We start from the raw sequence: 126159 nt of genomic DNA on the forward strand, positions 1-126159 counted from the left end.
AGGGCAGCCTTGTCTTTTTTTGAAGGGGAAGGAACTGACCAATCTCCACCAATTTTCACAGTGTCTGGCTCAATTTTACTTATTATTCAAAGTAAATGTCATAATTCACTGGAAACAGTTTAAGAAAGCATTTGCATATAATTTTATTTAAATGATACTGTGCTGTAAATAACCAGCAAGGGAGACTTACCTAGCCAGTGTCTTAGAATGAGTTTGTCATTTCCTTATTGAGAGCGTAGTGCCTTCATAACTGAGCCATAGTTACTTACCTGAAAGGCTATGAGGATGCACATTTCATCATACCAAATCTTTCAAAATAGACTCAAAGGGGAGGTGGGATTCATGCTGATATAGTAACTGCACAGTATGATTTGAAAGATCCAAGTAATGAAAGGACCAGGTGGGGAAGACAGCACAAGGACGGATTTCAGAAGAAATTTATGCATCTGCCTAATGAAGTGCCCTGCTATAATCACTGTGAACTTGCAGCCCTATTGCTAATTTGTTTTGCAGGTATAAATTTATTCTCACGAGATAAATTAACGAAGCAAACCAGTGTACACATCCTTTTATCTAATTGGCATCTGTAGACAAAGTGGTGAACTCTCTCATTTGTTTTCTTTCAAGAGGACATGCACAAGATTTAGGCCATGCATTTCACATCTGTAAGTCAGAGATCCACACTCCTTGGTCCTGCCCCTGGGCAGTGGAATAGTTTAATTCAGCATGGTTTCTGAGGTGTGCTACTACCATGAGACCACTATTTAACACAGCATAGCAAATCAGACTGCAGCTCAGAATAGAAAATAGAGAAACCAAACCACCTAGTATTCCAGGAGCAGGAGTCCATAAAGGTAATGCAACAATCACATCCTCTGATATGTTATTTTATTCTGTTGTATAACCAGAGGTTTCCAGTAAGCCGGCTTTTATGAGATAATTCCAATTTGTACAAACCAAGATCAACTTCAGCAAAACTCATGCAGAGTTCTGAATAGAAACCCTCCTAGTTTTCTGCGACCAAGAAAACACTGCTTGGCAGGACAATCAGAAGCTTGGGCTTCCCTGACCTGTAAATTCAAAGCAGATCTATAGTGAAGTTAGATCTGTATTTCTAGACTCTATATTGTGGTTCCCAGATCCTAAACTTTCTAACTCTAATGAGGGCTTCACCCCGACACTGAGGGTCAAGTCTGGGCACTTGGTGACCCCAAACATAAACTGTGGAACACAAGCTTTAGACTTCCAGCTCTTCACTGGGAGACTCCATGGAGTTTTAATGATGACTAAAAACTTTGTGGATATCTCCAACCCTGGCAACAAAGACTCAAATTCATCCAACATAATTCCCAGAAGTCCAACTAGAACCATAGAATCATAGGGATTGGAAGAGACCTCTGGAAATCACCTAGTCCAACCCACTGCTAAAGCAGGTTCCCTACGGTGGGTTACAAAGGAAAGCAACCATGAGAGTTTTGAATGGGAGACACCGCAACCTCTGCGGGCAGCCTGTTCCACCCTCTAAGTAAATAAGTTTTTCCTCATGTTCAGATGGAACTTCCTGTGTCCTGGTTTGTGCCTGCTGCCCCTTGCCCTGCCTCTGCACACCACTGAAAAAAGCCTGCCCCAAATGGCTACTTTTTCTCCAAAATGCACAGTCCCTAGAGTGTTCTGTGGGATTTGTAGAAATGTCAAGATTTTGTTCAAAGTAGATGGTTCTATTTTGACAACAGCAGTGCTTCCTAAATTGACTTTATACTTGTTGACTTCAGGCTGTGCTGCCCTAATGCATCCAAAATAGATATCCTTGAAAGGTTGCCCTCGCTCTTCAATTAGTCCTGATTGCTACAGCCTGTCTCCTAAGTTGTGTACAATAACAAGAAGCTTTTGCTTCAGACATTTACATGGGTGCCAGTCTGATCCCAAGTGTTTATTAACCCTAGATCCCTAGACATATTTGCGTGTCCTGGAGTTGAATTTGCAGAGGTGAACAAGGACAGTCATAGTGCCTGATGAAACTTATTACTGCCAGCTCTGGCAGAATCTTAGTTTCACTTTGTGCAGATTGATTTCCATGCAACACTTCTCATCTTCCCTCTTTTTCATGACAGAAGGCACTGGCATTCCCTTTGAAAAAAAAATATATTTGTTGATATTCTATTAGCTCCTGTGGAAGTCATAACTGGAGGAAAATAGCAAAATATTTGGAAAATTTCCAAAGAAAATAAAGATTTGTCCTCCCCCAAAAGGTGGGGGTTTGTATTTTCTTTATTCCTATGGACAAGCCTATAGCAACCTTAACCTTGACTTCGTAGAATAGTTAAATACCTGTTCTACACCTAAATATGATCAGGATCCACTGCACTGACTTTCCTCCATTATTTGACTGCCCGAGTGTGATTCCATAAGTGCCCCTTGCAGACAGAATCCTGAACAAACCAAGTCAGCCAGTGTCTGCACTGCCCTTACCCGTTCATCTGTGCAGGTAATGCTGGACTTTACCCATAGGTGAAATACGTATCATTCCACCCCTTTTATGAACTCCAGATCAGACAGCAGTATAGCACTATAGCACTAATCTCCATCAGTGTTTTATTAAAATTGTTTCTCTTTGAATAAAGGTGTAATACTTGTTGGGCTGAAGAGCATAGGAATAAATCTAAAATTAGTGGCCAGGATATTCAACTGAAATCAGGGAGACTTCCATTCAAGGGCACATCTCAATTCTCATAACCTGTATGAAATTTCTCCTTCTGTCAGGTGCTGTTTTAGCTGGTTTTGATGGCTTTTCTAGGGGGATGGCTTTCTCTAGGGGATTCTCTGTAACTGTTCACAATTTGAAGCAATAGACCAAAGAAATAATCAAGAATCAGAATCTTGATAGGCATCTCAGCCCAGCAATGCTACCTTCTGTTCCCCTTGTTGACCTGGTGCTAAATGGTCACACTGAGAACTGACCTCAGTTCTCCCAGATGCACAAAAGATGTAATTCCTAATGAAGCCTGTTTTTCCCTCTCCTTCCTATGGAAAAAAAAAAAAAAAAAAGAATAGAACAGAATAGATTTCCTCACACCATCAGAAACAATAGCAAGAAAAAAAAATCTACATAGGAAACTAAATAACTTAAAATAAAACCCCAAGCATAAGGCATTTTATAAAGGTCAAAGAACAAATACTGCAGTTCTGCAAAGACCCAACCATTTTAGTAAACAGAACTGGGAACAGAGCAGTTTCTCTGCCCTCACAGTCTGTTTGAGGGTTTAGAGTGCCAGCTTCTCAGATGGCCTAGGTTAAGATTCATGATTATGCAATGAAGGATGCTTGTCAGACTGAGTGGAAGATGACATTTGGGTACCTTACTTTATAATGCTTTCTAAACTTTGTTGAAACAGTATAAACAGTAGACAAAGGAAACTGGATTTTGCAATAAGAGCTATTTTTATGAAAGCAAAACAGTCACATGACATCTTACCCAGCTTTTAAAAGAGCAATAGAACTTGCTTTGCTGCCAGCCCTGAAAAAAGACTGAATTTAATGTCAAAGACAGAGGTCTCTTTAGGCTACAGTGCTACATTCCAAATCTTACATGTTTATAGCTTTCCCCATTGCCATAGCCCCACCCTCTTGATGAGAAAAAAAATGCTTAGCCCTACACAGGCTTTGATGTTTACTGTAGTTGAGACCCCTCTGATTCCTCTCTAGATAATTGTTTCAAAGCAAAGAAGGTTCTATACATGAGACATGTTAGTAAACACACTGAGCTCACATATGTTTGAGAGAAATCCAGGTCCCTATGGGTGCTTAAGCATTCATTTCAAACCATCCACGCCAAGCTACACCGAGGTTTGTCACTGTGTACCCTGGCAGTGTAAAAGCAATACTGTAGGCAAGTCCTTGCTTGTGGCTTGCTAATTTCAACAGATATTGATTTATCCTAAGTCACACTAAAAATATTTTTTCTAAACATGTCCCACTGGAGAACCACACTCATGTTCCTTTTGAAATGAAACTTGCCTTTTTCCCCATTGAAATGTTTCATAATGCAATATCACTCCTTGTTACCCCTTCAGTGCTAACTGAATTTTGTATCTGATAATCCAAAAATTGAACCCCTAAAAAATCAGATACAACAGAAAGCCAGTGAGTATTAATGTACGTGATGTAACAATAACTACCGAATGAGCATACAGTACTAATGTTCTTATAGCTCATTTTTAATTCAGTACTCAAATATAAATGCAAAAATATTCTTCTTACATATAATAATAGTACTATCAAAAATAGTCCCTTTCAGAGAAGAAAAAAGTGGAGAAAAAGATGCTGGCTTTATTTCTGCTTGCCATTTTTAATGAAAACCAACAGCTGCCTGAATTTGGTATGTATAATGAAGAACTGTGCTATGGTGCAGAAAGTAGCACAGGTTACAAAGATTCCTGACGGTGAATGAGAGGAGAAGGCACCAAGTAACCCTAGGCTAGGTACTCCTTCCCAGCTGTGGGAGGGAGCAAGGGCAGATGTCAGGATCTGGGATCCTGCAGGTAGCTGTTATTGCTCACAGGTATGGCAGGGTGGGGCTAAGCTAAGCGGGCTGTACAGGATACTGGCTGGAGAATGTAATAATCTCCCAGACTTCACTTAGGGTGTACGTGGAGAATATCACCTCAGTTACAGAGCTGAGAGGAAAATTAAACACATTTGCAGTAGGAGGTATCCATGTGTTTTATTTCAGCCACTCAGCCAGCTGAAATTCATCCCTGAACCTTAACTTTAGGGCATTTGGTGAATGCGTGTATGAAACACGTACATTAGGCATCCATGGTATCATGTGTTCAATAGAACTCAAGTATTGAGTTTCGGATGCTTTTTAACTCACCATTTGATAAATATTTTGTCAACTGAATAAGTTTGTGAACCATAAAGACAGTACTGATTTGAAACTCAATTCAGGTGCTTACACGTGGGCATATACTTCCTTCTGAGGCAAAGCAGTTTCCCTTCATGGAAATGGCATAGATGAGACTCAGACCTTCTAGAAAACTAGAAAAGAAATATCTGGGGTAATCTGAAAGATTCCCTGGGCATCTGAAACACCTCTTTGCATAATTAAATTGAGGTTTTTGACTTCCCTTGATGCTAATGGAAGCTTTGCAAACCTCAGAATATTTACAGAGGCTTCGAATTGTGTCTTTATAGGCTAACATCTCAGGTCTCAGCTCTCATCTTTAGGTCTAGTGTGATTTGAAATGTCCTCCCTACCTCCAGCCATGAGGGTGGAGGAGCTCAAGTCTCCTGCAGGTCTTGTGCCATATCTGACAGCCCAATTAAGATGTTTCAGTCCCTTGAGGAATCAAGCAACTGAGTCAAGCCTCCAGCACCCAAAACTTCAGTTATTCCTACAAATAACAAAAATCTAGTCAGGATCAATAAGAATAACCAAGCCCTAACCAAGAAGCAAATTCATGTTTGTGTTTTTTAAAATGTTATTTTCTACATAGGGAAATAGTTTCTGAAATACAATTATCCAAATCCATTTTAAGCTTTTGTATGTAAACTGTATCTGAAAACTGTGTATGTAAGCACTTGTTTTTAGCTTGAATACCTAGAAGAATGGAGATATAGCAATGAATTAATTCTTAAGGCACTGGCTGCATTTGATTTATGTACTGCTTGAAAAGGGGAATAGCAGCTCAGTAACCCTATTCTTTTCAGCTGAGTTTAAATGAAACTGTAAACCATACCTGATTTAGGAAAAAAAAAGGTGTTTAGACACCAGCCTTCAGGGGAGAGGCATAAGGCAGTGAACTGCCAGGGGAGTAAATCAACTGTAAAAGAGGGATGAGACTTTAGTGCATGAACTTTCTGTGTCTCCCCCTTAGTTTTGGGAATCTTCTGTTCCTTAGCTAGGGCTGGATGGTGTCACACACACCATCTTGAGTTTTCTGGGCCATTCTCTAATTCTTATTATGCATCTTCAGGCATCTCATGTTTCTTTTCCAAGGATTAAAAAAATAATAATAATTAGGTATTGCAATGCCTGTCACTTTGGTGCCTCATGGTATTTAGCCTCCTTTTTTTTTTCTTTTATTTTTTTTTCTTTTATTACTTATCTCTAAGCACATTTTATTATCCAAATTGTAAATTTTCTATTTTGGGACTGCTTGTTAAATCAAGATTCATAACAAGCTGCACTGCACATATAAAACAGTACAACATAAGTCCTCTCAAAGAAGTTATTCATGGAGCAGTCATTTAAATACAGAGTTGATTAAACTAAATAGGTAACATGGGCAAATCTAGCATAAACACAGCTATCTCTTCACCCCACCCTGTGTGTCAGTCAGCAGCAGAAGCAGGCAGCTCTTACAGAGGGGGATGAGCTGAGGATGGAGGTGAAGCTTGCAGAGCAGGGCCCTCCCAGCATTGCCCAGTCCCACAGCACCCCAACCAGCACAGCAAAGCCAGTTCAGTGGCAATGGCTGGATACAGCCACGAGTTCAGATCACCAGACAAGTCCATAGGGATGAGACATGTTAAGCCAGAAGTCAGACTTGAGATGGGTGATGTTCACAAGCATGTGGTCCACAGAGATCCAGCAAGGAGAAAAGGTAAGAGCTGGGATTCACATGGAGTTCCTGGACCAAGAGAATGAGGCTCCCACTGACACACCCCGCAGCTGTGACTCACTCAGCTCTTCTGGAAGCTATCTGACCCAAGGTCACTGCAGAGCTGGCTTTGAGTGCCAGCAGACACACTGATGGGGCAAAGTGTTTGCCAAGTCTCTGCACCTCCCTCAGGGCCATGACACTGTGATCCAGAAATAACGCCAATTCTAGTAGCTGAAGTACTTCCAAATTAAGAGCTGTGAGAATGGACCTTCTCATGCTGAGACACGCTGAAATGCAGATCTCCCTCTTCCTGGATAGGAGCCCTAGTCACATCATATGAAGATGGCCACCTGAGCTCTCTGGCTGTGCTTAGAAGAAAACCTGTGGCAGTAACCGACAAGCAGAGCTGATGGTGCCTCCCTCACGTGGTGTCTGAAGATCTAGAGCCTGGCTCTGGAGGCTGCACGGACTCCTCCCTTGCAGCCCTCCCTTACTAAAGGGCAGCAGTCGGGGTGAAGGTGGAGAATAATCTTTGCTATTTGCTAACTTACAGATATTTTTAGCTGTTTTCCTTGGAATTCAGCTCCTCTGTCTCTCTCATGAACTTGTGATTCTGGGGTTTTTATCAGCCCAAGTGCCTAGAACTGGATGTTGATATCCTTGCTGATGCTGGGAGTCATCATTGCACACAGTGCTTCCTATTTTGTTCATTCTCCTACTCTGAGCTGTGAATTTGTGACTTTAATACTGGAAAAACTAATTTATTTCACTATTGTATGATAATAATTATCCCTTTCCTGCTCTGTTTGGCTAATTAATATCCCTTCATGATGCTGAAGCCTTCTGCCAGCAGAGCAGGAGCTGCTGCTCAGGTTCTTTGTCACCTTGCCTGGAAACATGCTGATCTGCCTCCAGCTGATCCTTGCCTCCAAGTCTGATGTACTGTGTAAAGGTGCGGCAGCTGATTCTCTGTAATGAGATTTTTGTTTGCCATGGAAAAGCTGGTTTGTTTGCTTTCTTTTTTTTCAGGACCATAAAACTCTTCGAAATCACATGTAAGTAAATAAATGAAAAACAATACTGAAAATAGATTTGGCAAAGAATGAGGTACTAGTATTGCTCAATAGAATACACTTACAGGACTTGATTCTGCAGCAGAAAAACATATTTTCTTCCTTCAAAATCTCTTCCCCGAGACCATAAAATCCTTAACAGCATGAACTTAAAAAAAAAATGTTGAATTTGTATGTTTAAAAGAGTACTATGAGTACTAAAGAGTACTATGTGTGATTTTCTACTTTGATGTCATGAATGACAGCACAGGAAAATGAGGTTAGTGTTCAAACTCAAAGTCTCACTCTAACTTTTTTTACTGTGAACTGCTTAAAACTAGAAATGTTCAGTTATAGATCTGCAACGGGTAGATTGCACGTTAAAGACATTAATTTCATAGGATAGATGCCTTGATCCTCCTGAGCCAGTCCTCAAGTCCTTACTTATTTCTTTGCTCCTGAACCATGAAAGCAGTTGAATGGTCTTGATTTCAGTGAAATTTAAGTATATGTTTGTTGATTTGATGTTTTAATCAAAGAAAATTCTGACCAAAACCAGCAATTTTTTTTTTGTTGTTTCTCTTCCCTTCCCCTTCTATTTCCTTTCCATTTTTTCTCCCCTCACTTCTTTCTCTTTTTTTTTTTTATTTCTACTTCCTTCTTTTTTCCTTTTCCCTTTCTTTCTCTTTTTTCTTTTCTCTCTTTTTTTTTTTTTTTTTTTTGTACCCCATACTTGAGTCTACATGACTTGAAGCTGAGAATAAATGTGTTTGGTCATTGTTGCTACACATCACTCCCTGCCCAAACCAGTTCTTTCACTTGGGCTGTTTAATTTGTGGCTAGTTATATTAGTGGCAAGAGGAATTTACCAGAAGGGGTAGTGCTTGAGTAGGTGGAGACATGATGAGATTAAGGTTATAATTATTTGTTGCAGGTGTCACCTTTTCTGTTCGTACTTGAGTACTAAGTAGAAAGGCACACTTTTTGTTCTGTCCCAGGATAAAATTTATTTGTGTGTTGACCCTAGAGTTACATGCACATGGTGTCTTTCAGTGGCGGGTGCCTATGGCTTTATCTCTGTTTTCCACTCTGGTCTCTGGTGCACACTGCTCCTCTGTGAGAGCTTCTTAGTCAGAAACCAGGCTGCGGGTCGCTGAAGCAGCACATCCATGGGGAAACGTTCTGTGGAGATTTCCATCAGAGCGACCGCTGGTTTTGGAGCAGGGTGGGTTGACAGAGGATGTAGCAGAAGATGTGCAACAGCCTTCAGCTCTTGCAGGAAATCCCCCACATTTGCCGGGGTGTCTGTACTTCAAAAATAACCTCCTTCAGCAACAACGTCCTGCCCTTCATCTTCTCACTGGGAAAAGCCTGGAAGCACGTCCCCATGTCTCTGAGATGGCTCAGTGCTCTGGGAAATGGGAAGAAGCTCTGATTCACTCCCGCTTCGTCATTTCCAAACGAGTGCATCCCGTCCTTCGCTTTGCCGGGGACAATGCGGGTCCAGTCAGCCGTGGTGGTCCCACTCCCCGCCCAGCACACGCGAGCCCAAGTCTTCCTGGCTCACAGACAGCAAAGAAGGAACAGGGGAAGAGGCCCAGCGATGAACTGGGAGGATTTGTAGCGAAAACTGAAAGGAACGCAGCCAGCAGCAGGGCGGAACGCTCGTCACGGGGCCGAGCCCCGCGGCGGGAGCGGGCGGCAGCGCACCCCGCGCGGCGCCGTCCCCATGGCAACCGCCGCGGCGCCGCTGAACGATGGCGGCCGGGGGGCGGCGGGGAGCGGAGGGCTTCGCGTTCCGGCCCTTACCCCAGAAAACCTTCCCCTGCCTGCAGGACAGGGACGTCCGGGAGCGGCTGCTCAAATGGTGGGAGGCTCAGGGTGGTGGTGGTGGCGGGGGGCTGCGCTGTGGCTATGAGGTGTTCCTCTCACCTCGTCCTGTCTGCCTGCCCCTGCCCTCCCAGCAGTGCTGGGGGGTGTAAGGAAATGTAGAAAGGGGAGAGGACAACCACGGGTCGGCCGTGTGAGTGCCCAGGTTAGCCCGCAGCTGTGTGCTCACGGTATTGCTGCTCGTTCTTTCCGTTTCAGGTCAATGCTAGGCAGCATCGCGGTGCAAGCGTTCAGCTTCGACCAGCAGTTCAAGCCCTATCAAAAGGATGAGTTCCTCATGGTAGTTTCGAGTTCTTTATCTCTTAAAACGCTTTTTATTCTCCCACTGTGAAGTTTATACCTGTTGGAAACTGATGTGATGGAGTGATGTTAACACGTTACCTGCCCCCTCGCTTCTTCCTTGAAAGCAGGTGATAGAGGTGTGGTCCCCAGAGCCCTGTTTTGTGGGCTGACTGTGCTGTTCCCTGGCAATATTGCTGTCTGTCCTCACATTGCTCTGTTTTAAGACAGAACCACTTAGCCATTCGAGCCTCAGAATGGCAAACTGAATTGGATGCTGGTTTTAGCCACCGTGCTACAAGTTGGGAAATCTGCCTGAGGACTGACTTTGCACAGCATACGTGCAGTTTGTCCTTTAGCTCACAGCTGCGACTGCTTTGCCCCAGTAAATACACAGTGCAGTCAGGTATGTGGATGCACCACATCTGAAAATGCAAGGATTTTAAAGTAGCTGGATACTTTTGCTTTGTGGGCTCTCAGCTCTGTGAAACTCAATTCTCTTGCTGTCAGTATGTTCTTGACTTCTCTGTAAATCAGTTCACCTGTTTGTGAGTGGAAAAAAAAAGATCACAGAATGGCTTGGATTAGAAGGGACCTTAAGGATAAATGTGCTCCAACTGCCTGCCATGGGCTGCTTGCCCCTTGAGCACCTCCAGGGTTGGGGCACCACAGCTCTGGGCAGCTGTGCTAGGGCCTCACTGCTCTCTCAGTAAGGAATTTCTGCCTTACATCTACCCTAAATAATTATCTTACCTGTGTGACCTGTTGTAGGGAACCTGCTTTGGCAGGGGGGTTGGACTCAATGATCTCTTGAGGTCCCTTCCAACCCCTACAATTCTATGATCTGTGATTTTTAAAACAGCTTTTTTTTTTTTTTTTTTTTTTTTTTGGACTTGTTTTCTTAGAAACTTTTTATTCAATTGATGTCTCTTTTATATTGCTATTGCTGTCCTGGTTGAATAATTGGGCCTCTTGGTATTTTAAAGGAATTCACACAGAAATACACCGATGTTTCATCTCTCACTGAAAAGCGTTCCAAATGATTGAAGTTTACAAAGTATGTGTTCAGGTTTTCAACCCTGGTCTCTTTTGAATTAAAAATTTAAAAATTTGACAAAGAAATGATGAATTCTCAGTAGCTGTCAATTAACTGAGAATGAAGTGGCCATTATTTTATATAGTCTGATCTATCTGTGTCCCAGAAAGGTGATAAAGACATTCGATGTGGAGACTGAAAAATCCATCATTTTCTTTTAGCAGTTTGTTGGTGATTTTTCACTCTGGTTGTGTGCATATGCATAACTTTAGGTTTTCTTAATTGACTTATCTATCATTTAAACTCATCAGCCATCAACATCACTATACATTTTTCCTTTTTTTGTAGATAAATTAGTAAGATTTAGTACTCCAAATCTCACTGTCGGATGTTTTTTCCATCCCTTCAGTAACTTACTGATTTCTTTTGCTTCTATTGAATCATTTCTATCTGTCTACACTTGACCAAGCTCCAATGTTATTTACAAAATATAAATTCTAGCATTTCGTTTTTTTATGTCAAAAACATTGCATGCAGCTGTAGAAATCTTTCATCCTTCTTCCTTTTTCTGTACTTCCAAGGATTTTTTTAATTCTTTTTGTCTTTTATTGGACTGTAAATCCTTTATGTAAAATCTTACTGCGTCTATAAATGTTGGAGAAGATATCTTGCACGTGTAAAGGATGTAAGCTACCCAAAGTTATAAAAACATCTACTTGGTGGTATTGGTATTCAGTATCCAAACTGAGAGGTCATACAGCACGTACTTACTAATTGGTTTCTTGCAATTTGTTTTGAAAGTATCTATGGCACTATATATGATGATTTTATGTTTAACTAAATTAACTCTTATTCTCTTATTTGAATGTTATAGGCATTTTTTAATGATCAGAATGTGAACTCCAATTTGAAGTTGCTCTCAGCTTCAGGACAGTGGACTACATTGGGTAATTTTAGAATAAATTAATCTGTAGAAGTCTGTGTTGCAACTATTTCCTTCTCATTTACCATTTTGTCATGGCAATTCTTATATCTGTATCTTCATGCAATTCAAATATTTTTGTATTACTTCTTACACTAAACAATAAAAAGATTTTTATTTAGTTTGTTACTAAATTGTCAAATGTTACACTTTTTTTTTATTTTCTCAATGCCTGCATTGATTGATAAATCAAGCTACTAAAGCTATTTTTGCTCAGCCTGGGATATCCTTTTCACCTGATCATGTATCCAGGCAAAATCAACTGTCTGCTCATTTGAACAAACTGAGTTATTATACCTTATTCGGAGATACTATTTTAAGAAAGTCACTTTTCAGTGGATACAGCCACTTAATTTAGGACTTTAGGTTATTGTTCTGTTACAAACTAAGCTTGAGGGAACAGAAGATTAGATAGAGAGCCCCGAGCTTGTCTAAATACATCATCCATACAAGTAAAAGTTATCTAACCATAGAAGGAGATCTCTATGATAGGTTACTGTAGTTGCAGTCATAGCATAAGATTGACTTCTTATTTGTTCCCATATCATTATATACTTATAACACTTGATTATATCTGTAGATGTAGGTGAGACTCTGAAGGAGGAAGTCCAAAAGCAAATAGCACATAATTTTGTGGCAACACTTGAAACTGTATTTTTGATTATGTAAATGAGAAATAAAATGTCATGGAAACTGCATATGATAACATAATGGGATTTTTACATAATGTGAGCTCTGCTATCTCAAAGTGATTCTTTTTAATAGGAATATTTTAGAAGGATATTGTGTGAGGTCCTCTGTTCTTTCGGCTTGTTTGCAAGTAATTTACTGTGCATAAATTTAATTTCATAGGGCGTTTGGAATTTTCTAGCTCTTCCATTTTGTCACTCTGGATTTGGCATGTAGGTTTTGCTCCCTACAAACAATTTTATAAAGTATCTGGTTATTAAAAAAATTAAATTATGTAAGAAGTGAGGAAAAAAATCCTATATGCCTATTCAGGTGTCTCCTTTTCACTGTGTCAGGCAAAAAGGTGACAGATGTGTTTCGAAGCATGGGTAAATCTTTTCCTGCTTTGGATGAGAATCATCTTAGGCTGTCTGTCAGGCCTATGACTTGCCTGTAGTGAAGGTCAGTAGGTTGCATACCTCATGTTAAGAGCCAAGGGTCACTTGGCAAGTATCCCAGTGTAACTCCTGTTTCTGCTCGATCTTCCTCTGTACAGAAGTAATGCATTTTGTCCTGAGAATTGGAAGAGTTCCCTTTTTAAATCCTGAACAGCTGGTATACCCCATTTGCTCTTAAAGATTCATCTTCCCTTTCTTTGCCTATTTTTGGTGAGGAATGTTGGCACATTTTTCTATACTTAGTCTTCATGTGCATTTTTTGAAAATATAGTAAGAATTCCCTTTGAGTAGGAGGAGTTACAAAATCATCTGGTATTTTCATCTCCAGACACTCCAGTATATTAATCCAGATACACAATTTACTTGGCAGGATGGAGTACCTTTTTTAAAAACGTTCCTATTTTTGAATGAAAACCCCAGAAATGGGATTTAATTGCTTTATGGAAAAGCTGAAGGAAATGACTTTTGTAGGTTGATTCCAATACTGTGTTTATTCTCTTGCAAACAAAAAAGTGAGACTTCATTGCAGGGGATGATGCACCATGTAAGTGGGCTTTACGTTGGTTCTTTGGAGCCTCCCCCTTCTCCCCAGCATGAGCTTGGGCTGAAACTATTTATAGACTCTTGGAAAGAATCTGTCAGCTTTCTATAAAACATCAGTATAATGTTACTTTACAAGGAGGGTTTTTTCGTAATTCTTTAGTGTTTTACAAGCTACCATCCCCTGTTACCTTCTCAATGAGAATGTATTTGCTTTTGAATTCAGTGGTTATGGTTTCACTTTCATATTTTTCTCCACCTCTTCTCTGTTACTTGTCCACCTCCTTTCTCTAAAATGTCTCTAAAAGTTCCTTATCACTTCTGTTTTGTTGTCCAGTCTCAGTTTTTTTTCCCTTTCTGCTGCCTTTTATCCTCACCTTTATTTTATCAGACCATAATATCCTCAGTCTCCATCTGTTAGATCAAATGATGGTGTAATATATGGAGTCCCTGGGGAGAGCAAAGCATCCCTCCCTCATCAGCTCCGCTGCATGTTGGGATTCCCAGAAGAATCCCACAATGTTTTTCTCAAAGACATTTTAGGTAAACAACACACTGGTTTATTCTCTTATTTCTTCTGATATAGACAGATACTTTATCACCTCTTCTCACACCATGGTTTTTTCCCAGTGTGAGAGGGATGGTTTGTTTTCTGTCTTCCTGATTCTGTAACAGAGTATCTTCATGTCCTTTAAGGTCCCGTCATCTCTTACTCTCATATTTCTAAAATAGCAGCAGCACAAGGAACACATTTGATGCATTCCAACTTACGTATTGACTCGTGTATTTTTAAACAGCTTCAATGAAAACTAAATGGTGGTTTTTCTTCTGACACATTACTGGCCTTGCACCTGTCAGCAGTCTGAGGGAGGTAGGACTGTATCTGCTTAAGCTCAATTAACACTTGAAAAGTTATCTTCAAAGGGATAGGGATACTTCCTTTTTATCTCACAAGTAAAAATTCAGTGTTTGTCTAAGAAAGACTCTGAGTTGCATATGAACTCCAAGCTCAATGATTTCTATCTTTGGAATTGGATTTAATAATCTGAGAGGCGATCTTAAATCAGTATTTTTTTAGACTGCTGCTACAGGTTTTCGTTTACAAAAGTTCTAGATGTCATTGGAACCTACAGAACCTACAGACTGTCAAGCTGCACCTTCTATTTTTGAAGTACCATCTTTTTATTACTGAGTAGTGAACTTGCGTTTTATATGTTCTCTATCAACTGTTCTGTGGGTAGTAAGTCACACAAGGTTTCCCTGAGGTACAAATATTTTTTAAATATTGGAGGAATTCTGAATATGTCTGATCTGGGGTTTACTTCTCCCATAACATATATGTGACATATTCATTTAAAAGTACATCAACAGCACTTTATAGATGTTCCAGAACTAAGAAGTTTTGCTTAAGTACTTCTCAAGACACTTCTTCCTGTTTTATTGCTTGTTTTTATAACACTGTAAAACTGGTTACTCTGTTCCTGGAAACTCTGAATCTCCCAGTTCAGATCTCCAGTCTCAGATGGAGAATAGGGGCTTCCAGTATATTCAGTCTTAAAAAATTTCCAGTTTACTTTTCTGAACTTCTGAATAGGACACAAACCCTCTCCCTTTCCCCAAGTACAAAAGCCTATAATAGCTCAGTTTGTTATAACTGAATAATAGGAAAATGTAAGATGTGTCCTTTGTTTCAAGTCATTTGACGTCTGATTTCTCTTAATCTTGAATCAGTTTTTGATTCATAGGTCTTTGGAAAACAATTTATATGTTAGAGGCTGATTTAGCTCATTTTAAATCTCACAGAATTAAATTTCTATCCCTGTGAAAGGATTCCAAAGAACAAGAAGTTAGAAGAGTCTGTGGGTAAAGGGTTGGAAGTTAATGGAAATGAATAAATTAGTGAAAGAAAACCCCACCCTTATTTTCCCCGGAGGTTATGAGGCTTTAAGTCGTGCTTTTTCCATCTTGTGGTTTCAGTTATGTAATCTGACTTGATAGTTTCTATATGAGAATGCCCAAAACATTAGTTGTTCTTTTTATTAACAAAAGGTACCCTTTTTTCATACCGTATTTTTGGATGTGAAGCCAAGCAATTAAATGCGAAGCTTTTCACTAGAGCTGACTTTCTCTACATTGTATTGTCCAAATAAATTGATAGTAAAATTCCATTCCAATTTGTTGTTGCTTTTTTTTTTTTTTTTTTTAGCTCAAATAAACATGTTTCAAGCCATCAGCTCCCCTCTAATTGTTTTGATTAGTATGGATCAGATGGGTGGTAGGGATTTTATCTGGATTTATGTATCAAAATTCTGAGATGAATTAACCTCAAACAATTAATTTCTATGGATAATATCTGGGAGAAATCTCAGGGATTTTTGGAAGTGTAGAGAGAAGAGAAATGTTAGGTTATGCTACGTGTGCAAAGATTAGGAGCAGAATGAAGTGATTTATGGTCTTAGAAGCATTACAGTTCATGTATTCCCCCCTCCGTTTTTTTTTTTTAATCACAAAAGAAGTGAATCTTTCCTTTATATTCCAGGTTCCAAAGTGACAAAAGTTGAAGCTACGTTAGTGCCCTGTACACAGGTTTCCATGTCATTTTTTGATCGGCTCTACACTGAAGGAATTGTTAGAGAAAATGGAGACATTGTCAAATGTTATGATGAATATTACGATGATATCCTTATCTCAGATGAATTAAGGAAGGTCAGTACTGCAGTGAGTAATCCCTACAATGTAATCCCTCAACAGCTACCTCCTGAAGCGCTCCTGACGAGGAATGCTGACCATATCACATGTGAAGGAATTTGGGGAAAAGTATCTTGATATTTCGAGCCGAAACAGAGGATAGAAAACAGAAAAGGAAAATGATTTCTTAGTGTAATACTGGAAAAGGATTAAGTATAGCTCTTGAACAGGCCTGCAAGGTAAAAATTCTTTTTGTCACATTCCAGTGGAGGTGTTAGAGAGCAGATGATTCTGGAAAAGAATCTAAGAGTGTCACTATCTTAATCAACATGTCTTCAGTGTGTTTCTTTTGCCTTCATAAGCTAAAACTAATTTTTATTACTTATGTTTGTTTAGCATTAGCAAAGCATAGTGTGGGAGAACTGGATTTTGCTCTTCCTTGTATATATAATCAACTTAAGTGCTTAATAATTATAGAGTTGCACTCATTTGCACTTGGCAATTCCTTTGAAGATGATATATTTGAACCAGTGACACTGGTTATAGGATGTGACCTGAAATACTGGTCTGTCTTGTAAAGTTCTGGGAAAAGGAGAGATCTCAAGCTCATGTTTGAATTTCAGATATGGTTTGTAGCCTAGCAGTTCAAAACACTTTCTATTTACTTATAAGATGGGTACGTGTGAAATGTTTTCTGAAAATTAAGTACATTTGATGTAATAAAATTAGAGGCAACATTTAAAATAAGTAATTGGAGTTTCAGTCTCTTTTCATTTTCATTCCCTTGTAACACATGTGTCTGCTTTTTTAAGTTGAAAGATTCACGTTTGTTTGAAATGATGACTCCTACTCACAAGACTTAAGATGGCAGAAAGAATTAAGAGTGAAAACCTTCCATGACCTCAAAGCCTCAGGCTCAGCACTCTAGGATGGTAGACTGTAGGGGGCAGCAAGTTGTCTGGTGTCCAGTTATCAGAAGGTGGCCATCAGCTGCAAAACTTGGCCTTTCATTCCTACCCACCATGTCTTCTTTTGGTTCAGCAGTTAATTGCAGTTGCTGTCCTGGCCTTTTTTTACTCAGACGTGCAGTGATGTTATGAAGGCCACAAAGTACTAAGCTCAAATCTATCTTAGACCTGTTTGCCTTTGTCTGTGTCAGTATCTGCAGATTGGCTGAGGTGACTCAATTATTTTGTAGTCATGCTGTTGCAGTTTCTGTCCACCCTTACAGCTGGCAGTGTTGGGACTGATCTAGCAAGACCCTTCTGTGTTCACTTAATATTGGAGCAGAAGGCAGGTGGGACACATGGAAGCAGCTGGGTAGCATGCCTTGCTTATCTGCTCTACAGATAAACGCTCACTAGAGTTGGCACTAAAGAATGGTGTGAATTTCAGTGAACTCCTCTGGGATTCCTCTAGAAATGTGAGCAAACCATGAAAATTTAGAGGGAAAAAAAGCAAATGAGATCAACATTACCAAAGGCGTACTTCATACCAATAGGTACTGATCAACTCACCAAATATTGCCAGATTATTTTCAGTTATTGATTGTTTCATTTGCATGGTGAGAACTTAACCAGTGTATCACAGGACTCTTGAAGAATCTTACCTTATAACTCATGAGCACAAATTTAACAGTCTGGGATTCTGCTTTTTATTGTACCTATAAATTTTAAATGCAATTGGAAGAAGTCCATATATTTTATATGAACAAACTGCATGAAGTACAACAAAATAAGTGTACTCATCTCAAATAAGATTTTTTCGGGGGGCTTTTTTACTTCTTTTATTATTTCTGTGTTCCATAAGGTCTTGCTTCTGGAAGATTCGGATCATTATGACATATTTAGTGAATCGGACCGCAAGGAATTTCTGTTCTGTCTTTTTAAACACCTTTGTATTGGAGGAACTCTTTGCCAGTTTGAAGATGTACTTGGCCCATACTTAGAAACTACAAAGGCCTTATACAAAGACTTGGTGAGGTGAGTGTTTTTGCTTTTATGTTATGGCATATGTGTGTGCTCTGCGTATGTAATTTGTGTCAATTAGTTTAAACTAACTGTGCATTACTGCTTCAAAATAGGGCTGTTGTTTAATAAATCTGCAAGCTTCTTTGTGTTCAGCTATTAAAATATCCTATAACAGTGGTAGTAGTTCAATAGCAAAATATATATGGTTATAATGGCAGCTGTCCTTTGTAAAATCCTTTACTGTATCACAGGAATGGCCTGTGTTTTGTATTTCACTCTCATTCTAAAGGTTTTTGCATCTATAGTCCTCTAATGAAAACATTGCATGCCATTGGAACTAGATTCAGTTCACACTGTCATTGACAAAATATCAGCAATTGGTCCTGGATGGATTGCCTTGGACTACTGTCAAGCTACTTTATTTCAGGATTTAGTTGAAATGTTTAGTAATTCCATCTAATTATTGCTTTTTTATTATTATTTTTTAATAAAAGTGGATTTTGGCATGCTTTATTCCAAAAATATACTTTTTGTTAAAATAAGGGTGGTAGAATCAGACTGTTAGCACGAGACACTGAGCTAACACTTATTTTTTTTTGCCAGTCTGGTGTATGGAATTGCTTGGCATTGCTGTATTTTGTGCTTGAGAATAGAGGTTGCTGACCAGAAATGCCAGTTCCAAAAAGAAGGCCATTTTTGTCCCGTATGATGACTTCTCTAACTGGCAACATTTCCTACTTCCTTCTTAGTGGGAAGTGGAATGTAACTGTCAGTTATGCAAAGACTCTTTCCTATCTGAGCCGATGGGAATATGAAGGTCAGTGATAGTACTACTAAGATTTTATACTGTATTCTTATTCTATACATTAGAAATTTTGGTGGGACATAAGAACAATGAGGATCTGAGCAATGGAAAACAGCTACAGATCTCTGAAGCGTGAGGTAGTATTGTGTTATCAGAGTTCTTGTGCTGTGTAATGTACTAGAATGAACCATACAAAGACTTCAAATTAGTTAGAGTAGGATTTTTTTTTTATTCAGCTGGATTAGGAATGGTCTGAATATCAACTGTTATTTCATCTCCTGTTTAATATTATATGCAGGTATATAAGAAAAAAAAGTGTAAGTTACATTTGTGGTTAGGTCTGTTCTTAAAATACCTTTCATTAAACAAGAGTAAAATCTTTCCATCTGAACAAAGATGAGGGGCTCAGAGCCAGTGACTCTCAGACACCTGAGTATTTCTTGACTTCCTGAAACAAGCCATTCACTTTCTTACTTCCTCTGGCTGCTATTTTTCCTAGACAGGTTACTTTTGTTCTGAATCACTCCCCATCTTTTCCTTCATGTCTGCTTAAGCCCCTTTCTTTTTCCTCCAGTAAACTGGTAAAGATGATAAGTAGTTCTTGTTACCTACCCCCTCCCCTCAAAAAAAAGGAAAAGAATGAAACATTTCTCAAACAATCTTTCCCAAAATTTCATCTCTTTTTCATTGTTTGCTTTTTCTATGTCCTCAACTTCATTTTCCCCTTAGATATTTCTGTAACTTCTCCCTTGTGTGCTACACCTTCCCTTTAAATCATGACAGGATAAACCATTTCCAGGTCTGATTGTTTGTTTGTTTGTTTTGTGTTTGGATCGTTGGTTCTGTTTGGATTTTGTTTTTTAATGTTTGGGGGCTTGCTTTTGCTTTACAGTTTTCAGCTTGCTTTCTATCCTCCAGTGTTTTAAAATACACCTATGCATTTATAATGATGCGACTGTTCTTTAATATTTACCTACTGTTTGTCTCTTCATTTCCCTGCCTGCAGTGTCTTTGTTTTCTCACTGCCAATGGACTGGTATTCCTACTGCCCAACATTTGGAAAAGCAAGTCACAAGATAACTACATCTTTTATCCTTTGATATTAAGTTCTCTGCCAATCTAATCAGAGAAGCTTTCAATCTTGACATTTCAGACCTTCTCTCCCAGTTCACAGTCACATTTATCTCCTCCTTTTCTTCGTTTCCTCCCACCCCTTGTTTATCCAGAATGTGAGGTGGTTGTTGCAGTTGTTGTTACTACCTTATTAGGAGAGAAAAAGCTGTTGAAAGGGTGAGTAGTGCAGCTTTGAAGAGCTATCCTTTTACATCAATTTTGACTGAATTGATTTCTAACTTCTAGTCTGTGCTGTCACTGTTTTTTATTTCTTTTGTTTTGTTTTGCACAGCTAACACAGTTAAGCAATTAACATTACTTCTTTATGATCTGTTGTGTTTCAAAAATCAGTAGTTCACAACGGTAATGGTGTTAAATTCTTTAATCAAATTGTTTACCTTCAAACTCCCATTGAAGCCCAACTATTTTTAAATTCTTCTTTTCTAGACAGCTGCCCCTCTGTCTGCTTTTTTTTTCATCCTGGATTGCAATGTTATTAGGTACATTCTACTCTTTGTAATATGATACTGAAAACTTATCACGGTGCTAAGAAATTCTGCAAACTGTACTTTTTAAAGTACTTTTGACGGCTCCTGAGCTTGGTGAAAAACAAATGGGCAGTACAGTAATTACTAGCTGTTAGCAAATGTGTGTTGGAAAATTAGTCAGCACGGATGACCTTAGTCAAATCACAATATGACTGTAGACACATACACCCACTGGTGTTTGGTCCCACAACAGTTCTTCTTGAGGGAAAGAGCCCTGATATGAAGAATTCCTCGGGTAACTCCTGCAGAGTAACAGACGTGCTACAAGGTTTTACTTCCAGTTTCTTCTAGTTGCTCCTGAGTTCTAACTCCAAGGCATGAAAGCTCAAAAATAATGTCAGCAGGCTTAACATTTTGTTTTACTAAAGCATTTACAGGTAGATGGTCTTACTGTGATAGAGTTTGATCATCTTTGGAAATGAACTGCTCCAGATATTTGACAAGCACAGCTAAGAAATTTCAAATAGAAGTAGTAAATGACAGAGGTTTTCCACTTTGTAAAATGAGTAATTTTTTTTCAGAATGAGTTTATTCTCAGTTTCCTTGATATTAACTCATTAGCTAATTAACAGTAATTATCCTGTGACCAACTGAAATCTATCCAGATTTCCAGCGTGTCACATTCTGCGTAACCTGAAACAGTTAAAAATAGTTGTAGCACTTTTAGTTTAGCTAATCCATTTATATGATAGAAATGTGGTAACTAAAATATAATTATTAAATGTTGTGATCTTCTGAAGTGATAAATCTTGTCTTCTGTGCCTATCTGTTGTTTTTTCTGCCATTGTCTCTTTCTGGTGACAAGTGCTATAGCATCTTTTCATTATTGATCTCTTTATTTCTCTGTGTCATCTCCATGTCCTTTCCCCCGTGATAAATGAATTTATGTGAAGCACTGGGTTGTTCATTTAATGGTTGGAAAGCCTAATACAACATTGCCAGTGAGTAAGGTGAGAATGTAATTAGAACTCAAAGGGAATTGATCCATGATGAGGTAGAACTCAAAGGGAATTGATCCATGATGAGGAATTTTGCTCGTCATAAACAGAGGACAGATGCACATTAAAATGATAAAGGAATTTCCATATTCCATTAATGGTTTAGGAGTTAACAATTTGGAAGAACAAAGTGGATATTAAGACAGTATTTTAATGGAAATACTGTTCTTTTTAAGAAAAGAAGTTTTTTTTTTTTTTCTCTAAAATCTTTCAGGGAAAAAACTCATCAATCCTCACCCAATGAAGCTTGTCAAAGAGAACTTCCTGGTTTCTTTCTAGCCACCAAGAGAAGACTCTCAACTGATTTTGGCTGATATGTTATTTTGCCCTAAAAATTAACCAAAGCACTAGAAATAAACATGACTTACAGTAAGTTAAGAACGTGGGGAGAAATTCTCCAGGCAGTAGAATAAATAAGATATGCTCTGTCACCCTTTGCTCTGGTATCCTATATACAACATAAAAGTCAAGAAACCTGAAAGTTTCTGGATAGAAGAATATGAAGCCACAGTAACCTAAACACAACTGTAGTTTTTGAGGATGGATATATATGTCAGAAATTGATGTCCTCCCGACCTGCTGCTATACCTTGGTCAGAAACTTGTCACCCTTTCAGCAGAAGCAGTTGAAGAGTGTCTGAAGTGCTGCAGTTTGCAGCCCAGTGTCTTAGAATAAACTGACATCCATTTTGGCTTATCTTAATACACTGGTCTGTAAACTGCAGTGGTTCAGAAGCTGAGTCATGAACCAGTTGAGCTGTCCCTGCTGGGAAGGCAGTAATCTCTTGAGGGGTGGTAAGGCAGACAACTGGGGCCAGTACGTTTCAGCAGTGCCATCTTAATCCACTGTTGAGTTTATCAACATGTGAGTTACAACAAAAAATTCTGAGAAAGCCTCATTACTGAGTCACCACAGGAAAGATCTGCTTCACAGTACAGACTTAGTTCCTCCACAAGTGTCATTACTTTGCAGATGAGATCAGTTGAAGTCATATTTTTAATTGGTTAAAAAAATAACACGGGTTGGATTTTATTTGTTCTTATAAAAAGAAGCTTCGTGAAAGCAATGGTAATAGGGGACTGCTGTCATAGCTTGGAGCTGGTGCAGTGGGCTGTGTTTAACACCAGCTCTTGCAATTCAGCTATTTTGTGACCTTTCCCAAGAGCTGAACCTGTTTGTGACAAGGCAGATTCTCAGCAGATTCTGGGAACTGTATAAATATGGAATCTGTAAAGGGCTCAACTAATCCACAGTGAATCAATGTGAACAGGACTCTGTGCAATTAGATAAACTGATAGAAGTTACACCAGCTAACTTAAGAAGAAACAAAAGCATCACTTAAAGAAGACCTGAGGAAAGTAATATACTTTAAGGTATCTCGGTTTAAAATACATTACTGAGGTAATTGGCCACTCCACAATAATATCTTAGTGTTAGTAATATAGTAATTAGTTAGTAATAATATCTTAGTATTAGTAGTGGTGATGGAAGAAATGTCATACTTCACAACACATCTGAAATATGAAAATTCAGAAAAAATACCATCCTAATTTGCATAGCTGTCTATAAATACAACATTCTACAGAATTAAAAATGAATTTTAAGCAACTATGTATTAATTAAAAATAACCTTAAATTTGCATTTTTTTATGAATTCTGCTGCTGCTTCTTACAATCCGTATTAAGATGCAGTTTATGTTACAGCTTTCTTGAAGAATAGGTGAAAAGTGTTTAAAAAGTGTTTAACTGAATGACTTTTCTTAGCTATCAAAATGCAAACTTCATATTGGAGTCATTTAGGCCAGGTAACATTGCTGAGATTTAGTAGCTGAGAACACTGAAACCACCTGAGATGACTACATTCATTTTCACTCTATAGTTTTCCATTGTCATAATATCCATGTTATCTAAGAGCAGTAATGAAGCTTTTCATGGTCAATGTAATGTTGAGTTCGATTTTAACTATTAATTTGAACTTGATCAAATCTGAGCATGAACACAGTGTGTGTGTTAAAAATGTATTTATTAAATGAAGGATTCTGATGATCTGTGATTACTGTAAATATTAAGTATGTATCATTCCCTTGTATTTCAGTGTTCAAAAGGATCCTGAAACAAAAGAAATAAGCATTACTTCTACTGTCTTCAGAGTGTCTGCACATGTAAGTATTAATTTTTGTCACAGGATTTTACTGGAAGAAGATTCATAACTTAAAAATATTGTATTTATATTTACATATATTACATTTTAAGGAGTTGCTTTTCCACAGTTGTTTTTTTTATTAATCGATGAACTCTGTTCCCAATCTCATCCTGCTTGCCCTCCTGAATAACTCTTCATCAGTAATTACCAGCTCACTAAAAACAGGTTTACTGCATTACAATTTAAGTCATAATGGTCATCCAGAAACTAGTTTATGAAAAAAAAATATTTATTTAGGTCTGAGTAACTCTATTTTTAGATCACCTTGCAATAGAAATAAGGAGTAAGAATCTACTCGTGACTTTGTATGGTTCTGTTTTTAGAAATATTTCTAGAGCAGTATGAATAGCTTGGATTGCAACTGTTTCTGTAAAGGCTGCAAGGAAATGTAGTGTACAAAACAGCGAGGGCAGTGACGTGTCTACTAACCTCTCTTCCTCTCTGCTGACAAGTCTCACTCCTGTCTGTTTCTATTGCAAAATCGTAACATTTGCCATCACGACAAATTTGAGAACTGGTTGCATGTTTACTAGATTCAGCATATCCATAATTTAATTGTTACTACTCCAAAGCCTCCTTGAGTAACCAGAATACGTAAGCAGATAATGTACCCACATCCAAAAGAAAGAGCTGATGTCATTTCAGACTGCACAAACTTCCCTTTGGCTTACCCATAGCCCGGTTATTCATTTGTGGGTCATCATCTTTTAAGTACTATGTGTAATTTAAAAAGGCTTCTGAAATGTTTTCTAAAAATAAGCACTTAACTTATGGGCCACGATTCATGTTTCTACTGAGCTGGAGGCTTCAGTGAAAAAAAAACGATAAAAAAAAAAACAAAAACGATGATGTGATATTTTATTACTATTTTTCTCCTATTTATTTGTCAAATACATCGATGTGAGCTTTACATCCTCCTGCCTTAAGGCAGCTATTCAGATATTTAAGAGATTCCTTAGCTGTATTTACTGCATATTAAATATCATCAGCATTTAAAAAAAAAAAAAAGGCAACCCTCAGCAACATTTTGAAAACAGAGTGGATGGGCAAAAGAAAATCCGGTATAAACATAGAGTATGCTATCCTTCTTTAGGGGGAAATTTAACTTTTACTGCATACTCTGTAAACTTGTGAGGTGAAGGAGCATTTGGAAATTCTGGTTTCCACTGAAGAAATCCTGAGGAGACTTCCCTCAGGACAGAAGTCCCAAGCAAGTCAGTCTGGGCTGTTTGGTGGTTCTGTGATCCAGAACTCCTAAAAAATTCTACTTGGAAATTACAGGCAGGGTACCAACTAGAACAGTTTCATGTGGTTTTGATGATAACATTCACTCGAGGACCTATTTCTGCAGTAGTCTAGAGCTATTTTACCAAATAGACTCAGTATCTGTGGTATGATGATTTTAATGCTGAGGTAACAATTTACAAGCCATATTTTCTTGGTTTGTATCTGAAAGAAACGGACGTAACCTCTTAGCCTGGCACAAAAGAAAGCTGTTGTGCTAAAAGTGACCTAAACAGCAGCCAACAAGTTAGAAGAATTCACACTTTTGCAAACTGAATTAATAAATGGGCAAATAAATACACTTTGTTTGCACAAATACAAGTGGAATCAGGAATTAAGAATTTTGTTATGTCATCTTGACAGCATCGCTTTCCTTTTATTTGGTTTTTACATTGTGGCTAGTAAGCCCTCCTTTTGGAAACTATCTAAAAAAAGAACACTACTAAAATTGGGTAATACAGGGGTTGAACTGGCTGTCAACAATATTGTATGAACATTGTGAGTCATGCCTCCTTTTCAACAAGTCTGTGTCCATAGATACATAACTTGGTGCTGTATCAAAAACAGTGATGGGAACTAATGATGAAAGGAGTATGGCATGGTTAAAAGCAGTTTAGAACAAAGTAGTCGGATCTCTTTCAAAGTATTAGGGTGTAGTTATAAATGTCTGTAGATCTGTTTAGCATCAAAACTTTGTAGAACTGGTCATCGTGGGAGAAATCATTTTAAATCTTGCGACCAAGTGCTAACAGCTTTGGCACTAGCATCAAATGAATCTTCCTTATAGCTGCAGTATTTGGATGCAAACTGCTATTTTAGAACTTTCTTCACCTGAATCCCAACTATAGCAGCACTAGAAATCATTGTAATAAATGGGTTCCTCAAAAAATTAAAAAAAACTGACGGTTAAGCAGTGCTGTTCTGAGAGACGTTCAGCTGTATCCTTATTTAAGCATTATGCCGTGCTGTGTACTCTTCCAGTCATCTGCACATTATCTGTATTCCTTGGAATTAAAAATGAAACAATCCTAGTCTGTATCAGTAAATCAGTTATTACATCCAGTGCATGTCTGAACCAAATTGTGGGTGGAATTGGTATGGCTCTTAACCCATGCTCATGTACCCTATTGCAATAATGGCCAGAGTAACTCTCTGAAAATCCTAGTGCTGTTATTCTCGACTCTTTTGGATGGGCCTTTTACTAACTAGGACAAATTTAAGAACTTGATTTATTATATATATATATAGATTGATTTATTAATAGGTTTGTTATAGTCTGGAATTTCTTGAAATATCATCAGAATTTATTTTTGTTCTTAAGCTGATGAGTAAACTTTCACTGTGCAAATGCTGACTTTGAGCAGTCAAAAACAGAGCTGAAATCGATCAATTCAGAAATGACTGCTGAGTGGGATCTTCAATAGCAGTGAAAATAAGTGTAAGGAGCAGTTGTATCTTGATGTTAGTTTGAGTTTCTTCTGCTTTGTGCATGAGCTTAGGTCACTTTTGGGTTAAACTCTAAGGCATTGTGATGCTGAACGCTGTAATATTTTAAAGCTTGCTCTCCTTACTGAAGCAGAGAATCCAGTATCTGATACACACAGATCCCTGTAAAACATCTATAGAGAGACAGGTGTCTTAACCTGAGAGCTATGGTCCTTGTGTGCTGGGTTCTTTAAAAACAAAATGCTGTTTTTAGCTGGCGGCTTTTGACTACTGTCAGAAAATGCTGCGAAAAACATATCAAATCTCTACCTGTTCTAAACAATGCTTTGATGGTGGTGCTTGTCTTAATTGAAGATTTACGGACTTGAATAATCACTCAAAGGAAGCCATCACAGTGTATAGCAGGGGTTTCATCCTCTGAAGGAACAGAAGCAAAACTGGGGTGCCCACAACAGCTGCAGGATATGATACAGTAGGTCCTGGGAGCAGAAATCAAAACCCAGACCTTTTCCTTCTGAGCTGACGGTGTTAACCATGGGGAGAGGTTACAGCTTTCCTGATTCCTTGGTCCAAAAAGGTGTTGGGTTAGCAAGAGGAAACCATAATGGGCTTTCAAAGACAAGATACGTGAGCTATGCATCTCTTGATCTTTTAGATGTTTAGTTGCCAGACTGAATGCATCAAAACCCAACCAGTCAAAAAAAGCAAACCTCCCAACAATCCCATCAGGCTCTGGGGCTGTGAGGCGATTTGTGCTGTGCTGCGGGGGGAAGCAGAAGTGGGCGCTGACCTGAGGGCCTGCTGCAGCGCCTGCTGTCAGCCGAAGGCGCTCGTGCAGAGGCAGCGCTTGGCTGTGGGGCGTCGAGATTCTCCTCGCGTGCTTTGTGAGGTCTGGCACGCAAACCGTGTCCGGTAACAGCTCAGAGTTGTTCAGAGCGCTACCGAGAGGTTCTCCTTGAGTGCCAGGTGAAAAGGAGTCGTTGTTAGAACGGCTTTACGTGTTACTGTGCAATCCGTAGCTATTTTTGTATTCCAATGGAATGTGATGGGATTCTTGTGTATTTCACAGCTGGGCTTTAGGTTCCAATCGTGTAATCCTACACTTCCGTGCTTAATTCTACATTTTGTACTAACGCTGCGTTTGTCATAAAGTTAAAAGTTACTGAGATGGATAATCCGTGTCACTACTGAAACGGAGACAAAACGCTACTTCCACAAACCACAGCGTTCCTTCCACCGCGCCCTGTATCGTTCGGGGTGGGACGCAGGGCCGCAGCGCGCGCAGCTGCACGGACTGTGCGGGTGGGAGCCGGGCCGTAGCTAACGCGGCCGCCTTTTCTTCCACTCAGGACAGCAGCGGCCCGTGCTACCCGTGGCACACAGCCCACGCGCAGACCTTCTCCTACGTGCTGCTGGACCCGGCCCGGCGCCACGTGCACGCGCTGTACCACCGCTTCGGGGGCGGCGCGCCCTGAGCCCGGCGGGGCGCGGCGTCGGTGAGAGCGAGCTTGGCGCGGCGCAAGGTCACGCTCCTCGGTGCCGTCTTCCCGAGTGTTGAGCCATCTAATAAAAGTAACTTGTCCACGTGTGTGTGTGCGCGCCCCTTCCAGCTGCACGGCCGCCAGGTGAGGCCGAGGCACGGCGCCCCGTTCTGTCTCACCCCCCCCAAGCCCTCCCCCGCCTTTCGCAGAGGGGGGCTGTCCCCTTCCGGGGCGGCGGGGGAGGGGAGCGCCGCGGCTCTTCCCCACCCCCCTCGGCGGGAGCCTGGAAGTTGGGAGAGAAGTTAGGGAGAAATAAAAGTTGTGGTTGGCGGCTCGGCTCCGCGGCCGTGGAAGGCGGGCGGGCGGCAGAAGGGAGAAGCGCGGGTGGGCGCTCAGCGAAGGTCGCAGAGCCGGCGGGACGAGCCCGGCCGCGAGGGGACCGGGACCGCGGGCTGCGCGCTGTGGGTGCCGGGTAGGGGGGCCCAGGCGGCGCGCCCCGCTGCGGAGCGGCCGGAGAGCGGGAGGCGGTGCGGGCGGGCGCGAGCAGGAGGGCCGCGCGGCGCTGGGCCGTCTCGGTCGGATACGGTGCGGGCGGGCTCAGGAGGGGCGGAGCCGGCCGCCGAGAGCGATTCGGGCGGGCGTAACTGCGAACTTTTGTTTGGAGTGTTGCGCGAGTTAGTTTCCGCCGCCGGGACGGAGGCGCCGGCCGGGCTGGGCCGGGCTCGGGGGCAGCGCCGCGCGGTCGGAGCCGTATCGCCCGTGCCCGCCGAGGGGTAGGAAGCACCGGGGACAGCACCGGGCACAGCGGGACGAGCCGCGGCGCGGGGCATGCGGGGCCGGCCCTGCGCGCTCTGAGCCGCCGACCCCCGCGAGGAAGCGCCGGGGCGTCCCGCCGCAGCCATGGATCCCGGGCAGCCTCAGCCGCAGCAGCCGCCCCAGGCGGCCCCGCAGCCCCCGGCCCCGCAGCAGGCGGCCCCGCAGCCCCCGGGCGCGGTGTCGGGAGCTCCGGGCGGAGCCGCACAGCCGCCGGGCGCGGGGCCCCCTCCGGCGGGGCACCAGATCGTCCATGTGCGGGGCGACTCCGAGACCGACCTGGAGGCGCTCTTCAACGCCGTGATGAACCCCAAGGGCGCCAACGTGCCGCACACGCTGCCCATGCGGCTCCGCAAGCTGCCCGACTCCTTCTTCAAGCCGCCAGAGCCCAAGGCTCACTCCCGCCAGGTAAGGGGGGGCGACCCGGCCCGGCGCAGCACCGCGTTCTCCCTCCTCCCTCCCTCCTTCTTTCCCTCCCTCCGCGCCGCCGCCGCCGCCGCCGGGCTCCTCCCGGGGGAGGTGTGTGTGTGGGGGGGGGAAGGGGCCGGGGCGGGAATCCGCCCTCAGCGCGGGCGGGGGGTGCGGGGCCGGCTGCGCGATGCCTTCCTCCGCCTCCTCCTCCTCCTCTCCCGCCCCTCCGAGGGGCCGCCGTCCCGGCCCGTGCTCCGGGCGGCCCCCGGGCTCCACATCCGCCCCACGTCCCGGCCGGGAGGAAAGGCGAGGGGAGGCCGCGGAACGGAGCTGGCAGCGCCGTGATTGAGGGCTCCGATCCGCCCTTGAGGGTGGGGAGGGGGGGCGTGAGGCCGTGCCGAACTTTTTTCTCCTTTCTTTTTCCCCTTTCTCAGTATGGATGGGGCTTTTCCACCATTTCACCTCCTCGTTCGGGTTGGGCCGCGCTGAGCGCAGTGCCGCCGTCACACCTCTGCTCCCCGGGCTTCACGGCTTAATTCATTTCCCACCAACTCGAGCAGCAGCCCGGCCTTTACGCCGTGGGACGGGGCAGAGCGGAGCAGGGGTGCGGCTGAGCTGCTCCTGTGGTTGGTTTCTTTTTTTTTTTTTTTTTTCCCTCGCTTCTGGGCTGCAGACTTGTTAATTGCGTTCTGAAATCCACCAATAAATAGTGTCCCTTCAGATGGCTCTCGCTGGTGCGAGTTGGATCGCAGTTTGGTTCTGCAGAAGCGTGGGCTGCACATGCTCAGCTGCTACTTGTTGCTGTGTTGGTAAACACAGTATCTATCTGCGGTTAAATAAGTATCGCGTTCGGAATGGATTTAATTTTCCTGCAAGTAGCACTTTTACTCTTGGTGTTACTTTGCCTTGATGCTTAGCTCCACATCCTTGGTGTGCGCTCCTTACTTGGGTCATTCTTGTCCCACTCAGGGCTTCCTGTGTGACACTGTGTAACCTTGAAGCTCAGCTGAATGCAGAGAACCACTGCTCTGCTGTTGGCTATTTTTTGAAATAAGATTGTCTCACTTTTCCTTTTTTATTATTATTTGTGCCATAAAATATTGTCAATCACGAAAGGACTTCTATACTTTTTTCTCAAAGAATTAAAGCTCCTCAAATTCCGTGCAGTTGCATCTCTTGCACTGCTTAAATGTGAAAGTAAGCTGACTTGGTTCCAATGTAATATATGACGTGTTCACATACAGATGTAGCAAAACGTCTCCATAGGAGTGTATGAGCGGGGCCTTATATGGTGCAATACCTGCGTGGAGAGGCGTGGCTGGGCTGGTATGTGCATCTTAATGCAGGTGGCCATGTTGTTCTGGGCTATCTACTAGATTTAATTAACTGGTAAATACACAAAAAAGGATTTCACCCCAATTTTCAGAGCTGCTTTGTCTTCCTGGCTTTGGACGTGTATTTACTACTTCCAAAGAAGCTCTCCTACTGCAGTCTGGCAGCTCGGTGAATGGTCTCTGAGTCACTTCTGATTGACTGGTCAAACAGTTTGCGGAAGCTTTCTTTAGATAAAGCACTGGCAGGCTCTTTGTGAGCTCCCAGTGCCCTTAAAGAGCAGTTGTGTAGGTTAGGAAATTCTGTGCTCAGTCTTTTGTAGCTTTGAGTTCAGGAGTTTTCTGTTGGAGCTTTTTGCCGTCAGTGTCTCTTGATAGCTTTTTTCTCTGTGCAGTTCCTTAAACCCATGCAGAAGGTGTACGTGTGGGTGTCCGTGTACCCAGCACCCCCATTTCAACAAGAGGGTTGGAAATGAACTCTTGTCAGCAGAAAGCGATGGGTGGGTGCAGTCCAGCAATGAGCCTCACAGCGTGCTGTGCTGCCTGCTGACTGTAGGCTGACTGAAACCTGCACCAAGAGACAGGAACTTCAGTTTTCAAAATAGAACTTAAAGCAGTTACAAAATACTTACAGTTGATACCTGTGGGCTTATACAGAGGCTTTTCCAACGTGAATTAACCAACAACTGCAAAATACACAAAACTTTAGAATGGCCAACTTGGGAATTTCATCTGAAAGATCCCTTTAAAGAGCAGTGCCTTTTGAGAAATGCACTTCTGCTGAAGTACAAAAATCTGAATGGGAATCCTTTCACTCCTGACAGGCCAGCACTGACGCGGGGACAGCAGGAGCCCTGACCCCTCAGCATGTCCGTGCTCATTCCTCTCCAGCATCTCTGCAGCTGGGGGCTGTCTCCCCTGGGACACTCACACCCTCTGGAGTAGTGACTGGACCTGGAGCTCCATCTTCTCAGCATCTCCGCCAGTCTTCATTTGAGATCCCTGATGATGTGCCTCTGCCACCGGGCTGGGAGATGGCCAAGACCCCATCCGGACAGAGATACTTCCTGAAGTAAGTAGTACTTGTTTTGGCTGGCTCTATTTGTTACTATTTAAGTATTTGAATTTTACTTTAAAATACATATTTTAGGAATGATCTCCTGATTTTTAAGTAGAAGATCCCACTGCTGAGGAATTTCTCCCATATCAACTCTACTCTTAGAAGTTGCATGCTGCTCAGTGAATATTTATTTCATTTTAAACTTCATTGAAGAATGTTGTCTGTTATATCGTATACTGAAAACCAGTGAAATGCATGTAGAGATTTTTTGAACAACGTGACTGTTCCACTTGCTGGATCTTGCCAGCATTCCTCTTTGGGTCAAAATACGTTTTACCTTACTTTTATGTTACAAATTGCAGGGTAACTCTGTTGTGGTGAGAAAATGTCAGGACTTCTTGTTTTATTGCTAAGTACAACTGTGTAAATGGAGAGTCAAAACACTTTTTGCATGCTCTGTCCTCATGACAGAGGACAGTGTACGTATTTGATTACAGTATTCAGGTCTGTAACTCTGAGCCCATCTGCCTTCCTTGCAGTGAAATGGGAATTGCAGAACTTCTAACACCGTGTCTTCTTCCTCTGGCTGTGGCTTTTTTTTTTTTTTTTTTTTTTTTTTTTGCACAGTGAAATCATCAGTATCACCTTCTGAAGAACAGAGGAGAGGTAGCATATGCCAGCCATGTGACAGCTAGTCCATCAGGGATCACTGGGTTTTTTTTCCTTTTCTAGAACAGCAGGAGTCTGTCCTTTCTGAAAGCATGCCCACCAAGGCACGTAATTGGCCTTCAGATGCTTTGACTGCATTTTGAACATTTTATGTAACTGGAAGGCTCTAAATAATCCACTGTGTGTCATTTTCAGGGCTGGGAGAAGGGAGAGGCAGCACAGTGCGTTATTTATGTAAAACTTGCTTCTGCCAAATAAAACGTCTGTATTCCTACCTTTCTTGCAAAAAACTATCATTAATACAAACTCAAATACTTCAATCAAATAGATGCAGCTTTTAAAACCAATTTGTTGTCTGCAATAAGAACAGAAACTGTAGAATTTCTTAAAACACTTTCTTATTTTGACAGTGATGTTGTTTTCTTAAGGAGGAATCAGTATCACTGATAAGAACCAAAAATGGGCTGAGCAGTTGTGTCAAATTATTTGAGCCTTAATGGTGATTTTTTTTTCCAATACAAACAATTTTGTGTTGGAAAAGCAGAATTGTGAATTGCATAAAGGTGTCAGTGATGTGATGTTTTCTTAACACATTGGTGTGTTCTAGAATGCGTTCTTCAGGAACAATGTGGGTTTATGCCATTCGTGGCTGGGAGTTCGCTGGGCCTTGAGGAGAGCACAGGCTGAGTTTTTCAATGAAAAGCAAGCTTCGTTGTTTTGACTGTGTTAGTGAGAACTCTTACAGAGCAGCTTAGCAATCATGAGAAGCAGTCGATTGTTAAGTTTTGCTGTCACAAGTGTTTTTGATAACAGTCCATTTTTTAGAAAGTAGAGCAGTTTGAGAGGCGAAAAATGTCTCTGTGTAAAAGGTTATTTTTTTTCTTTTTTAAATTGTGGTTATTCAAGTGAAATTAGAGTTAAAGTTTTGATCTTAGAAAGCTGTTCCGCAGTTTCATTATTACCACCAAAAATCTTTTTTTTTCTTTTTTTTGCAAGTTTTTTTTGTCCTTTCTTGGTGTTCTGGTATCCATTTCAAAGGGTCAGGTTTCAACAAGAACAATAAAGAGCCTGAGACTGGAAAGTACACACAAGTCTGGCAAACTCATCTGCATGAGCAAGATCGTTTGTTCTCAAGCAGACATCCAAAGTAAATGATTGAAAGAGCTGCTAGCTGTGAAGGATGTGTCTTGAAGGGGAAAGGAGTGGAAACAAACCAGGTTGTTAGGAATAAAAATAAAGGCTGTACTTTCTGAACCTCTCCCTGCTGGGTCACATGCTGACCTTGGGAGATTTTAAACAGCTTACTAGGCTGTTTTCATTTGGCTCTCCTTGTGTGATGCTGTGGTATGGGAGAGTCTAATGAGGACGGTTCTGAAGACTGTTCACATTCTGTTCCTCTTACAAGAGCATTGTTGTTCCTAGAAGGTTGTTTAGTGCTGTGTACAGGTGAGATCTCCCAACTTCATTGGAGTTCATTAAGATTTGTAAAAAATAATAAATAAAATTCAAACACTATCAAAATATTTGCTTTGTATTTTTAAGAAATTCAAAGAAAAGTAGCGAGTTTGTATTTCAGAAGTCTTTTTTCAGTGTTGAGTAGCAAGTTCTGTCTCAAAGGTGCAAACCTGTTAAAATCATGACTTGTCTGGTTGTACCTTAAGCTTTTGCTCAGAGCATGAGGACCAAGATTCCTGATGCTGAATAAATTCTATGCGATTCCTTCTACCATATGCTGATTTTCAGTCTTCTCCAAGTATTCAGCTGCATTGCCCTTTGTTTCCATTTCTTCTGTAGCCACTGTGTGAACGGTCTGGTAATCAAGCTCTAGAAAGATCTTTGCAGAATAGGTAATGGTATTAGATTTTTTCCAGATGTCAGTAGGCCTTATGGTTATAGTTATCATAATATGCTGCGTTGCAAACGGAATAATGTAAAACTGATTATTGTACTGCAAAGATTTTAGTCACTTCCACTGATCAATGGGTCAAACTGCACTGCAAGTATAGTAATCTGTGCAGAGAAATAAAAATGGTATGGATGAGGGAGAAGATAGCTGTTTGGCCAAATGAGTGTGTAGTGCATATAGGTACACAACGTACACATATTAGTACATATTGAAGTAGGGTGAGAGTGGTAGTGGAAGATCTGATCCAGAGTTAGTGTGGGAAGGCAGTCTGTCATCCAGACAAATGAACCCCGCTATGTACGAACGCTCAACAGAACATTTGCCAGAATTGCACTTGTTAGTGCTCATCTCATTGTTACGAGTGAGACTCTTAAGTCTAATTTTCCATTGGTGAAAATGCAGATTTTGGTAAAACCATTTATTTATTCTGTTTTAACTGAAACTGTACTTTGCTAGAGCTGATGAGTTGAGACTTGCCTGGTTGGTAAGCGGTCACATCTGAGTCATCTCAGCACTGCGCTCCAGCCAGCCGTTCTTAAACATGCCGTAAATGAGGCTCGCTTGGTTTCTGTGGCGATGTCAACTGCATTGCTTTTTAACCACTTCCTGTTAGCCAGCTGCTGCTTGACATTTCAGTGAACTACGGAGAAAGATAGTGGGTCACTCTAGGCAAAAGATAACATGCCATAGGAGTCGCAGACAGCAGCTTCCAGAAAGAAGAAATCTGTACAGGTTCTGTTCAGTTTTAGGATTACTGTTGTCTTTTACCTTAGTGTTAACACCTGGAATTCTTACAAAGCTTGTGCAATGCTTTGCATTTTGTAGTGTGAGGGAAAGTTAACTGGTTGTCCAGCAAACACGTCTTGCAATTACTTTCCCTACAGGAAATAGTTCTAGCAAGCAGTTTATCAACAACTTCCTATTTTTTTCTGTGAAGTGTTGAATGACTTCCTGAGGGAGGCCAAGGTGGTTTTCATTAGTATCTCTGGGTGTGTTTGAGGTGTTTACCCATCTGTCAGAAGCCTTGGAAATACATGGCTGTTAGACATTTCCTACCTGCTCCTTACAGAGGCATGTCTGGATGGAGTGAAACAGAATGGATTTTAGATAGCAGAGAGGTTTGCTGATAACTTTTTTTTTCTTTCTTTAACTCATGGGACTCAAAGTATACATTTATATGTACATGAGTGTTATGTCATACATAGAATAATAACCAGCAATCTGTTATATTTCTCTCACATCTGTTTTTGCTCCTGTCTGCAACCAACCACTACAGCTGTACCATCTGCTCCTCCCCTCTTGCTCCTCTCAGCTCACCAGAATAATCTTTACCTTGCAGGGCAGAAAGTCTTTATTGGAAATACTGCTGCCACAATTGTGTATTTCAGAGTACCTACACGTACAGGGAAATTGCGTGTTTGGAGTTATCAGTTAATGGGAGCTCTTGTGTTTGTGGTTCTGCAGTTCAAGTTAGTTAGACATTAAAAGAGCTGTACTGGTGAAAACCAAAACTGCAACCCCTGCTTTAATGAATTTTACTATTTTTCATGCTTTTTTAAATTAAAACGAAGTTAAAGGCTTTTTCTGTTTGCTAAATATCAAATTAATTTCATTTTTGACATTGATGGATTACAAAAATATTCAGATAATTGACGGACGAAAAAAATGAATCCCAGAGATATGTGCAGTGGAAAATGGTCACTGCCAGTTTCCAAACATAGCAGAAGAAGGGATAGATAAGCTGGAAGGCTTTTAGAGTAGTTGACGAAGTGCTCTGTTGTCGTTTGGGTTTGGGTTTTTTTGACAATTTTAAGATTTTTGGTATTGGAAGATCAATACTAAATGTATATTTTTCTTCTGCCTCTTACTTGAGGAGTTCTTAAATCTGTTCTTTGAAAGAACCATGATATTCTGAACTTGTACTAGAGATATCTGTATCTTTAAAAGGGAGAAAGAAGAGGAAGGGCAAACCTTCCTTATTGGTGTTAATGCTGAGACTGGGAGGAGGATGAAAGCACACCTTCAGTTCTCGCAGTTCAGAGAGCATGCAGACAGCTTAGTGGGTGGGCACCAGTGAAAGGCATGGCCCACAGTGCTTTTCTTGTGCTTGGCTTTGTTTTGCTTTAGAAAAATTGCAGATGTACTGATAGTATCTTTGCATTCAGTACCCTTCCATACAAAATAATTTTGTAAGACTGTTCCAAACAGTTTTATTAAACTGTTGTGATTTTATGTAAACAAAAAAAAATACTCTGTGGTTTTCACTAATATATTTTCCTTTAATTTATAAGCCTATCAATATTAATCATCCTCAGAGGAAAGTAGAACTGGAGAGAAATACAGAATCTGTGGCAGGTAGTTGTAAGATAACAATTAAAGGTTCTGAGGATTTTTTTTAATTGTCTGTTGTTCTGTACACTTCTTCCTCCCTCAGGTTTTGCCTCTCAGTATATCTCTGTTAATGATCTTTTGTGCTTAAGTGTCTGATTCAGAGCCTATTGAAACTTTTCCATGAGTTCTAAAAGGCATTGGATCACTCTTCTGCTGAGAGCTGCTAATGCTGGAGGGAAGCGTGGGCCAGCTGCAGGAAACTGAATATAATTCTTACCTATCTAGATTGGATCTGAGCACATGCACTGGAGAGAGAAGGCAGCACAATACCTGGCAGAACAACATTGTTTTAACACAGTTTTCATTAAGGTGGAAAAAAAGTGGTTGTTTCAAGCATAAAAACTGAGCCTCTCAACTTCTGTTATGGAACTGGACAGAATTGCTTCTCATTTTTGAGAACACCAATGTAGTTTGTTTTCTTTTGTGTTCTTTAAATACATAGTAGTCTTCTGTAGTCATGCTTACCTATCTCCTACATCTGATTTGAGATGCTTTATCTTAATGTGGCCTGAAAACTGTAATACGTTGACAGCTGTAATTGTGATTCTAGATCTCTATTAACTGTTCTCTTACAACGACAAATCTTGGAGTCTCTCTGATCAGTATTTAGAGGCTTCTAATACAGGTTTAATTAGAATTCCATATTTAAAAAGCATGCTTCTGCTGTTCCAGTTGTCAAGATTTTGTCATTTTCTGTTTTCTTAAAAGAAGCAGTAGCATCAGGCTCCATGGGAGCAATTGTGCCACCATGGAATGCTCAGATATTGGCCTCTTCTAAATGCAAACAAGAATCTGATACAAATCCAGAGGAGCATCTTCTGGACTCTTATCCTTCATGCTGTTTCTTATTCTGAATGTTGAAGATGAGAAAGAGCTGCGGTCTTTTTTTTTTTTTTTTTGTAGTCATCTGCTTTACAGTGTGTGGTAATCTGTAACCTATTAGTCTCATCATGAGAATTTCCATTCGTTAGAAAACAGCAAGATAGTGAAATGTTGCTAATGTGAAATCGAGACAGACACTGCCCCACCACCTTTTATCAGAGATATTTCTAATGGGTAAATGCAGTTGAACTCTTGAGTGGCATGTGGGAAAAAACATGCCTATTTTTACAAGATTTCTCTTGCTCCCTTATCTCTCCTTTTCTGCAAATGAGAAAAATCAGTGGGTGTGAAGTTCCAAATGCAAAGCCCCTAGTTTGTGGCTTTTAAAAGCTGACAGAGCAAGCAGGATTTTCACTCAGTTTATCTATCCTTGCAGCAGACTTTCAGACAAGGTAACTTGTTAGCACTGGGCGTGCTGGAACATCTAACTGCAGGACCTCAACAGGGTCACATGTAATGGGAAAGTAGAATCCTTGATCCTGGTTTGCTCCCAGTGAAGCACTTCCACGTATCAGATACCAGCAGGAATTGGATGATGCCCAGGAGATCAAGATTTGTTTCTTGGTGTTGAAATACAGGATTAACTATTAAAACAAGTCAGATATTAACTGAAGCAGTTTGAGTCAGGCTCTTAATTAGGAATGGACACATCTTCCCTCATCCAACCAAAGGCAAGGAACAAAGTTAAGGTAAATGACCATGGAAAGATGTCAACCAAAATAGAGATGTCTCTTCTGTTTTTATATGTGGCCAGACCACTGCATGTGTTTATCTTCACAACTGGGAGCAAATTCAGATGATGTAATTAGATTTTGTTTAACCTCTTGAAACTGAGAGCTCCTCAGATCTTTTATTAACTTGTTTTCTGAGCATTTTTGTAAATTCCAGTGTAATTACATTTCCTGTTTGTACAATACAAGCATACATACTCAGTAAAGCTCATGAATGGTGGAACTCACTGTCTTTCACTATTTTGTGTAATTGCTGTCCCATCTTTTTGAACTGTGTTTCTGTGGTTTTAGTGGTTCTCGTTATTGTGTTTGAGGTTTCTTATGTGCAGCAGTCCTCTAGCAAGTGCCCCAGAGATGTGGTGAGGAACACAGGAGCAAAGGATGGCTGCAGCCAACACAGACTGATGGGTCCCTCTGCCCCAAGACCTGCTCCAGCATAGCTAGACTGTGTCACTGTTTCATGGCCTCCTGAAATGCTTCTTGGAGTCTCTTCTCTGGAGTTCACTCAGCTGGGGTTTAATGTGTTTGTTAGCTGTTACTTCAGGCTGTGTTTCAGGGAAGTAGACTAGGTTTTTAAGTTGCTGGTCAACTTAAGCTAATGACATAAAGCTGCCTTGTAAAGTAAGACCTTTACCAGTATACTGCCTGTCTCTCACGCCTGTTGCTAAGGAAACAAAGCTGTCTTGAAAACAGTCTTGGACTTTGCTTTAATTTTACTAATGAGACTTTGCTGTGTCATAGTGAAAGACCAGATCCCTTTTGTTGGGATTGTGGCATGCTGTTTGCTAGTGCAGATCAGCATTAGCAGTAAGGTTAGTTATTGATTATTACACCAAGGTTGTGAAGGCAGACCTTTTTTATTTTTTCCTGCTGAATTGTTTTATAGGGCAGTCAAATAAAGGTCACTTAACTATTGCTAGTTTATCTCCGAAGAATTCTGATTTATAGAGAGCTTTGTTGGTACTCTGTCTGCACCAGAAGAGTTTATTTAAATAGTTACCTCTCTAAGGATGCCTTTCCCTTTCTAATTACCTGTTGTAACTGAAACGTTAAGTAAACTTCTCATCTTTCCTGTATGTGTTGTAAAATTAGACATTTATGATGTAGTAACCCATTATCTGAAAGCAAACAAGCACAGGTTGTATATGCAAAATGGAATTCTTTGAGTAAAGGGGGTGAAGAAGAGCAACTCCCTAGGTGAGTTTTCATTCCAAATATATTTTCCTCACAGATTCTCAGAAAATCTTTTCTACTCTGATGTTTGTTTTTCAAAAGTTTGGTTGGCATATTGTCTATAATTATGCTCATTCTAACATCCATCTAGCCTCTGTAGAACATGAAGGCAGTAAAAAGAATTTCTTTCCGTGCTTGCTGAGTTTATAGTCTAGTTGATGTAGACCTAAATATCCGGTACACACACGATTCAGTGGTGTTTTAAATGTTTAGTTGGTTGTAAAACTTTATCAAGTAAACAGCTTTGCATGAGTTAAGGATATGACATGAGGTGTATTTACAGAAGTATGATCTTAAGTATTAAGGATTATTAGAAAGAAAATGTAAAACTGAAGAATCATGACCAACGTAACTTTTCTTGGAGTAAAGATTAGCAGAAGTGTTTTGTGGACAAAGCCATCCTGTTTGAAACAAAATGAAACTAGAGTGAGTGGTACTGTGCAGAATGCATGCATTTTGAGACAGTGCCTTGACTTTTTGGTCTTTAGCTGGAGTTTCAGAATGCAATAGTTGTTGCATATCTAACATGAATCTGCTTTCGAAGTCTTCCAGCTTAGACATGATCTTCTGAACCCAACTTTGTAGCCCATTTATACATATATACATTTTCTTTTATATATATATGCATGAAAAACTAACAAAAAAGCCCTGTGCTTTAGTTGAATTGTAGGTGTCCCTTCTGTGCTTGTCTTTAGGATGGGATGAATTATATTTGTTTAACAGTAGAAAGTTTCAAACGCTTGCAGTTCAGGTGAGAACGGTGAATAGTGCATTCCATGGTTACAGTGCTTGGTACACAAGAGCCTGACAAAGCCAAAACTGCTTCCATTCTAGTTTGCAGACAGATAAATTTCTAAGAGGTGTTTCTTAGTCTGTTCTGCTGTTGACATAATTAATGTCCTCAGTGTAGATCCATGCTTTATTTTCCTGCTTTTGTCCCTAAATACACACGTGCTTCATCTGTGTGTGTCACTTAAACTCTTCTATCCAGTGAGTTTAAGATTTGGACTGAAGTGTTCACTTCCATAACTGGTCTTTCAGGTTTTTCATTCTTAGGGAAATCATATTTTGAAGCTGTCCTAAAGCAGAACTAAGATATTGGGACCAAATAATTATTAGGTAATAGAGGATAGGAACTTTCAGATCTATAGCATTAAGAGAACTGTTATAGTCTGTATGCTTGTAGGCTTTTTTATTTTGGTTTTTATTACACTGACTTACAATAGATCTTTTTTCCAGTTATATATTTTACAGTATCCTGCTAATTTAGTCACTGGCTAGGCAATGAGGAAGGCAAAATGTGAAATGGGCTTTAAACAGTTTGCTAAGAATTAACATTTTAGCATATCTATTAGCAAGGTCAAGGGAAGATTTGATTATATTCTTCAGAAAATATTTTGCAACTCAAATTTCTGCTTACTACTTCTAATACATGGGTAGATGGCTCCTAAGGTGGTCAGCTTTGTATTACGGTCATTTGCTGAGGAATTTGGACAGTTGTGCATGGTAATGACTCCAGGAAAAAAATGATTCTTATTTCTGTTTAAAAGTTGTGGCAGCCAGTGTCCAACTTCTTGTTTTAAGGTTAAAGTTGCATTGGAATAGGAGTGGGCAGAAGAGTGTGGTGGGGTGATTCTTCTGGTGCAACTGTTAGTGTGGCTCTTGCTGAGGGCTGCAGTTTGAATTCTGTTTATGTTGCGATGGTGGACAACGCAGAGGTTGCCTGTGAACTTTAATTGATTCCTCAACTCTGCAGTCCCACTGCAGTTGGAGTGTGGACTTCACTCATTGCCAAGTCTTGCCCTTTCTGAATGCCTTCAAATGCTTGCTCTGTGAAACTGAAGGAGGAGGATTTTAAATGCTTTCTAAACCAAGGTAACAATTTATAAATTATAACCAAGATAATAACTTATTAAACTGGTTTGGGACTTAGAACAAAGTGAAAATTTCCTCCTTTTGTAATGGTAGACTTTATGTAAGTAAACAACTGAAGAACTGTTTCACCTCCAGATGAAGTCACTGAGCATGTTTTTGTGCATATAGAACAAGCTTGTGTGAAATTGATTTGAAATATGTGAAATTCTGGTTCTGATGCTTGTTACTTTGTCAAGATCTCCATAATTTTTGTGTAACTCCACAAAATTATCTATGAGCTATCAATAAAATTATATTTGCTTATATGTGATGCTTTCAATTCATGTAGAATCACAGAGTCATTAAGGTTCAAAGAGACCTCTAAGGTCACCTAGTCCAACCTTCCACTTACCACCAATCTTGTCCACTAAACCATGTTCCTTAGCACCAGATGTATGCATTTCCTGAACACCTCCAGGACAGTGACTCAACCACCTCCCTAGGCAGCCTATTTCAGCACCTGACCCCTCTTTTGGAGAAGTTTTTCCCTACTATCCAACCTGAACCTCTCCTGGCACAACTTGAAGCCATTCACGGCTGTCCTACTGTTAGTTACATGGGAGAAGAGGGCGACCCCCACCTCACCACAACCACCCTTCGAGCAGTTGTGGAGAGCAGTAAGGTCTCCCTTGAGCCTCTTCTTCTTCAGACTGAGCAATCCCAGTTTCCTCAGCCATTTCTCAGAAGACTTGTGCTCAAGACCTCTCTCCCCCTTCATTACCCTTCTGTAAATGTGTTCCAGGGTCTTTGTCCTTCTTGCAGTGAGGAGCCCAAAACTGAACACAGTACTCGAGGTGCGGCCTCACCAGAACTGAGTGCAGAAGGATGATCACCTCCCTGTGCCTACTGGCTACGCTGCTTCTGGTACAAGCCAGGGTACTATTGGCCTTCTTGGCCACCCAGGCATACTGATGGCTCATGTTCAGCTGAGCATCAACCCACCCTCCCAGGTGCTTTTCTTCTACACAGTCTTCCACTCACTCTGCCCCAAGCCTGTAGTGTTGCCAGAGATTGTTATGACCAAAGTTCAGGACTAGGGACTTGGTCTTGTTGAACTTCATCCCATCAGTTCAACCTGTCCAGATCGCTCTGTAGGGGCAGATTAATAGTTCCCTGTAATTTGGTGTTATCTGCAAACTTACTGAGAGTGTACTCACTCCTTTCCTTCAGATAATCAATAAAGATACTAAACACGATAGGCCCTAATTCCTCAGGGAGCACCACTTGTGACCAGTCACCAGCTAGACTTAACTCCATTCACCACTACTATCTGGGCTTGAACCTCCAGCTAGTTCTTTACCCAGCAAAGAGTGTACCTGCCCAGCCATGGGCTGCCAGCCTCTCTGGAAGAATGCTGTGGGAGACAGAGTCCAAGGCTCTACTGAAGTCTGGATAGGCTACATCAACAGCATGTTCATCATTTGCTAGCTTGGTTACCCTGTCATAGAAGATCAGATTGGTTAAGCAGGACCTGCCTTTCATGAACCCATGCTGGCTGGGCCCAATCCTCTGTCTGTCCCATACAGGCCATGTGATCTAACTCAATATGATCTCTATTCCATAGTATTCCCTAGCACTGTGGTCAAGCCGACATGCCTGTAGTTTCCCAGATTCTCCTCAAGACCCTTACAGATAGGAATTACGATGGCAAGCCTCTAATCCTAGACCTCTCTGATTGACAAGGAATGCTGATAGATGGTGGGAAGCTTGAAAGTCTCCTCTGCCAGCGCTCTCAGCACACATGGGTGGATCTCATCTCATCTGACCCCAAGGACTTGTGACAGCCAAGATGGAGTAGAATGTCTCTAACTGTCTCTGTCTGTACTGTGAGGGGTTTATTCTGCTCCCCATCTCAGACTTCTGGAGAAGCAGCTGGTCAGTCACATCCGCCTAACTCTAGAGGTGCTATATTTGCTCTGTACTGACTTTACCTGCAGTTCTGAGCTGAGGGAATGAGAACTGAGGGCAATAGGCATTCAGTTACTTACCCACTGTTGATTAAAGTAGTCCAGTCCCACATACTGTATCTGGGTCAGTACGTGTATGCATGATTTAGTCAAACTGAGTTGCACATTGTGTACAAGAAGAATTTGCGTGTAACTTTGTTGTACATGGTTCTGTTCCTGACTTCTACCTGCAGTCTTTGTCTGTTTTGCAAGCTACAGAAAATTAAATAAGATGTGAATTCTTGGAAGCAAGCACTTCATCGAATTGTTGAGTCCAAAAAGAAAAGTTTTATATTAAAAAAAAAAAATATATATATATATATATATATTACAGAGGCTGTGGTGCCCTAGCAACTGGTGCTGTCCTGGTGTTGTGCTTCTAAACCATCTTTCCACTTGGACTTCAGTAGGTCTTGTTGCTTTGCATTTTGGTTAGTGTATCACTTGCATATCATTCAAGGCAATATTTCTGCTGAAGAAAAAATATTTGTCAAAGCAGTTGGGCTGTTCAACTCCTGCCCAGCATTCCAGATCAGCTGAGAACCTGTTAGCTGTTACTCTATGGCAGATCCTATAGAGCCAATATTTGGCTTTTGGCAGACGCAGGAGTACTGACCTGCACAATCAGATGGCAATAATTTGTTGTTTCATATATGTATTTTTATGTAATGCGTCTAAGGTGTAAATACAGTGATTACATAAAGGAAATAGACTGGAAGATGTATGGTTGACTTGGAGATAAGAACTAAGAGTACTGGCATTAAAAAGGCATTTACAAGTAGCTATTCTAAGTTTTATTTGCCGTTCTCAATAGGACGTTCAGTTTTTAAAACTGAGCCCTGCCAGCTTTGCTCCTGTAGGAAAGCATCTCTGTAAACATGCCCTCATGTAAACATCATGTAAACATTCAGACCAAGTGCATGTCCAGCATGGTTTCTTGTTGCTGGCAAGGTGTTATGAGCAAATTTATAGGAAGGACAAAGAACAGGGTAGATAGATAAAAACAGATACCATTACTGTGTACTTTTCCAGTTTGCAACTATCATTTCAGGAGTATCGTGATCCAGGCATGGTTTCTGTCTAGCTCTGTCCTCCAAGACTTGTGCTGTCTCCCCTTGAGACCATATGAACTTTTAGCATTTGCTCTGCACTTTGGCAAGAAATCTCACTGGTCATCTATCCAGTGCATGGAGAAACGCCTTTTTCTGTTCTAAACTTGGCTCCTATCAGCTTCAATCAGTGGTGCTCAGTTCTTATTTTGGACATGACAATGAACAGTTGATGCTTCTCTGTGCTTGTCAGGATTAATCTTGTATTCCGCTAATTATCTTTTTTGAATCTTTTTCCAGCAAATGCACTACTGCATAGGCCCCTGTGGAAGTTGACCAGGCCCATATTTATTTCAAAAGCTGCTGACTCTCACTCCCTGTTTTTATTTGATACAATTAATTGTTTGTTCATGTCATAACACAACCTGTCCTTATTCTGTAGCTGCTTTTTTTTTTTTTTTTTTTAACTTGCTGTTCCTAATCAGATCTCCTATTCATCAGTTTCTGAAACATGATGCCTTGCTTTGGAATTGTCATTTCAATTTCTCCTTTCAAGGTCACTTACAAAATTCTTGCTGCCAATACTTGTTTCACAGTTTGTCAGGATTCTTACCGCACAATGTGGAAAAATGTGGTGTATGTGTACATGTCAAGATCATTCCACTACAAAAATAGAAGTACGTAACACTACCTTTAAAAAAATAAATAAATAAAATTTCCAACTAGCTGTGACTCTCTGATGACAGTTAATTATGTCATTTCATATGTGCTGATCAAAAGGGACAGTGGTCCATGTCCAAATAAAAAAAAGTATCTTGTGAAATTCAAGTACGAGTGAGATGCAAGCCTTCTTCTCCCAGTTGTGAAGGTTGATTAATTTTGCTTAGGAGCTTTCCATGGCTCTTCCATTAATGTGCTCCTTCAGAAAATGGTCCTCTCCAACAGAGTGAATCCTTTAGCATGAGTCCTGGTGGACAATTCACACCTAATGACTTTTTAAATGAGATGTAGTTTCTCTTCTAACCAAGTGCGTGTAGTAGTATGCTTTTGGATAGGATTTTTAAGTCATTTATATTTAAAGTACAGTAAAATAAGAAACTTTATCACTGTTTCATGTACAAAATATAGCATGATGTGATGGCATCCCACTTTGCATCTTGAATAGAGTAAGTTGTTTAAATGACTTCTGCACTCCACAGTCTTGCATGTGTTCAGTTATTTATAGAGGGACTTGCCTTCCTGGAATGCCTGATTGATGTATATCAGTTTTCTGGGTTATTGCCTGCTATTGTAATCATACTCAGGCAGTTTGTTTTAATTTACTTGAAGATCTGACAGGTTACCGGGTAGGCAGCTTGGTAATCATATTTTAGCTAGTATACGAAATGGCTTTTTAAATGATTGGTACTGTGTGTTCAGTCATAAAAGCAGGGAATTGTATTCAAAGTAGAAGAAATTGCTTCTTGTTTATGGAATCATCCTCCCTATTTGTACTGTTGGGGCACTGTAATTATGAGTTTCTGGACTTGATAGAACAGAGAAAAACATAAACCCACTGAGAAAGTGTGTCCTTTGTTTTTACTGTATTAAAAAAAGAGTTTTAAGACTATAACCTCTCAGCTGAGTTCAGTGCGGGGTTCAGCAGGTATGTATAGCACAAGGTGCCTGGAATTGCATGCATACATGGCAGTTATATTTGCCATGGTACTTGAGATCTCCTTTAGGTCCAACTCTGTGCTTCTCATTGCTACAATTACTCTTTATCTTTTTTTCCTGCAAGGCAGTGGTGGGGGAACTTGTCATGGTGCAGAGGATGGGAATAAAACCCATGGGAAGACAGCAAAGACTTTGAGAAGGCATCTCTTGTGTGTTGTAGCTGTTGTGCCAGCATAGTTACTTATGTAGTTATGTCATGTGAGCCATCCATCAACTTTGTTTCTGGTAGGGGATTTTTTTCACCTGTAAGTTCTCTGATCCAATTCATGGTGTGACTGCTTGGAGGGAGGACATGGTCGAGGTAGGCTATGTGTGAGAGTAAACTAAGCCCTTAAAACAGTGTGGCTGCTGGAGAGATGCATGTGGAGTCATTCCATCTGGCACTGAAATCCAGTTTTACTTGAGTCAAAACCAGCCCGTACACTGTAAAGTATTGCTAATGGATTTGAGAATTGTTAATCTAATGTTCAGTAACATCATAAACCATTCCTTCTGTTGTTCCTAGAATTTTTAAAGTAATTGTATAGCATTAGTGACTTTAACAGGATTGTAGGAAATGAGTACAAGGGACTTTGTTGTTGTTGTTCCTTTCCCATTTCCACTGATAGTAATAATTTCCTAGAAAACCTAAATGCAATTTTGGAGCAATAAAACAGTTTCATTTCACTCTTTGGGGTATAGTGTGTAGGTTGGGTTGTTTTGTCAGTTTGGTGTTTTGAGTTTGGGTTTTTTGGTTGTTTTGTTTTGTTTGTTTTAGGTTTTTGAGGATTTTTTTCTTTTTACAAAATTACTGCCAATACTTCTATCTGCAGTGCAGCATCATATTGTTACCCTTTCTTTTGGAGAACTAGATGAATGTTGTATTGCTCCATCACGAGTGACTTCAAACAGGTTTTGATGCATTGTATTGTTTGCAGTAGCTATATTTGAGATTTCATAGAAGCCTGGTTTTCCTCTTGTGTGCTGTGATTTTGAAGAAATGATATTTTTATCAACTGTGAAATGGCTGACTTGAATGACAAAATTACACGTGCAGGAGAGGCTATATAAACATTTTAAAAACAAACTACTGTAATGTCACTATCTAATTCTTGAATCAGTTTCTAAGGAGTATTCTGCTGTTGCTAATGCAAACAAATTCATTGTGATTTTTACATGCAGTCATTCCAAGAGTAATAGGTATGACATGGCCTCTTCTCCCTGATAAATAATGACAGGACGAGAGGGAATGGCCACAGGTTGCGCCGGGGAAGATTTAGATTAGACCTGAGGAAATATTTTTTCTCTGAAAGAGTGGTCAGGCACTGGAATGGCCTGCCTAGGGAGGTGGTTGAGGCACCATCCCTAGCGCTGTTCAAGAAGCGTTTAGATGAGGTGCCTAAGGGATTTGATTTAGTAGTTGGGTAGGGATGGTGATAGGAGGATGGTTGGACTAGATGATCTTGTAGGTCCTTTCCAACCTAATGAACCTATGAACCTATGACATTTATACTTTGTCTTCCTTGAATCCAAATTCTATAATGATCCTCCAGAAAAGGGATTTGTTTTCAGGTTTCAGTTAAACCTGTACATGCAGCCTAGCAGCCATGGGATTCTCAACAAAGCTGCTCTTCATCTACAGTTCAGGGAGCTCACTGACTGCAGTCCTCATAACAGACTGAGAAAGAAAATCCAGCAAAAGTCGCTCTTAAAATTGTATTTTGAGATACAAACATCCACAACAAAAGAACCACAAAGACCTTCCCTGTGAGATCCTGTCAATATGTGATGGGTACCTTTTCCTGTTGTGGGATGTACTTTCCCATGCTTTACATAGATTCACTGATTCAACTGCATGGACAAATCTGAAACATGGCACAGGATGTTCCATTTCAGCATCTAACAGAAGATGTCATTTATCTGCTAGGAGTATGCGATATATTCATGGATCACAGTGGGAATAGTACAGGTGAGTTGCTGTGAAAAGTTGTTTGTTTGAAGTAAGTAAAATAATGGGTAAAAGCAGTTCTTGCCTAGCTGTATGGGGAAAAGAAAAGGCATTGGTGTTAGTCTGGCTTGTAAACTGGAACTGAAGAAGTTTTATTGCACACGTCTGTGCAGTTAGCACCTTCCTGTTGCACAGAAACTGAACTAAGCTTCAGTTCTTTCAACCCAGTCCTACAAATATACACTCTAAGACTGGCAGTTTAAAAACAAACTAAAACAAATCTGTGGCCCAGTATGCCTTCTGTAGCTGCTATGTCAAGGTCCAAGGCTGTTTCTAAATAGTTCTAGTAATAGGCATAAAACTTGGCTTTGCTGTGGTTACAAATTTGGTGTGTGAACTAAATTTAATTGAAGTCCACAAGGTGTGTGTTTTTACTTATTAATACTTATTTATTCTAAGCACCAACCTTGGGAACTGAATTGAGCTATTAGCCTGTATAATGCATTATGCTAACATGGCTAATTTGCTAACAAAGCTACATGGAAACTAAATTTTGTTGCCTTTGCATCACGTCCACCAGTTTATCAGAGTTGAAGCTGAACTAAATTGGAAGCCCTGAAGTGCTGTGTTTTCATCAAAAGCACTGGGAAGAAGATACGTTAGATTTGAAATGTTGAACGGGGTTTCGATCTGTTCGTTCCTTTAATAGGATTTTAAGTCCTGGCAAAATAAATGTTTAGACAACTTTTAATGAGGGATGAGAATATTAATTTTAAAAGTTCAGATAGAGAAGTAGATGTCAGTAGAATAAACAGACTGAGCTTTAGTAAGGAGAGGGCAATCACATAATTCTGTTAATAACTGCACCTACAGCACAAGCTTGCAAGTTGTTGAAGCATGGCTACCAGCAAAATTGTGCTGTAGAGGAAGGTACAAATTCATGGAGCAGGTGATGTGGGAAGGGTTTACAGGGAGGCAGTGCAGTATGAAGGGAACTAAGAAATAACGCAGGACTGGAATTTCTTCATTTCTCCTTTGTGTGTGAAACAAAACTGTTCCACAAAAGCAATAAAACGGGCAATGATTTAACTTAGTTATAAGCAGTAATGACAGTTCAAAATGATAATTGTATGTCTGTGCAATATGGTGTATTACTCTTCTCAGCTGCTTATTTTGTGCTGCATTTTTTGCCCTGGAAATAAAAGTTGCTGTTCCCATAGGCCTATCAGGCAGAACGATAGAAACTACTGAGTGTCTGACCAAGGAGAGCTGATGTGGGGAGGAAGGAAAACAAGAAACATGTAGGTGCAGGTCTGCTAGTGTAGGAATTGATCATGGTTTATTCCTGGAGGAACTGATTAATAACAAAGAATTCAAGCGTGTATCTTAATGTCTTACACGTGTTAATGTTTCACAAACTGTATGATTTTCACGCATTTTCTTGGGTGAATAGTTGTTGCAGTTATGGATAATATCAAAGAACAGAGTAAAAATTGAAGCTCTTCCTTTCTGAACATGGCCCTTTTTTTGATTTATGACTTGTTCTTCCAGTTGACCTGCTTGGTTTAAATGCTGTGCTGTGTAAAACTAAAGTAAACTTTGAATGCTTTAATTAACTTTTCTACTACGTGATGATAGAGCAAATAGTTCCAGTGTATGTGTTCATTACAGGAAGATGTATTCAACTCCGCTGTGAACATTTCATTCCCCCATTGGATACGTAACTCAAAAGGTTTAAGATACTCAGTTTTAATCAGAAGCTAGAATTATAACACAAACATGTTTTATGATATAAATGTCATTAAAACTTTCAGTGTTCAATAGACAATTTCAGTGACTGACACATCCATGGAATGAAAAAGTACAGATGTGCTAGATTTCAGTATGCTGTGTAAATCCAGTCAAGGACTTTGCATAACATGAAACTGCTCTTCTCCCACAGCAGGAATTACCAGATGTCTGAAATCTGAAGCTTGTAATTCTGATTCTGCAGTTATTTCAATCTGAAGTTATTTCATTGGGGCACAAGGATTTTTGTTTTGTTTTAGTAGTCCTTACAGGGTAACATTTTAAGTGCAGCTTAGCCAATGTGACAGAAATCGTAGAGGGAAGAGATCTTGGTTTGAGTTTTGACCTATTTTTTTAATAACACCAGAGGTACCACTAGTTGTCATGTCACCCAGTAAGAGACAGGAAAAATTAATAACTTTAATTTCCTTTTCAAATAATGCACTGTATCAAGATAAATACTTCTTGATTTTACAGTTAACTGAAACTAATTTACAGGCTGTTTTTAATGAAACTGAATATTTCCTTCTTTAGTGAGTGATTTGGTATTTACGTTACTAAGAGTTTACTCGAGTTCTAACATCTTGACAGTACGTGGTCAGTCTGCTTCTGTTGGAAGAATCGGATTTCATTCTGTCATTATGTTTTACTTTGTGCCAAGAAATATACTGGAAACGGGTAACCTAGTCAGGCTTCTAGAAGAGAAGGGGTCATAAAGACAACTTAGTTAATTGATGCTTGTAGCAATGCTGTTCAGAGTTAACTAGTGGATTTCTGTTGATAGTGAAAGTCCAACCTTTTCTTGTAAGGAAGGCCTGTGTACTTGACAGCTTCATGTTTAGTTACACTTTGACTTCTTTTATTAAGCCCATCAATAGCTGTTTGCTGGGCAAATGTTTCAGCGGTGTAGAAGAAACTGGCAGTTAAGGTTTCAAAACCTGTGATAGGTTTGATTCTAAAAATAACAACATATACTCAGTTCTGTTGTTTGTTTGTTTGTGCATGAGTGCTCTTAGAAATGTTAAGCTGTTCAAATAGATGGAATAACTTCGTTTTCTGTGATGTTGCAAGCCTTAGAACTCTTGCATTGATTGCTTTTGCAATTGCAAATTAAGGCAACTTGGAGTTCAACCTGCTGTTATTTTTACTGGTATGTCCGATTTTAGACTGTGTGAACAAGTCCAACCTGACCTTAGAATTCAAGTGGTGCCCTTCAGGCGGGTGCACCTTCCAGCAATAGCAAAAGAGTTTGGGAGCAGTACAGATGACTGCCATCTAATTTGGACTTCCTGATATAGGCCAGATAACATCATTTATGAATTTATCTGGCAATGTTCTTATCAAATCCTGTCCTATTTAAATATTTGCTTTCAGGGAGGCAATGCAATGCAAGAAACACGCAGAAAAAAACTGAGTATTGTTTCTGTATGAAATGTGGCCAGGATTCTGAAATTAATTTCTCTTTTGAGAGATCACGTGGGATATTGGATTCAGTTGATTCTAATGAAAAATTCAAAAGAAATGGAGATCATCTTTCATTTCAGCTCCTCTTTGAGAAAGGTATAAATTTATACTATGTTTAAATGCCTAAACACTCAGAAGAATTGAATCTTCTGAAATGTAGACGTTATTTTTAAATAGCATGAATACTCCAATGTAAGTGAGATTTACAATTTTAATTTCTTGTTTAAGGTCAGAGAACATATGTGGCAGACAAAAAATGGTCCCTACAGCCTGTAAGGACATCATCTTGCACACTGACTGTAGTCCTCAAAGTCACTGCAAGCTATCCAGGCCTGTTCTAAAGTGACTTTTAATTAGCATATAAGAATTGGTTTGGAACTTCCCACCTTCTTGTGCAGTTAATTAGACAGTCATGTTTTAATAAGTAATAATACTTAAAAACAAGTCAGTTACTTCCCAGCTGTTTATGGTAGAGGCAGTGGATTAAATTTGAGGCCTAGCTTTCCTGACAGGGATTTCATAACATTTCCTACACAGTACTTTACTTGTCTCAGACTTCGGATAAATACGCGTCTAGATTTCTGCGGCTTCGGTAATTGCCTGTTTGTTTGCTGAAACTGGTTTGTAATTTCCTTTAGTGAGACTATTCAAATTAGAGAGGTGGGTTATGCAGTGGATTTTAAGAATAAAAGCTGCACTTGTGTATATGTGTATATGTATTTATATAAAATCCGTGTTTGGTGATCAGTGAGTGTAATTGAAAATCAGCACCTTATGGCACTTTGGCAGCAGTTATAACTGTTTCAAAGACATCAGACCGAGAGCATTTATCGACCATTTGAAGAGAAGACAGGCATGTGTCCCGATTCCCAAAAGTGAAACTGAGACCTATGTTTAAAAGGAAATTTGGTTCTCTTGTGGTAGTGCCCATCTAATAGGCACAGAATGTTCCTTTCTTGAGGGAAGCGTTGATGTGAAGACATGTTTTAACAGTGTGTTGGTAGGCACAGCACTGTTTAACAGTGTTTTGAAGAATTCTGGGAAGTATGGCTTCTGCAATATCTAGGAGGCTGAATGATGAGTATTTTTCAATAAATGATGTGGAGAAATACATGTTACATACTGAAATTATTATAAAACTCATTACTGCCTGAGGGTATACTTGACAACAAAAGCATTAATTAAAAGCAGTGTTATCCTGGCAAGATGAGGAGAATGAGATCTGTTCTTGTAACAGAAGCATAATTGTAGTCTTGTCAAAATATCATTAGACCCTGTAGCAACTGAAAGGACATCATTCCAACAAGACTTGGCTTTTTGGAGTCTTTTTTTCTATGCTTTAAATAATTTTCTATCTCCAGCTTTTTCTCTTAATTGTTGCAGTTAGATTGAATAATGGGGTTTTGTGCAGATCAGAGAAAAGTGGAATGAATGAAACCCAGTACTCTTCAGCACGTTGTTAAAGGGAGTAGCATGCTTTATTTGCAAAGGTATTTCATACTGCAGTAATAAACATGACAACTGTTTGGTGTAGAGAATGAGATGGAAGAGATTCAGTAGAACGAAGACATGGCAGTTGTTAATTTAACCCTCCACTGTTTTGAAAGGTTGTTTTCAGCTTGGACACAAGTTTTATCAGTGGCACATTAGATGCACAACGTCCTCAACAGTATCATTTATGGATTCAAGACAACTTGTGTTTACTGGAATCTGTCATTTTGAAGGCTATCTTTACAGTGAGGCATTTTTTTCCCCAAACATGCTTTTTCCTCAAAGCATTTGTCATCAATATGAGTAAAAGGCAGTCTGGAGCATCCAAGATAATCTTTGTTTAAATTAGTTCTTAATGGACATTTTATCAGACTTTAAGTAGATTTCTTTCTTTCCCAAACCTTACTCTTTGGAAGCAACTTTGAAACAAATACTTAATAAAGTGGCTCAGCAATTGCTGCTGCTCCATGCATTGTGTGATGTATATTGGCGGCATGCATGTGATGTCAGGCTTTCTTGCTAGCTTAGTCCCTTCTGTCATGGATTTCTAAAATATAAACCTAAAAAACCTGTTGACTCTCATGTTCTTTAATGTGCTTGGATTTTCTGATGACTCAGTTAACATATGGTATGTGAATTTTAGTAGTAGTCAATATAGTACTTATCCAAATGCACACTGTACGTGTGGATTTTGAAGTTTTCTGGTTGGGGAAGTGCTAAGAAAAATAAAAATGGATAAAAGCATTTGTGGTTTAGAAACTGTAGCCTGTAGGAAAAGATTAGTCTTGACAATACAGCATTGTCTATTGAGTCAATTAAGCATGTAGGTTTAGCTAGCTTGGGAACAAGTTCCAGCATGTGATGTTGTAAATAGCATTCTCACATAACAAATGTTGGCTTGGTAAGTGGGCCATAATATCTCCTGCCACTCTACCAGAGTGTTTTTTTCTTTGTGTTTTTTTTTTTTTCCTTTTTTCTTCTTTTTTTTTTCTTGTTTGTTTGTTGTGAGTGAAGTGCACTGATGCAGAATTTGAGTCTCTCTGATGACTGCTGTAGAGTACTACCACAACGTGTTCAGGGAGTGTTGGATCAAGATAAGATGAAGGTGATCACAGTGGTGCCACTCTGCTATTTTTCTGTTTATCCACGTGGAGAAATGGGGCCTTAAGACCCAGTGACTCAAAATCTCTAACAGCAATGTTGATTCACCTACCTGTCCCACTTCTTAGCTTGAATACATTTTAAATACATACTCACTTTATTAGGAAAGAAGTATTAACAGCTAGAAGAGCTTAACAGCTGCATAAATTGTCAGCTCTCAGCTTCCTTAATAGAACATCTATATTTGTCAACAGGCAAATCAGTTAAAAGCTGGTGAGAGCTGGTGGTACTAAAACCACAGCAAACTGATGTTTTCTGCAGCAATGAGAGAATGGAAGGCAAACCTTGTCTTTGTTGTAGTTTTTGTTTTAAGTCAGACTGGCTTCATTGTTGGCTGTGATTTTTGTTTTGTCTTCTGGATTAGGGCTTGGCTTTGTAGCAAAATGGTACTCAGCTGCCAGCTTAGCCTTGTCTCCTCTCTGCACCACTTATTCCAACAAGTTTTGAGACTATAACAAAAATGGTCCCTGTTAAAGATATGTCTGATACAGAGACTCTCAAATGTCTTATTTTTGAATCCTTGATTTAAAGCACAGCTCTCATCAGCCTATCCAGTGATTATATAACATGTAAGAGCAGTGTGGTCCACTGCTTCCTAGGAGCTGCACAGAGAAAATGCTTTTTGTACCGTAAATACATCTTTTAATGATAGTATTTAATTCATCTTTATCTTCTGCTTTTTAATATTCTCTTTGAATTTTATACGTGTTTTGGGAGTATGTGATCAAGATAATTCAGACTACTGGTTTAGCAATATCATGGTACACATTTTTGTTGGTACATCCTGTTTCTCTTTGCTGTTGGAAAAATCTCTGTATTCTCATACAGCTCGATGCCTTAAAATATTGGGAGCAAAATTTTTGGAGTTTTGGTTTTATGTTGATCAGGTTAACCTGCACCGGTATATGTAGGATTGTCTGGTGCAAACAACTAAATTGTGAAAAGATTGCTTTGATTATGTTATTCTGGTGTTAAAAAATTCAGAATCTGCATTTCTATGTGTGTAAGAGTTTACATTTTGAAGAAACGCTCGCTGTGTTTAAACAACATAATGTTAGATTTACTGGCATTTACAAGGTAATTTTTAAAAAACAAATAGAAATCCACCCAAAAGCCCTAACCTTGATGGAGAAGACTCTGTGATGCTGACTCAGAAACTGTGTAACTAGTTAATTTAGATCTGTATCCTTGCTTCTGTCCTTCTCATGCTTAGTGTGATCTTAGATATGTGAGTACTGTGAACTTTACTGAGCTGTTCATTACACTGTAAATTGTAGAACTAAAATAAACTGGAGTACCTAATGAAATATTTCAGCTTTTTGCCATACTTCAAATGTTTTTCAGTGCTCATGTTGGGAAAGGTAGATGTTCAAGCTGTTTTTAATAATTTTCCTCCAATTTTAACTTGCTCAAAAACGGGCATTCATTTTGGACATCTTTCTTCTGCTGTTTCAGGATTACTGTAGAGCACACGATGCTTTGTTCAGGTGATGAATTTTGTATTGCTGTAATCTTGTATCAGGGAAGTACCCATCATTTTCTTTAAAACAAATTTTTGAAGGGGATTGCTTTCAGAAGTAGTCCTGGAAGTTCTGCCTGCATTACGTAGAGCAGAAAGGGACTGGTTACAGTGTGCCTGTTCCTTGGCCCAGTTGTGTCGTCACTGAAGAATTACTGCAATCTGAACCTTTGACATAAAAACTTAAGAGGACACTAATGCTTGGGGCTGCTTTTCTGTGTTAGAGATCTGAGTGGGGTCTTGGTCTTCTTGCTGATGGAGATTTTGTTGTTCAGTAGTTTGTTTTGGTGCTCTTGGTTATTTCAAGTACTTCGGTTTGGGGTGTTATTTTTTTTTTCTTTCTCTTAACTGGGGGCCTGCAGGAATGCAGGAGTCACTATAAAGCAGTGTTGCTTTACCTTTTCCAGATACTGCATGTAGTTCCACAGAAGTGGGTTAATTAAGTCATGGGTCAGTGAAATCATGAAGTGCCCCTCAGGAGATGGTTTATCAGCAGAGCCCCTTGGTGTGGCTTCAGTAGGCGATGGCAAAAGGAAAGTTTCTGCCAGAGCTTGTGCACCATCTGAGGAACAATGGCAGGCCAAGAGAAGTGCCTTGGCCTTGCTGCGAGGTGTACTGTGGGAGACTTGTGCCTGCAGAGCAGCAGCAGCTAGAAAGGTGAGAATTTTTGTCCCAGACTGAAGAGATCAAAGGTGTGCATGCTAGTAAGACAGCAGGTGTCCAGATGTGCCAGTCTTTACTCAGTTCCGTCTCCTCTCAGGGCAGGCTTCATTGCTGAGGCATGTTGGGAGAATAAGCAATCTGCTGGAACTGTAAATGGTTCAGGTAATCTGGTGACTGTGCTTCATGCTGACCAGCAAATTGTGTGTGTGGCATTTGTATGGGAGCTGGATGATGCTGTATTAGGTGTACCCTCTCTAAAAGAGGCTTGACAAGCTGGTGTTGGTCATAAAAGATCTCATGCAGAAGAGGAAGAGTGAAATTTGGTGCTGTTTTTTTTTTTGTTTGTTTGTTTGTTTGCTTGTTCTAGTGCTTGGAGATGTACTATTTTTGTGCTGTGAGTACCATTTGGCTTTTCATTATGGTATGGCTACTGTGAGGATTTCTCCCTGCTTTTCTGTTGCTTCTGCATTTGAACGTGGACTAGTTGGTGAACAGTTCTGGGGATCCTCTGAGGTGTCTGTACTTCTCAAAGTGTTTTTACAGCTGAGCAAATCCAAGTAACTGGAGCAAAATCCCTCTTACACTTCTCTGCATTTATATGAACTACAATATTCCTTTTTTAACAGCACATTTTTACTGGTTTTGGCTTAGTTGCTTTAGAATTTTGTCATTGTCAGTCACGTACTGTTGCTTCCCAATACTGCCGGGTTGTTCTCCTACATGTTTTATGAACAGAGGTGATGAGGTAAGAACAGGAAGCCTGTTGATTTCCCCCTAGGAAGAAAGTGCTGCTCAGCCTCCCTGGTGCTGGATGTTACATACTGAGAGTAGTTCAATGATGAGACTGCAATACCTAGTTAGTAGGGCTGCACAACGTGACTCCTGGAAGTACTTCAGACTCCTGGAAACATAATGAACTCAAACCAGCTGCAGAGATGCATTCAGCATCCAGCACATAGATGGCTGGATTTTAATTAGCTACACCTGTCCAAACATTTGGTGATGGCACTGGAGTCAGAACTTCATGCCTTCAGTTACACAGAGCGGAGAGAGCCTGGCTTGACTTTCAGGGAGCTAAGGGAATAATGCCAAGTCAGTTTTATTTCTAAAATGATATAAAATTGTGGCTCTAAGTATAAAATCTTGAACTCCTTTTTTGAGATTGTTGTATTTTCATTTACTTACACCATTGTTGAATCTGTTCCTTTGAGGAAGGTGCATCACAGTGACTTTTCTTGTCTGTGCTACTACTTAAGCATCAAAAACCTAATTGAAAAATTAACAAGTGGTAGATTTGAATTTATAGAGTATGTGGAGTGCATTTTGTCACCATCTGAAATGCACTGGTTGTTTTGCTGGGTGTTCCAAGGTCACTTCATTACTTGACTTTATTACCTAGAAGTGGTTGTGGTCCAGTGCCTGTAAGCTGCCATTATTCTGTAAGATATTAAAATGTCTCCTGTGTGATACTGCTCAAGAGCTGGAAGATGCTGCAAACCTGGGTTGTGATTAGTCGCCTTCATTTCAAGCTTCATTAAGAGGGTGTGACCTGTGGGTTCCAGTTGATTAAATCCAGAGATGGGGCAAGTAAACATCTTAAGAAATACCTATTTTTTTCCAGACCGAGGCAGAGAAATATGCGCTTGTTTGTATTCTAAGGAAAAGCGAACTCATTGACATGTTTTCTTCAGAACTTTGGTCATGAAGGGAGGGTCAAAAAAAACAAAAGTGTACGCTGAAGTCTTTCTGAGTTTTCCAGGAAGCAATAAAATGTTTGAGAACCGTAGATTTTCAGGCTGCTGAAGAAAGTAGAACTTAAAAAGTGTTTGTACTGTCTCCATAGAAATTCTTTCCTCCCCCACCATGTTCTTTCATATTTAGTTTCCATAACCAGCACACTATTGTGAAGCAGGGGAAGTGCAGGGTAGCTGCAGGGAAGCCAGCCAATCACTCCAGCTTCAGAGCAGACTCCAGGGCTTGTGGAGCTAACCTTTCTGACCTTCACAAGGGGCCTCTCCGAGGAGAGCCATTTTTCCTGCCTTGTAATGGTAAAGAAAAAACTTGGCAACTGCTTTGATCAGCAAAGCAAAAACAAGGAGAGCAAGGAGTAAATGGGCAGCTTTGTGCACAAAACTGCCAAGTCAGTGCTGGCTTTCTCTGTGCTGGAGCAGCAGTACCACCTTAAGTAGAAGACATGCACGTTTCTTTGAGGCCTTGGCATATCTGGTGATATAGATTTAGAAAATCCTTCTGCTCAAACGTAAGGCAAAATCACAGTTGTTACCAGCTGTGGCAAAGTGAAAGTGTTTCATCTAATGGACTGAAATGTGAAAGTGAGGGAACGTTTTCTTTCTTACTTTTTGGGGGCAAGATTTTCAGAAGAGAAGGAATTGCACAGTACTTTTAAAAATAATTCTGGTACTGAGAAGTCAGTGTTTCTTGTAGGCAGCCAGTGTATATTTTTACTGTGAAATGTATTGCTTTTTGGCTTTGGATGGTGTTGTGTTTCTCAGTTGATAGCTACAATGCATTTGAGATGCCTCGTGGAAGAAACAGTGGTTTTAATTTCCAAGTGTGTCAAGTTTTGTTTTAACTTGTACCACTGTTAAAAAAAAAAAAAAAATTCTTACATTGGCAATATTTGATATTGGCTCTTAGCTTCACTTCTTCCATGTGTTCTTTTTGTTGTTCTTTGGGCTCTGATCTACCAGTGCAGCTGTATCCTTCCATTATAGCTCCTAATCAGTTTGGTAAGTGATGTTTCTGCTCAACAGATGGAGTGAATTCTTTCACCTGAGCTTAAGTGAGATATTAATATTAAGTGATTAAGTGAAATTTCTGCCTGAGAGTAGGAGAGGCTTGCTGTTGTTTTCAGTCAGTACTTCCTTCCATTTCAGTGAGTATGTCTCACAGTTTAATTTGCTCGAGCAGAGTATTTGTGAACTCACAGTTTGTTCATTCTTCCTGCTGTTTGTAAATTCTGCCAATTTCTGCCTCCTTCCTTTGCTACCTGTTTCTCTCCATGAAGTTTGGCTCCTTAGAAGTTGTTGATATTCCACATTGCCGGATTCCTGTGCCAGTTGTGTTTCCTCTTGGAAATCCAAGAGACTTCCACCGTCCACGTTCACTCAGTGTTTCATCCTTTCCTCAGCCACTCCCTGCTTAATCACCACAGTACTGTGCTCAAAGTGGCTGACTGATTTTTTTTCTTTCATACATGACTGAAAATAAATAATAGTCAGCTCCACAGTTCTGGGGCCAGGTAAAGTGCTTTCACATCTTCGTTGTTTTGGAGAAGTGCTCTTCAGTTCTGTGGAAGTGCAGAAATGGAAATGAGTTTCACTGTTTAGCAAAATAGCTCTAGGTTCTCAGTATTAAGGGTAACAGCTTATTAGATCCTTGCAGATTTTGGGGTAGGACGCAATTTCCGTTTCTGATAAGACTATTTCTGTGCAAACTGTTTCTCAGTAACTTTCACCTCCAGGGCATCTATCTGTTACCCCAGCACCCACGGTGGTGTTCAGATAAGACATTCAGTATCCGAAGAAGATCTACAAGAAATGTATTTGCTTCAAATCTCTCATCACCGATCAGCTTCCAAGTGAAATGTAGCGGGCAGACTTCCACTAGGAGATTGTGTCTTGTGGGTACTTAGAGTGTAACAGCGCTACACAGGTACTGTATTCAGGGAACACCTGCCTACTGCCTCACACTTAAGTTCCATTGACAAAAAAGTCAGAGGAGAGCAGTTGCTGGCTGGCTCTGCGGGCAAAGGAGCGTGCTGTGCCTCCAGGCCTCCTCCTCCTCGCTTGAGTGGAGGCGATGCTGGCAGCGCCAGCCTCAGCCAGCTCTGGGCATGCTCCAGCACAGAAGGTGGTATTGGGCTGCTCCTCACCATCCAGGCAGCTGTTCCCTGTAGGAAAAGTATGTGAGGTAGAAGATAGACTGCTAGATTACAGGGGTGCTGCAGTCAAGGCTTGTTTAGTTAGCCAAGTCTGGAACACTGAAGAGCTCAGAATGTGGGTGAAGTCAGAGATGAGGAGAAACAAAGCGCATTAAACGGGGACTCAGCAATAAAACAGCTCCGTTTTTGGGCTTTGTTCACTTTCTTACAGTGTCATATTGGATATCTTCTCTGTATCCTGTGGCATTTTTCTCTTGTTAGCTGTTACGGTTTTTATCTTCTTCATCTATGTTTATCTTCTTCACCTACTATAAAAGTAGGTTCCTTGTAGAGAATAACACGGTACTGTCAAATCTGTAACAGTCCCTTTCTCATTTTAACATAAATGTTTGTAACAACTTCCTGGAAAAAAGTAGATTTCTGAAAACATATTTGAAGGATAATGAGGTATGAAGGAAGGAGGACTCAAAGTTGTAATGCACCATTTTTTAGAACTACAGTCATGGAACTCAGAATTAATTTTTTCCTTTTTAATGTCTAGTTTACTTTAAGTTCTGAGGTGAAGTTTGATGCTATGACCTTTGTAAGGATATAAAACAATTACAGAATAAATTTTAAAGGTAATACTAAATAGTACATGATTGCTGCTGAACTTGGAGAAGGTGACACGTAGTGGAAAGAAGTCACCAGATAAGTACCTGGAATTGTAGAGGCACAGCTCCAAAAGCATTAGCCAGCTCAGGGTTTACTTTCTCGTCCTCTCAGTTCGAAACTAAGGAACTGGGAGCTGAAAAGCAGAAAGGTTTTTCTTTCTGCCTTATCTAAATGCAAACTGGATGTGAGAAAATAGTATTTGTTTTAAAAGCTTTCAGTGTGCAGTGACTAGTGGCAGTTGTTTCAGATCACTAAAACAGATGAAACATATTGTGAGAATGATGGCAAGTACTGGAGCAGGACAGACCGAAAGGATCACGTTAGCTCAGTGTGATGTTCTTGCAAGCTGACTGTGGGTGACTGTTAGGGAATATTAATTACAAGGGAATTGTGGGTTTCGTTCTGCTCTTTGATATATCTTCCGTTTTGCCTGCAAGTACTGAATTACATCTGATCTGGAGATTGCAGTCCAGATAGTAAGCTAGACTACTGAGTTTAAAGGGCACTGGTAGAGACATTCTGAAGCTGGCAGTGGCTTGTGCTCTAATGCTGCATTTGTTTGCAGTTCACATAGCTCATCCCAGCAGCTGTGTGCCAGGTAACCTGTCCAAGGGCTTGTCTGTGAAGTGGCATGGAATTGGTGTGAATATTGGTCCATTAGCTGGGACTTTTAATTCACTGCCTAAGAGAATTGTGTCCTATTACTCAGTTCCTGAAGTCACTGATACGTGACAGTACACATTTGGCACTTCTGAGATCACTAGCAGTGCCTCTACAAGCACAGCTTATAAAGGAAATACATTATTCTCCAGAATGTATGCTGGTTATTGAACTGGTCAAACCTAAGCAAATAGGCAGAACTTTAACTTCAACTAACTCTGAAGTTTCAGTTTTGTTTGAAATGAAGTTGGTGAATCCAGGTCAAAAGCAGCCCTGTAGAATGGTGATAAGAACACACTCAGCTCAGTTTGTCCCAGAGCTCAAAGTGAAAGAAAGCTTTACGCAGACAACCTTTCTAAAACACTCAGTGAGTTTTGCAGGCAAAAAGGAAAAGCTGGAAGTTGATAATGGTGGCGTTTGGAACTGAAAGGGAGTGGAGGAAAGGGATGGGTCCCAGGGAAGTGCTGACTAATGGTCAGCAAACACTGGAAGGGAGTTCTTGTGTTTAAGTGCTGGCCTCACTTCCTAAAAAGAAAATAAAACTCAAACTACAAAAGCTCAAAATGTGGGTTGGAGAAGCCTTTAAACTGGCCTGCTTTTCTGGGTAGGATGCAGAGAAGTCTTATCTTTACCTATGTAATTATCTCTGTTGTATTGGAGAATCTGCTCTAGTAAACCTGATTTTAAATGCTAGACGTGTGTTTTGAATCCATTGAAAAAAAATTTAAAAAGATGATAAGCAGATAGAATGTTCCTCCCTCTCCTTCCTCTGCATCCCCCCAGCTGCCTGTAATGGCTGAGTACCGGGGTGGATAGGGGTAAGGGATGGATTAAAGTGATTCCAAAGTTGGAATTAATTTATTCTAAATTAAGGTGATAATTTCCAATGTAGGATTTGTTGGCAACTGCAGCTCTGAAATTCAGTAGCAGTTGGAATCTATTACACGTAATGGTTTGTTTTGCATCTAGAGATAGGACTGAACAGTTACTAAATAGCAACTATCACATATAGCAAAGTACTTAATTTTGACAAAGATGAAAATATTGCATCTCTCTAAAAGAAACTCATACTTTAAAAACCATTTGTAACTTTACTGCGATGCTTTTAAATAAGCTTTTGTGCATAACACGTTATACTTGCTATTTTTAATTTTCTTTGTACCAAGAGATATTCAGAAAGGAAGTTGATTTACTGCAAAACAAGTATGTAAAGGTTGAAGTATTGGTGTTACAGTGTTAATTTCGTGGAATAAATTGGAACTGAAGATCTCTTTTGAAGATTGGCCTTACAGGTTACAGGAGTTTTTGCTTTTGAAAAGGAAGTTTGTTTCGGGTAGTTATTGTCTTGTCGATTTCACCAAGTTTCCCCCAGATTTGTAACAATGGAATATGTTATATTGGTATTTCAGACGTTTCAAATGGAAAACTTTTGAAAGTTAGTGACATTTGAGTTCAAAATCCATTTTACCTTGAATTGTTTATTTAACAGCATGAATTTCTAAAACACTTTTTAAACTAATGCTCTTTAAATTCTTTGAGTGGTAAAGGGAGCTCTAGAATCTGGAACTTGAAAATCCACAGGTTGAAAACAGTTTAGGTCATTTCTTAAGTAAGTAGAATTGCTTCAAATGCTGTACATTTAATTGTTATAGCTATTATTTTAAACTTTGTGAACTAAATATCTTAATCTTTTCTTGTGCATTTGCTCTGTATTGTCCTTGCCAGCTCAGGTTAAATGGGTAAATAAAAATAACATTTCAAAGCATAGCCTTTAGACACTATTTTGTATCTGGGTGCTGAGAAATCAGTTCCTTCTGATGCTTCTCAACTTGGGAAATCTGTCTCTGTGGGAGATGAAAAAGAATAATCTGCTGGTGAAAAATCGAGTTGCAAGATTGCCTGGAGATGGCTGAGCAGGTAGCTCCCACGTGCCGACTCAGGCAGCAACTTGCTGTTGGCAGATTTTTCTTTGTTTTACAGGGTTGTCTGCAAAGTCTTCAGGGGCAAGATTAATTGCCTCCTCCCTCAGCAGCACTCAGTGTTTATCTGAATTGGAAGTGTAACAAGCTTTACCTGAGACGTGATCATAGAGGTGAATTGAAAAGGGAAGAAAAGAAGTGGCAATAGAGGAAGTTAAGGTGGAAAAAAGAAAAGGGAAAAGAACATCAACATAATTACAAGAAAAACCTAAGTGTAAAAAATAAGGGATGAATGAAGTTGCCAAATCACAAGTGTGAAGAAAGGAAACAGAATGACATTGTATGTGTTGGGGTTTTGTTTGTTTCAATCTCAAATGAGGAAATGCTAATCGATCCATATGATTATTTCTATAACTAGAAACGTCTAAACAGGTCTTGCAGTGTGAGGTGGCTGTTCCAAAGCAAGTATTTAAGAATAGTTGTCAATATTAATTTTAATTGCAAGAAAAACGAATTCACTCTTGTTTCTCAGCAGAAAGCTGTGTGTTTGTTTCCATTAGGTCCTACCTAGCGGTTTCTTGGTCAGCCCATCCTGTCAGAGCCATCTGGGAGTGATCACTGTCAGAACAATCGAGCAACCAGTTTGAACTGCTCTCTGAGACTTTCTACTTTGAGCAATAAGGAAATAAGCTGAAGAATCTCTTCATATTTTGTTTTCCTTGGTGGTGGTTAGCCTCAAGGTTATTCACAGGATTGCTCGGAACCCCCTTCAGATACGAAGGCAGCTGGCTAATAGCAGCTTTTATTGCAGCGTGCTTAGGCAAGCCTCTCTGACTTGAAAACCTTCAGGCAACCAAAAACAGGGGATGTAGAAAGGGGCGTAAGATTGGCTCCTACTGTTGCAGAGATGCATTTGATTTCCCTGTTGCTTTCTTTGTCTCTGTTTAAGAGCTAAGTAGGGAGAGAAATTAGTGCGAGAGATAAAAGGGCAAAAGATGATAAGGGCTTCTATGGCACATCACTTCTGAAAATTGCCTGTCCTGCCTTTAATAATGTGAAAGTTAGTGTTTCTGTAATCTCGTCTTTATTGTTATGGAAGACAAAATGGTTGCATCTGAAGGTCTTCTTTTCTCTCCCTAAGGGCACAGGAGCGTATCTGTAAGGTTAAAACGAATCTATTAATTTCACTTGAAATAGAGGTGGATGCAGCTCTTCCTTTAGATTTGCTCTCCTTAGTGATATCTTTCTTTCTTTTATTTGAAATTAAGGAGAGAAAGAAACATGAATTTTGAATGTGTTGAGTGGCTTAACTGTGGGAAACAGAATTCTTACCTTTGGGGGCAGGGCAGAGAGATGGGAGAGGTTTCTTTTAAATGTAATCCCCTTTTCTTCTGTGGAACTGAGAGGGCAGGCTTAAAATCAAATCTGGTGGTATCAACCATAATCACAGCATTTACTCCTCTATGGAGGTTGGAAAAGGATCGAGGAATGTAAAAGCTAGGACTTCTCTTTTTATAGACACTGCAATACTGCTGTTTAATCTTAGAGTTTTCAAAGTAATGGAAAGAGCCCTGGAAATTAAAATGTCCTTGTTCCTCTCTTCTCAAACTCAGCAAACAATAATATTTTATTTGAGGGATCCACAGAAGAATCCAAGAATCATATTTTTTCAGAACACTAAATCCTTCGTGTGTGTCTGTATTGAGAACTGTCTGTGCAGAGGCCAGTGCTAGTAAGGGCTGCCATTGCACAGTTTTCAGCATTTTGTGTATCTTAAACTCTGTTTCTTATTCCAATGTCCACAGCTTCATGGGATATACTTTCAGGACTTAACATTAGTTCTTAGCATCTTGCAAGCTAGACCTAGGAAGAAATTCAAGAGGGATCTGTCCAAGAGCTTGCCTGACTCTCAGCAAGTTTGTGCAAAATCTGCACCAATTAGACTTTTGTCAGTTTAAGGCATTTAGGTTGCCTTACTGCTTTGCAGTAGTCGAAGTTCAAACTATTAATTTGTAGAGTGAATGTCTGTTGCCTGAGACTATTATTACATAGGGTAACAACTGTGTGGCAGAAGTCTATTTGGTATTTTGAGTGGATAGAGCTCTGACAGACTCTTTCTACCTGGTTATCATAGAATCATGGTTGGAAAAAGCCTTCAAGATCATCAAGTCCATCTGTGAACCCAGCACCACCATGCCCACTAAAGCGTGTCTCTGAGTGCCACATCTACACATTTCTTGAATACCTCCAGGGATGGTGATCCCAGCTCTTTCCTGAGTACCCTGTGCCAATACCTTGCCACATTTTCTGAGGATAAATTTTTCCTAATACCCAATCAGATCTGCCCCTGGTGCAACTTGAGGCCATCACCTTCTGTCCTATTGGTGACTGTGTCACCGTCAGCAGGATTTCTGTGCCCACCATTCTTACAATAATAATGCTTTTGTTCTTTTCAAAGTCATTGAAATCACAGCTGTGGCACAACATGATTGCACACTTAACAATTGCCTGCTGATTTTAGTATGTGCTTCTGCAAGCTGAAATTAGGATAGTGCTGTCTGTATCATCATGTCACCAGTGTGTTGTCATCGTATGCCTGTGGTACGGCTGGGTGAGGACATGGCCAGTAGCCTAAATGGAGTACTGCAATTCAACTTTGTTTAGTTAACATAGACAGATCTGACAAGGGAAATTCAGAATGCTCCCAAATTATTTATTACAGCAATATTCAGAAATTTTGTTTGTTTCTTTGAAGCAGTTGGGCCATGGTTGGAGGCATTACTGTCCTTGAGGGAAACTGTGTTATGAATTTTAGTTTCATTCTGCCAGTAGTGGGAGTTGGTCACATTAATATGCTGTGAATTTTACTGTGTGCTCTCTATTAACCTTTGATAGTCCTGGCACCTAGGGAAACCTTGCAAATCAATGGCAGAGGATAACTGGAAAGACAGTGCTTTCCAAAGCAATAGGTGAAATATCATCTCTCTACTGTGAACAACAATTTTTCCATTTGTTTATTTATTTATTTATTTCAGAAGACAATTGGAAAGTTCTTAAAAGGACATTGGGCCACTTTAAGTGTATCTTCTTGTCTAACTGGTTCAAATTTAGGACAGTGTTTGTGGAGTATGGAACTGGAGATGGAGATAATTGCTAACAACAAAGCTGTCTCATTTATCCTTGGGGCTTTTTTCTTTACTGTTGCTGCTCAGAACTGAAATTTGTCATCTCAGAGTTTTAATGCTAGGCAAGGTATAAATCTGTGACTTTGGTTCTTTTCAAATTGTTTAATATATTTCACTTTTAAGTTATCAACCCCTGATAAATTGACCAGTAGAGCGGTAGGCTATTTCATGTTTTAATGTTTCAATACTGTTTGAGAGGCAGAAAAGAGGGTGCACAAAGAATGTCACAAGTTTCACCTCAGGCAAAGCAGAATCCATCTCATTCTGCTTAATAGTATCCTGAAAGCATCGTATTAGTCATAACCCAAAATGTTCCACATACTAAAGCTTTTCTTACTGAGGCTGTTTAAACTTTTTTTTTGTTATCCCATTTTTAAACCTAACATAGGAAAATTTACCTCTGCAGCCCTGTAGCACATCTGTAATGTCCAACTACCCTTTTAGGAATTTACATTCAGCTCTGTTCTTGAATTAGTAAGCACTGTCACTTCCATAACACTCTTACCATGGTTTTGATTCTTCAGCAGAGGTTAGGCCCCTGAGAAGTACACACTCTTGTTTCCCCTTTGCCTCCTAGCATGGTATGCAGATGGGCATCGTGCAGGAAACCTATACTGCCTGAATGCAAGACAAGTTTGTGTAATATTTGTCAGACTTTAATTTGAAGAGGGAGGTTCTGACTGTTTATGCTTAGTTCGAGAGCAGAAATACTATATAATCACAAAATCATTAAAGTCAAAAAAGACCTCTAAGGTCATCTAGTCCAACTATCAACCCATCACTACTGTGTGTTCATTCATTTTCTCCCAGTAGCAGGAGAAGAGAGAACTTTCAATACATACATCAAGTTCTGATGCAGTAGAATGTACTGGTGAGAGCTCTAAAATAATTTGGTAATGTCATTTACAGGCATTTTACCCCACTCTGGTTCATCTAATTTTTGAAGATCTTAGATGAGAGGACAGAAAGAAAAATATTCCAGATCATTCTGCATTATGTAGATTGAGGAAACAAGCTGGTTAAGAAGATGAAGGAAAAAATGTGAAAGAAGAAAGTAAATCAGAATCATAGGTTACATACATGTTGATGGAGCAGCTCACGGTTGGGAAATAATGAAAAACTGAAATTTCATACCAACTTTAGAAATAATGAGGTGTAGTTTTGTTTGTGCACTTGCTCAAGTCACTCAGACTTTCCAATTCATTCCCAATATAATATAAAAAGTACACAATGCCAAGCTCAGAATCTTGGTAGGGCTATCACAATGCGGTCAGTGGTGCATGCTTGTGTTTTTATTTTGTTTTTAATAAAAACAGGATTTCCAGTGAATTCTTAAAATAGTCCCAAAACTCTGAGCACTGCAGTCCGAGTTAGTCATCGTGAGTTTATTAGAGACTGGAAGTAATTTTCCCATGCAGGCATAAAATGTAAGGCTGTCTACATTTTAAAACATGCTGCCACAGAAGCATCTTTATGGTGATGTTTTTATATTAAACAACATTGCAGCCTTTCTTGTGAAAGGACAGGTCTCCCTAGAGGTATCCCTGTGAATGATAGCAGACATGCTAATGGGGGCAAAAAAAAAGAGTAAGAGAAGAATCATGGCTTTGTCATGACTGAGAATTGTATTAAGTGAATGGAGTCCTCAGCATACCTTGAGAAGTGTATGCTGAGCAACAGGGACTCTAATTGCAATACTACAGAATATTAACATTTTGAGATAACGTTTACAGTTGATGATTGTATGGTTGCTCGTAATTCCTGGATTGGAATGTAGTCCTGATGAATTAAGCCTTTAACTGAAGGATTAAAGTAAACTTTTGAGCATCCTTTTTGCGTTAATTCATTTCTGATGTGGCTTTCAATGTGTCTCTTCAGTGAAGTGACTGGAGAACAAATGCAAATCTTCTGGCATGTGATAGTGTCTTATGCAAAAAAAAAAAAAAAAAAAAAAAAGGATTTCTTTCACTTAGAAATTCCTGTTCTTTAGTGACTGCAGGAATGGTCTTTGTATGCATAAAATGAGAACATTTTATTAAAAGCTCTTCATGTCAAGAGGTAACTAATTTGTATGATTTTAAACATTGGCAGGAGCTGGTGGTAGCAGCTTGATCCTCCTTGTAAGCCATAGCACTTTGGATGCACTGCTTGGTGGAGGGTGACTGAGTGTTTCATACAACAATTGCTCTTCTTGACACCAGAACTGACATAAATTTGCTAACAAATATTTAGCATGTTCTTAGAGTTTTGGCTTTGTTTTTCTAAGGGCTGTTACAGCAGATTTATGGTATAATATATGTTAATTTAATCAGTTCTTGCAACAGTTGAAGGGCTTGACAAGGATTTACTTCACCAAGACATCAGTGAACAATTAGAGATAGGTATCAAGATGCTGCATTTGAGATTTATTCTATGAGGTAAAATGCCTTGCATCCCTTGATGATACTAGAGATTTGGTTTTAATTCTGAGATGGTTTAATTGGTTTGGTTTTCTTTTCATGTAATGAAGAGCTGTGATTTTACTTCATGAATAGGTTTAGTTTTAATTTGATAGTACTGTGTAATGGCTGATTTATGGATTTCAGTGGATTTTATATGTAATATAAATATGTAATATCTACATTTTTTTTGGAAGCTGACAGTAATACTTCAGCAAAACGTGGCTCAGGTCCTGCTACTACATGTAAGGATGAGGGCAGCAGACATGCAGTGAAGCTACCATGAAAAAGTCTATTTGGTGCAGGAAGAGATAACGTGGTGTTGATGTCACAGTTCTTTTAGGCCATTTCTGTGCTGCCATTCAAAACAGAGGGAAAGATCTTTACCTGCAGAGAATGTTCTGCTTCCATAATTGATTATGAGAAATACATGGAGCTTATGGTGAGTTACCTTGGTGCTTGTGCTGCAGATATTTAACAAAATATAGCCTGTGTTCCTTAACAGGGCACTAAGATATACTTAAATAAGTTACTATGTAAATGGGTGGTTGCCTGCTTTGAATTCCTTTAATTGGTCAGCATGATGTGGAACTTGTGGATAAGAACTGCTACGCTGTGATGTGTTAGAGGAGTCTTTTACCATACAGCATTAAAAAACTCACCATGTGGTGTGGAGAGGTGGGATATACAGCAGGACTATGGTTTGGAGGCAGTTAAGAGACAGGTTTTGAATGAAGATATTAGGGAAATTCATATGTAGGTCAGGAAGCAGAAAACTGAGTGGGACGGGACAGCGTTGTCTTAATGAGCCAACCCAGGGATCACTGTGATTTTAACATAATCAACTTGATTACTTCGAGGCCTTACTTTTGTGGCTCTTTTCTAAGAAGGGCACTGGTTGGAGTTCTGTTGGCTGACTTTTCTCGAGGGATATTCAGCTAGGCCAAAGCTGGAAGCTGCTGCTGTCTGAACTAGCCGACCACATTACGAATCCATCTGAGCATTACTTTGCCTGGTATAATTAAGCAGGAGCTGATAATGCTGTCCCTGTGCTCTAATTGGCAGTACTTTTGAAATTGCTTCTTCCTTTGTCTATCCTTTACTCAGTTATGTTTGAAAAAGTTGGTGACTGTTGCTTCTATGTGTTCCTGCAGGCAACTGTAAAAGTGGTTTCGTAATACAGAGAGACAAATTTTTTCCTTCTTTTTTATACTCTATGCTCAAAGAGTGTATAAAAACAAAGACTATAAAATATATACCCTAGGTATTTGTTTTATAAGCGTCTAGTGTTACAACATTTTTATAGGAGTTAAATGGAAATAAAACAGTGTAATCATGGGCACAGTGGTGATTTCGCAGTTTTCACTGTTCCCAGAACTGAGCTGAGCAAATATAACAAATATGAAATAGAGAGGAGAGGTGGTACATGCTGGTGCTGTAACTTAAGCACGCCATCAGTGAAGCACTATCTGTGTAGTGATTTAAGTCTGGATTATCTCCTCCTGCTTTCATTGCCTCACAGAGTTGACCACCAAAAAAATGAAAAGTGCTTTTCAATATTAAGATCCAGTATATATATGGCAGTTTTACTATGTTTTCCCCTGTTCTATAAATAACCAGGCTAAAAACAGAAATACGAAGCCTTACTGTATGTGGCCTGCTTTTTAGTTAAGCTGGATGTTGGAAGCAAAGTCACTGTATGCTTAATAGTACCTGTATTGAATGTGTGCCAAGGAAACTAAAGTGACAGTGACAGCATTTTAATTGAACCTGTAGTAACAGGGTGACTTCCTGTGCACAAGGCAGTAATTGCTGCACACGAAGTAAGGCTTTGCTCACTGTTACATTCTTGTAGGAAAAGCATTCCTTCTTCTTTTGTGTCCCTCTTGAAATATGTCTATAACTCTTTTGGACTGACATTTTGTGTATGTTTAAAGAGAGCAGAATGCAAGGAAAAAGAGAAAAAGCTTAAGATAGAACTTGTTAGTCCAAGTCATGTTGTGATACCTTCTGCTTTCTAATCATGAGGCTTCCTGTTGCAGAGTGATAAATAATTGCATAGAGGTAATTGTTTTGGTGGCTATGAGCCATTTTATGATCTTTCGTAATTGTACTTTCTTCATTTCAAACAAGTGAAAATGATTAATACTTACAGACCTTACTTAGTATTTGGTGTTTAAAAAACAAAAACGTAACATTTTTGAACACCAAAGAACATGTTAAAAACTCTTGCTAAGTTGTTGGAGTGCATTTTCATTAGTTGGAACTAAAGAGTTCCTCAGTAGTTTCTAGTCATAGTCGCTAATTGCTTAGAGCAGGGAGAAGGTAATGTTCTGTTCTGTATGTCCAGTTTTACCTGTGATGAGGCCTTAACATATGACTTGAGCTCTGGGATTCTGTGTTCATGCAAACACATAAACAAAGTTTGGGATTCACCACCTCTCATGTCAGTGTATTTAACCCAGTTACCTTAGGCTTCCTTCGCAATGCAGAAAATAGGTGTGATTCACCTCCTTAAATTTCTCAAATGAATTACATCCTAACAGTGCTCCCATATGTTCCTTTCTGCTTAGTGGACAGCAGGGTGACATGGCCAGATGTTGGTGTCCACATAGATGTAGGAGTTGAGGTGACATGAACTATCTGCCCCTTTAGTATGTCTAAATACAGCACCACCTAAATTTGAATATGTGTGAAAGTTTTATCAGCTGCGAACTGGGGAGAGTTTCTGCACAATTACTGTTTAAGTCACAAAATAAAGATGGAAAATGTACAGCCTAATTGATGGCTCTGTACAAATACAGATCCACACAGATAAGTACAGAAGATTGGTACAAATCAAGAGTGTGAACTGAAGTACCAAGGTTTGAACTTGGATCATAGAACAATCTGCAGGGCAACTTTAAATGCAGCACTTTCACTGGAGAAATTGAAAATGGGCATTCCATGTAGTCCAGAAAGAAGCAACTTTAAGAATGTTTAGTATAAGGAAAGAGTGGTACCAAGTTGATGACGTGCTGGATTCTAATTGTTAACCAAACTATTTTAGTATGAGTTTGAACTAATGCTGTCCAAGCTTACTGCGTGTTAGTGGTTTTATTTTTGTCCATGTGAACTTTTTAGAGCACTGTTAATTAATGGCATCAAGATACTATGATGCTTGTTCATGAATAGCGTGCATTTGTTATTCATTAGATTAGCAAAGAATGCTAATCACATACCCAGAAGATGAAGTAATCATTCATTACATTTGTGTTTTCATTGACTTAAGTAGTTTTGTGAATGACAGTGAAGGTATTTTCCAGGGTTTTGTTTTTTTCTTTTCAAAACAGATAAATCAAAGCTCCCGAAGTTTAGCAATTGCATCTAGAGAGGGCTCACTGAGTTACTTGATAATCCAACCGTCCTCATCTTTTAATATGAAGTAGAAAGGCATCTGAACATCAGGGTTTTTTTTTATTACTACTCCAATACAACTGCTTACTGAAGTTACCACAGATGGTCAGTACTCAGGGATGGGGGGAGTACTCTATTAAATAAACTGAGAATGCAGTCATTGCACAGAAAGTTGGGGAAGACTGACGATTACTCACCAGGCTGTTCATTACAACTGCCTAGGCACTGAGAGTGAACTCATCATGCCAAACTACTTGTTTGTGCTTGAGATTCCAGGCATAACTGGCTGGGTTTGAAAGACACTCAAGTTGCATTTAAAACTGACAAGCAAGAAAAGGAAGAGAATGTTTAATTCATGGATATGTTATGGTACAACAGTCTAGATTCCAATACTCATGATGAGCTGTATCTTGCCGTTGCTCTAGCTCTAATCACTACAGCTCTTTGTTGGGAAAATGATGGTGACCAGAGTAAAGGATTTGAGAATATGAGGTATGGTAATGCCTGGACAGAATCCAAAAAGTTCTTGTTTGGTTTTGAATGTGGCTCTTGTTGGCAGGCTTAACCTTTTGTTATTAAACTTTCTGTGCTAGCAGGTCATTATTGTGAATGCATGACTGTCCTAACTCTCGCTTTGTTTCTGCAGTCATATTGATCAAACAACAACATGGCAAGATCCCAGGAAGGCCATGCTTTCCCAGATGAATGTTACAGCTCCCACCAGTCCTCCCGTGCAACAGAACTTAATGAACTCAGCATCAGGTAAGCAAAAACTATCTTTGTGGAGAAGGTCATACAAAGGAAGAAACTGCTGGCTCTTTTAATCAGGAAGATGTTGGGGGGAGAGGTGTTGAAATCTCACAGTTGTCTGTTTATTTTTAAACTTTAAATTTGTAAGGACTGATGCATCAATCAAGGAACTGATACTTGAGGTAAGAGAGCATAGAATCTTTGTCAGCAAAAAGTATGCTGTAAGTTTTGGGTTTATGTTTTATTTTTTCACATGAATGATTCTAACATTTGAAGAAGCAGAATTCCTGCCTCTGTTTCTTCTGAGTGAAAATGCTGTTAAGCTGATTAACAGAATTTTCATTAAATTATTGACATTTTTCTTCAAAGCTAGAGCTTTTGCAGTGTTCGGTGTTTTTTGTGGGTTTATTTTTTGATTGTTTGTTTTGGTTTTGCTTTCCCTTGCTCACTTACTGTGCTAAGCATATTGCCATTCATTTATATTTCCCACACTGGTTATGGACATCTTCACTTAATAAAGCAAATACCTGGAAATCCTTGTTTAGAAGTAGAGACGTTGTTTTTTCTTCTTTCCCAGTCATTTCCCAAACAGAATATTGTGATTGTTATTCCTCCAGCTGTGGAAATCAGATGCCTTTTCCTGGAACTTAGAATTGTTTTCCAGCTAATCTAAGGGAGTCTGTTACTAGACAGTAGTAAAGTATGCTTGTTCTTTCTGTAAAATCTGTTACGTTTACATAGCTTTGTTGTCCTGATAGTGCAAAGAGCAAGCAGATAAATTTGGTCCCATGCTATTTTTACTGCTGCACTCTTCTCTATGCTTTGTCACTGTCTTGTCACTGAGGTTGACATTTTATTCAGTCTGATTTTGTTATGTGTATGTCTGCTTTTCTTGTATTTCACAAAGGTTATTCTCTTGGTGCTTCTTTTTGTTGTCCGTTTAGACAGCTTTGTTTCATGCTGCAATTCATGCGCTGTAGATAATACCAAAAGATTAACAGGCATGACCAAACTGTGCTGTTCATGACTGAGTGTTAGATGGAAGCTGATGAAACTTTTTGCTGGCTAGGCCAGGAGGTTGGATTATCCGTGAACAAATGAAAGAGTTCTGTTCAGGTTCAGAAAGTCATGATTCAGAACAATTAAGCTCTCTGTCTCTAACGTGAAAATACATTCTCTGATTATGATTATTTTCTGTAAATATATGCCAAGAAACCTGTAGCAAAATGATGTTTTTGTAGGGATATATCAGAAGAACTGGGAATAGGAGAAACAGCTCCCTTGGTCTGTCTTGCCTTTGGTTTATCTTATTTACACTAGATACTAGCCTATTTGAATACTGACATGAATTCTTTATTTTAAGATGACTCCTCAAACCTTCCATTGTATTATAGTATTAACAGAAAAAAATGCTGATAGTAAAGTAGGATGCACTGAATATACTTAGATATTAAGATCCTTAGCAAAAAAAAGTGAACAAAATGGTTCGTTTTTAAGGGGGAGCAATCTTTGAGAACATAAATCTAGCAGTCAGAACTCAAGGGTTATGCTAAAAAGAAAATTGAGAAATTAAAAGTAATTGACTGATGCAAGTATGTGAGGAAGTGAAACTTCTGTACGTTGTTACGATAGCAGTGTGATTACATGGGTACTTGTTCTGTTGAGGTAATGCGACTTGCAGTTGGCTCTTGGGGTGCACCCATTCACGCTTAGTTTGGTTGTGTTTAACGAGTGTTTTGAATTAAATAATACTGAACTCGTATGTATTGTATGATTCCATTCCTGATACCTAATTTGGTAAATCTTCACGTACAGTCTTTAAATTATATTTGTTTTTACTAAAGCTTCTTATACTTGGTTTTGTCACTTTGTGCTGCTGAGTTTATGGTCGTTTGTGCTTGTTTGATGGCCTCATAAAGAATGAGAAAAATGGAAAAATCAAGTAACCATCCACTCAACACAGTGGAATTTAAATCTGACAGCACCTTGTAGACATAAGACTGCTTAATGTTCTAATTTGTCAGTTTGGCCTCAAGAACTGGGAAATAAGGTTGAGACCTTCGAGTCAGAATTTTCCTGTTCTGAAATTCTGCTGGCAGTGAAATGTGCCCTAGTGCTGAGAGAGCCTTTCATGAGAGAGATTGGGAAAAGCAAGTGGAAGTACTAAGTCAGCTGGAGGTCGCTGACTTACAAAAGAAAAGTCCAAAATGCCACAAGAGAATGTTTTTCTTTCTGTGCATCCTTGTACGGTGCTCATTAATCGTAGCCCTTCAATAGAAGCTACTGCCCAGGCTTTAGGGTATTGCAGAGTGTCCTAGTAGCCTGAGAGTTGCTGCGGTGCAATCTGGAAGCAGGGGTTTTGAGGAATTGCTGTAAGAGTCATTGGAAGGTTATCTTAGCTAGAATTAAGAACAGGAAAACAAACTGATGAGGGAGGGATAGGACAGAACTTGGAGAACTGTTGTCTACATACTGAAGGTAAACCTGCTGGACCTCATGGTTGAGAAGGGAAAGTGGAGCTCAGGGGAAGTAGGAGAGAAGACAGATTTGTAGTAAGGATGAAGGCAAGTCAGAAGGGTGTTTGAAATTGAAGCTGGCATAGGGGGGATGGAGATTGACATGAGATGGAGATTTAGGGGTTTTTTTTCACTATGTGGATGAACTGTTTGATGAGTGTTTGTAAGCATACATCCTTTACCAGAAAGGTACCAGTATGTGAAAAGGAGGATGTTTTTAGTTTGGGTTCCTTGGTATGTTTTTGCCTCAGCTCTACTGAACCTAGCATGCTCAACTGAATTGTGTAATCAACTAAAAGGTTTCGTGCCATGCGTGTATGGAGAAACATAGTGCTTTTTTAGATGCTGTTTCATCTTCTGCTAAATATGATTGCATTTTCATAGCAATAATGGGAAAAAACAAGCTTGTTACTTCTAATAGAGCGATGTGTATAGAAATTTAAAACATTTTTTTTTGTTTTGTTTAACCATTTTACTTCAACGATACTGCAGGAAAAGTGATATTTGTTCTATCTTGATTTATTAATGCTTAATGTACAAATAAATATGTGCAGTTTCAACTAAAGTGAAGTTATACATCTTAGAATAAACAATGCTTGTTTCTCCTAATAATTATAGTTGATATAAACTGAATAAAATAAAGTGTATTTATACACTTCCCTTCTTCAGATCTTTTATTTTCTTGAGTCAAGCTTAACAGCACTGCTTACTTGAGCCTTTTCTGCTTGCATGCAGACAGCAGACAATTGGATCTGGAGTAGATTACCTGTTTGTGTCCTTCTCATCTTCCCCTGCAGTTTTGAATTGGCTTTCCTGGTGAAAGTTTGTAGACCTAGTGTTATTCCATGGCCTCTTGAACTTAGGTTGCAGTGCCATGTTTAAGGTTGGTTAGGAAGATTAACTCTCAAAGTCATAACTTAAGGTCGTTGTGTGTGGTTTGTGTAGGTTGGTTGGATGTTTTTGTGTTAGAGATAAATGTAACAATAACTAAAAACATCTCTTCTCTTAGATTCTCACTCCCTTCATTTGCGAGCTTCCATTCTGTGTAACCAGTCATACTGCAAATTCTGCTCTGTGTATCTTCAGCACTGCACATGGTCTGCTGTGAAACTCAAGTTTCGAAGTGTCTTCACGACATGCCTTCCTTACCATTTTTAATAGTAGCTTTTTCTAAGCTGTACTGAATCGACAGAATAAAGTTGGACTGTTGGTAAATTCTATAAATGTCTATACCATTTTAAAAATTTGATAATTGCAGTGGTGCCATGATTTGTCAGAGGAAGATTAGGAAGGTCCTTAAAGGTCAGTGTTTGTACATGGTGATTCTTCCTGTTGGTGTTTCAGTTCCTTTGTCATCTGTGTGCTTTTTATAGATGCCATCTAATTTGCATTAATCTCATGATTAAAATACACCTTTATTTACATTAATTTTACACCTGTACATCAGAGACTGTAGGGAGGTGTGAGATTTATTTGGGATATTAGCATAGGTTGAATTTGTATTACGTTTTTGCTTTGGTTATTCTTTCTGCTGCCTTCTATCTGCCAGCAGTGAGCTCTGCATTTTTATGGCAGTGATGGTATATTGAGAAAGTGGAAACAAAAATGGAGACATGAGCTGAAGGGAGACATGCACAAAGACTTTTAAAATTACATGTATTTATGTTAAGTTACAGCAATATATAAATATTTAGTTAAAGAGGAATGCCTTATCAGTAGTTTTCTAAGGATGGCTTACATTTGGAAGCTGGAATCTAATTTATGGATAACCATGTCTTTTAAAATACCCCAGTAAATGGTGAGTAGAACTAGAAGGTTAGGATCTCCCTTTGCAAATAACAGAACTGAAATTAAGTTTGTGGCTGTATTTGATTGACCAAGGAGGCATCAAACAGAAGTGGGAGAGTACTATGCCACAAGGATATCACAGAATGGTTTAGGTTGGAAGGGAGCTTTAAGGTAATACAGTTCCAACCCCCTGCTACAGGCAGTGAGACCTCCCTCTGGACCAGGCTGCTCACAGCCCCATCCAGCCTGGCCTCCAGTGCTTCCAGGGACATCCACAATCTTACCAGCATTTCACCACCCTCGCAGTTAGGAACTTCTTTCTAATATCTAGTTGAAATCTACTCTCATCCAGTTTAAATCCATTTTCCCCTTGTCCTTTTGCTACGTGCCATTATAAAATGCCCCTCCCCAGCTTTCCTGTAGGCCCCCTTCAGGTACTTCCAGTATGCTGCTATTAAAATCCCCCCTAACTCTGAGGTGCCCCCAGAGCCTTCTCTTCTCCAAGCTGAAGAGCCAATTCTTTCAACCTGTTCCCGTAGGATGTCAAATGATTATGAAGGTTTAACAGGAGGTTGGGAAAGAGAGACCCTTTAACTTCTAGAAAATAGGCAGACTCTTTAAGACCAGGTTGAGCGGGGCCCTGGGCAATGTGGTGTAGTACCAGATCTGCAGGTTGGTGGCCTTGCCTGTGGCAGTGGGGTTGGGACTTGATGATCCTTGGGGTCCCTTCTGACTCAAGCCATTACATGACTGCCTCGGGAGTTCACCTGAGGTACCTGGAGGCCAAGTGAGTCATAGCCACTATACTTTCTGGATGTACGTGTGCATTTAGTGCTTTATTGAAATGATAGAGTCTGACAGCAAACAGCTTTCGTTCACTGAGCAGCAGTAAATGTCCATCCACCCAGGCCAGGTGCCTGTGCTGAAAAGACTTCTGGTTACACCCAGCATGGCTGTTGTTGTCTAACAGGGACTCGAGTAATGCTGGGAATTCCGTTCATGTTGAGCCTGTTGGGAAAACACGGAGACGTGGGAATTTTCCTAGATGTTCTGTGTGAATGTCTGCTGCTTTTCATCATGGTTTTTTGTTTTTCCTGTTACTTGCCTATAACACTGAGCTTGTCTTGACAATCAGTTGTGTCACAACTGCTCACAAAACTAAACAGGAATTACAGAAAGCAGTACTGGTCAGTTTTCAGACTGCCATTACAAAATGTAGGGACAACCGCAGAAAAACAGGAGCATTTTACTGGCTAGGGAGAAAAGCAGCTCAGTGTCTGATGCCAAAAAGTTTCTAGGATAAACATTGTATTTCTGCAGCTGTTTGTGGAACTTAGCAAGGAGGAAGCATAGCTGCTGCAGCAGCCAGGTGAGTAGGCAGACCTACAGCACAAAGAGAACCTTCCCTGCATTGGTTTCTGGGAAGCTACTACTCATCATTGAATCTAATAAGCAGTATTCTTCCAGCAGGTAGGTGGACTGATCAGCTTCTGGCATCCTGCTTCAAAGGCATTTTATTCTTATTTTCCACAAAGGAACATGCGGGACCAGAATACACTTTACTCAGTGTTCAGCAGGACTAACACCCCAAGGCTAGTTGTGTTTTTCCTAGAGCCAGCTGTTTTTTTGGCTTTGCATTTCAAAAGAGATTTTCTTGCTGAGTTTCATCTCCTAGGGATGTGTGTCTTTGAAGGACTAGGGAGAATGGTAGTGAGAAGGTCTGCCCACATGGCAAGGATGTTTGGCTCAGCGGTCAGCGAAAAATGTTGGTTCTCCATCAGGTTCTGCACTTGGATGATGTGTGGCCAGTCACTGTGTGCCTGTGTATTTTATAAAATAGCATCAGGTGGGGCAGTTGACTGCTTCTTGAGTATGGTAACTTCGTCCAGGGTCCTGTTACACTGTGGATGTGTTAGGATTTATGAATGTTTTCCAGGGTTGTCTCTCTTGCTGTTCTGCTTACTGGCCTCTGCTAAAAGCTGAGGTACCGCTGTTACTTGTATGCAGCATTTAAAGCTTGTGAGCATTAGGGGCAGGGAGGGAATATTCAATGGCTAAGGCACTGTTTTTCCTCACATGACAGCCTGAAGCTCTGACTGTGGATAGCGTTCTGGGCCCAAATGGAAGAGTTAGAGATAGAAATGTATTATGCAGGGGGTTTCTTGGGCCAAAGACTACAGTAAGAAATTCTTGCCCTTGTTATGCCTTGGGGTATTACTGGAATGCAATGATGATTCTACTCTTTTAATTTATTTTGTTTTAAAACATTCCTTCAGGAACGTCTTTTGAGATTAACCAAACAAATCTAGTCCCTGCCCCCCAAGGCTTTAAACAGTGAAAATCTTCAGCATTAATGTGAGTATAGAACAATGTGACAGGCAAAGAGATAATGTAATTTGAACATGGTTGTAGTAGATATTTCAGGCATTTATTTTAATTTTTGGGTGTATGTGCTTTGAATCTCATGTGTGAAATTGTAAGACATAAATAAACACAAACATTATGTTATGCAGAATGCTCTGTTGGTTTAAATCAGGCAGCCAGATGGCTTTTGGTAGTGTGTTGTTATATCAGGCTGAGGAAAAGTGAGAAGAGAGGTTGAAATATGATGGTTTCCTGGAACAGATCTTGTTCTAATTTCTGTTACTTTCTTAACATTTGTAGTGAATCTTTTTTGCTTTATCATCTCAAGATTGTATTTAAATCTAAAGAAGTCCAGGCAAGTTTTTCCTGCATTTAGTGTGGATATTTGTGAAGTATGTATCTATCTGATTCCAAAACGTGTATTTTTAAAGCACCTGTTGGACGAAATGGGATGAGTGTAGCTGAGACAACAGTTTTCATTCAAAGCACGATACAGGTGAAGATGCACAGAGACAGCAGAGGGTGGTTTCTGAACAGTACAGCAGCCAAGGATTGTTCTCTCCAAAGCTGCTTTAGTAACATAAGGGAAGCACTTTAGAACTCTGTATTTAGACATCAGCTTTGGACTCCAGTAAACCACTATGTGTTTCCCTTCGCCATTTCCTAAGTGGTGGTGTCCCTGAACGTGCCTTCCTGCCCATAGTGTGAGCGAGAGCACTGCTGGTCCTGGCACTTTGTCTCGTCTGCTTCTGTTGTGCTTACCTTTACGTTTTTGTTGCTTTTTTGCCTCCTGTTTTTCAGGTTTGTGTTTTTGCTTGCTTAAGGCTTTAACGCTTTCACCACAACTTATGGTATGAAGTGCAATTAAGGCTCGTCACTTTTATTTATTTATTTTCAACTGTCTGTGAAAAATCAAGAGAAATAGTACTTCAGAGTCTTGTTGTCTTGCTGCTGCTGCCGGCTCTTAATCACTCGAGTTGTGATATCTCTGTGCTTGTTCTTTTTTCCTGGTGCTGGTTTCATTCTGGCAGGCTCGACTTATTGCTGGTTTTGTACTGTATTGTTAGAGAAAAAGAAAGCGTCAGGAGCACACGAAAAGACCCCCAAAATTATAAAACAAAACTCCAAATCCTAAATCAAAATGATGATAGAAGTGCTTTCTGTTCTTTGATTTTCCACCCACCACTTCTTTGTCCTTATTCTAGAAATACTAGACGTGAACCTGAAACTCCTTTGTTTCATGTACTGTTATATATGTAAAATGTTGGCATTTTTTGTAGATCGATTTCAGCTGGAGCAAACAAGAGTCCACCATGAACTCCTTCCTTCTATATTGCAGGCCCACTCCCCGATGGATGGGAACAAGCTATGACCCAGGATGGAGAAATTTACTACATAAACCATAAGAACAAGACAACATCTTGGCTAGACCCAAGGCTTGACCCACGCTTTGGTAAAAGTTCATCTCACTTCAGAATTTTTGATTCGCTTCAGTTCACTCAGTTTTAAGTTTGCAGTCATAGTTTGAAAATTCTTTAGAGTACAGTATATATACCATAGTATAGTATAATATATAGGATATATATTCTAATTCAAAACAAAGAACTTACTTATGTCCTTATTTTAAAAGGAAATATAAAGAGGAATTAGCATATATCCTGTAGGAGTAGGTCACCAACATTTCTAACATTAGAGGTTGGGATTTTGCCATATGATCCATTCACTTCTTAAACTGGTGGCCTTTAGAAATGATTTATCTAAACACGTTCCTATTAGTGGGAGAACACAGTTTCAGCCAAGCTCATTCTTCCCTGAGACTTGCAAATATTTGTGACAGAAGAGATTTTTAATTCCCAAATAAATAGATACTTTTCTTTGCTTTACCCTAACAAGGACATTGTTAAATCATAATCTGTTCAGTTTAAATACACTTGAAACATATACCAGCTTATAATTCCAGCTTGTCACAGTGATGATCATGACGACAGTGTTTTAAACCGTGCAGAGAGAAATGTTTAGTTGTGTGGTTTCTACTTTAATCTTCTTTTCGTAGGGTAACGAATATTAATTAGACTATTGTTGCTGAAAATAGAAACGGTAACTGAAATTAGGGATCACAAGGTTTGGGTCTGGACACTTAACAAGGCAGAACCGGTACCAGCTTGTTGCAATATTTTGATCTATATGAAGAGCAGAGCTGCAAGCACTTCAATAAAATATTGGCACTGATGAATAGAAATACCAACAGCATATAAACTCTGAACTGGTTTCTTAGTCCAAGTAGTTGTTCTGATGTATTTAAGGTGGTATTACAACTTCATTTTTTGTTTAAAGTCATGACCTCTGTATGTAAGCTTTATTAAATGCATTAATTTTCCCTTAATTTGTTTTCCCAGTAGCTTACTATTTTCATCTCCTTTGGATTTTAGTTATTTTTCCAGAGATGTGGAAGAAATAGTAGGGGTTAAAAAAAAAAAGAGGGAGGAAAAAAAACAAAAAGAGATCACTGTGGTTTTCAAGCTTTAGTTTTGGATTCAGTGCAACTAAATGAAAACAGTGTGCAGATCACTGAGTAGGTCAGGCTGAGGGGATACAAAGCCTTTGAAGCTTTACAGGGGTTGACCTAACAACAACTGTGGGCCCCTTTTGGGAGAGGCATTAACTCCATGAATGCCATATAAACACAGAGCTGCAAAACTCAACAGTCACTTCTCTTGTTTTTAGGTTGTTTTGGTTTGGTTTTGTCTTTGTTTTTCTGAAATGGTTGATAGAAATTTCAGCTTTTTTCTTTCGTAGGCTTGAGTGCTCACATAGACATCCCTTTGCCCTTAGAGTAAACACCGGATTGTCACACTTTGTTTATAAACTGCTCTCCAGTTTGTAGACAGGTTGAACCACTGTGCAACTTGAGCCAAAGGTGGGGTTTATATTGAAGGTTGTCAACTCTGGCAAATGTCCATCTTGGCTTTAACAGCAGTCAGAGTTGCAGACCTGTTTGCGTGTTGCAAGAGGAGTGTGTGGGTAACTTGCAACTTCACAATTACATAGCATGTGAATAAGGCTGAAAAGGAAGCAATCATTTTGAAAATCAGTGTTGCCTTTTGCATTCAAAATGGGCAGGTCAATTATATTTGCTTAATTAGTCTTGCAAGATAAGCATTTTGCTTTTCTTCGCATTGCGCTGCAGTTTCAAGTAATGAGCCGGATATACCAGCTGGAATTAAAATGGAGTGAGAGGAAAAGACTTCTAATTGACAAAAGTAATGAATGAGATAGATCTCGCTTCTGAACTATATTCCAGTCCTGCAGGTGGTACAGTTTAACTATAAGGGTGAAAGCAACCTGTTTTGTGCATACTGAAACTCCATCAAATGTGCTGTGCAGTTAAACTGAAAGAAGTTAGAAATGTCCAAAAGACTGCATAAGGGTTTCTTGCTGCATAGCTTCCCTTTTTGGGCCCACTGTGTATGTGTATCCCAGACAGGCTTGAGTACATGCCAAGGCTCTTTATTTTGTGGTCGGACTTTTAATCTGTTCCAGACCTTTTCAGTCAAAGAGCTCAAGTGTAACTGAAAGGGGCAGGAAAGGGAAAAAAAAAAAAAGAAAAAAAAAGCATGTGAGCTCTTCTGATCTAGAGTGACGGCAAATAGAGACAAGCTGCTAGCTGCTGGTGAGCTTGAAGGAGTTTTCCTTCAAATCTTAAGTTGTACACATCGTATTGTGGTTTATGTTTTTGTCATTTGAGCCAAGGAAATTGAAAATCTTATTCCTGATGTTTTTGTGCTTGTGACCTCCTGAAGCTACTCCAGTAAAGAAAAATCAGTTTGACAGAGCTAACTTACCAAGCCTTACATTTATTTCCCTCATAGAGATCTTCAACTAATATGTGCTGTGACCCTAAATAGAACATGAGTGACTCAGGAGTTTACTTTTCAATGTTTAATGTTGGTTGAAAATCCTCATCCCTACATCACCATATTTTTCTATTGATGTATTTTAAAGTATGGGCTTGGGTTTCACTTTTTTTTTTTTTACTACTAATCCTTCCTGAAGGAAACTTAGGTGACTTCATCTTTGTAATTTTAAAGTTTTTGATCATTGTAATACTAACATTAAGTGAAAATGAGGGTAAAAAAATATTTTTCATTTGGTAGTGCCACTTTCACTCACTCATCTGAAGAACCTCTGAAAACAATGAAGCTGTTGAACGGTATGGGCAAACACACTCTCCTGTTTCAGTATTCAGAAACAGAGGGTTTGAAGTGTCTTTGCCTTTTCTGCTTCTGAGTTTGTAAGTCCAGGGAGACAGCCCTTATTTGTTGGCATGTTCCTCTTCAGATGGCAGCTTTGTGTTCATCCTCATTTTCTGTAGTAGGCGTGCATATACTCCTTCTAAAAGCAGTGCTGGCAGTTTTCCATTAATGAGGCTAAAAAAGAGGGACGAAGGAGGATCATGTTTAAAGAAATTGTTTTAGGCAGACACACCTACGGATGTAACCGGTAAAGAGAATTTGGATATAGCATTCATGTGTTTGAAACAGAAAGAAAAGGATGTAACTGATATGATTCCTGAAATGGTCTTTTAAGACTAATGGATCAGATAAGAGTTCTGGTCAGAATACCCTGCTGTGAAGTACGCTGGTCTGCTATCTGACTGCACCAGGCTGGGGATAAGAACTTCAAATCTGTCAGACCCGAGTCTTGGATCAAAGTGGCCTTGAAGTCTTCAGCTACAGCACCATGAAGTCTCATGGCTCAGATGTTGGTCTTCCAGGTTTGTGTATTTGGCATCAGAATAATTTTGAGGTATTGACAAACTCTCTTACGTAGTCCTTTCCTAGATGTTAAAGGAGGGTCTTCTCATGCTAAGCACAGGTAATTGTGAAAAGATGAATGGGATCAAAGGCAGGGAGATGGGCAAGGCCTTCCTCAGGCCTGTGTCAGCAGCGTTCTTTGTACCAGTGGAGCATCTGGTATAAACATGCTGACCAGTCTTTCTCAGTACCTTTACAGGCCTTTTAGGAAGGGGCTTCATGTTAGTACTTTCAAGGTTGTTTCTGTAAGAGAATCACTCAGATCAAGTTTGTGTATTGTACAGCTTGGTCTTTTACCAGCTTCCACTATTGTCCGTTGGTTGTTCTTCATAGACCCTAATGTTTTTCTTAGGCCTTCCAGATAACGCCGGTATGTTTTCTTGGTAGTCAAAGAATGTCTTCATGTATGAAGCTAGCCATTCTAAGTTGCTGGAGCTGGTGAAGTAGATGAACATCTGCTTTTCCTATAAAATTAAATTTCCTAGAACCACTTGGAAGTTTGGAATCATTCAACTTTATTGCTACAGGTTTCCAAGAAATGGTTTTGGTATCAAATCCCGTTAAAGGGATTTTAACTGTTACTTCAGCTTGCAGGTGGTAGGACTGTTTTTTGAAGCACAAGTAAAAATAATTTGCCTTTTGAGGGTACCTGGTTTGAAAAATGAGACGGTGAACTTTGAAGTGGAAAAAACATTGGAAACTGGCAATTGATTTGTCTGTCTCTTTTGGGTTAACATAAACCTTAATTTGAACAATAGTACTCCACAAGGGTAGCTAGGCAAGCCTGTCTCCAGGAGTTCAACACAATATTCCTTCAGTTTTATTGTTTTATTCTAAATTTCAGTTTCAGAGGTTTGTTAGTAGTGATCAAACTCGCGTTAGGTATCCCAGTCTCTTCTGGTTTTTTTTTATGTCAGAGCTGCCAAATGGGGTATTATGCGACCTCAGATTGAAATCCTTGCCTCAACATTTTTATCACTCCCACTTAGGGATCGTGATAATAATTTGCTAAAGTCTGTATGAATTTTGGTTGAGGGGGAAGGGATAGCAAGATGGTGTTTTAACATCACTATGGGAAGTGCCACAGGGGCTCTCTATTTAGTAGCTGATTAAACAACGTAAGTTGGATGATTAAGGGCACAGTATGGAATATATGCATCAGTGTTTTCTGCTTCCTTCTTTTGTAATGCGATAACATTGTGTCTTTAAAATAATGAAGAGGCTTATGAAGAACTACTGAAGGAAATTAAAAGGAAGTATTCCATAATGTTATTTTCTTATCTATACTTGTCTAACATGTTGTTTAGTACGTGTTTCTACTCATTGGTTTGTCTTGCCAAAGCTAAGAACTCCAGTCTGCAATACTTTTTGTGGCTTTTTGTCAGAAAGAAACACAGACCCTTTGTCTGGACACGGTGGCCTTGTAGATTTTGTGAGGTTGAGATCCACCTTCCATTTTCATACAAAAGCAGAACATAAGCCACAGTTGGTTTTGATCTGCAAATTCAATGACATATCCTCTTCACATGCCCTGTCACTAACACAAAATGGATGTGACTCATCTGAAAGGGTTGTTGTTATTAGATTCCTCCCTACTTCTGTTTTCCAGAAGAACAATTTAAGATCACTTAGGATGGGGAAAGACTTGCTTGTTTTGGGACGTGTCTCAGAATGTGTACATACTGAGCAATGTCAGTTTTTACTGAATTAGTGTCAAAGAAAGCAAAGGCAGATGAAATTTCACTGGTAAGGACCCCTTCATTTTGAAGACACTGCCCTTATAAAATGGTAGTGATCGTCAGTGGTTGTTAGTTGTTTATCACAAAAGAGAAAATGAAATGTTGTTTTATTCAAAAGCAGTATGTATTATTTAAATATCTTCACTGAATACGGCTCACTGAAGATAGCATTAAATCTGCCCACAAGTAGTGTGCGTACTAGCTGATGTAGAATATTTCATATACTAATAAAAAGGAAAACAAAAACACTTTCATTGAGGATTTCTCAGGGCAAAAGGTTTACATAAGTCTATACTTGTTTTTCTGGTTTGGGGTTTTTTTGTGTGTGTGTTTTTTTGTTTTTTTTATAACTGTTTAAGAGCAGAGAGTTATTGGTAACAATATCTTTATGCCAGCATAAAGTATACCTCCACTGTTGTACTAGAACAGCTTTGACTGTAAAAGAAAACTACTCTTCATAAGGTCTTTTCTCCTACTATATTCTTACAGCGCTACAGTTTGTGTGTCTCTGTTAATGAACACAGGGTTAGAAATGGAAGATGTATAATTTTGAACAGATCACTCATTATCTGTGATCTAAGTATATATATACAGAATAATTATACACTCTGTATCTAATCACACATAATCTAAAATTCAAAGAAGTGTCAGCTTTCTTCTTTCCCTCTGAATTCAGTCACGTTGAAACACAATTTCAGTTTCTTTTTTACAGAAAACAGTTTTATGATGGAGATTTAGGGAGAAAAATGTGTAGATGGTTTTACACATTTTACACAGGGCATGTGCACTTCGAACAGTGAACAAATGATTTGAAGGAAACCTGCATTTAAAAATGTCATATGATTTTGTAAGAAGTTATACAGAAGCCTGTCCTTTGTTTTAATTAACCCAGGAAGTGTTATGTGGTAAGTGAGCAATGAAACTGTTCACCACTAATGCCTGTATGCATATTCTTTGCTGATTAAACTTTGGTCTAAAATGCATACCAGCTTTGATTAAATATGCCTTGCCACATCTTCACTGGGAAGGGATGGGCTCTGATCAGCTGGGAGTCCTGCTTTACATCCTGTCTTCAGGGTTTCTCATACACACAGCTTAAACTTGAATGGTATTAGTTGAGGTCTCTTCGCATCACGTGTCCTGTGCAATGTGTCCTGAGCAGTCCTCCTACAGTACTAACAACTGTACTCTCAGTTGCATTTTATATGTAGATTTAAAAATAAGATCAAATATTAGGAAAATAATTTCATCTTAAGAAATTTTAATTTCTCTTTAAATAATGTAAGATGTCACTTCTATATGTACTGAGCAGAAGTTTCTTTTAGCTATTTATGTTACTGCCAAATCCTGTTTAGATTTGCTCTTTGGGCTGAAGGGTGGAATATTTCAGTTCTGAAACTGATAGGAGTCAAGCAAAAGTGTGTCATAAATACTGCTGCTGGCTGCTGGGAGGGGAGCTAGATCCATGAACAACAGCATTTTACTCCATTTAGTTCCTAGTGGGTTAAGAGTCTGTCTGGAGATCTTACTGGTGCTACATCAATCAAGCTGGCGCAGACTTTTAAAAGCAGTGTCGATTTTATCAAAAGAAAACAAAGAACTGTAATTTATACTTCTTATCAGTGGCACTGTAATGATAGAAGAAGAAACTGAAAAACACAAATTTCATTTAAATACAAACAGTAAACATAGAATAATCAATCTGCAATTTGGACACACTTCCATAACAGATAACGTTTGCATCAGCTTATATATTATTTTATCCAGTAGTCCAGCTCTGGAGTATGTGAATACTTCACAGAATCATGGAATCACAAAATGTTCCATGTTGGAAAGGACCCACAAGGTTCATCCTCAAGTCCAACTCCTGGCTCCATGCAGGACTACCCAAAATCCAAACCCCATGTCTGCAACTTCTTCAGGATTCAGGCCATGCCCACTGCCCTGTGGTGCAGACCCTGTCCCTCACCCCCAGCGCTGCCCCTCTGCTCCCTGTGAGAGCTGCAGCTGCCATCAGGCCTCCCCTCAGCTGCTCTGGGCTCAGCACCCCAGGGGCCTCAGTGCTGCTGAGTAATAGAACAATACAGTGTAAGGAGTGCAATATAGAAATGTGACTCGTCTCAAATTGGTACATCACAAATTGTTGCACCAGATATCTCTAAAAAGAGAACAGCTTTAATTATTTCCAAGAGTTGTTCTTATAAATCCTGCTGGTAAATTTTCTTTCTTCACTGCTCTTTTCATTTTGAACAGATTTTTGCCTCTGTTGCAGCAGTGCAAGCTAGCGTCATTTGTAAACCTGGCCATAGACTAAAGAGGCCCACAAGATGACTGGGAACCTGAAGGGGAGAAGTGCTCTTCTCCAGTTCCTTCAGCAAAAATGCTGATTCTGACTTTTAAGGACAGTAAACTTTACAGCTTGTCTAGATAGTGAGGTGTTTCTGTTGTTTGCTTAAATAAATGTAAATATCTTTCCATTTGGAGATAAAAACTTAGCTTTAGTAACCGTACGGGCGCTCTGCAGCAGCTCTTGCATGCATTTCAGCATGGAGGAAACGTACGGTGTTAACACAAACTGTCAGTGCCCTGGGACATGATTTAAACTGGCACGGGATCTTGGGAGCGAATTAGCCTTTTATGTTGGAGTTGTTACCAATATGCTGGCCTTTTCTTTCCAGCACCAATGCCTGGTAATTAATTTGCCCTGTTGGTTTTTTTTTTCATTAAGGGTATAGACAGTGGCCTAAACTCCTTTCAGTAACTGTCAAGTATTTTCTGGTACAGTATGGTACAAGCATTTGGCTGCTGAGTTTAGTTAAGATATTCTCTGTTAACGTTTGAAAATTGCTAATTCTTAATCTGTTCCCAAAAGCATATTGCAGCTATTATGATTGTCTGCATTGTGCAGAATGTAAATCTAAGCCATATTATAGGGCTGCAAGATCTTTTTTACTGTCTCAAGTCGCCCCCCCCCCCTTTTTTTTTTTTTAACTTGTCTGCCCCTCCTTCTCCTCCCTCAAATCCCCCTCTTCTAGAAACAAAGACGTGTTTGTTCCTTGTCTGCCTGTGAGGTCTTTGCAGCCTTCTCTGTGTGGGTGCAGAGCCCCTTATTTAAATGCCTTCCATACTCCTGGATGGTAAGGAACAGGATGCATCAGAAAATCTGATAAGTCCCAACTCTTAATAGATAAATGAAGCTCTCTGCCTTCGAATTCAAGGTGTTTTAAAAGTGCTGTGTCTGCCTGAATTGTCACAGGCTCATGAGGTGTGAAAAAAACGGTACTTCTATGAGATTCCACTGATCAGTGTATTCTCTAGTGTGCAAATGTGTACAATCACATCGTTATAAGTACTGGAAACTGAGAACTGTAGAAAAATGGAACAACAAAGCCCTGAAAACTTTAAAACCTGTTTTTCCCTGCCACTTGAAACAAGATGTTTTCCTGCTTTCCTTCAATTAAATATTGTGTTGGAAGTGATCGAAAATTACATTCTTATTCCTGTTTATCATGAAGATTACATGATTGTGTAATCAGCCAAAATGGCTGATGATTGTGTTTTCTTACCACTGGTTCTTCACTTGGGTACGTTTTTAAGTCAGTAGAATTCAGCTATGTCTTTTTTTTTTTCAGTCCCCAAACTTATAGTTTAATTTCATAGGCAAAATATTCCCTTTGCATGAAAAGCAGCTTCGTGATCTGTTCTGAAGTTGAAGTCCTTTACACTTGTTCTTCAAACAGTGAAATGCTTAAAAAATACTTTCAGTGAGTATCTGAACAGGAATTCAGAAACTTGATCTTCAGTTCTGTTTCAGAAGAGTTAACCAGTAATACAGTTCATTGTCTCCAGGTATTTATTGGTGGATATGAATAATACACTGAAATATTGGTATTTTGTGATGTTCCTGTTTGGGATGCACTTTTAGTTGGAGAAATAACATTAGTAGGCATTTCAGTGATCTGTTTATTGGAATAAAGTGGAAAATGCCAGGCAAATGTGATTTCACAAATATGATTACAATTTAAATTGCAAGTCAATAGATATGAAAGGTAACTCCAATTTTCCTCAGAGTGAATAGGAATAATATAAGCAGCTGTCAGAAGGATATGGGTGTATAAAATTTGGAAAACTTGGCACGAGAGGGAAATTATTCTCAAAGTTACATGTTAGTGGAAGAGGCACCTATGGAAGTACTGTTGGTATGTTGCATGCAGGAAAAGCAAATTTAAATGTATTGAAGAGATGTTAATAACATTAGACCTGAATGTCTAGTTGAAGTTAGAAAGTGTTGAATTTGTGAGGTTACCTGTGACACAGCTTGGCTGTGAACTCCATGAGGCAGGAACTCTGGGGCAAGAGTGATATCATTGGAGACTACATCGTGAAAAGGGAGTTTTTAACCAAGTGAAAATTGATATTCTTCAGCCTCTAGGTACTTAATTTTTACAAGCTGTGGAGTTTTCTTTTGATTTAGATTGCCTTTTGTAGGTAATTTTTTGGGTAATTTTAATTTTATAACCTTTGTTCCCCTTTCCTTTCAACAGTAATTGACCTTCCATCTTGTTTAATAGCAGGATTTGAGTCACGGAACTTCTGAAGTGTAGCACAGACTTCTGCTGGTGTTACAGAATTAGATAACAGCAGGGAGAAGACTTCTTTTCACTTGTCCCCTGCAAGCCCCTCTTGTTATCTGTTTTCAAGGTATAGGAGGGTAAGATGCAAAAAGCAAAAGGCATTCTCCTGGCTCTAGGCTGTGTAGAATTCTGAGTAAAAAGGGATGAAGGGGAAGATGCATTTCCCAATCCAATAGTGTCATGTTCAACTTGTTGAAAGCTACTGCATGGGCATCCTTTCTTGCATTGTGTTCTTTAGCTTTGACTTTCCTTGAGTTGGTAAATGTAGGCAGCTTAAGTGCTATCAGTCTTCCAGCAGAAGTTGTCCAGTGGAGCTTGTGTGTGTTGTTCTCATCCTTTGCAGGACAGCAGTTGGTGCTGTTGGTTGCTGTTGCAATTTTTGCTTAGTGTCTTCTGCTGTCTCGGGGCACATGGACATTCTGTGGCTTGCTCAGCAGAGTAACAGGCTGTCCTGTCCCTTCCTTTTGTTGGTCTAGGGATCGTAGCTCATATACTAAAGCAGTTTGGCTACTGGTCACTTCTTGAACTTCACCAGTTCAGGTGCTAATTATCTGACAAACTGCTTCATTTTAAGCTGTGTCCACTGCATCTTTAACTCCCCATTATTATTCTGTTTTTCACTGGCTCAGGATGAGACTTGCTGGCTGGAATTGAATCTCCAGCCTTTTCGTATTTACTCTTTCTTCTGCTTGCACTTGGATCCAGTTTCTTTTCCTGCTTCACCTGTTTACTCACCTTTACAGGAAGTTTTCATTTCATTTGTGATCCTATAAAACTGTTTCTGAGTAATGATATAAAATATTATTTCAAATTACTTGAAGCTGTTCAACACTTGATGAAAATAGAAGCCACTGTTCCTTTAGAATGTTGGCTCTGCGAGAACCATGGAATGGTTAAACTGGAGAACTGATCTCTTAGCTATTGGCTGTTTTCTTGTCTCTTCTTAATGCAGTAAGTAATACGGGTGTTCTTCTTCACACATTACCTCTCACTGGAAAGACAAGCTGTGGCAAGGGGAAGGGGTAAGGCTGTGAAGAAACAGCCATTTTTGCTGTGAGATAGATGTTTTCAGACTTTCCTGGAACAAAAGAAAGGCACTTGTGTACCTGAAGTTGAACACTCAAAAGACAGTGGAGACTGAAGGGCTTTTGAGTGAAAAGATGATACAGATTCTCTAAGAAATAAACTTTTAAGTGTTCATGTTCCAGGAATCCTCTTTTATATGATGAAAACATTAATTCAGGCTGAGACGACATACAATTTTCTTTGCACCAAAGCAAGCTGGCATCCTAAGAGAAACACTCCTTTTTCTCTTAGTTCTCATAAACCAGAATCCTCATTCTCAGGGAAAAAAATAATCCTACTTCTCCCATGACTGCTTCTACAAGTGCCTCGTGCAGCATACTGTTACTGATAACAGATTCAGGCTGTTCATTACAAGATGGAGAGCTAATTGCAAAACTTGAAAGCCTCTGAAAATAGTGCCCTTATGGTATATTCAGCCTTTGCCAGCCTTCTGTTCCGTTGTGGGAGCTCCTGTGCCTCTGCTGACTTTAACTCTGTTGTGGAGGGAACATCAAGTCTGTCAAGTATACGTACTGTTTTATAAAACAAAATCGGTTTAGATCTTGCTTTCTGGGGGAAGGGAAGTTGGGCTCTCATTGTGCATTAGTTGCATGGAAAAGATGTATCGTGTAACCTTTGTGAGGAAGCAGAAAGCAAAGAATTACTAAAATATTCTTGTGTAAATGGTAATATTTTTGTCTGTGTAATTCATTGCCATTCCTGTACTAGCACGTGTCAGGATGCTCTCGAAGTCTGAAGTGTATCTGTAGTACTCAAAACTGATTCCTAAAATTATGTGAATGGTTGTTGTGTGAGCTGTACCCCACTGCACAGAGTGGTAGCATGTAACCAAAGGCAGCTAGATGTCATTCCGTGTGTTGATTCTAAGATTTCATGTGAACAAGAAAAGTTTTTTTGTATTATTTGCGTCTACACTGAAAATAATGTATTAGGAAGAAGAGAGAATAAGCATTCTAATAAAAATTGAAATATTTTCCCACCACTTTTGACATTTTTCACCACCTTACACATTTTACTCTGTTTTCAGGAGCGTTTAGGACAAGTTTTACACTTAAACATGAGAATGTTGCATTTATTTCACAGGAATAATATGTGAGCATGCGTTTCATGCTGAATGTCAGTGTCACTGCAAGTTTTGTATGGGCATGGCTTGTAATTTCTTTCTGTATTCTGACTGAGGATAGTACTTGCCTTGTATTTGCTTGAATTTTATTTTTAAACACTTATTGTTTTGGTTCCTTAGCCATGAATCAGCGAATCAGCCAAAGTGCTCCAGTGAAACAGCCACCCCCACTGGCTCCTCAGAGTCCCCAAGGTGGTGTGATGGGTGGGAGTAGCTCCAATCAGCAACAACAGATGAGACTTCAGCAGCTACAGATGGAGAAGGAAAGGCTGAGACTGAAGCATCAAGAACTGCTTCGGCAGGTGAGGCCACAGGTTAGACACCTACTTCCGCTATTTCTTCTGTATGTCTTGTTTTGTTTTGGCTAAGTTGTTTCACTGAGTCTCAAAGACTAATAACTGTACAAAAAGCTTTGAGATTTAAAAAGGTCTGAAGTCGTTCTGTTACTGGTATCAGATTGGTAGTGAAAGCATCTGACTTACCCCACTGAAGGACTTTGCCTTCCTCCCTCTCTAACAAAACTTTCTGAGATCAGGTTTCTTTGCTATTAGGATGGTATCGTGGACTGTTGATCTGACTGGGGATTCCTCTTGAGAATATGTCTCATAGTCCTTGAGTTCTGAGTCATGCAGAAAGAAGCTGGTTCCCACAGTTGCACTAGTTCTCCCTTTTAAATAGAGGAAAGTATTTCTCTTTCAGAAGAACATGTCAGCCTGTAGGATTCTACAGTACTTTTCAAGTTTGTGAACAAAACGTTGAAGAGAGACACCTTGCTGCTGAAAATCTCATCTGTGTAACAGCGGAGGAGAGCATGGAACAACTCAATCACTCATGCTGCATTTTGAACTACTGGCTTTCTTATGATGAGGAATTTCAGACTTCATTATTAGGCTCCGGGCTATTTCTTCTAGTGTTTCCTACTACATTAAGTATTGCCATGGTGAATGTCAAAGTATAGCACTGGACATTGGAATCTCTGGATTTTGAATTTGGGCTTGGCTTCTTTTTCACTTTAAGCCTTCTGCTTCCACTTTTCCATCTGTATGTTTTAAAAGAGTTAGCTGCCATTCTGCAAGGTACTTAGGATGTTCTTTGGTTTTCTTTTTTGACACTGAAGAAAGCACTAATCTTTTCTTTGAAGAAAAACATTTAAAATCTTACCCTGTTCCCTTCTCACTTTGGGTGATGGGTCTTGTATCGGGAGAGGATAATAATCTCCTCAAAGACAGCTTTTCTCTTTCTTAATCACCTGCAGCATTCTGTCCTGGAATCTGACTCCCATTACCTCTTGTAGTCAGGGCTTGTTTTGTAAGGATCTTCAGCATCTCTTGGTGTAAGATGGGTCATCTTTAAAGCTGTTAGTTTTTGTAGTGCTCTAAGTAAGAATACATTGTAAAGATGGTGTTAGGACTTTCCCTGCTTAAGCACCTGGGCCTCTGCTGTTCCTGCTTTGCTATTAATCCACCAGCAAACATCTTACCCTGCGCTAGCATGCTTCTAGGTAGGCATTCTAATTTTCTTCTTGCCTCAGTTGTCATTGAGAATCTGACTAACTTTGGAGCAGGTGACAGCCAGTTCCCTTTGTGTTGTTCTCCCTGGGCATCCAGCTTTTCTGTTAAAACACACATCCTTGGTAAATCTGTGAGCTTTGTTTCACTGTCTCATGATTTTTGTAGTTTCTTAACTCCCTTAACCTGTCTCATCTGGCCTGTCTTGGGGGCTTGATACTACAAGGTGGTGTTTATAAGACAGCCTGCACAGGCAAAACATGCAGCTAAAGTAATTTTTATCCATCTTATTTTTACTCATAGGCAATGCGGAATCCCAGCACAGCAAATTCTCCAAAACATCAGGTAGGCTCTTAACTGATGTTTCAGCTTAATTAGAAACATGAAAGCATTAGATTAGACTAGCTGAGGAACTTTGCTACATAAAGGCATTCTAAGAACAAACCAGCTCTGCCATACATGTTTTTGAACCATTTCTCTGATCACAACCCTAACATTATTTTTAAGTGCTGCATTACCACAACTTGATATCAATATTTAAATGCAGTGAGGAGCACATTGCACATTTTTCTGCATTGAAAGCAGTGTTCTTGTTTAGCATTCTTGAAGATACCGCTGTTCCAGTCCTGATGTCATCAAGATGCGTATTAAAAACAAACCTCTCATTATTTCTAAGGTAGTAGTTTGTGGCTTTTAAATTCTATTCATATGAATGTTCTCATCAATCCGTGTGAGCAGGTGTGACCCTATAGAATGTCTGTAAATCTGTTAATAAAAATTACTTTAAATGTTTATTGTTTTTAAGCATGTACAGTGTAATAATTATTTAATAGACTAGATTAATAACGTAATTGCTGTGGCAATATATTTGTAATTATTCCGTTTTGAGATTTGACCAGCTCTTGCAAAGATGCATTTTCTCCACTGGAAACAATTATTCTATAAAGTCTTCCAAGCTCAGAGCAAATGATAATGGTTGGAATATGTAACACAATAAACAGTTGAAAGTGGACTTTTTTCAGGCACTTCAGAAGTTGAATATGGAATGAATCCCTGAAAGGGTGGATTTATGGATGTATTCAGGCAGCTTATTGCTTGCTATTACTAACATTATTCTTGATCCACTGGCTTTTAGGACAATATTTATATTGGCTTGTATTGTTCTTTGTTTTTCTACAATATCATACACTATGCAAGAAACCTGGAATAAAAGAGAGAACCATGTATTTGGAAGTTATGAGTGCAGGTACACTATTGCACTCTGAAGCATACAGTAGAATTCATACATTACTAATTCTTCTGAGAAGATTTTCTTCAAAATGAGAAATTCAGACTTCGGAGGCAGTACTGACATTCTGAAAAAACATATCTGACAGTGCTAAAACCGAAGCATTTTACCTGATATGTAGTCATAACCCAAGTATTTGAATCATTTACCAAGCACTAATCATACTGTGTTCCCATCTATCAGTGTTAGACCTGGTTAGTGAAGGCAGATTAAAAATTACTTAGAAGTTGCTGGTATAAAAAGAAATAAACAGAGAAACACACCCCTGCACACCAGTTTGAGACACCTTATCTTCTGCTACGATTAGGTCATTCAGAAGTGATGCTTTTCTTGCTGAATGCCAAAACTGTATTCTCTCTTTCATGGTATGCCTGGAAACTCCATCATGTTGTTGTTCCCTCTTTCAAAGTGACATCTTCCTGTGGCCAGCTTAGAAATATGCAGCAAATGGAAATCTTTGGAATCGGTTTCATCCTTATCTCACAAAGATCAGATTTCTTGAACTTACTGAGATTCTGGCTTAAGCAGTGAAAAGCTGTAAAAACTTGAGGGACCTTATTAATAATTTGAAAATGTGTATTGATCAGCCTGATTTGTTTGGGATAGGAACCAGTGAAAGGACTTAGGTAAGCATAAGAATTCCAGTTACCTTTAAACTCAACCTCATAGCAGGCTCCCAGCTGTACTCACCTGACCGGGATCAGTTTTAGTCTGCACTTGATAATGAGCCAAGACAGCTTTGAGTCCTGGTGGGTAGAAAAGTATGTAACCATGTCAACTTTAGTTTTGTAATACTAGTCATTCATGTTGTATCACCTAAATGTGTTTTCGTAAGTCACTTTAATAATGTAACGAGCAGCTGCATATGGAAGGTGATGGTTAGAGAGTCATAGAATGGCTTAGGTTGGAAGAGACCTGAAAGACCTAGATCCATCTCCCATCCTGTGAGCAGAGTTGCCACCCATTAGATCAAGCTGCCCAGGGCCCCATCCAGCCTGGCCTTGAACACTTCCAGGGGTGGAGCATCCACAGCTTCTGTGCGCAGCAGTGCCAAGGCCTTACCATCCTCCGAGTAAAGAATTTCTTCCTAACATCTAACCTAAATTCCTTCTCTTTTTGTTTACAGCCATTAGAACTATTTCTGGAAATTATTTCCTTGATGCTTTGTGCTATAGAATCAAATGTTGTCTGCTGTAGTGCTGCTGTTACTGAAATCCCAAAATGTACATCTGATTGGATCATGGTCAATTTGGTGAATCTGGAAAATCTTCAGAGGAATAATGCTCTCCAGTCAAATTCTTCTTGTGTACAGATACATCCCTTTGTGGATGAAATCCATGAGGCTTAGGGAAATTTTCTGCTTTCATGACAATAAACATTTGCTAAATTTTATATGTTCTTTTAAGGCTTAAATAAAAGTAAAATTTTCCTACATTCAGTGCTTTTAATTCTCAGAATACTCAGTCTTATTTAGAGCCTGTGAAAGTCTTCCTTTAGTAAATAAACTACCTCACACCAGCATTCTTGTAGTTTGCCTTTCATTATTTCTCTCTTTACATAAATGAACACTGAGAAATATTTTTTTCAGCTTTTAACTTGATCTCTGAGCTTTTCTTAATCGTAGCATCAAAGATGTTAGAAAGGAATGTCAGAAGTCATCTAGCTTGACATCCTTCATGTAGCCCAAGCTTCTTGAGGTTTTTGTCACCTAGCTTAGATTCAAAGTTGGTATTTTTGTCAAGTTTTCTGGTTCTGAGTAAATGTGTCCTTGCTAGTTGTCCCTCTGCCATGATGCTGTAGTATCCTGTAGTGTACTCAGTGTTACTGTGGAGGCCTTAATTCTGAATGATCTTCCAGAAAGATTAAACAACTGCTCAGCTTCATCTTTCCTCTTAAGTCCTATAAAAGGTTCTTCTGGTTTGAATAAGGACGTGCATTATTATAATTCTGAAAACGTCCAAGTCAGAAGAATTTAAAGCAAAAGTTGTCTTCCATATTTATTGCATATAAACAAGCACTCTTGGCTGTGGCTTTATCCATGGAATTTGAGAAAACCAACTGTCCATCCACTTGTTCTCATCTTTGTGACTGTTTGTGACTATCCTAAGATATATATCTGTCTCAGCTAAGGGATTGAATGGCTTGACTTTCTTTCGACCTCCAGTAGTTCTCCTTTCAGTTTTCTACATTTAGCATTCAACTGTCAGCATCTCACTTAAAGCAGATTTCAGTCAATTTGTACATAAATCATAAAATTGGATGAGTGATTTGGTAATGTATTCCTTGTCTTCCAGTATACAGTGGAAAAAGAGAGGGACAAATTATGTTGAGGAACTGGTGGTGTTATTCTCGTGTGTTATACAGTCTCATTCTGCAAAGTCTGGGAGATTTCTTCTTTTTTCTGCCAGTAATATCAAGCCATTTTCTAATAAGATAAGCTTACCATGCAGCCACCTGTGGGACAGGTTTCTCTGTATCTGTTAGTTTGTTTGGTATCTGTTGGTTCCTATCAGCACTGAATGAAGAACTGTGTTACAACCAGAAACTGCCCTGTTTCCTGTGCATTCTGCTGGGTTCCAGTATCTTTGTGCTGTTTTCTTGGTAGTTCTGTGTATGTGGAATGTGTTCTCTGTTTGTTGTCTCCATCTTTTTTTGTCCTTTTTATCTTGTGAAGTGCCTCTCTGGCTGTCTGTACTGTTGCCCCAAGGTTTATTCCTTATCAACCTTAGAGGGACGTACTGAACGCTCCTCACGTCATAGAAGAATCTGCCAAGACATTTGGCCTGCCTGTTACTGTTCAGTGGTTTTATATTTGCTATTATGTGTGTGAATTATAAGCACTTGTAGTGCTAAATAGTAACTGCTTTTGAAATGTTATTTCAGTTTCTGTTAATTCTTTTTTTTTTTTTTTTTTTCATTTTAGCTGATGTTTGATAACTTTCACCAGCTTGAAACATTTCTGGAAAGCATTCACAGGAAACTTCTTTTCCAAAGAAATACTTCTTTAGTCACTTCAGGGATATTAAGCTCACAAGAAAAGGAGCTATAAGGGAGATGCTTGTGTTTTAAAAAGGCCATAAGTACTGCTAAAGCAATTGGTCAGTAGAAGATGAGTCACTTTGACCTGAGTCTGAGACAGCTATTGCTAGAAGCACACAGAGATTGGCAGGGGGAGGCCATGGAGCAGTGGCTAATTGCTGACTCCAGCTGACACATACTTGTCTTCCTGGTGCTCTGGGGACACACCATTTGGGGAGGTGCAGTGCTTGGAGGTGTGGGCTGATACATAGCACGAAGGGTTTGAAGCGGTGGTACAGCAGAGGACTGCAAAACCAGACGAGAAACCAGACTATTTACAAATGTTTATTCCAATTCATGCTGCCCTATCCACGCTTGCAGAGGTGTTGTTCAGAAGCTTTTGTTTGAAGTGTTCATGCAAAAGGCGTGACGTAGAATTGAGTCCCATGCCAAGTGTACGCAATGCTCTGTCACTATCGCTCTATCACTATCACCTCTTGAATTAATTTTGCTGGTTTTCATGATTGCCACACTGAATGATTTAAGTTTTCCCCTTACTCTTCTCTAATTGCATAACTCCTCAGTGCTGAATTCATTTGTCTTCATCTTTTTCTGTCTTTTCTACACTTGTTTTATCTTTGTAGCTCTCAAGTAAGAATATAAATACTTCAGGTGAAGAACTGGTACTGATATTAGCCCAAAGTGCAGTGGTCCTCTCATTCTCCTAATGCCTCTCTTCCACCTGAGTGAAGCCCGTGAAAGTTCTGATACTCGAGCAGAGTTTAGCATCAGAAATGTTACAACTGGCTCATGTAAAGTGCGTTTACAAAAAATTTTTTTTCTTAATGAGTCATCTGTTTAAGTTGACCAGCTTCGTTTGTGTTTAATTTAGTAAGAATATGGTATGTGAGTTACACAGGGGAGCCTTTACCTTTTCTCAAAAATGTGATAAAAGATGATGAAAATGAAAAATGCGCTCAAAAGGGTGACTGCAGGTGACCTGGAACTCCATGTAAAGCTGTCTCCATGCAAGTCTGAAAAAAGGCGGCATAAAAATGGATAGGGTCAACCTGATAAATTCTGCAATACTGGCCTTATGTTTTTAAATTACTGTCTTTAAGGAGATAACGGGTCATCTGGTCTTATATGCAATATCCAAAACTCAGATTTTGTGTTAACAATACCCGGAGGTACTTAAATAAAAAAGTTTAACATTTGATTTAACTCATTTGATTTTCAAATGAGATCAAACTTTAGAAATGAATTAAAAGCCTAGAGTTCACATTGCTCCTTGTGGATTTAGGACAGACTTCCTCTCTACCATACATATTTTTTAATTACAGGAAGCAAAATGTTGTTTATTGCAAATGAGATTTATAAAGAAAGACAAAGTGAGAGGACCATTCTTCAGGCTACATGCACCTATAAGGATGAATAGAGTCAGTGTACTCTTGAGGACTTGTATAAAACTTTGCTCATCTTATGGAATTATTAAAAAACATTCTGTATTTGTTTCTGAATAGCTTGGCTTTTTTGCTAATGCCTTTCCCTTCCAGACTTCCTAATATATATTTATGTCATCTTTGAATGAATGATGGAAAAAAGCTCTCTCTAATGGGAAGAGCTCTGGTTCCCCCTCCTCAATAAGTAGCATTAATGCAAACAATCGTTGTTTTGCACTTCTAGCAGTGCTGTTGTTGAAACAAGGACAACATTAGTATTAATACCATAAAGACTCAATTTAGTATGTCACTGACTCCTAAGAATAGGCAAAATACAGTTCTTTCTCCTGGCCTCATACATCTCTTTGGTAGGCCTTCTAGTGAGAAGTGATTTTTCACATCTATCTGGCCAGTATCTGGACTACATTTATTTTTCACCATCATACTTAAAGTCATATAATGTAAAATTTCATTCAGTCTCTGATACCCACTCAAGATTTAGAAAATGTGAAGATAATTTGCTCTTCCCAAATTGCTTATGATTGTGCAATAGATCAGGTCTTTGCAATGAGATAAAATATCTCTTTGCTGCTTCATATGCAGAAATGGTTTTGCTGTTTCATCACTCTTCGGGGCACTGGTCTCTGATGAAGCTTCTTTTCCAGGCTGCTGGCACTTGGCTCCTCCTTTTCATCCCAGTCAGGGACTGAAGGCTGGGGAAATAAAAGTGCAACATATAGATCAAATTGAGGGAAGGGAAAAAGGCCAATGAGTTCCTGCCACAAAGACATAGGAGCAGAGAGAAGAGGACTCACTGATGTACAGCTCTGCTATCAGAGTGGAGGGTGGAAGTGAGCTTTATTCCAAGTATGAACACAAGGCTGAAAAGTTGCTTAAAGCAGTGATGCAAAATCAAGCGATATCCACCCCTGTGCTTTTCATTGGACAAAATAGCAAGATGGATTTAGTTAAAAGTAGTTGCATCTTATGAAGGTAGTTTCTCAGAGAAGGGAAAGCTCAAGTGACTTTTGGAAGACTTGTGATCACTGGAAGAAGGAGCATAAAGATTCTGTTGCGAGCAAGCAGTCTTTGCAGATCACAGGTTCTTTCAGAATATCAAAGATCTTCCACGGATCACCAGTTGTAAAGCTTTCCAAAAAAGAATGTTTCATATCAGCTTCTCTGTATCAAGTCTGATGTGTTTGATTGAAGCTGGTAAATCTAGTTTTAAACTAAGAACTCACGTAGTATATGTGCTTGGTTTCATTGCGTAAGAAAATGTTGCAACAGCCCCCCAATATCAATACAAGCTGTGGGATGAAAGGATAGAGTACAGCACTGCCAAAAAGGACTTGGAGTACTAGTGGATGGTAAGCTGGGTATGAGCCAGTAATGTGCCCTTGCAGCCCAGAAAGTCAACTGTATCCTGGGCAGCATCAAAAGAAGCGTGGCCAGCAGGGCAAGGGAGGTGATCCTGCACCTCTGTTCTGCACTGGTGAGACCTCACCTGGAGTGCTGCATCCAGATGTGGAGTCCTCAGTACAGGAGAGACACGAACCTGTTGGAACTCATCCAGAAGAGGGACACAAAAATCATCCAAGGGATGGATCACTTGCAAAGGCAGGCTGAGAGAGCTGGAGCTGTTCAGTCTGGAGAATAGAAGGCTCTGGGGAGACCTGATAGTGGACTTTCAGCATGTGAAGTGGGGCTTTAAGAAAGAAGAGGACAAACTCTTTAGCAGGGTCTGTCATGATAGGACAAGGGAAGATGGTTTCAAACTAAAACAGGGGAGATTTAGATTGGATGTATGGAAGAAGTTTTTTATGATACGAGTGGTGAGGCTCTGGCATGGGTTGCCCAGATAGGTAGTGGATGCCCTGTCTTTGGAGACACTCAAGGTCAGATTGGATAGGGCTCTGAGCACCTGATGGAGCTGTAGGTGTCCCTGTTCAGTGCAGGGGAGTTGGACCGGGTGACCTTTAAGGGTCCCTTCCAACTCCAGTGACCTTATGAAAATGAGAATCATCTGCATATACCTATAGAAATGGATTAAAGGTGCCTACCGTCCTGTGATCTGAAAACACAGATAAGAAATGTCATTATTTTTTATTAGGGGAATAGCTAAATAAGTAGTGGTGAAGACTTTGGGTAGGCAATTGGGTGTGTCGGATCCAAAAACTAATGGCATGGTTGTACTCTGCTGTGAAGATCCAATCAACCGGCGTGAGAAAACCTAGTACAAAACATGTAACTTGATATTAAAGGAAAACGTAGCATGCATTTTGCATTCTACAGAAAGAACAGGTATATGTTAAAGGTTGAGTAGTGTTAATTCTTTTTGATCTATTTTGATAATTATTAAGGATGTTGAAATGAATCAGAAAAGATTTTTGTGATCACATATAGAAATCTATATGCATAATTATATTTACAGTGAAGTCCTTGTGGTAATGGGCTTGCCTGGTTGACCTTCCACGAACACTGAAGCCAGCAAACATTCTTGCTTTGACTTCAGAAACTGAATTGTGCTTCCATTTTGTTGCTGAGAACACTAAAAGCATTGGTTATTCTGAAATGTCACATGTTTATATATTGGAAAAACACATTCAAATGCCTAACAAGATCTTTTCTCTTTTCCTCTTCACCCCTGTTTTAGGAATTGGCTCTCCGTAGCCAGCTTCCAACGATGGAACAAGATGGTGGATCTCAAAATCCTGTGTCGTCCCCTGGAATGTCTCAGGAACTGAGAACAATGACTACAAATAGTTCTGATCCCTTTCTTAACAGGTTTGTAGGAGTAGCTACTGGAGGGGAAATAAATTGATTTAAAATTCTGTTCAGAACATGTAATAGTTTATTTTGAACATCTGTCTGTGCCAAAAGCCACAGCTGTAAATGAATCTTTCCTTAAATGGCAAGTCTAGTAAAAGTTGAGGATTAAAAGCTGTCTCCTGTGGGAGGAAGTAGTCTGTTCAGACTTGTAGAAAGGTTTTTTATTCAAAGTCATAACATGTTTGCCTTTGCATAATCTGTTGACTAACAGTCATTTCAAATTACTGACTCAGAGAATTCGTGAATAGCTTGCTATGGGATCAAATGAACTGTGAGGCACATTTAGGACTACACCTTGAGGTTCATTTTAAGGTTTTCTGTTCACCCCTCCCCATCACTTCAGGTATTTAATTATAGCGATATTTTTACCAAGTTAATGTTAGCACTGCAAATAGTGGCATGTTTCATTCTAAATGCTGTACTATTTTGAAGCGTGGCCTTTTAAGTCAAGAGTTAGAATTTTACAATACAGACTAGTATTTTTATGTAAGTTTTTCCTTAATCCCTGAGTTGAGGAGTGTTTGTTTGTTTGGAAATACTGTTCTAATTTCAGCTTACAAATGCTTCTGATTCTTTTCTGCATTACCTTGAAACGTTAGCATTACTTTAGGATGTTTACTGTAAGTGATCATGAAGTATAATGTGCACATCCCAGTTTTTAATTGTGTATTATTATACACATGAAAGAAAAAACAACAACACAGAAACCATAAAATTCACCTAAATGTCACATAAAACTCAAAATTCTTTTGGTGCAAGGCTTAACTTACATTTTTGCTACCAGTAGTGTTTCACATCTGCTTGTAAGGTCAAAAGTTCACATCACATTAGAGTTAACATGGTTTTGGAGTTGGGCAAACATAAATTAGTGCCATCATTTCACATACTGAAAGCTATCAAAATCTTTGTAAGCCTTTGTAGTGATTCTAAATCTCTTCTTGTACGTAACATTACCTGCTGCTCCTGAAGAAGTACCTTTCCAGTTACTGATATTCTGAGTGCTCATTTTACATTCGTCTCATTTTCTGCATTTTCCAAAAGTCTTGTCCACCTCTCCAAATACTCTACCCTCACTCTAATTAGTAAAGCTCAGTAGAGGTGGAAGGTATGCCTTTATCCCATCTTGCCAATGGAATCTGTTGTGATGCATATAGTTAAGCATCTGTTGCTTGTAGGTCTTTCACTGCCTGAAGTAGTAGTGTGTGTGCTAGTGGTATGCATGAGAAGGAGAAGAATTTCCTTCTCAAGGTACACACTGCTTTGTGTGTACTGGAGAAAAGCAAGTCAAAAAAAAGTGGAAAAGAAAGCAGTAGTATTTTGTTCTCAAAATCCCTAAGAGATGAAGTGATATTTCCCAGTTTTGGGTCAGTGTTTCAGGGAGACCTACCTCCTGTGCAAACAGAGCTGCTTAGAAAACTTAATTTTCTGTTAGAGGGGAGGGGTTGTTTTCCAAGGAGTTCATCCTGGAATTTGGTGTGATCTTTAACTGTGCTGGCTCTGTGCCAAGGAATAAAAAGGACAAGAAATCTGAAAACTATCAACTGATGAATCTAAAATTGCATTTTGAATAATGCAGTTTAGTTATGAGTAATAACTAAATTTATTTATTACTCATGTTTAGACATGAGTAATAAATGAAGAAATCCTTGTAGACAGATGTCCATGATATGTTATAGTAACAAATTAGTCTGAACTTCTGGAAGGCTGTTGCCACAGTACACAAAGCCCAGGTCTATTTTCAACATTATTCTTAATTAATGTAATATCCTCACATCTTACTCATGTTTTCTGTAGCTTTAGTTTTTAGATTGCCACGGTACTTCTCTGTACATCTAATACTGTAGCAGTGGACTAAAGCAGTGTGTCCATTGTGTTTCTGTAAGATGAAATATAAGATGATTTATCTTTATCTTTAATTACAAGTAGGAAAAAAACTAGAACTGAAAAATTCAAATTATTGTTTATTTTTGCCGGATTGATAATTAGCAAGGACTATTTACTGTAAGTTGCCTAGCTGCAGATGTGTTTCATTTGGCTGTGTTTTTTGTAGCCCTTACCCCACACAGAATACTGAAAACTGTGTACCTCATCTGAATTCAGATGATTTGTTTCATGTCCATTTCAGTTTAAGCATCGTTCCCTTCTAGGTAATTCTGTGTACATCACTGTATTTAATTCAGGGATATGCCTAAGGGAAAGGGACTCTCTAAAGGACGTGTGTGTGTTGCTGGCCCTGGACTAGAAGCAGCAGTACAGTAGTTTTGATGTTCCTTATGTTTAGATTCAGAAATCCAGAAATGCTTCTTTCTCTTCATGGGGTATATAAAGTTCCTGATGAAACAGTCCTCCTGACTTTACATTCCAGAAATTCAAGTAGCTGAATATTTTCCACTTCCTACATACTCTGAATATCCAAAAAGAAACAGAAAAAAAAAAAAAAAGCTGTACTGGAGCAAATGGAGAAAATACACTCTGATGTTCTCATTTATGTAGTTGGTTTTCTGCCCTCTGTCTTTGGTACTTGCTGTATTTGTGCTATATTTCATTTTCAAGTGAAATATACAGCAATGTAGAATATTTAGACTTTATATTAGATGATTTTGGCTTTTGATTTGCTATTTGGCATATGGTTTTCACTGTTAGATTTATATTGGTTGTGTTGATAATTCCCTGTTTCTCCTAAATTGGGTTTTCTTCTTTTGTATACACATATTTTAACTAGTATTTGTTGAAGAAGCATCCTTTCTATTTTGAGTAACGCAGTTTAATTGCATGCAGTAATTTCGGGTGGTGTGACTATTAAATGAAGAAATCCTTGCTGGAATTGTTTATTAAGGACTGATTTGAAGAAAGAGGAGGTCTGGACATTCCAAGTGTGACAGCACCAGCCAAGAAACCTCAACCAGAATGATTTAGTTCAGCATAGACTGTTCTATTTTGAGTATTTTGTCCCACAAAGTAAAGCAGCAATTTTTTTTTTCCACAGAAGTTTTAAATAGCTTACTTGTGATGGTTGTTATCAAACGTGTGCTGATACTTTTGCTCTTCATATAGAAATGCCAGTTTTATTTCTTATGTGGCAAAGATGATCTTGTGAAATCATACATATATCTATTCTCATGGTTGTTGGTATTCTGCTTGCATCCAATGCTGAGCAGCTGTTCAGCACTCTGCTGTTTGGTTCTGCATACTTGACACGGCACACACTACAGATCAGCATGTCTCCAAATGCTAATCAACACAGTGTGCAGCTTGATTGTACAGCTTGTACATCAAACTGATTTGCACTTCGTATTCGCAGTGGAAAAACTGTAAACGTTCTCAGTGAATGCTGCCACAGGTGGAAGAAATACAGCTTTGAAAATATTTCCAATTGAAGCTCTTATAGACACGGAGGGAGGCAGTGGTGCATTTCTACAGCTGCTTCTGCTTGTGGCCGTTTTGATTGGTGGGGCTGTTTGCATCCTTTTAGCTATTACAGCAAAATATTTTCAGATGTACTCCTTCCTGCTTTTGAAAATAATTGTTCTAGTCAGGACAATGATTTTCACTGTTGTATACAACTTTTCCTATTGTTCTACTTTCAGAGAAATAGTTTATGTGACTTATAAGAAAGTCAACTGAAAACTGGGTCATCGTCCCCCAGTTGATTGTAGATCACTGGGCTGGCCCATTCTCTCCACTCCCATCCCAGATTTCATCGCAGCTCTCTCGCTCTTGCTTACTCCACTGGTAGTAAGATGGCGGTGAGAAACCTAATACGTGCAAGGCCCTGTGCCATCTTGCTAACTGTTCTGTCAGCAAGATCATTCTGAACAGGATTTGTTTACAGAATGGCTTCTGTACAGTATTTGATTTATATCAGGGCCCTCTTGCCATGGCATGTACGACTGAACTAGTAGTAATGCAACAGCGGGAAGCAACTGAAGAATTGCTAAAGGAGTTCCAACTGGAGCTCCTATTTATAACAGCACTGACCTAAAAATGCACTTCAGTGGCTGATTAAACAAGGGGATGTCAGTGGTTAGAATTTTCTTAATGCGTATTGGAGTGTGAAATGTACACCATTGTTAAACTGCAATCGCTGAGGACTGTGATGTGCTTCTGATGGGTTTTAGCTGTGGGTGGGTGTGAGAAGTTTAAAACAGGGCACAGCATTGATAGGCAGCTTCATAAAGCTGCTTAAGTACGTTCTGACTGAATTAAATTGAATCTCAGTAATATGGTTTTAATTGGAAAAGGTCAACATAAAATAAAAACCAGGTGTCTCCCACAGACTTTAGCTTTTAGTTAGAATGGAGCAGTGCTTGTGACAGCCACGTTATCAAAGCCCCTGAACCGATCTAAAACAAGTATCTAACTATTTTAAGTTCTTTAATGCTCTACCCTCATTTTTTTGTTGTTGCCTTTTTTTCTGTTACAGTGGAACGTATCACTCCAGAGATGAAAGCACAGATAGTGGACTTAGCATGAGCAGTTACAGTGTCCCCAGAACCCCCGATGACTTCCTGAACAGTGTTGATGAGATGGATACAGGTTTGTTCTCCTCAATACGTGCTTTTCAGTTGTGCTGGTGTCAAATGCTCAGCCACTTTGCAGTGAAAACAGGAGACTCTGAGAAGCTTCAGTACTTTTTGTGAAGTTGTTCTACCTCCTTCTGTTTCTATCACAGAAATATTACAGTTGAATTTGTGAAAAACATCCTCGTAATAAAGTACTGGGAGGCCCATAAATGGTATCATTCCTGCAGTTATATGAAATTTGAGTACCCTCTTGCTTCCTTAAGCAATAGTTTGTTCTGAGCTAAGAACAATACTTTATTCAGTACTGATAATGTTGCTCCCAAATAATATTTGACTCGGTATTGTCTTCTAAGCATAAAAATTAAAACACGCTAAAAGACATCAAAGATCTGTAGAGAAATTCAGGTTGGGACATGAAGAGTTTGAAACAAAGGCAAATTCTTTGCACATCTGCATGCAGTCAGGTCATCTTTGGGTTTTGTGATGGATTTCTATGAATCACAGTGCTCGAGTTAGGCAAGAGATCCAGGATTAACCTTTAAGCAGTTGTGATAAATTGCAGGTTTGGTGCTTCCAGTAAACTGAAAATCCATCTTGCTTTGTGTTACAACTAGGTGACAGTATCAGCCAAAGTAACATACCGTCCCATCAGAACCGATTCCCAGACTACCTTGAAGCCATTCCAGGGACAAATGTGGACCTTGGGACACTGGAAGGAGATGGGATGAATATAGAAGGAGAAGAACTGATGCCAAGTCTGCAAGAGGCTTTGAGCTCTGACATCCTTAATGACATGGAATCTGTCTTGGCAGCCACCAAGCTAGATAAAGAGAGTTTTCTTACTTGGTTATAGGGGCCTCAGGGAGACTGAATTCTAAATCTGTGAAGGATCTAAGGAGAATAGGACATCTGTATCTGAAGTTCAGAACAAGCCAGTGTGGCACACTTTGGCTTGTGTTCAGAAAAAGTAAATGAACAAATATTCAGCAAGATTCTTTCATTTTGCTCTTCCTTGTCCATCGCTGCTGTTATATATTGCTGACTTTTTTCCACAGTTGACTCTGAAGAACAGACATCTTCTTGATCTTTTTCTATTGCTGTTGCAACTACTGTTGGGGGGTGAGGGAGGGAATGATGAGCCTATTTGAATGACGAATGCCATTCCTTTTGTCCTAGTGTGCGCTTGCATATCATTTTTATCTAAGTACTCAGATTTGCGAGTAAATTTCTGCATGTCACTGCTTGTAGTTTGCTCAGCTAGTTGTCTCCTGCTGCCTGTGGAAAGTGGTGAAACGTGACATACTGGGGTGACAAGCCAAAAATGATGTATCTGGTCAATTGAAGTCAATACTGATTTGGAGATACGACTTAAAGGAGGGCTGAAAACTGGCATTAAGTGTTTCCACTAGTAGCTCCTTCATTAGCCACGAAGCGCTCTTGTTCATATTTTATGTTATAGTAAATCATGAGTCATTTTACATAGAAACATATATGAACTTTGATTGTTGCCACTTATTCTAGCCTAACTCTTGTTTGTCAGAACTAGTTTGATTATTTTTGTTAGTCGGTTTAACTGTAGCTGTAGGATGGGAAGTAACTCTAGGTGTTCTTTTTTTTTAAATAGTGAAATCTGAGGGTTTTTTTCTGATTTCACATAGTCTTATTTAAATCTGAATTGTCTGCTTTTTTATACCTAAAACATGCCTATGTAGCAATGAGCTAGTGAGTACATAACAGTTTTGCCTGTAACTTTTTTATTTTTTTAAAGGCTAGCTTTGAATGTAACCGTTAGAACCCACGACCAGCGGCTTATTTTTCATGTTTCTTTGCACGATGCTGAATTAGGATCCAGGCGTGCTGTCTGCAATTTTAAAACACATTTTGAAGTAGCAGAAACAATTCTGAAATGACAGAGGCGTCCAATCTCTCTTCTGGTTTTCAGTTTTGTATCCAAACGAGTTTAGATTCTTTAATGGGAAAAAACTTACTGAAAGTTTTCTCCTGAGTTAGCACGGGGAAATGGCCTCACCTGTTATGTTCATCCTGTGTTGCAAAGAAAAGGCTACAACACCAAAAAAACAAGAATCCTCAGTAAAAACTCCCAAGTGTAATCACTGTCAAATTCTGTTTGTTGAAAAATAAGCCCTGGGCATGACATAGAAGCCTGTAAAGATACGTGTTAGATGGTGATGTGAGCAAGTAATGAAGTGTATATTAGCAGTAGAGCTTAGCATGGGGTAGAGGTGAATATGAGTTATCTTTATTTTAACAGGAAAAGATGCATCACTGAGTTGTCTGCGGGAGTTGACAGTTTCCAAAGAGTATTTTAAAATGAACAAAATGAGCATGAATCAAACTTTCAGTATAAGCTATGACATTTTCTGGGGTTTTGGTTGTTTAGTTGTTTTTTTTTTTTCTAATGAAAAATAGTGTCCCCAGTTAGCACCTCTGTAATTAAGGGCCCATCACTACTCTCAACATTAGCCTTTATTTTCAAGGGTGTTTAACACGGCTGTAAAGATGCTGTAAGCATGAAACCCGGTTTTCAGAACAATCCCAGCTAGAGGGGACTTCTCCCAGAGGGAGATTTTAATGGCTTTTTATTTTGGTTTTTAAAGAAACTGGTTACCTTTCCATGTTAGGAATGGATTAGCAAAACAAACAACCCATGTGATCGTTGCCGTTTGTATGCTTCAGAAATTAACGTGCTTCGGGATGACACAAAGGGCGGAAGCTCTGAAAGTACTGAAGCAGCAGAGGCAGAGATTTGAATTTTGCCACTAGAAACGTACACGTCCTACTTTACAAGAGGAGTAGTGCTGGAAATCCGCAGACTCGTTTCTGGCTTAAGGAAAAGCGGCGGGTTTTAAAATACTGGCTCTGAAGCCACGATGCCAATGCGTTCTTTTGCAGCAGTAACTGAGCGGCCGAGGCCGTGCTGTATTGTGCAATGTCACGGGCGCTCCTAACGCGGTGTACTGTGCCCAACGTATGGATTTTAGTCGCATTTTCTTGGTTAATTTCCTTAAGAACTTTCCTCTCTTCTTCACTCCAGGAAAACAAATCACGCTAAGCTGCTGTGACGTGAACGGTACACCGTAAAACCACAACAGCAAGGAAACTGACAAGAGTTTCCATTTCAGTTGTCCCGCGCGGCCCACGCGGGTGTCACAGCTCGGAGCAGTGTGGCTGTGTGCACAGCAGCTGCTCCTTGAATGTCTGAGTGTTTCCTTCTCGCTGTAAAAACACTACATGGCTTATCCTGTACTGGGGTAGCACTGCTTGGGCTGGATACTGACAGACTGGGAATCCTTGAACTGTTCTAACACTAATTCTGTTCTGTGATTCTTATTTTAATTGATTTTTGAACATTTCCGTTCTCTCGTTAATTAGGAAACGTACCACAGACACGCTGTGCTGTTGGCAATCAACACTCATTGGGATTATTTCTTTTCATTCTGCGGACGCGTTGTTTGATGAAGTGGTTAAAATTGACATGCGAAAGCGTTCCCGGTAGTATTTTATACTGATGTATATATTGAAACAAATCACTGTAATAATTGTAATGGCTTTTAGGTATGGATACACTACGTGCAGAGGGACGGGGCCGTGCCGCGCTGCGCTGGGCAGGGCTCTGCTGGGAGCAGGCTGCAGTGCCAGTAAACCACGTGGATCAAATATTGTACCATTCAGTGTTGGCGCTCACCAATGCAAAAGGAGAAGAGACGATTTCAACGTGATTAACACTACATAGCTCTCACACATCTGGTGAATTAGTACTAAAGTGACCTTTTCACTTACGAGCATGTTTTTTTTTATTCAAATTAACAGGTGTGCCTGTGTAAAATAATTTGTTTTCTGTATTGTGGAAAAAAAATACTCTACACATTTAGAACGTTGTATGTTAGAGAACTCTTAAATGCACCCTTGTCAAAAATTACATATATTAGTTACCAATGTTACTTTTTAGATACGAGCATGACTGTAAGTTAGGTACCTAAGTACGTTCTGTTACATTATTTTTCTTTATGTAATACTTTTTCAGTTGTTTTATTTGGTATAAATATATACTTTGTGCTTAAGCATCTTTGTTTGTTTTTAACGTTCAGTAGGAGGTAGAGGCATGGATTTCCTCCAGCGAGATGCGTGCAATGAATTGCTGAATTCCTGTCTTAGTTTCTGTTACTGTCCCCTTCGTCACAGCTCTTGTGATCACGAATTCCAGTGCTGCAGGGCTCCTAAGGGACACAGGAGCCCCACTGAAGCCAGAGAAGGCTTAGTGATAAGCTGCACATCTCAGTGTGCTTGCAGTGAGGAAGGGACCCCACTGAACCGTGTGCTATCGGTGTAAAACAGTGTGGGTCTGCGAGGCTAACTCTCAGCATGCGCAGTGACTTGTGGCACTGTCAGTAAAGGCACGCCGTTTTCATTCCCAAGCTTTGGCGTATGAAATGTGCGGTATGCAAAGGTGTCCTTTCAGTGTGCAAATTAAAAAAAGTTCTGATGGGAAACACTGATTTTGACCTCTAAAACAGAAATTCTGGGTTGTTTTTTATACTGTGCAGTTCTTGATAGCTGAAGTCATAGAGCATTAGCATCAGCAGTGCCAGAGTTATTGGTGCTGAGCACTGAAATGCCTCAGCCCTTCCAAATTCAGCACTGTGCGTTTTCCTACGTGAAGGGTCTGGGCTCAGTGATTCTTCCAGTGTCTTTTACTCATGAGCTTCATTCAGATCCTTTAAATTAAAGCATAACCTATCCCACCTCACACCTGGGAGCAGAAAGCCAGAGCCAGGGTGTGGCAAGGCCCTGATTTTGCTGGTGTTACTATCTCCTGTGTGTAAGGCGGTGATGCTGCAGCAGGAGGGACCTGTATGCTGCACTACAGTATCTGCTCCACGTGTCCCGGGCTCACTTGGGAATTCCTGCTGATACATCTTCAACGCAGTTTAAAAATACAAAGAAGCCAGAAACAGTATGCCTCCATGGAAGCTCTGAGTCTCCTTCATGCTAATGTGCAGGTTAGAAGGGAAAAAAAAACCGGCATTTCCCATCATGTTATTGTCAGTATCCGTATCCATTGTGTGTTCTCCCGAAGCAGCTCGCCCTGTTGCTCCTCACTATCAGCTGCCGCACCCTCTGCGCTGGGCTCCTTTTCCTGACGCGGCCCTCACGGTGAGGGCTGCAGCTCCGTTCTGACGGGGTGGGCTCCGTGTGTGGGGATGGGGACGGTCACTCGCGTCGTAGTACTCTGTTTATTAAAAGAGCTCGTGTTAGAAAGTTTGGGCAAGGCAGCTGCCTGGGCTGTCTAAGTCATACAGAAAGAAAGGAAAACCAGGAATGGACAAGAGTAGCGTAAGAAGCTGCTTCCTTCCCCCTGCACGCTGATGTAACCCCGCAGCCCTCGGCCGAGAGCAGCGCTCGGTGCCCGCCGTGCTCAGCCCGGCTCCTCCCCTCAGGACTCCCGCTTCACGTCTGCCGCGCGGTGCCGACTGACAGCAGCGCTCTGCCGGGCTTCCCCAGGCTCCGCAGTCCTTTCCTCCCCAACAGCCGCTACTGAAGAGGGTTGTGAGGCCACTGAGAGAGGTCGTGCTGTAATTCGGGGCTGTAATTGTCCACAGTTAGCGGGCGAAGGCGAGACCCGAGAACCGCGCTCTTCAACTGCGTGACTCCTTCCCTCATTTTTGCTTTTCCCGCGTGACTCCTGTCAAGGGTTGCTGTTAGTGGTGTTTCAGGGTGCTTCTCCATGACAAAACACCCTTTTGAGCATGAAGTAATGTGCGGGAAAAGCAGAGCTCTCTGATAAATACCTCAGAGTCTCCCCCGAAAGCGTTTTTATTACTGGATGATGATCCATGTACCTGATTCCCATTCAAAATAGCGAGAGAAGAGATCATTTCTCTTGGCGCTCTCTGCGTTCCTACCCACGCAGAGGGATTTTGACCCGCAGACATTCACTCCATCCTCGGCGGCACGTGGTGAAGCACCTTTGTGAGGCTCTGTGGATATGGGCTCCTGTAAGAGTGACAGAACAAGAAGCACCAAAACCCAGAGCTTTAGACCAGTGGCCGCACTGGTGACAGTGAGGTGAGGGTGAAGGTGTACTCTGAGACGTGCTGCCAGGTGTGCTGCCCTGCCTGGCTCTGCGCAGAGAGGCTGGGCTGCGTGGTCTTGCATATCCTACAGGAAAAATAGTGGCAGAGAATTTTACCAGGGTATATAGCGACGTGACAAGGGGGAATGGCTTTAAACTAAAAGAGGGAAGGACTAGGTTAGATGTTAGGAACAAATTAATTATTCAGAGAGCAGTGAGGCACTGCCACAGCTGCCCAGAGAGTGCCCCATCCCTGGAGGTGCTCAGGGTGAGTGGGGCCCTGTGCAGTCTGAGCTGATGGGGGGCAGCCAGCCCACGGCAGGGGGTTGGGGCCGGGTGGTCTGTGGGGTCCTTCCAACCCAAACCATTCTATGTCAAGCAGGAGTTCTCAATGTTTCTATATGCAAACACGTATATATGTACATTAATTTTGTGCCTGAAGACAACGCAGGACTTTACAAGCATCACGATGTTTGGTTCAGGCTCATAAGGAAAAAAGCAATAAAAGCCATCTCAATTGCAAAGTCTGTATGATCGTTGATTATTTTCAAATCTTCAGGTTTCAAGGTGTGATGCAGGAGCATTTCAATCACAATTAACACCAAAATGAATAATGAGGGAAGAGGAATGCAGACACTAATTAGCTGTCTGCCTCTGGAGAAACATGTATGCACATTTATTTTACTCCTGGGGACTTAGAGACCCCTTGGAAAAAATAAAAATGGGCTTGTGTAGGAGAAGCCAGGTTCACAGAATGCAGGGGTTAGAAGGAACCCCAAGAGATCACTGAGTCCAACCCTCTGCTAAAGCAGGAGCCCTACAGTAGGTCACACAGGTAGGTGTCCAGCTGGGTCCTGAATTTCTCTGTAGGAGACTCCGTAAACCCCTCTTGGCCACCTGTTCCACTGCTCCATCACCCTTACCATAAACAAGTTCAAGTTTCCAGACATTACCCCTTGTCCTATCACTGTGTACCATTGAGAAGGGCTTGGCCTCATCCAGTTGCCTCCTACATCCCTGTAGATATTGATAGATATTTATCAGATCCCCTTCTGTCTTCTTTTCCCTGGGCTGAACAGCCCCAGGTCTCTCAGCCTTTCTTTGTTGAGAGGTGCTCCAGGCCCTTTATCATCTTTGTGGCCCTCTGCTGGACTCTTTCTAGGAGAAACCTGTCTTTCCTTAACTGGAGCCCAGAACTGGACACGGTACTCCAGATGAGGCCTCACCGAGGCAGAGTAGAGAGGGAGGATCACCTCCCTCGACCTGCTGGCCACGCTCTTTGTAATGCACCCCAGGATCTCATTGGCCTTCTTGGCCTCAAGGGCACACTGCTGGCTCACGGTCAACCTGTCGTCCACCGGGACACTCAGGTTTTTCTCTGCAGAGCTCCTCTCCAGCAGCTCATCCCCAACCTGTATTGATGCATGCGGTTGTTCCTCCCTGGGTGCAAGACCCTCCATATGCTCTTATTAAAAACCTCATCAGGTTCCTCCCTGCTCAACCCTTCAGCCTGTCTTGTTGAACGGCAGCACAGCCTTCTGCTGTGACAGCCACTCCTCCCAGCTGCTCACTTCCCTCTCCTATGAAAGCATATATGTTGTTTTTATGCCAGGACATAAGCGAAGTTGGCTTCAGGAGAGATTTGTCTACTCTGAAGCCCACCTTCCTGTTTAACACACAGTCCAAGCATCTTCATGTATGCACATCCTGGAGCTGCAGGGTCATATGTGTGCATGCACACACATCTGGCAAAGGAAGCAGTGCTGGAGTGTTATGGAGTGAGATGTTTGCTCCTAACGATTACAGCCCTGATGGGTGCCTGATGTAACGGAGAGCCACAATGCACTGCTTCGCAGTGCCTGCTGTGCTACTTGCTTGGGTTATTCTTCATAAATAGAGATTAAGCTGTTTTTTTGGATTGCTTCTCCATCCCCCAAATCCCACGACAGTTGCTGGAGTTTCTTTGTTTTGAAGACGTAAGCTGCCTCCATGGGTGGGCACGGGCTGTTTCTAAAATGTATTAACATGTGGATTTATTCCATGCTGAAGTATAACCATTTCTGTGCCACAGCCCTCGTGTCTTCCTTTGGTAACACAGCAGCAGCAGTGTTTCAGGTGCTGAGCTGGTGCCCAGGCACCTGAAGTTGACCTACAGTGCTTTGTGAGTCACAAGTCCCCGGCCTTATGTCTTCAGTCAGCCCTTGGACTGCGTGCTGTGCTCGCACAGGATCCATGCTGCTACCAGAACGGTGGGAGCGTTTTCATATCCCATAGGAGGCAAACTGAGTGCTCAGGCTGTTCCCAGCGCTGCCTCTGTTCTCGTAGGCTTTTGTTTCCGTCGTGTCATCTGATGTGCCGAGCAGTGCTGGGGTGGTCAGAGGAAAACGTATGCAGAGAAAAACCCATCCAGTGAAGGTGATCTTCCAATGAAAAGCAACTGCTACTAAAAATGGTACCCGTGAAGCCACAGTTGCACTGCGGTGAGGAGAACAGGTTAGAAAGTCTTCTGGTACCAGTGCTCTGATGAGCTCCCAGGGGCTGCAGCAGCACTGCCATGGCAGAGCTCAAAGAACAGCTGCTCCCCGGCTCCTGCCCTGAGACTCAAAGTGAGGGCCCGAGGCAGAGCTCCAGCACCGTGCCAGAGCTTCACACACACTGCCTTCCATCTTTGGTTCAGGAGGTGACTCTGTGCTGCAGTTCATCATTTGCTCAGATAAACAACTCAGAAACAAGCAGATTTGACTCTACTGTGATACATATCCTCCTTTGGTAACTCTGCAGATGGACGGTCACATGGGCTGCTTGAAAGGGAAACAGGCTTACTTGCTACTTACATCTGTCCAGCTTTGATTTTAAAAACATGGGCTCCTTTTCTGCTGAAGAAGTCATTCAGTCACCCATTCTCCTTCCCCTCTGCTCTGCCCTCGTGAGGCCCCATCTGGAGCACTGTGCCCAGAGCACCCAGCACAGGATGGATGCAGAACTGTTGGAGTGCGTCCAGAGGAGGACTGTGAAGATGCTCAGTGGGCTGGAGCACCTCTCCTGTGAAGGAAGGTTAAGGCAGTTGCACTTATTTAGCTTGGAGAAGGCTCCAGGGAGACCTCGTTGAGGGCTTCCAGCTCTAGAAGGGCGCTTACAGGTAGGAGGGAACTAGATTTTACAGTGTGGTAGTGATAGGACCAGGGGGAATAGCTTTAAACTAAAAGAGGTGAGGTTTAAGTTAGATGTTAGGAAGAAATTCCATACTCAGAGAGCAGTGAGGCCCTGGCACAGCTGCCCAGAGAGCTGTGGTGCCCCATCCCTGGAGGTTCCCAAGGCCAGGCTGGGTGGGACCCTGTGCAGCCTGAGCTGGTGGGGGGCAATCAGCCCATGGCAGGGGGATGGGGCTGGGTGATCCTTAAATGTCCTTTCCAACCCAAACCATACTATGATTCTGTGATTCTAAGATTCTTCTCTTCTGTTGGAAAAGCTTACAGTGCTGTAATTAGGCTTGGCTGCCTTAATAAACTGGATGAAATATCTCCACTGTGGTAAAGGGCACATTAGTGTTATCTGTCTTCTGGCCGAACGCACTGTGTGTGTTTGGTTTGCCTGGACTGACAGCGAGCAGAGCCTGAGCGTGGCCAAGATACAATAGATTGAGCACAGCTCCCACTTAGTAGGAGAAAAACCTCCTGCAGAGAAGTAAAATCATCCTGAAAGTTCTCCAGCCTTTGTGGAAAAGATGTATTTTTGGCTGCAGCTCTAAAGGAACTACTGTTGAGCTTGAAGCTAAGCCCAGATACCAATCTTGGCAAAAACAAAAGCATCAAACTGGGTAAGAGGGGAAAAGAAATGCTACACAAGAAGTGTGTGGTCTTTTCTAATGGGACGATCTTCGGCACGTTCCCTGTGCAGTGCAGTGTGGTAGAAGTGATGGCCTGCAGACATACAGCCCCGTTTGTTTATGGGTATCTGGTTCCCTAAAGGAGGGGCACGTTTCTCCCCTCCCCAGACACTTTCCCCTTATGTCGATCTTTCCTTTTTAATTTCCCATTGAGGAAGGTCTCTCTTGTAGTTAGCTTTCTGGTGTTTGCACTTGTGCCCTTAAACAAATATGTTTCACAAGACTTGAAAGGCAATTTTTGGAACACAAACCTGTTTGGGACTCTGGAGCAATTCCAGGGAGTTAAGATGAAATGCTCCGTGTTCAGCTCAGGGTCTTTAAATAACTCACTGTACTCCTTGCCAAGCAGGGGCTGTTTCTTAGGCCGTGTGCCGGGCTGCATTCCCTGCTGGTGGGGCGGGAGGGCCCCCCAGCACCGTGCCCACACCTGGCTGCCACGTGCCCCCGTGGGCACTGCTTCACGTGTGGGTATGCGATGGCTGATGTCTGGGAAGGCACTCCAGGCCCTCTTGGGACGAAAGGTGCTAAATGCACGCAAGGCATTTACTGCTCCGCTCCGAGTCTGCAGGGTGGGCTGAGCTGGGACACGCATGACCCGTCCTGACTTTCCCAAAGCAGGTTTGAGTGTGAGCAACCCCCTTTGCCAGAACTGTTGCGCTGCCTTTTGTTTCTAAATATACCCTCTTGCGCAGCTGATTAGGGAGACAGGAAGCGATAGATCTCGGAGCTTTCAGGGGACGGCCTCTCCCTGAAGATGAACTGAGTGTACAGCAAACAACATGTGAGCAGGCGAGGTTTCAAGCCGGGGCATGCCAGCGTGAGCACTACCATCAAAGAGATTGTCGCTTCCTTCGTTAAGTCCTCTCTCATTATTTCCTGAGATGGTTTTATTTCTAAAGGCAGGCAGGATCATGTTGCAGCTCCTGCCCACCCTGCGATGAAGGGATGGGACGTGCGGGGTGAGCAGCTTCAGTGCTGGATGGGGAGAAGCTGTGTTCAGTTGGGCTGAAACTCGAGCTGAGCAGCTGGGAGTGGTTTCTGTTGGTCTCCCTTATCACTTCGGCAAACACTTGAAGAAGTATTGTCTCTCCCTTTTCTATTTTTGGATAGAGAGATGAGAACGCTTTGTTCCCTTCAAGCGGTGTTTGAGTCAAGAGAGCGGAGAGCTTGCCAGCACACGTGTGCTTCCGTCTTGCGCAAAGCCAGCATCCATCCTTCGAGGTCGTTAACTGTGTTATACCCAGCCCACACCTGGTGCCAGCAATCAGGGAGCCTGATCTGTACAGCGCGCACATTCCCCTGATTTCTTGATACTGAAAATGAGAGAGTAAAGATATCCTCGTGTTTTATAATCAAGCTTTTTTCAGTTGGTGCAGAAAAGCAAAAAGTAACATCAGAGATTTGATACTTCTGCCCGGCAGCGGTCACTCGTGAGAGGAGGGCTGGGGGTGTCCCACAGTAGCACAGGTGTTAGCAAACCTCTGCATGTCCCGCCTGCGGCATGGGTACAGCTCATCTGCTGCTGTGATGGCCTGCTTTATCAGAACAGTTGACGTTTTTCCCCTTGAGAGCTGTCAATCATTCCTAAAAGGCATCCACAAAACAAACAAAAGCAACAAAACTACAGAGTTAAGGTAGGATGTGGGGAAATGGTTCCAAACTGGAATAGGGGAGATTTGGATTGGGAATAAGGAAGAAGTTGCTGTGATAAGGGTGGTGAGGCACAGGCACAGGTTGCACAGAGAGGTGGTGGATGTCCCATCCCTGGAGACATCCAAGGGCAGGCTGGATGGGCTCTGAGCATCTGATGGAGCTGCAGGTGGCCCTGCTCATTGCAGAGCAGTTGGACCAGGTGGTCTCTATGGGCCCCTTCCAGCTCAAACAATTCCACACTTCTATGATTGATTCTAATATCTACCCAGATATTTCCTGAATGCGTAAAAACCTGACCTGGAGAGAGGGCTCATTGGAGGCCAGGTGTGCCTGGCCTGCCATTCTCCTGAGGTAGTTCAGGAGCCTGCTTTTGGGGCCCAACTTCCGTGGTGGCACCCTGATAGGGTTGGCAGCACTTGGGTCTGTCACAAAACCCTGGCATGGCAGCAAACTCTAACAAGCTGACTATCTCTTATTTAGGGCCAACAGATACCTCGACTCTGTATTGCTTTAGGTACAGCACATGTTTTTCTATCAAGAGACAGAAGCAAAATGCTGCTGAGTCAAATCACAGCTGTAGAAATGAATTATGACATGAAGTACAGTCCCTGGAACATTCTCTATGGGATGTTGGGATGTTCTTTGGTTGTTCTTGCTGCTCAGAATAAACCTCTGATACAATTCTGTCCAGTGAGACAAGGGAAACAGAGATCTGTAGTCAGTCTCACAACTGAAAACACTTGAAAAGGTTCAACTAAGCATGCATGCATGCCCAGTGCAATTATATAAATGAAAATGCAGTCATTAATCTGTTATTTCCCATGATCTTTCTAATCCTGTAGAGCTGCCTCACAATGCTTTTGCTGACAGGTGAGTTGCTTGATTCATCCGTTCAGTGAGAATTGTGCAGTCATCACTTACAAGAAATCATTCAGATAGATTTCGTCGGTGCAGGGTGTGATGGCCAGGTGTCAGAAACACGTGCAATTCCCATTCCCTGGTTTAGTTCAACCATCAGAGCACGGTTATAGTTGAAACTTAAGGAAAACTGAATTAAATGCATCCTTACAGAGTATGGGTAGTTAAAAGTACAGTTAAATGAGGAACCTCTCAGATAGCCATTGGTAAGCAATAATTGCAAATTAATGTTTTTGTTTTAGTCCCTATTTTATTTTTCTGTCTCGAAAATACGGTGCTTATGTTGAAGCACAGCTGAAGAACCAGTAGGATATATACATAGACCAGGAGCTCTGCACAGCAGAGCCGTGATGAGGCCCTCCAAGCACTGCTTCCAGCCTCAAGCAAGCCACAAAGCCAAGTGTGCAGCCTCCAACAGAGTGGATTTGCTTTTGCGTGATGAACATTGGCCATGTTTTTTAACCTTCATGTCGCATCATAAATTCCACCTCTGGCTTAAAAGATCTGTGAGGAACTTTGGAAACTTTGCAAATGCTGCAGTCGTTCTCCTCCGAGCCCTCCATCCTGCTGCCAGCATGTGAAGCATACCACAGCCTGCAGGCATGGCCCTGCCCATAGCAGAGACCCAAACAGGACAGAAGCTGGGACTTCAGAGGGATGGAGAACTCCTCCTATGAAGGCTGAGAGAGCTGGGTTTGTTTAGCTTGGACAAGAGAAGTCTCTGGGGAGACCTCGTTGCGGCCTTTCAATAAGTAAAGGGAGCTTATAAACAGGAAGGAAAATGCCTTTTTACATGGTTGAATAGTGATAGGACAAAGGAGGAATGGCTTTCAACTATAAGAGGGGAGACTGAGGAAGGCAGAAGGAAGTTTTTCCCTGAGAAGATGGCGAGGTACTGACACGGGCTGCCCAGAGAAGCTGTGGGTGCTGCACCCTTAGAGATTCTCCAGGCCAGGTTTGATGGAGCCCTGGGCAGCCTGATCTAGTACCTGATTTGTTTTCATCTTTTTTAGGACTTCATCTTTTCTTCTCATTCAGAATAAATGGAGCAGCCTACAAACTGGAGCAGGGGGAATGTTTTCTTTCACATTGTGAACTTTTTGGCAATTCCCTTATTTATTTTCTTCTGGCCTAATTCTGATGCTTTTTCCAAAGCAAAGGGTTTGAAAGTGGACACAGACAGTCCTAATCTAAACAAGACTTCCCCCTCCACCCACGAAGCAGAGTCCTCATCCCACCTGTGTGGACAATTATGAATAAAAACTGCCTCCCAGGAAAGAAAAAACCAACAACCATGTCTACTTTAGAAACAGATGGAGTTCACATTAGCTGCCCACATATAGAAGAGAAGGGAAATGTATCAAACATAACAGTAGGATAGCTGACGCATCCAGCAAATTGTGGACCTCCAGCTGAATAAGACAACTCCGACAGCAATTCAAAACCTTGGTGCTTTCTGGGTATTGGCAGCAACCACACAAATGAATTCTGAGAAGGCCATACATCAGCACAGGCCCAGAATGGACAGCCTGAGTATCCTGCTGCTGATGTTTTGAAAGTCAGAAATGATTCTCATCAGAGGTTACATTTACTTGAATGTGTGCTTGAATGTTAGTTTTACCAAGGGGAAAGTATGTATAAGGGGCAGCATATATTTCTTCTTCATTTTACAATTTCATTATTCGACCACAATTCTCTTATGTGCAGCAGTGTTCAGCTTTTGAACTGAATGCATCTTAAGCTGAAGAATGTCCTTTTTCTTCAATTCTTTTCCTCCTAGAAAAGACATCTAGCCATTAATCGGTTGGGAATGTCCATTTTAGGTGACTGCCTCATGAATGCCCAGGGTTAAACATCTGAAGGCCATAACCTCAAACAGAAGAATATATATAGGCAATTCATCCCAAAAATCCCAGCTCAGTATAGATCTGAGTTATGTTTATGTTCCTGAAATAACTCTTTGAAGAGTCAAAGCAAAGAAGTTTTTTGTAGCTTATTATTTTCTGGACCTTCGTATATCTGATTTCTGTTAAATTTAAATTTCCCTTCATTATTTTTAGATTATTTTGTTTACTTTGGAATACTTTTAGCATCCTAAGCTATTTTATTTGTTTTATGGTGGGTATTTACAAACTTAGCGCGGTTCATCTAGCTTCTTTCAATTGTGAAAAGTTTCATTCCATCAGCTTTAACAAATCACAGAATCCCAGAATCCCAGAACTGTAGGGGTTGGAAGGGTCCTCCAGAGATCATGGAGTCCAACCCCCTGCCCAAGCAGCTCCCTAGCCCAGGTCGCACAGGTAGGCGTCCAGGCGGGTCCTAAACATCTCCAGAGAAGGAGACTCCACCACCTCCCTGTGCAGCTGTGCCACTGCTCCGTGGGAAGAAGTTCCCACACACATTTGTGCAGAACTTCCTATGCCTCAGTTTGTGATCGTTTCCCCTCATCCTGTCACCACACACTGCAGAGTCCAGCCTCTCCCCTTTGCCTCCCACTCCTTGGATTTATAGACATGGATCAGATCCCCCCTGAGCCCTCCTTTTTCAAGGCTGGCTCAGGGGGGATGCAGGGGGGATTGAACGGACCCAGGTCTGTCACATGTATCATTTTTAGTGATATTAATATATGTATCAACCTTCTTCATCAATGGATTTTTTTAATGATAGATTAAACAATTATTTTGTAAATGGATTTGTTCTGCAGTAGTAAATAAAGAATAAATATCTCTGGCAGCTTCAGCTGCATCTCCAGCTGCTGCCTGTCCTCAGAATGGGTTCAGTTTGCTCCTGCCCTCTGGTCACTCACCTGTACTTGGGGAACAAGGGAATTAAGTGCTGGAGACATCAGGAGGACTGCTCTTCTCTTAACTCCCACACAAACCCCTGCCTGTCTGAATACAAAGGGAAGGAAGAGCCTTTGGAAACACCAAAGCTCCTCAGAAAGCAGATGATGCACCTTCAGGAGTAATATCCCTCAGTGTTAAGAGTTGGATCTGAGACGTCATGAAAAGCTGCCACAGTTGGTGCTGCTGGAGATGTGAGCTAAGGGGCCTTGCAGATCTTGGCTTATAGGTGATGTCCTTGTGTGGGCACCTGTGGGCTCCTGGCCATAGTGTGGTCATCACAGCTCTGATTCGGCACCACCTCACCAGCTCAGTCACCACACCAAAGGGGCTCTCTGTCACCTTACAGCGAGTGTGATGCCGGACTACAGAATCACAGAATTGTATGGAAGAGACCTCTGGAGATCACCTAGCCCAAGCTCCTGCTAAAGCAGGTTCCCTAAAGTAGGTTACACAGGAAAGCATCCAGGCAGGTTTTGAATATCTCCAGAGAAGTACTCCACAACATCTATGGGCAGCTTGTCCCGGTGCTGTCACCCTCAAATTTCTTTCTCATGTTCAGATGGATCTTCTTCTGCTCCAGCTTGTGCCTACTGTCTTTGTCCTGTGACTGGGCACCACCAAAAAGAGCCTGCCCCCTCCTCTTTGGTTCCTGTCTGTCAGCATTGGTAATATCTCCTCTGAGCCTCTTCTCTTCAGTGAACAGCCCCAGGTCTCTCATTGTTTTTTCATAAGAGAGATTCTCCAGTCTCTTCATCATCTCTGTGGCCCCCTGCTGGACTCTTTCTAGGAGATCCCTGTCTTTCTTAAACTGAGGAACCCAGAACTGGACACAATACTCCAGATGTGGCCTCACCAGAGCAAAGCAGAGGGGAAGGATCACCTCCCTCAGCCTGCTCACCATGCTCTTTTTAATGCACCATAAGATACCATTGGCCTTCTTGGCGACCAGGGCACATTGCTCGCTCATGGCCAACCTGTTATCCACCAGGGCATGCAGGTCCCTATCTGCAGAGCTCCTCCCCAGCAGGTCATGCCCTAACCTGTACCGGTACATGCAGTTATTCCTCCCCAGATGCAGGACTCCACATCAGCTCTTGTTTGTACCTCATCACGTTCCTCTCTGCCCAACTTTCCAGCCTGTCCAGGTCTCAGTGAATGGCAGCACAGCCTTCTGGTGTGCCAGCCACTCCTCCCAGCTTCGTGTCATCAGGAAACTTGCTGAAGGTTCGCTCTATCCCAATGGTGATGACTCATGGCCCCTCAACAGTATTATCACGCTGCAGAAATCTTCAGGGAGACCTCAAGAAGTTTCAATGGTTTTTGATATCTTTGAGAAAACCACCAGCCCTGCTGTCAGCAGAGATACGACAGCTCCGTTTTAAACTAAACAAAGGTTTTTCAGTATGAAAAGTCATAGTGACTGAAACTTTGGCACTCTGACAGTACTGGGGACTTGAACGGAATTGAAAAATAACATGTAGGCAATGAAAGCTTTATCTCAGGTTTGGTTTGTTTGGTTTATATTATACTATTTGGTTTAGAAATTGCCCTACACAAAGAGCCACATTTAGATTGCCAAGTTATCAGTCATGGGATTGAGGGACTGAAAGTTGCCAGGCAATCTTGAACTGCTTCCTCTTATGCAGTATTTATGCTTAGTCACTGTAATGTAGTCTTCAAATAAATGTGGCTACAAATCATTCTCCTTACAGAAGTGTTCTGAAAACTGAATGAGCAACCGATCATACTGTGTCAAAGAGACTTGGAGCAAGCATGGATTTCTGTAAGATAATAGTATTTCAGATTTCCCTGTGTCACTGCACAATGAAAATCACTATTAGAGCTTCACACTACTGTATAACTTTGAGAACAATTGGAAAATCTTATTTAGGTCTGTCTAACAGTTTAGTAAACTTTATTTTGGTTTCTGAATTCTGTTTCATATTTATATGCAGAGCTCTTTCAAGCCACCCCTCCCGGGGTCCCTGGGGACAGCTGCAGTCCTGGAGCAGAGCTCTGTGACGGGGGCACCCCATTGCCAGCAGCAGTGCTGCAGGCACAGGATGGGCAGTGTTCAAAGTGCAGAGTGCAGCAGTGTTATGAGGAACTGTGCTCCGGAGGGAAGGTGTAGAAGTGCTGAATGCTCTCCTGACACAACATTTCAGTGTTGGCTACCACATGTGGTGAAGAGTTGAGGAGCACTTGGCCTAATTGCACGTTGTGCAAATAGCCATTGCCTCTCGTGTCCCTGCCCATTTCATTTGATGTCACGCTTTCTGAGTCAGAAGAGAGGGGGAGTGTTTGCTTCCTCTCCATTGTCTTCCTACTACTATTTATTTTATATCTTATTTTATTAATTTTATTTTATTTCTATTTTCACTTTCTCTGTTTTTTAAATGGAAATCTGTAGCTTGCTTAGGTATCCTCTGCTTGAAATTAGTCCTCAGCGTCTGCCACTTTGTTGCCCTTCCTTGAGCCTTTACATTCCTACACCACTATTTTTCAGTGGAGAAAATTACCTAGAGATTTCCAGGCATGAGCACAGCCTGCATTTCTCCATGTCATCCCACCTATGCTCACATCCTTACAACTTTCAAACCACTCAGATCAAGCAGATCAAGCTGAAATACAGAGACTTTAACAAAAGATGTCACGCACAGTCCAAGTACCAGCAGGCTGAGAACAGCATTTTCTAGGAACAAGGAAGGAAATTGTGGAAAAGTCAATCCTGAAACTTTCCCTTATTCTTTCTTTTTCAATATTGCTTACCAACCTGGCCTTCCTATGCCTAACTGTGATACACGTTGACTTCTTCAAATTTGAGGCCAAGCTCATGCCCCCACATGATATTGCACACTTGTGTGCTGATGACGTTGACCAGCCAGGAGCCCTGTGGTTAAGCCACCCAGCACCGGGCAGGCTGGCCATGCAGACTGATCCCCCAGAGACTGTCCATGCTACTTTGAAAAACAGGACAGATCATCTCTGAGCACAGCAGAATCTGGAGAAGGGTGTCAGGATAATACTGGGACCTGGATCTTGGAGATGTGGGCAGCAGCATGGATGACG

The 126159-nt window shown here is 40.5% G+C and overlaps 2 protein-coding genes across 6 annotated transcripts; both read left to right on the forward strand.

Annotated features, from left to right (window-relative positions):
• Positions 1 to 9414: 9414 nt before the first annotated feature.
• CFAP300 (cilia and flagella associated protein 300) lies at positions 9415 to 28134 on the forward strand. Its single transcript, XM_065730031.1, has 7 exons — positions 9415 to 9524; positions 9746 to 9827; positions 11737 to 11809; positions 16051 to 16217; positions 18009 to 18181; positions 23729 to 23795; positions 27916 to 28134. Exons 1-7 carry the CDS (start codon positions 9415 to 9417, stop codon positions 28039 to 28041), a joined length of 798 nt encoding a protein of 265 aa, XP_065586103.1. The 3' UTR covers positions 28042 to 28134.
• A 561-nt stretch (positions 28135 to 28695) lies between these two features.
• On the forward strand, positions 28696 to 108931 carry YAP1 (Yes1 associated transcriptional regulator). 5 transcript variants are annotated; one of them, XM_065730026.1, is made up of 9 exons: positions 28696 to 29268; positions 31427 to 31674; positions 72915 to 73030; positions 81026 to 81139; positions 93203 to 93396; positions 94894 to 94935; positions 102995 to 103125; positions 107594 to 107706; positions 108308 to 108931. In XM_065730026.1, exons 1-9 carry the CDS (start codon positions 28948 to 28950, stop codon positions 108544 to 108546), a joined length of 1518 nt encoding a protein of 505 aa, XP_065586098.1. In that variant the 5' UTR covers positions 28696 to 28947; the 3' UTR covers positions 108547 to 108931. The 5 variants fall into 5 exon arrangements, with proteins under 5 accessions (XP_065586098.1, XP_065586099.1, XP_065586100.1 ...); XM_065730027.1 differs by having other exon boundaries at positions 93203 to 93384; XM_065730030.1 differs by lacking the exon at positions 28696 to 29268 and adding an exon at positions 30543 to 30597.
• Positions 108932 to 126159: the final 17228 nt, after the last annotated feature.

Source organism: Cyrtonyx montezumae, unplaced genomic scaffold (assembly GCF_038088225.1).
Source record: "Cyrtonyx montezumae isolate F1298 unplaced genomic scaffold, pur_monq_1.0 scaffold_12, whole genome shotgun sequence".
Lineage (NCBI taxonomy): Eukaryota > Metazoa > Chordata > Aves > Galliformes > Odontophoridae > Cyrtonyx > Cyrtonyx montezumae.

Coding starts and splice junctions, on each gene's coding strand:
- YAP1 (XM_065730026.1), top strand. CDS start 28,948: ATGGATCCCGGGCAGCCTCAGCCGCAGCAGCCGCCCCAGGCGGCCCCG. Junction 31,675..72,914: donor GGACAGAGATACTTCCTGAA/GTAAGTAGTACT, acceptor TTGTTTCTGCAG/TCATATTGATCAAACAACAA. Junction 93,397..94,893: donor TTCGGCAGGTGAGGCCACAG/GTTAGACACCTA, acceptor TTTTACTCATAG/GCAATGCGGAATCCCAGCAC.
- CFAP300 (XM_065730031.1), top strand. CDS start 9,415: ATGGCGGCCGGGGGGCGGCGGGGAGCGGAGGGCTTCGCGTTCCGGCCC. Junction 9,828..11,736: donor AAAAGGATGAGTTCCTCATG/GTAGTTTCGAGT, acceptor TGAATGTTATAG/GCATTTTTTAATGATCAGAA. Junction 18,182..23,728: donor TTATACAAAGACTTGGTGAG/GTGAGTGTTTTT, acceptor CTTGTATTTCAG/TGTTCAAAAGGATCCTGAAA.